Raw genomic sequence first — 126217 nt, forward strand, 5'->3', positions numbered from 1 at the left:
ATGTCGCTCCTTATACTAGCTACACTCTTGTTCCCGCACCACCCCTGGGGCAGCTGTCAGATGTCCCCAGGAATTCTGGAATTGTAAACAACACAAATACATCACATTTCATTTGCGTGTTAAAATCATTGATTTGTTAAAGGGCAACCTTAAAGGTATTCTGTAAGTATTGCAATCGCATTTTGGGATGCTGTTTTGTTTTGTTTTTTATTTTCTAAACACACCAGGAGGTTCAGAAAGTGGAAGCCCTAGGATTGAATATAGAAGAGAAAAGCAAGACCACCTGTCATCGAGTTGAGACTGACATGTAGCAACCATTAAACTGACATGTTTTGATTCAGACAAAACCCAAACAGTTCCAGTGAACATAAAATGGAATTGGTTTTGAGGCAGTGTGTGTATGTTGGTGCGTGTAGCAGGGCGCTGCTTCTGTATGGGGGGAGGGGGGCAGAGGCAGAGAACTTACTCCCTGGGCTGCAGCAGAGGATGTCCCCAGCCAGCAGTGCAGCTGTGGTCTCTCGCTGGAAAAGCTCGGTTGTATAACTCTTTCCAGGGGTGTGCTCTGGAGTCAGACTCCTCAGGGTCAAATCCCAGTGTCTGAAGGTTAATTTTTTTCCAGTTGACGTTAGCACATTGTTTGACACACAGATGTCTTTGACAGGAGTAGAAGTATTGGTAGAAATAATGGTGCAGAAGGAATGTTTTTCAGTTAACGTACCTTTGCTGTGACTGGTCTAGTGCTGTTCCATAGAACTTTCTGAGATGGCAGAAGTGTTCTCTATCTGTGATGAACACTTGAAATATAGCTGGCGTGACTGAGGAACTGAATTTTTAGATTTATTTTCATTAATTTACATTTAAATAGCCACATGTAGCTAGTGGTTGCTGTATCGGGCAGCACAGTTTTAGCCCCAAATGCCACCAGCTTCTTGTGGAAAAATCAGTTTTATGAAAATGTTTATTCCATCTGACACTCTTAGCCTTTAATGGATGTTCCTCTTGAATATTATGTCTGATTAAAAGTTTGAAGAACTACAGTGGAGATATTATTAGATCAGGCAACAGGATCCTATAGGACACTTTTACTTAAAAATTTTTAGAAATCCTTCCTCCTAGGGAAGGAATAAAGGCTGTCTTAGAGTCACGATCTCTGTGCAGCCGTCACCAGCACTTGCTTTTCTCGTAAGTTACAGGGAGTAGCAAACTGCCCTTCCTGCCAGGAAGCTGAACATTTCCCGGGAACCACAAATAACAGAACATGGTGTGTGTGTTTCAGCCTTGTGCTTTTTTTAAAATATATTTTTTTAAGATTTTATTTATTTGTGAGAGAGAGAGAGCAATGCAGGGGGAGCAGCAGGCAGAGCAGGCAGAGGGAGAAGCAGGCTCCTCACTGAGCAAGGAGCCTGATGTGAGACTGGATCCCCGGACCCTGGGATCATGACCTGAGCTAAAGGCAGGCGCTTAACCAACTGAGCCACCTAGGTGTCCCTTTTTAAAAATATTTTTAGGGGCTCCTGGGTGGCTCAGTCATTAAGCGTCTGCCTTTGGCTCAGGGCGTGATCCTGGCGTTATGGGATCGAGCCCCGCATCAGGCTCCTCAGCTGGGAGCCTGCTTCTTCCTCTCCCACTCCCCCTGCCTGTGTTCCCTCTCTCGCTGGCTGTCTCTCTCTCTCTGTCAAATAAATAGATAAAATCTTAAAAAAAATATTTTTAAGTAATCTCTACACCCCTATACCCAACGTGGGGCTCAGACTCATAACCCCAAGATCAAGAGTCGTGAACTCCACCAACTGAGACAGCCAGGCGCCCCTCAGCTTTGTGCTTTCTGCCGTCAGATGGGCAATGTTCTCAAAATTGCACTGCTGTTCTTTTGTGATCACTTCCCAGTTGTCCTTCTGACCATTTACTATCTTTGGCATAACCTTTATACTGACAAATACATCTCGGAGATGAAGAGGTGATATGACAAGAGCAAATAACAAGTTCTGCAAACTACTGATTCAATTCCAAGTGCTTTGGGAAGGCGGTGGTCTTTCCTTGCAGCTCAGTGTGGTGGAGAAAGCAAGGGGGGGGTCCTTTGTATCATCCGGCAGCTTCCAAGTAACATCGTACAAAGCACGTTATCAGTGGGAAACCAATTTCATTAAAAAGATCCATGGGGTGGGAGGATGGGGTCATGTTAGAGTTCATGTCGCTAATAGAAAATTTCTCCTTAGAACTATACAAAATCTGTGTCATTACCAATGAAACATTTTTTCCTTTTTCTGCTCTCATCAGAGGAAAATATTTTTATGTATCCTTGTATTCTTGCAACAATAATTCCACCACCAACAGGGATCAAAACATAGGCTACAATTTTTTGATCACTAACTTATGCGGCATTTTACAAGTGTTATTGCCTTTGGTCTCACACTTTATTGTCTTCATTTTAAGGATGAGAAGGCTGAGGGGTTAAGAAATTCAACACGTGTGTGTGTGGGGGGGATTTTAAACTTTATTTTGAATGAATTAGATTCACAGGAAATTGCAAAGGGAGTATACAGCAGTATAGAGCATGACCGTACTTCGATATCAAAGCCAGGAATCTGACAATATATGTTTGTGTGCGTGTGTGCAATTCCACGTCATATATGTAGATTTGTGTAACCCCCAATACAATCAAGATACAGAAGTATTACGGGCGCCTGGGTGGCACAGCGGTTAAGCGTCTGCCTTCGGCTCAGGGCGTGATCCCGGCGTTCTGGCATCGAGCCCCACATCAGGCTCCTCCGCTGGGAGCCTGCTTCTTCCTCTCCCACTCCCCCTGCTTGTGTTCCCTCTCTCGCTGGCTGTCTCTATCTCTGTTAAATAAATAAATAAAATCTTAAAAAAAAAAAAGATACAGAAGTATTCTATCACTGCAAAGATCTCCCTCCTACTACCACTTAATAGTCAAAATTATTCCCCTTTCTCCCATGGCAACCCCTAATCTGTCATTTTAAGAATCTTATATAAATGGGGCGCCTGGGTGGCTCAGTCAGCTAAGCATCTGCCCTCGGCTCAGGTTGTGATCCCGGGGTCCTGGAATCAAGTCCATGTCGGGCTCCCTGCTCAGCGGGAGTCTGCTTCTGTCCTTCCCCCTCTGCTCGTGCTAACTTTAAAAAACAAAACAAAACAAAAAAAGAATCGTATATAAATGGAATCCTACATAGGTAACTTTTTGAGGTTGGCTTTTTTCAGTCAGCATAATGCTCCTGAGATTCATTCAAATTATTGCATGAATCAGTAAGTCATTCCTTTTCCTTGTTAAGTAGTATTCCATGGTATGGTGGTACCACTGTTTGTGTAACCATGAGAGATATTTTGGTTGGTTCCAGTTTTTGTCCACCGCAAGTAAAGTGTCTATGAACAATTGTGTTTGGGTTTTCATCTTTTCATAAGTTTCTATTTTTTTGGGATAAATGCAATAACTAGGTTTTATGTTTAGTTTTTTGTTTTGTTTTGAGAAACCATCACACTGTTTTCAGGAGTGGCTGTGCCATTTTACATTCCCACCAGAAATGTATGAGAAATCCACTTCAGTTTCTTCTTTTCCAATCTGTATGCCCTATATTTCCTTGCCTTGCCTTATTGCACTGGCTAGAACTTCTAGTACTAGGCTGAATAGCAATCAGTGAAAGTGAACAGCCTTGCCTTGCCCAATTTTAGAGGAAAAGCATTTGGTCTTTCACTATTAGCTATGTGGACAGCTGTGGGTTTTTCATAGTTGCTGTTAATCAGGTTGAGAAAGTTCCCTTTTATTCCTAATTTGTTGAATGTTTTTATCATTAATGGGTGTTTGATTTTGTCAAAATCTTTTTCTGCACCAATTGATATGATCATGTTTTATTTTCTTCATTAATCTCTTAATATCATGGATTGCTTTGATTGATTTTTCAAATATTGAAAGAGCCTTGCATTCCTGGGATAAACTTCACTTGCTTATGGTGTATAATTCTTGTCACATATTGCTGAATTCTAATTGCTAGTATTTTACTAAGAAGTTTGCCTCCATATTTATGAGGAATGCTGGTCTATAGGATTCTTTCTTTCTTTCTTTCTTTCTTTCTTTCTTTTCTTTTTTCTTTTGGTACTGTCTCTGTCTGGTTTTGGTATCAGGGTGATACAGAATGACTTCATAGAATGAGTTAGGAAGTGTTTCCTCTTCTTCTATTTTCTGGGTGAGATTTGTAGAACTGGTATTACTTCTTCTTTAAATGTTTGGTATAACTCTCCAATTAAACTATCAGGGCCTGGATATTTCATCTTCGACAGGCTTTTAATTATTTCTTTAATAGTTAAAAGGCTGTTCTACTTTTCTATTTCATATTGGGCAAGTTGTGGTAGTTTGTACTTTCTAAGGAATTGGTTCATTTCATCTCAGTTGTCAAATCTATGTGGATAAGTTGCTTTAGTACGCCCTTATTATCCTTCTGATGTCTGCGGGTCTGTAGTGATAACACGGTTTCATTACTGATATTAGTCACTTGTGTCTTCCCTCTTTTTTGTCAGTCTTCCTAGAGGTTTATCAATTTTATCTTTTGAAAGAACCAGCTTTTTGTTTCATTTTGTTTTGAGGGGCACCTGGGTGGCTCAGTCGTTAAGCGTCTGCCTTCGGCTCAGGAAGTGATCCTAGCGTTCTGGGATCGAGCCCCACATCAGGCTCCTCTGCTAGGAGCCTGCTTCTTCCTCTCCCACTCCCCCTGCTTGTGTTCGCTCTCTCGCTGGCTGTCTCTCTCTGTCAAATAAATAAACGAAATCTTAAAAAAAATAAATAAAATAAAATTTCATTGATTTCTGCTGTCTTTATTATTTCCATCTGTTTGTTTCAGTCTTTTTTTCTCTAATTTATTTTTAGCCTGTTTGAGACTGTTCTCTTTTCTAACGTAAGCAAATTTCCCTCTCAGCACCATCTTAGCTGTGTCCCACAGGTTTTGATATGTTGTATTCTTATTTTCATTGGGTCCAGTGTATTTTTAAAAAATTTCTCAAGACTACATTTTTGACCTATGGGTTATTTAAAAGCATGCTGTTTAGCTTCCAAGTTTTTAGAGGTTTTCCTGTTAATATTCTCTTGATATCTAGCTTGATTCCATTGTAGTTGGTACACACTCTATCTAATTCCATTTCTTTTAAACTTGTTGGGGTTAGTTTTTTATAGCCCAGAATATGGTCTGTTTCGACATATTCTGTGAGTGTTTAAAAAGAATGTGTTTTCTGATGTTGTTGGGGGATGTCCCACGAATGTTGATTAAGTTCTGTCGGTTGATGGAATTGTTGAGCTCTTTCATGAATGTGGGGTGGGAGGTGGCCCAGTTGCTGCTGAGCAGTGGTAAAGATCCTGACTCTTCATTTTTCTCCCTCTAATACCATCTCATGGAGGAGGGAGGGGGTACCTCCTTACCATTAAGTGGGGGTGGAAGTCCAGGTTCCCCACACAGTTTCCACTAACACCATATTGGGTGAGAGCCTTCTGCCCAATGGGAATGAAAGTCCCAGCTCTCTACTTGGCCTTCTCTGACATTATGTCAGTAGAGGGAAGAAAGGGGTAGCCGGATCCCTTCATAGCTTGGCTTGAGAGGAAGTCTAAGCTTTCCACTTAGCCTTTGCAGGCAGGGGTGGTTGTGGGGCTAAAGTATTTTTGAGGTGTTTTGGCTGGAGTAGAGCCATTGTTTAAGTTTTCTGTCTTCCAAGGCTGTCCTTTTCCTTGTCTTTCTATTTAGAGAGAGCAGCGGGCTTTTTGGGGAGGACTTTGTCTGTGCATGTTGGCACTTCTAAGTTGCCTGCCCCGCTAGTATCCAGTTTGGGGTAATGAGGAAAAGAACAAAAACAAAAACCAAAACTAGGGAACTCACCACCATGTTGTTACTTCACTCCCAAGATCCCTAGCCAGTATGCCTTCCCTCTACTTTTCAGACACTTCTTATGCTTTTTAAATATATATTGTCCAGGGTTTTAAGTTGTACTTAGCAAGAGGAATAGCATGTCTATTCTGTCTTCTTTCAAAATCCCGTCCCGTTTTCATTGAAAGCCACGGGGTCTATCTGTGTAATATCCTGGCTGGGAAGTTAAAGTTCTTATACTTGCATTTGACAGAAGATCCAACTCAAATTGGTTATAAAAACGTTGGAATTTATTCTTGCTTCCAGAATGACTCCAAGTAGGACTGAAGTTTATGTTGGCTAAAGGGATGGATGATAAGCTTAGAAAATTAACCCTAGGAAACTGGCTCAGTCTTGCACTAAGGACTCAGGATCATATTGGGTTTGTTAGTGGGATAGTCACACTTTGGGAACCAGCAAGCAGCAGTCTAGAGTTTCAGGGCACCTGGGTGGCTCAGTCGATTATGTGTCTGCCTTCAGTTTGGGTCATGATCTTGGGGTCCTGGGATTGAAGCCCGCATCGGGCTCCCCACACAGTGGGGTGTCTGCTTGTCCCTCTCCCTCTGCCCTGCTCCTGCTCTCTCTCTTTCAAATAAACAAATGAAATCTTAAAAAAAAAAAAAAAAAGGAGTCTAGAGTTTCCAGAACGGTGGACAGGGAGCAAGAGGGTATACAAACTCCCATGGAAATGTCTAAGGAAAACATATTAAACATATTATTTGAAAAGATAACTAACATTTAGTTAGAAATAAAATTTCCTGTTTCTAGATTTTGTGTATACTTGTGAAGATTTCCATGAAATATTGACTAAAGTGAATAAAAGCAACGTACAGAGCAATAGTACAGTATGCTGTTTGTACAAGGGACAACGAGGAGAGTGCTGTATGTACACCTAATTGCTTCATTATGAGTAACATAGCTCTGGAAGGACAAACATAGCTAATAGCATTGTTACCTACTGGGAAGAGAACTGGGTACCTGGAGAACAGGAAGGGAGATTGTTCAACTTACACACTTTTGTCATCTCTTGAATTTTGAACTATGAGAATTCTTCTGATTCTCTTTCAACATCCTCTTACCATGGTTCCCCTTCAACCACTTCAGATCTTTTAAAAAACTTACTTGCAAGAACTACTTATATATCCTGAAGAAAAATCATTTTTAGATATACGTATTGCAAATATCTTCTCCACTCTATTCCTTGCACGGTACTCTCTTCTGTCTTTCCACGTCTTAAATTTAATGACGCCCAATTTATCAACCTTTCCCTTTAGGGTTGGTACTTTCTGTGTCCTGGTAAAAAGTATTTCCCTAATCCATGGTCACAATATTGTGCTGTTATTTTCTAGAGTTGTGCCTTTCACATTTAGGTGTACTTTTGAATTGATTTTTTGTACGTGGTAGGGATCAAGGCTCATTACCCACCCCTACCCCTTTTAGGCATTCAATTGATCTCGCACTATTTACTGAAAATAACTTTCCTATTGCTTTATGGGGGTTTCCTTTCTGGGGGGGGGGAATATGCCTACATGCCTGTGGGTTTGTTTCTAGCCTCTTCTTTTCCATTCTTACATATCGCTGTTTTAATTCTGTCCTTTTAATTTATAGTAAGTCTTGATAACTGGAGCATACATTCTCCAGTGTACCGACCACTTCTCCCCACCCCAACACGCCATCGAGAGAGTGCACGGCACCCAAACCACGACCTTCCGAACGTCCCTCCGAAAGATGAAAGGAAGGCACTTAGGCAGGAGAGAGCCTTTCGGACCTCGGAGCCCTGCGCATCCTCCCGGCCCCTCGAGGAACGCACGCCCGACACGCACGCGCAGCCCGAGGGCCGGGATTGGACGGAGCCTCGCCGCCTCGGGGAGCGAAGTCTCGCGTCACTTCCGAGGCGGGAGGATGAAGTTGATTGACCATGGTCACAGAAGCGACCAGGTAGGGGCTGGGGAGGAAGCGACCTCAGTGGCGAGGGGCGGAGGGACGGGCCCGGAACTGAGGCGCGCGGGTGTATCCCAACTCGAGTGCATTCCCAGCCCAGGCGAAGGGAGGGAAGCGGGTGTAGAGGCCGGGCGGAGGCCGCTGACCCTGAGGGGCACGCCGCGCCCCTGGGCCTGCCTCTGGCCGCCCGCCGCCCCCCAGCTCTGAGGGAGGACTCAGCTCCGGCGCTTACGCTCGCGTCTTGCCTCTGGCGCTTCTGCTCTGCGCCGCTGGCGCCTTCGCTTGAGGTCCCAGTGGCGGTGTGTGCGGCTGGAAAGGGCTGTCGCGAGGCGGCGGACTCGATTCCGCACCCACGGCAGTGAAGCCCCGCGGCAGCGGGCGTGACTCAGGCTGGACCGCTAGAGGCTGGTGGCACTGGAGCCTGGCGTTAGAGACCTGGGATTAGCTAAGCAGATCCCCTATTTCACAAGGCAGGGGAGAGTGTTGACTGTGGAGCACCCGCGGAGGGGGCTGTTCTACGTATGTTACTCCATCAGTCCTTGCTCCGCCGCTTCCTGCCTGTGCGACTTTGGGCCAATGTCTGAAATTCTTGGCGCCTGGGTACTCAGCGGTAATTTTGGGAATAATACGCCATATTCGTGAGGTGGTTGTGAAACGTCAGTGAGATTGCCTGTAGAGTGCACCCCGCCTAGTGTTTGGCACATAGTACTTACCCAGTAAATGGTACCTATAGAATTCTAATTTGCCTTGGTACAGTGACTTGAAAGGTGAGAAGTTACTTTTGAAGTAACTTCTGGGCTTCGTATACACCTATGTGTAGTGAGCTAATACTTGATTCTTGTAGCGCAATTGCCAGGAAGTGCTTTTCGCGTCTTCCAATCTGTATGAAGGGGGGCGGGGTGGGGCGTTGGTGGTGAGAACAAAGAGGAAGTCAGTTTCTAAAGGAGTGGCAGGTGGAACAAGGGATCCTTAGCTTGATGACCCGGAGATGCAATTAGTAAAAATGATCTAATTCTTCTGAAGGATAGGGAGGGGAACTAACTTACGATTGTTGTCTCTTGTGATACCTCTCTTGCTCCTCACCACAAAAGAGTAAAGTGGATGGTATCATGATATGCTTTCAGGGGAGTTATGGAAGCTGAGATTACGTACAACAAATAATGGGGGAGGCAGGCTTTTAGAACTTGGCCTCTGTAAAACCTACTCATCCTCGTACAAGGGTTGCCTTTGAAGAGGTCCTTGTTAAAGAAGTTATACTTAAAAGGTAATCTGGAGCCTTGTCATAATATAGCTTATGAACATACAGAGGTCTCTCAGCTTTTTCCTAAGGTGATGATGCTTTCTCCTGAGGGTTATGGTGGAAAGGAGCCAAGATGGGAGGAAGAAGTAGGATCATGACTGGGTGTTGGTCAGGAGTTACCAGTAAGGCTGAGGGCTGCTTCTTGCTGGGATTTTCTGGGATGACCTTTTATTAACCCCAAAGACAGTGTGGTGAGGCTTCCAGATTAACAGTTGACTGTAGTTTGTGTAGTCCCAATAGGGCTTCCTTTAAAAGGAGGCATTATAAAGATGGATATGCATAAATTATGTTTTGCTGAATTAATCTTTTTCAGGAAATAGAAGATCACCTAATTTGTTCTGTTATTTTCCTTTGCAACATTAGAAGCTTCTTTAGGATCATTCCTTTTATTCCTAGGTGGAGGGTTTCTTTTATTGTAGAAAACACAGGCTTTAAAAAAAAAAAATTATACCACTGAAAAGGATCTTTGTTGTAATTTTTTTCCGGATTATAGATTGAATAGCGATCTGGTAGAAACACTAAAACAGTAGTTACCATGTGTTAATTTTATGTTATATGCCGAACCATTTACCCGAGAGGGAAGTACTGTCTTATTTTTTTTAAAATAAAGATTTATTTATTTATTTTAGAGAGCACATGTGTGCTGGGTGGGGGGAGGAGCAGAGGGAGAGTGAGGAAGAGAATCTTCAGGAGACTCCTGCTAAGCGTGGAGCCTGACACAGGGCTCTGTCCAACAACCCCGAGATCATGATCTGAGCCAAAATCAAGAGTCAGATGCTTAACTGACTGAGCCACCCAGGCGCCCGGGGAAGTACTATTTTAGTTCCATTTTTTGCAGATGAAGAAATTGAGGCTCAGAGAAGTTGAATGATGTGTCTAAATTTGGAGAATCTAAGGGAGAACAAAACAATGTTAAAGGGGGGTATCTTGGGTAATGCAGAATACACCAGGAAGGGAGGGAAAGGTTACCCTCAGATGCTGGAGAACACTGGAATGAAGGGACATTTTCTCATTAAGGCATGGAGTTTCCTACTGGGAGGGAAGGACATGTATCTTAAAGGCAAAAGTCCGTTGTTTATCTGCGTATCCTGGGCCAAGGTCAGCACAGCTGGACTGAGCTGGACTGAGCTGGACTGGTTTTGAAGTGCAGGTTTGGAGCCCTGCTGCCCTGCAGTAATGGATTGATGATGTACTTTGCTTGGAAAGAACCTGACACTGTATACAAGAGTGTGTGGGCCACATAAATGTATGATCACTTCACATCCAAAAAGATTCTTGACTTTATAAACAGATCTATTTGAAGGTTCTTTTATTTTAATTTTTATTTAAAATTTTTTTTCTTATTTTTAAAAAATTTTAATTCCAGTGTAGTTAACACAGTATTATATTAGCTTCAGGTGTACAATATAGTGATTTAGCAATTCTGTATATTACTCAGTGCTTATCAAGCTAAGTGTACTTTTAATCCCCTTCACCTATTTCACCCATCCCCCCACCCACCTCCCTCTGGTCACCATCAGTTCTCTATAGTTAAGAGTCTGTTTTTTGGGTTTTTTTTCCCCTTTGTTTTGTTTCTTAAATTACACATGACTGAAGACATACAGTATTTGTCTTTCTCTGACTTATTTTGCTTAGTGTTATATTCTTTAGCTCCATCCATGTTGTTGCAAATGGCAAGATTTCATTCTTATTTACGGCTGAATTGTGTATATATAATCCATTACATAGATGTATATATACATACAGTAAACATCCTATACAATATACGTATACATACATTTTGTACAATGTATGTATGCAATATGCATATATAATATACATATATATTATATATTGTATTTATATACGGAATATGTCAAACACACACACAGTGCATTGTATATACACCACATCTTCTTTATCCATTCATCTGTCGATGGACACTTGGGCTGCTTCTGTAATTTGACTATTGTAAATAATGCTGCAGTAAACATTGGGGTGCATTTATCCTTTTGAATAAATGTTTTTGCATTCTTTGGGTACATACCCAGTATTGTGATTACTGGATCATAGGGTAGTTCTATTTTTAATTTTTTGAGGAACCTCCACACTGTTTTCCACAGTGGCTGCACCAGTTTTCATTTCCACCAGCAGTGCAAGAGGGTTCCTTTCTCTTCACATCCTCGCCAACACTTGTTTCTTATGTTTTTGGTTTTAGCCATTCTGAAAGGTGTGAGGTGAATACCTCATTGCAGCTTTGATTTCCATTTCCCTGATGATGAGTGATGTTGAGCATCTTTTCATGTGTCTGTTGGCCATCTGTATGTCTTTGGAAAATGTTTGTTCATGTGTTCTGCCCATTTTTTAATTGGGTTATTTGCTTTTTGGGTGTTCAGTTTTTTAAGTTCTTTATATATTTTGGATACTAGCCTTTTATTGGATATGTCATTTGCAAATATCTTCTCCCACTCAGTAGGTCGTCTTTTAGTTTTGATTGTTTCCTTCATTCTGCAGAAGCTTTTTATTTTGATGTAGTCTCAGTAGTTTATTTTTGCTTTTGTTTTCCTTGCCTTAGGACACATATCTTTTTTTGGAAAAAAAGACTATTTGAGAGAGAGAGAGAGAGAGAGCATGAGCAGGGGGAAGGAGTAGAGGAAGAGGAAGAAGCAGACTTCCTGCTGAGCAGGGAGCCCGATGTGGGACTCAATCCAGGGACCCTGGGATCATGACCTGACTCAAAAGCAAACACTTAAGCGACTGAGCCACCCAGGCACCCCATAGGACACATATCTTGAAAGAAGTTGCTATAGCTGATGTGAAAAAAATTACTGCTTGTGCTCTCTTCTTTAGGGTTCTTTTAGATAATACGTTCCTATAGTGTACTTAAAATATTTTATTTAGATTTGAAGCTATATGTTTGTATTAAGAGTGTTGTGTTTGTGTTCTAGTTAAGAGCATGGAATGTGCCTTTCCTAACATACATTCCTCTTTTCCTCCATAATAATAGTAGTTAACATTCATTGAGTGTTATGTGCCAGACTTTATGCTAAGCATTTTATTGTATTATTCAATTCTCACGATAACTCCATAAAGTAGGAATAGTTATCTTTATTTATAGAGGAAGAAATGGGCTCAGAGATGGTAAGAAATTTATCCAAAGGCACAGAGCTAGTAAGGGCAGAGCCATTTCTATGTACTCCAAAAGCTAGTGCTTATCTGTGTATTTCATTCCTTCATTCAGCATATATTTATTGAACACACCTACTCTCTACCAGCAATGTGCTAGGTGTTGGGGATACAGTGATGGCCAAAACAGACACAGTCCCTTCTGTCAGGTTGCTTCTAAGTCTAACAATGGAGATAGGCAGAAAAAGAATTACAAACTAAATAATAATTACAGTCATGGTACATGCTATGGAGGACGGTAGAGGGTGCTGTGAGAACGTATAATGGGGCCATTTGGCAGCGGGAGGGAGTGAGGAGAGACAGGGGAGGCTCTGCTGAGGAAATATCTAGCTGAGACCTTTAAGGACTGAGTTGGAATTAAATTGGGCAAAGAGAAGGGTGAAGAGCTACCAGGGGGAGGGAAGGGCATGTGTGAAGTCTCAAGAATAGGAGGAGCTTGTGTCTTACCGTCACTGTGTGGCCGAAGGATGGCAAATGTTGCCCAGGCGTAACACAAAATGTAGGTAGGGGTCTTATCCTAAGAGCAGTATCACCCCCAGTCTTGGTTTATTTGCTTCTCAGAATTTATAATCAGCTCCACAAACCATACCTATTTTCCAGCTCTGATTAGAGTCCAGCCTCCTTCAAACATGTGGCTAGATTCTGGTTGCCCACAGGATGTGGATTGAGGATGAGAGGAGGGATAAATACCTAAATGGGAGACTTAATTGGCATTGGTCATTTGTACTACAAAGCTAAACAGACTTAGCGCCAGTATTTTGTTTCATCATATTGTCTCTGGTTTGCAAAATGATTTAACATTTTATAGCTCCACTGTGCTTCACACTGTATATCAGCCACCTAGGATACAAACACATAAGGACTTTCTTTTCCTTCACCATGCATATTTTAATGTTTTATTTGCCTTCCATTTAAGATGATGCTGTTTTTTTAAGGAAGATTTTGTTTATTTATTTGAGAGAGAGAGAACAGGAGCAGAGAGGGGAGCAGAGAGACAGACAGACAGACTCATGCTGAGGGTGGAGCCCGACGTGGGGTTAGATCCCAGGACCCTGAGATCATGACCTGAGCCCAGATCAAGAGTCAGACGCCCAACCGAGGTGCCCAAACGAGCCCACGCAGGTGCCCCTAAGGTGCTGCAGTTGTTTTATCAACATTATTCTTCAGCATACATTTATTTAGCATTTATTATGTGCTAGGCACTGGGCTAGGGATACAGCATGAGCAAATAGTCATGGTCTCAGTTGTCTTAGAGCTTAAGCTCCCATTTGAGGCTTGAAGGCAGAGAGGGAGGGAGGGAGTCAGGTTGAAGAGGTAGGCTGGGGTCGGACCATGCAGGCCTCATAGGTCATGCTCGTGCCAAGGATTTAAGGCTTATCCTAAGAAGGGTGAGAAGCTGTTGAAGAATTTCAGTCACGAGAGTATCATCAGCGGGTCTGTGTTACTAAAAGATCACTTTGGCTCCTCAGTGGAGGCAAAAGTCAATGGATTTGAGGGCTATTTAGGAGGCAGGCTCAATAGGGCTTGGTAATATTTTCACTCTGGGGTGAGAAGGGAAAGGGAGGTGTCAGGGCCAATTCTTCATTTTCCGGCTTGTGCTTCTGTGATAGGAAACCCTGGAGGAAGAACATGAGTTCAGCTTTGAAAAAAGACGTCTTTGAAATGATCCAAGTGCAGGTGTCACAAAGGCAATGATATAGGAGGATCTGGCATTCAGATGACAGTAATCGGCTAAGGCCCTAAAAAACCCTTGTCGGGGAGGGATTTTTTTCTCTTTCTTGTATTGAGGGAGCCATCAAAGTCGGGAAAGTGACAGTGAGGCAGCCCAGCAGAGAGTAGAATTTCTCCACATTTATGTTGGAGAAAAGTTAAGATCTGCCCACCTAAGAAATTGTCTCCACAAATGTGGAATGAAAGAAACTAGTTCTGTTACTGAATAAGCATTAACCCAGACTGGGATCCATCACAAGTAGTCCGCTAATGAGATTGCAAAAACAAAAAAGAAATTCTGCCATTTACAATCGGTTACATACACAGTGTCAAGATTAATGGTAATCTCGTAAGAAGACTTGACAGCACCATTTGAATGTACATGCTCTCATAATTTCTCCTAAATTCACCTGGTAATTGGGGTGGCCATCTGAACTAATTAATTGCCTTTATCTGAAGGAAAAGTAAAACCTCTCCGATCTCAGTGTGCACGTTAATAGAGGTGTGTAGGCTAAACTCCTACCATGACTGGGAGAGGGGGCGCTGTCTTCCTGCGTATTTACATTTAAAAGAGATGGCTTCTAGGACTTTCAGAAAAACATTCCTGAGTTCCGCAACTAGCTTATTTAACCTTTAAAAAGATTTGCATACATATCAAAGGACAGAGGCAAGTTTTATAAATACTGGGTTGTTCAAAGAAATGCTCTAAGAAAAATGAGGGAGGCAAAAAGATTTCTTTCCCTTTTGGCAACAGAGAAAAGTCAATTTTAAAAATTTACTTATGGTGCAGTAAAATGTTGGACTGAGGCACACACAGGATGGGGATTATTCTGAAGATGACTTTTAAGTGAGTTCCACGTAGTTTTGCCTAGTTAGGATGCCCTCAAATGGTCAAATGTAGCCCATAATTTCTTGTACATCGATTTCTTTATTTATTTCTTAAAAAAGATTTTATTTATTCATTCGACAGAGATAGAGACAGCCAGCGAGAGAGGGAACACAAGCAGGGGAAGTGGGAGAAGAAGAAGCAGGCTCCCAGCGGAGGAGCCTGACATGGGGCTCGATCCCAGAACGCCAGGATCATGCCCTCAGCCGAAGGCAGACGCTTAACTACTGAGCCACCCAGGCGCCCCTTGTACATTGATTTAAAGAAAAATGTAGATCTGGGTCGTCCTGGTAGTTTCTAGCCAAAACTCTTGTCTCTCATAGTTAACCCTTCCAGGGCTTGTCTTGTCCTCCTTAATGTCAATAATGTCATTTCTTAGTCCTACCCAATGTTAAAAAAACAAAATTCAAATAAGTAAAATTTAAAGATTTTATTAGCTTTATTCAATGATTCATGAATCAGGCAGCATCCCGTCTAGCAGACAGAAAGGAGCTCCAAGGAACTGTGCAAAATGAAAGACTTATCAGCAGAAGGGAGTGGGAACAAGGAAGTTATACTAGCAAAAAGTGGATTGGTTTTGGCAAGGTCACTTTCCTTTAGGGGATGGCAGGGGTCTATCAGACAGATTACCTCACTAATGCTGACCAGGTGATTCCTGAGTGACTGGCTTAGGACCCTACTTCTGGAAGAGTCTGAGACTGTAATTCAGCTAAGATTTGGTTTGGTGATGTGGGGCTTAGCAAACACGACTCAGTTTGGGGTCTTTTGTCTTGTTTTTAACCCCAGTTATACACATACGAGACCTTTCTTTGGTAGGTAACGTTAAGATTTTAATGCCGAAATGAACTCTCCATTAATCTATTCTGGAAAGCTATAAACTTGAGGATGGAAATTGAGGTTGAATGGCAAATAAATTTAGCTTGGAAAGTTCTTGCCACCCACCAAGGTAGGAAATTGGAAATTGAATAAATGCTTTTGGATTCTGCCTGAGCTCTCCTTCCCATCTCCTTAAGTTCATGGTAACCTGAGACTTTGTCTGCTCATCTGCTTTGTGGAGGGAGAGGTCTGCTGATAGCAGCTGAATTAATGGGACATCATTTACAAGTAGTTTAGCTTGTTTGCTGTAGCTAGAGCTTTATTTTATCAAGTAAGGGCATGTGTGTACTGGGAGCACTAAGTTTTGAAGGGAGGTGTAAGATTTTCCAGGTTTATATGAGTAGTACTTAGCAGTTGTTAAACTGGAAAGTGTATTAGGAAACTACTGTTGCTTCAAAATTCTCTGTGAGTATGGTATTATAGGCCAGATTGGCTTAAAACATTAGCTAAGCTGAATCAAGGAAATTGTACTGAGTTCCTATTAAGTGATTAGCTTGTTTATATTCAATTCTTGCATAAAAGCCTTTGTATTTTGTTTGGGTGATTGCAGCCGAATATGGGGATCTATTCATCTAGACAGTATTAAAATTCTTCCTGTTTAAGGCTCCAACTAAAGGATTACTAATATTATTATTATTTACCCCCTATTTAGTGCACTTAATGTGGACTTTAGAGTCTGAATACCTGGTTCAACTCTCTAGTCTTCCATTTGCTAGCTATGTGACTTCAAGTGCTTTTCTCATTTAGCAGATGGAAATAACTCTCATACCTACCTCACAGGATTGCTATGAGGAGGAAATGAGATCATGGGTATGGAGTATGTAGCCCAGTATGTTGCAAACACTAAAAAAAGTTAGTAATTGTTATTAATATTTTTCTTTACGCAGTAGCCATATATGGTAACAAGATAAAAGTTACTTTTTTAAAGTACAGTTTGGACATTTGTATAGTATTATTGTTTCACTCCATTAAAGTTGTCATGTGTGTTAGAAACGTCACAGAATAGGTAAAAGATTAATTATATTAGAAATAGAAATACATTTCTGGTTTGAGGAGTTGGGATATCTAGTAATTTCTACCATATCTTCAAGGGAATGAAGGATTGTGACATTATATCTTATAGCGTTCTGTAATATATAAAAAGCATCTGAAAGCAGCATTGTCCCTCTTTTCCTCTCAGTTGCAAGGTCTTTACAAAGGGCAGGCTTTTTTCTCTCTTCTTAACCTGTGGATTAACAAATTGTGACAAATAGTGGTTCTTACATACTGTGCATGCACCTCCCAAGGGCCCAATCCAGTAGGTTGCACAACAGTGATACAGCTTTTGCTCTCCACTGACTTTTTGGGATAGCGATTGGGGCTTGAAGTTCCAGCTCCTGAAAACCAGGAGATAGGAGTACCGCGAGGAAGCCCATGGCGCTCAGGTGTTCAGTTTGCTCATTTCACATATGCTGCCCATTTGTTCATCATTCAGTCAACAATATTTACCGAACATCTACTTTGTGTCTGGCCCAGGAAACAGAGAATTGATTGGCATAAGCCACCAGAGAGAGTTCACATGTGGACAGATCAAGTGTTCCCAGAGCTCTGGCCTGAGGCACCAGACAGTTCCGGGCTTTCCTCTTGATCTGATTTCCAGGTTGAGAAACACTCACATGAGGTAAACATGCAACAGCAGAGAATGTTTCTGGCAGCTGGGGTAAGTAATTCCAGTGGACCCCACTCATCACTTTATAATATGTGAGGAACTGTTAACCTCTTTATCTCTTATTAGTGTCTTGAGATGTGTGTAGAATGAGGATTATTTCCTTATTTTATAGGTGGGGAAGCTGGGGTCCAAAGTGGAAAATAAGTTCCATTGTAGAACAGGAAATAAATGGTGGCAACATTTTGGCTCCACCATTGCTCTACCATGTAGCAATTATAGTGATTTGCGTTTCATTTGTAATGCTGGACTGCCTCAGTTTAAGGAATCTAGAAGTAAGAAAATCCAGATATACTAATTCACTCAGGTTTAAGAGGTGAATATTCACATTGCAGAAGGATTTTCTAGCAAAGGTAGGCATTCTAACTTTGGTATCCAGATGGGCTTATGACGGTTTGTGGATTTCCTGATATCATTTCCACAGTTTATTTGTATAAACTTGTATTTTAGCAGATTCAGCAGTAGTAAGGTTTCCAAAGGAATCTATTCCGAGAAAAGGCAGAGAATTTTAAAAATTCAATATATAAATTTAAAAACTATGGTACTTAATTTTCCCTAGTCAGTGTTTCTCAGACAGTAATGCCCCCCCAAAAAATTGTTTAAAGAAATAAAATTTAAATGCAGCTTTGTAGGAAAATATCTGTTATGTTCCTCAGTGTGTTGTGTGTGGTAGAATATACTGTGTAGAATGGTCTCAATTAATGAAAAGGAGGTTAAAAAAAGAGAAGGTCACTTCATTGTTAATTGGTGGATAAGGAGAAATGAAATTTAAGTAGTTACTTTGGCCACCCATGAGTGCTAGACATAGCAAGGAAGATTAATTCATCCATTTTCTTTGTTCCTTTAAAAAAAAAAAGATTTTATTTATTTATTTGTCAGAGAGAAGGAGCGCACAAACGTGGGGAATGGCAGGCAGTGGGAGAAGCAAACTCCCTGCTGAGCAGGGAGCCTGATGTGGGACTTGATCCCAGGACCCTGGGATCATGACCTGAGCCAAAGGCAGACACTTAACTGACTGAGCCATCCAGGCATCCCTCCTTTGTTCCTTCTTTTCACCCTTTCTGACATTACCTACCAACTTTCTAAGTAGATAACCCAGTAATTGTAGAGATAATTGCTATCATTTCTAATCCTTCCTACAACTGTGTGAGGCAGGTGTTAGACATATTTTGCAGATAAGGAAACTGGCTGAAATATTAAGTAACTTGTCTAGAGATACTTACCTAGGTAGTCTGATTATTGGTATTTGAACCTAGGTCTGCCTGGTTCCAAAGACAGTTTGCTATGTTATATCAGTAATTTGAAATTATCGTCATACCTGTCATTTATAACTCAATAGAAAAATGGTAGCTGGAAACTTGATCTTAGGTAAAAAGCAAGAGAAATTTAAAGGGAAATTATTTATTGGAAAAAAAATACTAAATTGTAAGAAACAAAATTTGGTTTTGAATTGTATCAAAAGGAGGATGTGGTTGGACAACTGTAGCAACTGACACCAGGCCAGGGATACTGGATAAAGTGAGGAAATGTAAATTTTTGCAACAAGAAGCAAATTTCACAGTGATCTAGTATCTTTTTTTCTTCCCATAAACTGGAAATTAAAATTAATTGCTTTTTTTCCCTCAACATTTTAAACTTAACTCGGCCACATATCACATCTTATAAGCCATCTCTTTTGAAAGGTTCTAATTGACATGCAGTATTTGGTTATGAAGATATTCAGATAGGGTGATTTGAGAGACAGAATTTCCATTTGATTAGGTTTGTGTTATTATTATCAGTTTTAATTTTTAGCAGTAGGGAAAAGTCCATTAAGTCCTTGGGATGAGGTATGGTAAAGACTTCTGGTATGGTAAAGAGGTTGCAAATTTCCTCAAAAAACCAACTGTAAAACAGGACAAATTTGTCAAAAGCAACCATTTCAGAGGTCTGGAAATTGACCAAAGACACACAACAAATTGAGAAGCATTTATTCAAGAAAAGCATCGAACATTAGGTGAGACCAATGGGAATCTGTTGTGTTCCTGCCTGGGCTCCTCCCATCCCATCCCATCCCATACCCCCAGCTCAGTTAGTGTAGTAGTTCAACCAGGTGACTAGTTGTCTCACTGTTAGAGGGGGCTAACTATTTGGAACAGAACGGCGGGGCGGGGGGGGGGGGAGCCATGCCCAGCAGCTTTGTCAGTAAAGCTATTGATCTTAATTGAGAAGTGAGTGGGGAAGACCAGCAGCTTTGTAGTCTTAGGTTTTTGGCCCTGGTTGGCCAAGCAGTGAACCAGTAGACTAGCTAGAAATTTGACAGGTCCTATTAGTGAGACAGGCATAGATAGGCTTGATAAACCCCCACATGCTCTAGATGACTGGAAAGCTACATGTATGAGCACGGTTTGCTAGAGACGCCCAACCTATCCACACATCCCTGGATGACAGTGTGCAAATACAGAGGAGTTATGAGAAAGCTTGATGAAAAGTAAAAGCTGAGGAAGACTTGAAAATTGCTTGAACTTTGAATGTACTTCCCATACCACATAGATCCATCTGCAAAGGGTAGAAGCTGTACTTGTCTGAGGTGTTTGGGCACAAATACTTACATATAGTGATCATTAAGATATTCAGATAACCACCAGTAGGAATCCAAGCATAAAAATAAAAATAAGAAGAAAAAAAGAAAAACTGAGCAGAGACATCAGTGGCCACACACTGGGGGTGAAACAAAATCCATAAGTTTAGTACAGGCAAATTATTAAATTTTAAAAGTCAGCTACTCTACCAGTCTTCAGAGGAGAAAATGAGAATCTGGAGTTGCTACAATGTAATATCTAAAATAGTCAGTTTTCAACAAAAAGTTTATAAGACATGTTGAAGAAACAGGAAAGTGTGACTCATACCTAGGGGGAAATAGCAAAAAGAACAAAGGTTGAAGACAGATTAATAGAGCCTCAGAAATCCCTGGGACAATATCAAGTGTACTGTTATTTGGGAGTCCCAGAAGAAGAGAGAATGGGGCAGAAAAACTAAGAAATAATGTCCCAGGATATCTGGGTGGCTCAGTTGTTAAGCTGCTGCCTTTGCCTCAGGTCATGATCCCAGGGTCCCCCAGGGACCAGAGATCATCTCCTCTGCTCAGCGGAGAGCCTGCTTCTCCCTCTCCCTTTTCCTCTCCACCCCCCAACCCCCGCTCGTGCTCTCTCTCTCTGTCTGAAATGAATAAATAAATATTAAAAAAAAAAAAAAAAGAATGTCCCCAGATCCCCAAATTTGATGAAGAGCATAGTATTAGTTTCTTATTGCTGCTATAATAAGTTTACCACAAATGCAATAGCTTAAAACTCCATAAATTTATTATCTTATAGTTCTTGAGGTCAGAAGTCCTAAAATCAAGGTGTCAGCAAAATTGTATTCCTGTTGGAAGTTCTGGAGGGACTCTGTGTACTTGCCTTTTCCAGCTTCTGTAGGCCATCAGCATTCATTAGCTCAGGGCCCCTTCCTTACATTACTCTAACCTCTACTCCTGTTGTCATATCTACTCAATGACTCATCCCTCTTGCCTCCCTCTTATGAGGACTCTTGTGATTGTATTGGGCCTGCCAAGGTAACGTGAGATAATCTCCCCATCTCGAGATCCTTAATTAATTGCATCTGTAAAGTTCCTTTTACCATGTAAATAAGATAATATAGTTTTCAGGAATTAGGATGTGGACATCTTTGGGGGATTTTATTCAGGCTACTATAAACATCAGTATATATATCCAGGAAACTCAGTGAACCCCAAGTAGGGTAAACACAAAGATTCTCACCTAGATACATCATAGTAAAACTGTTGAAAGCCAAAGATCAAAGTTAAAAGCAATAAGAGAAAAATTACTCCTCACACACAAGGGACAACCCTGTGATTAATGGCTTAACTTCTCATCTTAAAGAGTGGTGTTGGAACTTCTGGTTTCTTATTCAGCATGTAAGGAGGTTAGAAGTTGCCTTTCCATCCTAATAAGTAAAAACAAGAACAAGTGGAAAAATCAACCAACTCTTAGGTCCGTCAGAGTCATGAGATCACAGAGCAAACTGTTGTCACTAAAATTGGTAAGAAGGGTGGATACAGAGAATCACATTTATTGGATAAGTACTGCTGCAGGAAAACCTGAACTGTAATTGACAAATTGCTGGAAGCTCAATGTGGATAAATTTGAGAGTTAAAAACTGGAGGGACCCAGTCTAAAGGGGGCCCCACAGTTTTGTGAGTTTTGACTCCAGGAGCTCTACCAGGCCCTCACAGTGGATATTGGGAGAAAAATTCCCCTGTGCTTCTGTTATGGGGAGGGAAAAGTAACTGTTTTGAAATACACCGGAGCATTTTGTTCTTTACAGACCTGCCCCCAGGAGAAACTATTTTATCTAGGGAACTCAGAGAAAGGGAAATACTCAACTCTAGCTCCCTCTAGTTATCCTGTCCTATGGAAGGAGGGGAATAAAACCCTGAGAACCACTGATGAAGTTCACAGTTTGGGGGATAGGCTTGCCAAAAGACTAGATCTGATCATAGAGCCAGAGCATGCTTCCGCTGCCTCTACATTTCTCAAGGCCTATTTACTGCAGTTCTTTTTAACCAGTACATCATTTCTGCCTTTCAAGAAAACATTACAAGGCATACTGAAAGACAAAAAACACAGTTTGAAGAGACTGAACAGCATTAGAATCAGAGTCAGATATGGCAGGAAAGTTGGAATTATCAGACTGATAATTTGAAAACTATGATTAATATGCTAAGGAGTTTAAAAGAAAAAATAGACAACATGCAAGAACAGATGGATAATATAAGCAGAGAGATAGGAAATCTAGGAAAGAAAAAAGAAGTGCTAGAGATAGAAAACACTCTAAGAGAAATGAAGAATGTCTTTTATGGGCATGGCTGAGGAAAGAATCTCTGAGCTTGGCATATGACAGTAGGAACTTTCAAAACTGAAGAAGCAAAAAGGCAGAAAGAATATATAAGAACTGTGAAACAACTACAAAAGATGTAACATATGCATAATGGGAATACCAGAATGAAAAGAAAAGGAATCAGAAACAATATTTGAAGCAATAATGATAGAGAATGTGCCCAAATTAATCAGAGACACCAAACCACAGATCCAGGAAGCTCAGGGAATACCAAGTAAGGTAATACCAAGAAAATCTCACAACACCTAGGCATACTATTGTTAAACTTCAGAAAATCAAAGATAAGAAAAATCTTCAAAGAAGCAAAAAGCCACCCCCACACAAAAAAAACTTACCCATAGAGGAACAAAGATAAGAAATACATCTGATTTCTCCTCAGAAACCATTAAGCAAAAACAGAATGGTATGAAATTTCCAGAATGTTAAGAGAAAAAGCCTAGAAATTTTACACAAAATTTTTAAGTTTTTATTTATTTTTTAAGTAATCTCTACACCCAACTGGGTCTCAAACTCACAACTTGGAGATGAAGAGTCATATGCTGCATTGACTGAGCCAGCCTTGTGCCCCCCAAATCCTAGAATTCTATACCCTGGGAACTTATCTTTCAAAAGTGAAGGAGAAACAGACTTCTCAGACAAACACAAATTGAGGGAATTTTTTGTCAGTAGACATGCCTTGTAAGAAATGTTAAAAGAAGTTCTTCAGAGAAGGAAAATGTTATAGGTCAGAAACTCAGATCTATGTCAAAGAAGAAAGAGCATCGGTGAAAGTAAAATAAAAACTTTTATTTTTCCTGTTCTTAATTGGCCTAACAGGTAACAGTTTGCTCAGAATAATAATAGGAAAAATGTATCAGTTTGTGTGGATATGCTTATGCATAAGTGAAATGGATGACAGGAATGATGTAAGAGATGGAAGAAAGGAATTAGTATTTTATCACTTGCATTATCTGTGAAGTGTTATAGTGTTAATTGAAAGTGGGCTTGGATGAGTTATAAATATATGCTGCATTCCATAAAGCAACCACTAAAAAAAGTTTAAAAAGAAGTATAATTGATATTCTAAAAAAAAAAAAATTGGAATCATATAAATGCTCAGTTAAAACTCCAAAAGGTAGAAAAAGTATAGAAGACAAAAATAGGAGCAAAGAATGATTACAACAAATATAAAACGGTAACAAATATGGTAGATATTAATCTAACTATATAAATAATCACTCCAAAGATCAGTGGTCTATATATACCAATTAAATAAATTTTCAGAATGGATCAAAAAACGAGACCCAAAAATATTTTGTCTACAAGAAATCTATTTTAAATATAAAGACATAGATTAAAATAAAGGGATGGAGAAAGATATATCATGCTAACACTAATGAAAAAGCAGGAGTAGCTACAATAATTTTAGAGCAGACTTCAGGGTAAAGAAAGTGATCAGGAATAAAGAGGGGCATTACATAATGATAAAGAGAGTAAAAAATACACCCAAAAGGCATAACATTCCTTAATGTGTATGCACCTAACTATAGGGTGTCAAGGTACATGAGGCAAAAACTGATAGAATTGCAAAGATGAATGACTAATCCACTATTGTAATTGAAGACTTAATACCTCTCTATCAGAAATGGACATAATTCACCAGGCAGAAAATCAGTGAGAACATATTTGAAGTTAATAGCACCATCAATCAACTGGATATAATTAACATCTATAGAATATTTCATCCAACAACAGCAGATTACAAATTATTCTCAAATTCAGATGAAACATTCACCAAGATAGATCACATTCCGGGCCATAAAATACAACAAATTTTAAAAGAATAGAAACCATATATCGTCTGCTTTCGGGCCACATTGGAATTAAAGTAGAAGTCAGTAACAGATAGGTAGTTGGAAAATGTCCCAAAATACTTGGAAAATTAAACAACACACTTCTAAATAACATGTGGGTCAAAGAAGAAATCTGAAATTTAAAAATATTTTGAACTAAGTGGAAATGAAGATCAATTTATCAAAATGTGTGGAATGTAGTGAAAACTATGTTTAGAAATTCATAGCATTGAATGCATATATTAGAAAAACAAAGAAAAATCCAAAGTAAGTAATTTAAGCTTCTACATTAGGAAAAAGAACAAATTAAATCAAAAGTAAGCAGAATAATAATGATAATTGGAGTAGAAATCCAAATGAAATTGAAAAATTTCAATTGATTTCAATTAATAGGAAATCAGTAAAGAAAATCAAAACCAAAAGCTGATTTTTTTTGAAAGAGATCAATAAAATTGATAAGCCTGTAGCCAGGCTAACTAAGAAAAGGAAAAAAAGACATTGGTAATATCAGAAGAGAAAGAGGAAACATCGCTACAGGTCCCATGGACATGATACTAAAGGAATATGAACAATTCTGTGCCCACATATTTGATAACCGAGATGAAATTGACCAATTATTTGAAAGACACAATGTGTCAATCTCATACAAGAGGAAATATACAGTCTGAATAGGCATATATCTGTGAAAGAATTGGGATTAATAATGTTCCAAAGTAGAAAGTACCAGACCTGAATGAGTTCACTGGTGATTGTGCTAAACATTTAAGAAATTTTGCCAGTTCTTTACAATCTCTTCCAGAAGATAGAAGCAGAGGGAATACTTCCTAACTCACTCTGTGAGGCCAATATTACCCCGATAGCAAAACTAGACAAAGAGATTACAAGAAAATAAAACTACAGACCAAGATCTCTCATGAACATATATGCAGAAATCCTCAACAAAATATTACCATTTCAAATCAAGCATTGTATAAAAGAATTATACACCATGACCAAGTGGAATTTATCTCAGCATGTAACGCTGGTTGAACATTCAAAAATCAATTAATAGAACCCATCACATTAACATACTAAAGAAGAAAAATTATGTGACTGTATCAATGGATGCAGAAAAAGCATTTGACAAAATCCAATACCCATTCGTGATTTAAAAAAAACAAATTTCAGCAAACTGGGAATAGAAGAGAACTTCCTCAAATTGACAGAGAACATTTACAATAAACCTACAGCCAACATCAACCTACTTAATAGTGAGAAACTCAAAGCTTCCCTACTGAGATTAGGAAGAAGGCAATGCTCTTCTCACCACTGCTTTTCGATGTAGTATTGGAAGTCCTAACTAATGCGATAAGATGAGAAAGGGAAGTAAAAAGTATACTGTTGTAGAAGGAAGGAATAAAACGGTCTTTTTTTTGCAGATGACATGATTGTCTATGTGGAAAACCCAAAAGAATCAGCAAAAAAACCCTCCTGGAATTAATAAGCAATTATAACTTAGGTTATAGGCACAAGGTTAATATATAAAAGTCAATCACTTTCCTATATACCAGCAATGACCAACTGGAATTTAAAATTAAAGATAATATCATTTCTGTTAGCATCCCCACCCCGTGCAAAAAAGAAGTACTTAAGTATAAGTCTAACCAAATTTGTTCAAGATGTATATGAGGAAAACTGCCAAACTCTGATATATGAAATTAAAGAACTAAATAGTGAGCTATTCCATGTTCATGGATAGAATGACTCAATATTGTCAAGATGTCAGTTCTCAGCTTGATCAATGATTTCAACATAACCTCAATAAAAATCCCAGAAAGTTATTTTGTGGATATTGACAAACTGATTCTAAAATTTATATGGAGAGGCAAAAGACCCAGAATAGCCAACTTGATTATTGAAGAACTAAGTTGGAAGATGACACTATGCAACTTCAAGACTGACTGTAAAGCAACATTAATCAAGACAACATGGTATTGGTGAAAGAACAAACAGATCAATGGAACAGAATAGACAGCCCAGAAATAGACCCACAAAGCTATAGTCACTTGATTGTTGAAAAAGGAGCAAAGGCAATACAATGGAGCAAAGAGTTTTTTCAACAAATGATGCTGGAACAACTGCACACCTATACCCAAAAAAATGAAGCTAGACATAGATCTTACACCCTTTACAAAAATTAACTCAGACTGGATCACAGACCTAAATGTAAAACAAAGCTATGAAACTAGCATACAACGTTGGAGAAAACCTTGATAATCTGGGCTACAGTGATGCCTTTTTAGATACAACACCAAAGACGTGATCCATGAACAAAATACTTGATAACCTAGACTTCATTAGAATTAAAAACTTCTGGAAAAAACAGTGTCAAGAAAATGAGAAGACAAGCCACAGGTTGGAAGAAAATATTTGTAAAAGACGTATCTGATCAATGACTGCTATCCAAAATATACAAAGAACTCTTAAATTGAAACTCAATAGTAAGAAAATGAACAGCTGAAAATTGGAGCAGAAGACTAAACAGACACCTTCGCAAAGAAGATACGCAGATGGCAAGTAAACATGAAAAGGTGTTCAACATCATAGGTCGCTGGAGAATGGCAAATTGAGACGACAGTGAGATGTCAGTGCACACCTATTAGAATGGCCAACATCCAAAACACTGACAGTACGAAATGCTGGCAAGGGTGTGTGGCAACAGGAACTCTCATTGATTGCTGCTAGGAGCGCAAAATGTCACAGCCACTTTGGAAGACAGTTTGGCAGTTTCTTACAAAATTTAACATACTCTTAGACCACATGACCCAGCAACTGCACTCCCTTATATTTACCCAAATAAGTTGCAAACTTACATCCACACAAAAACCTGCAAACAGATGTTTTAACATATTTATCCATTATTGCCACAACCTGCAAACAACCTAGACGCCCTTCAGTAGGGAAGTAAACTGCAGTACATCCAGGAGTATTATATATATATTTTTTTGCAGTACAAGGGAATGTTATTCAATATGAAAAGAAAATGAGCTATCAACCCATGAGGATGCGTGGAGGAACCTTATATGCATATTACTAAGTGAAAGAAGCCACTCTGAAAAGGTTGCGTACGGTATGATTCCAGCTATCTGACATTCTGGAAAAGGCACAACTCTGGAGACAGTAGAAGTATCGGTGGTTACCAGGAGTTGGGGGAGGGGAGGGAGGAATCAACAGGCACAGAGAATATTTAAGGCAGTGAAGCTATTCTATGTGATACTACAATGACATATTACACGTCATTGTACATTTTTCAAAACCCACAGAATGTGCACCAACAGTAAACCATAACATGAAGTATGGACTTGGGGTGATAATGACGTGTCAATGTAGGCTCATCATTTGTAACATTTACCACCGTGATGGGGGATGGTGATAGTGGGGGAAGTTGTGCACCTGTGAGGAGAATGGGTATAGGGGAACTGTACTTTCTGCTCAGTTTTGCTCTGAACCTAAAACAGCTCTAAAAAATAAAGTGTATTAATAATTGAAAAAAGAATGGTTGTGGCAGAACAGTGGAGTTACAATGTTTAACAAAAAAACTGTCCATACCAAATTCTATATTAAATTTTATATCTAAAACTATCCTTCAAAAATGAAAGTAAAATATATTCGCATGTAAACAAAGAATAGGTGATCTATTGATTACAGACTTATCTTTCAAGAAATACTAAGGGAAGTACTTCAGGCCGAAAGGAAATGACTCCAGACTGTATGTTGTATCTGCAGGTAGAAATAAAGAGCCCTGGAAATGATGAACTTGTGGGTAGCTATAAAAGACTGTAAATGTGTTTTCTCTAAACTTCTGTACAAGTCGCAAGATCGTATTGAAGCAGTAATAATTATTGACACTATTGGGTTGACAACATGTTTAGATGCAATCTGTATGACAATAAATTCACAAAGGACATAGGCAATAGCCGGAATGGGGTGTTTGAAGTGAGGATTATACGAAGGGCTGGTGTTTGAGTGTGGGAGGGGCCGAAGCAGGGTGGAGGACAAGATAATGGAGGACCGGTCCCAGAACTAAGGCATAGGTAGGAGCACCCATGTGTATATAAAACCTCCAAGAATTCTGATGACGGGAAATGTGCTGGAGAGAGTAACAGTGAGTAGCTAAAAATCTTTTTAAGTAATGCCAGGGTGCGGGGGTGGTGGTAACCAAGAGGAAAGCAGGTGATCATAAGGCAGCGTGTAACATAGTCTGACAAGTAAGAGGCACAACTGGGCAGTTTTAGGGAGAAAGGGAAGAATAGTGAGGAGGAAAGACGGCCCCACCGTACCTTCGAGCGAGTTCGAGGGGGATGGGGGAGAAAACAGCCGCCGCTGTGGAGGTCTGCTGGGGAATGTGTCCTCAGGAGGAGCCAGACATCGTTGGAACAGGAAGGTGAAGGGACTGTCCAGAGTAGAAGATGCGAGTAGAATATGCAAGTGGTTTTGCTGATGACTGATCAAGAGAACCACCAGGTTGACGTGGGGAAGGGTGGGAGGTGGGATCAGAAAAGGGAGTGCACAGAGTGGTTTGGGAGCCTGGGGTTGCCTCAAGAGACCCAGACTTCCTGTGGTGACTGATGTAAACAGCCATAAAAATTATAAGATTGGTCCCAGTGGTTTCTGGGGAGATGGGGGTGGCGGGGTTGGCCATTGGGGTAGGGATGGGGGTGGAGGGCCTGCTGGGAGCCTCTTCTGGACTCCTGTTGATGGATTCTAGAAAAAAAGCAGTTACCCCTGACCTTGTGAATGGAGGTTGGCAGATAGCCCTTGTTACCCTCACAGTGGCACATCTCTCATGATAGACAATTACAGAGGTCTTCAGGAGCTTCTAACTGTAGTATCTATTAAAATCATCGGAGGAGGGCATCAAGAGTCCAGATTCTCAGGTCTCACCTTTTCTGGTATTACTGATTTCAAAGGTCTTTCCTAGGTGGGGCTCTGGATCTGGATTTTAACAGGTGCTTCTAACGTAGGTAGTGATTAGACAAGGATGAGTAATGTGGCTTGGAGCCAGCTGGTTTGGAAAATATGTTAGGAGGGGAAGCCTGGAAAAGTCTGGTAACTTACTCTGTAGTCACCTGGTCTCAAGTCCCAGGAAAGGTCCAAATCAAGACCCCACCCACCATGCTGCCCCACGTAGATGCCACTGTAACTTAACATTGGTCAGTTTGTCCCTATGGGTGTTCTAGTTGGTATTTATTAGCTAGTTTTATTTTACAAAGTTGATACTTTCAGTGTAGCTAATTGTTCACTTTTCCAATTCCATTTTAGCAAAGTCGAGAGTGAAGTAGAAATTATAGGAATGCTCAGAGATACACAAAACTAGAATAAAACAGTGAACCCCCATATACTCTGTACCCAGCCTCAACAACCGTCAGCATTTTACCATGGAAGGAAAGAGACTTAAATCTTTCATTTCTTGACTTCTAAAATTGGCTTTAAAATTTGTTTGCTTTTACCTCATTCTGTGGCTTAACTTATTAATTTTTATATCACCAGGAAAAAAAGCTTCATTATGTAACAGTGTATATTTTAATGCAGTTTAAAACATAGCCCTTATACTGTTACACACTGAGAACAAATACAGTCAATGTGTAGATGTTCTCAGTTGCAAGTTGTTCTTTTTTTAATATAGATTCTGGAATTTGCCGAATATATATTTTTTAAGACTGAAAAGCCTCTGAGAGAGAAATAAGAGGAAAAATATGTTTGGGGGAAAGTGGGAAATTTAAGAGTGGTTGAAATAAATAGTTCATTGACTCCCTACCCTGGGCCTGTCCTGAGGAGACATAGCTATGTCTCAGGGAGCAATTTGCTAGGACACTGAAAATAAAGTGATCGGGCACTCGCTAGGCTATTTTTAAATGAAAGCTTAGAAGTTGGCTATGAAAAACCCCTCTCAGGTTATTATGCCTTCCTTCTCCTTTTGCCCTTTCAGTTTATGAAATTCCTTCCTTTATGTTTTCTAGCATAAAAGTCAGTGCACTACAAGTTTTAAGTAAAAGCATTATAAAAACTGCTTCAGAGTAAAGGGCATTTCCTAGTTAAATTTCACAATAATGTTTTTCAGTTCTAAAAATAACTTGGAATTCAGGGTGAAGCGTCATCTTAAATGAATTACAGTAAGGCAGATTGTCTAAGAGGGACAGTGGACGGGGCAGATGATTTATCTAAATCCACGAGGGAACTAAGTCAGTTGTTAGAATTTAAGACAATCTCATTTCAACCACGAGCCTACTTGAAATTGGGCAGCATTTAGTGTTTAATCCTTTGTGAATGACATCCTTATTTTTCGTTTTTTATTGTGATAAAATACATGTAATAAAGTTTACTATCTTTTTTTTTTTAAGATTTTATTTTTAAGTAATCTCTACACCCATCACGGGGCTTGAGATCAAGCGTCGCACGCTCCACTGACTGAACCAGCCAGGCGCCCCACAAAGTTTTCCATTTGACCATTTTTCAGTGCACAGCTCAGTGGTATTAGATACATTCATAGTGTTGTCCCGCCGTCACTACCATCCCGTCTCCAAAACTCTTTATCTTGCAAGACTGGAACTCTGTACCCATTACAATATAACTCCCATCCCTTCCTGCTCCCGCCCCAACCCCTGGTAACTGCTATTCTACTTTTTGTCTCTAGGTATTTGATCACTCTAAGTATCTCATATAAAGTATTTGTCCTTTTGTATACTGGCTTATTTCACTTACATAATGTCTGCAAGATTCATCTATATTGTAGCTTTTTACAGAATTTCCTTCCTTTTTAGGGTCGAATAATATTCCATTGTATATATACTATATTTTGCTTATGTGTTCATTGGTCGATGGACACTTTGGTTGCTTCCGTGTTTTATCTATGGTGAATAATGCTTCTATGAGCATGGGTTCACACACATCCCTTTGAGACCCTGTTTTTCATTTTTTGAAGTATATATCCAGAAGTGAAATTGCTAGATCATATGGCAATTCTATTTTTAATTTTTTGAGGAACTTTTATACTGTTTTTTCAGCATCTCTGCCATTTTACATTCCCACCCACAGTACACAAGGGTTTCAACTTCTCTACATCTTCCCAAACACTCGTTATCTTCTGTATTTTTGGTAGTCGTCATCTGATGCATGTGAGGTAGTTTCTCATGGCTTTCATTTGCATTTCACAACTAGGTGGTGATATTGAGCACCTTTTCAGGTACTTATGGGCCATTTGTATACCTCTTGTTGAGAAATGTCTATTCAAGCCCTTTGCCCGTCTTTGAATTAGGTTGTTTTTTGTTTTGTTTTGTTTTTGAGTTTTATGAATTCTTTATATATTCTGGATATTGATCCTTTACTAGAAGTATGGTTTGAAAATAGTTTCTCCTATTCTGTAGATTGCGTTTTTATTCTGCGGCTAGTGTTCTTTAATGCATAGAATTTTTAAATTTCATGAAGTTCAGTTTGTCTAGTATTTCTTTTGTTGCCTGTGCCTTTGGAGTTGTATCCTAGAAATCATTGCCAAATCCCGTGTTGTGAAGCTTTTGCCCTATGTTTTCTTCAAAGAGTTTACTTGTTTTAGGTCTTACAATTAGGTCCTTGATCCATTTTGAGTCAACCTTTGTATAATGTAAGGGTCCAACTTTGTTCTTTCAAATGTGAATATCCAGTTTTGCCCGCACTGTCTTGAAAAGACTGTCCTTTCTCCATTGAATGATCTTGGTACCTTGTCAGAAATCATTTGACCGTATATAGAAGGTTTCTTTCTGGACTTGCTGTTGTGTTTCACTGGTTTATATGTCTATCTTTATGCCAAAAACACACTGTTTTGATTACTGTAGCTTTGTAGTAAGCTTCAAAATTGGAAAATAGGAGCCTTGCAGCTTTGTTCTTTTTCAGGATTGTTTTGGCTATTTGGAGACATTTGAGATTCCATATGAATTTTAGGATGAGTTTTTCTGTTTCTGAAAAATGTCTCTGGGATTTTGATAAGGATTGCATTAAATCTGTAGAGCACTTTGGGTAGTATTGACATTTTAATAATATTAAGTGTTCCACTCCATGAATATGGTATGTGTTTCCATGTACTTATGTCTTATTTAATTTCTCTCAGGAGTATTTTGTAGTTTTCATTTTACAAGTCTTTACCTCCTTGGTTAAGTTATTAAGTATATAATTTTTTCGGCTGTATTATAAGTGGAATTCTTTTTGTAATTTTCTTCTCAGATTGGTCATTGTTTGCACATAGATTTGCATCAACTGATTTTTGTATGTGGACTTTGTATTTTGCTACTTTGCTGTATTTATTTATTCACTTACCTTTTTGGGTAGTCTTTAGGGTTTCCTATGTATAAGATCATATCATCAGCAGATGGGGATAATTTTACTTCCTCCTTTCCGATCTAGATGCCTTTTATTTCTTGCCTCGTTCCAATACTATGTGGTGAAGTGGACATCCATGCTTTGTTCTTGATCCTAGAAGAAAAGCTTTCAGTCTTTTACCTTTGCATATGATGTTCACTGTGGGTTTTTCATATAGAGTTTTTATTAATTTAGGTAGTTTCCTTCTGTTCCTGTTTTGAGTGTATTTATCATGAAAAGGTGTTAAATTTTGGCAAGTGCTTTTTCTGCGTCATTGAGATGGTTATGTGATGACTCCTCTAGTTGATGTGGGATGCTACATTGATCAGTTGTCATATGTTGAACCATTCATGCATTTCAGGAACATATCCCATTTGGTCATGATGTATAATTTTTTAAAATATGCTGCTGAGTTCAGTTTGTTACTATTTTGTTGAGGATTTTTGCATCAGTTTTCAAAAGGGATGTTGGTCTGTAGTTTTTTTTGTTTGTTGTTTTGTTTTTTTCTTTATAGTGTTTTTTTCTTGGTATCAGGGTAGTAGTGCTGATCTCATTGAATGAGTTAGGAAGTGTTCTTTATAATTTTTTGGAAAAGTTTAAGGAGTGGTATTAGTTCTTCTTTAAATGTTTCATAGGATTCACCAGTAAAGCTGTTGGGATCTGGGACTTTTTTTTCTTTTTCTTTTTCTTTCTTTCTTTTTTTTTTTTTTTTTTTTTTTTTTTTTTTTTTGGAGAGAAAGAGAGGGGGGATATGCAAGCAGCAGTGAGAGGCAAAGGGAAAGAGAAAATCTTAAGGAGGCTCCATGCTCAGCATGACCCTGAGATCATGATCTCAGCCAAAATCAAGAGCTGGATGCTTAACTGACTGAGCCACCCAGATACCCCCGGGCCTTTTCTTTGTTGACATTTTTTATTATGGATTCACTCTCTTTAGTAGTTATTGGTCTATTCAGATGTTCTATTTTTTCATGGTTGAGTTTTGGTAGGTTTTGTGTTTCTAGGAGTGTGTCCATTTCACCTAGGTTATCCAATTTGTTGGCGTATAATGTTCATAGTACTCTCTTGTAATCCGTTTTATTTTTGTAGAATCAGTAGTAGCGTCCTTGCTTTCTTTTCCGATCTTAGTAATTTGAGTCTTTTCTTTCTCTTTTTTAAGTCCATCTAGCTAAAGTTTTGTCAATTTTGTTGACCTTTTCAAAGCGTCAACTTCTGGCTTCATTGATTTCTCTTTTCTATTCTGTTTCATTTATCTCTGCTTTAATCTTTATTATTTCCTTTCTTCTGCTAGCTTTGACTTTAGTTTGTTCTTTTTCCAGTTTTTTTTTTTAATTGTGGAGTTAGGTCATTGAGATCTTTCTTGTTTTATAATGTTGCATATTTATAGCCATGAATTTCCCCCTTAGCATTCTTTTTGTTGTATACCTTAAGTTTGGTATATTATATTTTTGTTTTTATTTATCTCTAGGTATTTTCTAATATCTCATTATTGATTTTCTTTTTTTTTTTAAAGATTTTATTTATTTATTTGACAGAGATAGAGACAGACAGCGAGAGAGGGAACACAAGCAGGGGGAGTGGGAGAGGAAGAAGCAGGCTCATAGTGGAGGAGCCTGATGTGGGGCTCGATCCCAGAATGCCAGGATCACGCCCTGAGCCGAAGGCAGACGCTTAACCACTGTGCCACCCAGGCGCCCCTCATTATTGATTTTCAACTTTATCCTGTTGTGGTCACAGAAGATACTTTGTATGATATCTGTCTTTTAAATATTGAGACTAGTTTGAGAATTTGTGGTCTAGTAAATTGTCCCATGTGTCCTTGAGAACAATGTGTATGCTGTTGGATAGCGTTTTATATGTCTGTTAGACCGAGTTGGTTTATTATGTTAAGTCCTTTATTTCCTTATTTTGGTTCCTTCTTTCCATTATTATGAGTGGGATATTGCAGTCTCCAGCTACTCTTAATAGGACTGTTTTGCCTTCAGTTCTGTCCGTTTTTACTTCATATATTTAAAGTCCATTTTGTCTGATATTAGTGTAGCCACCCTTGCTCTCTCTTACTGTTTGCATGGAGTATCTTTTCCATCCTTTCACATTCAACCTGTTTGTGTCTTTGGATCTCAAGTGAGTCTCTTGTAGGCAGCATATAGTTGAATCGTGTGATTTTATCTGTTCTGCCAAGTTCTGTCCTTTGGAGAGTTTAATCCATTTGCATTTAAAGTAAGTACAGGTAAGGAAGGACTTACTTGTGCAGTTGTGCTATTTGTTTGACTATATTGCCCACTGCCTTTTATTTTCTAAAGTTTGTGATGAGAAATGTGTTGGTACTCTTATTGAGGATCTCTTGTGTGTGACAAATCACTTTTCCGGCTTTCAAGTTTCTCTGTCTTTGCCTTTAGAAAGTTTGACTATAATAGGTCTTGGTATGGGTCTCTTTGAGCTCATGTTACCCGGAGTTCATTGAGTTTGTGGGTGTTTATTTTTTTTAAAGATTTTATTTATTTATGTGACAGAGAGACAGCCAGCGAGAGGGGGGACACAGCAGGAAGTGGGAGAGGAAGAAGCAGGCTCCCAGCGGAGGAGCCTGATGTGGGGCTCGATCCCAGAACGCCGGGAGCACGCCCTGAGCCAAAGGCAGACGCTTTAACGACTGCGCTACCCACACGCCCCTTTTTGGGTGTTTATATTCATGTCTTTCAGCAAAGTTGGGAAGATTTCAGCCACTAATTCAAGTATTCTCTCTGTCCCTTTCTCTCTCTCTCCTGTTTTTGAAGCTTCTACAGTGTATATGCTGGTCAGCCTGATGTGTCTCGTGGGTCCCCTACATTCTGCTCAGTTTCATTCAGTCTTTTTCCCTCATTTCTTAGCTTCAGTACTTTCCATTGCCCTATCTTCGAGTTCACTGACTCTGTTGTCTGCATGCGCAAATCTGCCTTTGAATCGCCCTGGTGAATTTTTCATTTCTGTCATTCTTTTCAACTCCAGTGTTTCTTTTTGCTTTCATTTTAGGTCTTCTGTCTCATTATTGATATTTCCATTCTTTGTATACGTTATTTGCTTGATTGTCTCTATGTCTTTCTTTAGTTTTTTGATCACCTTTAAACAGTTGTTTTAATGTCTTCGCCAAGTAAATCTGTAGTTCTTTCACAGGGATGGTTTGTTTGAATGGGTCATAGTTTCCTATTTCTTTGTATGCCTTTTGACTTTTTTGTTGAACACCGGACATTTTAATCTCTGGAATCAGATTTTCTCTGTTCCCTAGTGTTTGCTGTTTTTTTGTTAATTAATTGGCATATTTATTTTTGTAAGCTGTCTTTGTGCCTATGATCAGACTGATCTATGAACTTGAGGTCATCTTGGGTCTTTTCTGAGCATGTGCCTTTTCCTGGACATTCATGGTCAATTTCTAATTTCCCTATGTATTCAGTTGCTTTTGAATGTCCTACTCTTTAATTACTGGCTCCTAAAAGGAGAAAAAGAGGGAAATGAAGACAAGACAAAATGCTGCTGGCCATGTTAAGTACCCTCGCAGCACCTCATCCGGAGGTGGAGAGGCTCGCTACAATGCAGGGAGGTGCAGCCACACTGGCTGCCCACCCCTGTCTGCGCCTCTCTGATCAGAAGCAGCAATCGGCAGTCAGGCACAAATCCCTGATATTTAGAGGACAGGGTCTTTTTTACCCACCCTCATTCCAGCACGCTGTATGCAAGTTGCTCCAGGATCTGGTGCACAACTGCATGCCCGTGGGGTGGAGGTTGTGTAGCCTCTACTGTGCTTGCGGCTGAAATGGACTGAAATTAACCACAGCTTGCCCGCCAGGCCTTCTCAGGGAACCTGCAAGCCTTCAACAGACTCCAGAGTTCTACGATGTACGGTTACACCGGACAGGCTGTCCATGCAGTAATAACTGCAGGTGGGGAAATGGATTCCTGGTGCCTCCTATTCCACCCTTGTCCTAGAATCCTTTTGATGTACATTTTATTTGCTTATCTTTTTTACTGTTTGCCCCTCTAATTGATATGGCGTCTCCACAGGACAACAATTTGCTTCCTGTTTGCTCACTGTACCACAGAGCCTGGAAAAATAGACACACAGTAGGTGCTCAGTAAATGTTTGTGCAGTGAATTTATGCTATAGCAGATATAGTGTGTAATTGTGCCCACGTTTGAGTACACTATTGTTTACTGTGTTTTCTTATTTCTGAAGCTGATACCCATGCACAGTTCCTATTAGATACTCTGGTTTGGGCCCCACCAGCTCCTTTTAAACACACTGGATTCTTGGAGTGCCTGGGTGGTGCAGTTGGTTAAGTGTCCAACTCTAGGTATCAACTCAGGCTGTGATCTCAGGGTTGTGAAACCTCGCTCCACTTTGGGCTCCATGCTCAGTGTGGAGTCTGCTTGGGATTCTCTCCCTCTCCCTTTTCCTCTGTCCCTCCTGCTTATGCTTTCTTTCTGTCGCTCTCTCTAAATATAAAATAAATAAATCTTTGAAAAAACGTATAAACACACCGGATTCCTGACTTTATATTTACATGGGTACTTTGTCATATTGATTACTATATGTAATTTTTTAAGGTAATAATCTAAAACTCAAGAGTCAGAAACTAGCAGCTGCCCTGGGCCCGGTCGTGTGTTGTGTGGCCAGCATAGTGGTTTGAATTGTTTTGACTTTGAATTAAAGCTTCAGGCAAGGCTTGCCCTTTGGACAGGCCATCACTATGTGGTTTTACAATGATTGTTTCTTTCCTTATCACAATTCTGATCATTTAATTCTTCTGTTTCTCTGTTTATTGTCAGTCCCGCCATCTAGGCGTGTGCTCCGCGAGGTCAGAAACCACGCCCCTATTCATTGCCTTACATCCCAGTCTTAGCCGAGTCTGGTACTGGACGGCACTTGGTGTACGGGGTGTGGGCATTAAGTCATACGTTTGGCCTTTGTACCTAGCCTGCTTAAACAAAACTAGCCCTTAACGCTGTCTGCTTGGCTGCCATGTTTAGTTCCTTTCCCAGCTCCTCTCTGGGGACTGCCTTTCCTTCATGAGTTTAGGAGTCAGGAGCATGTCTGTTCAGGATGTTAGCATGTACTGGGTGTTCCTATGTGTCTTCTCATTGGGATAATCGTCCGCATTGTGAAATTAGGGTACATACTTGCAGGTCATGAGTAAATTTGCCCATGTCGTGCAGCAAGTACACGACATGGTGGACTCGAGCCCAGCCCCCCAAGTGCCACCGTAGTGTTTTTTCTGCTTCACCCTCACAGCGAGTGTGCCGTCTGGTTTCTGTCAGGGCCTCTTGTGTGTTTTCTAGGAAAGAGAGTGAGAGCGCTCCTGTATCCTCCAGTGACACTGAATTCATCTTATAAAGCATGTTAGACACCAGAATTGCTTTGCTGTGGCAGGACACTAGGTAGACATCATCAGTGCTGTCTTTAGAAGCAGAGCGAAGACTTTGGCTCGTCGTAACGGTTCGGCTCTGGTGGCCCGCTGCTGTGTGGGTAGCCTGCACTGCAGGGTCTGGAGCCGTGCTGGCACCTCTCTTCCCGCCCTCCCTGGCCGGGGCCGCTGTGCAGCGTGTGCTCAGCGTCTCACTGGAGAGCCGGCTTGCTTCAGCGTGGTTGCTCTTCCCAGGAGTGGGCGCTCAGGAGGCCGGCCTGAAGTCGTCTCGGGCCTGCCTTTTGCTTTTATCTTGACTAATGCCAGCCTGCATTCCTTTAAACTGGGGCCCCTAAGGCTGGCATCCCAAAATACACCCTCCAGGCCACTCGTCGGTGGCTCATTCCGGCGCTCCAGGGAGGGCTTGCTGACCTGAAGGTGTCCTCTGGCCTCTAGTCTTAGTCAGCGTGCCCCAGGTCAAGAGACCAGAGAAGACGCTGGCACCGGGACCCACCACTGGCAAAGTAGCTGTCATCTGAGGTAGGATATTGTTCTTTCTTTCCAGTCCGAGACGGCCTTAGCTGCTGCTTCTCATACGCTTGAGACCAAAAAAAGAGCAGCTTTACTCTGCTTTTACTTTCTGAAAATAGATAGGTATCTTCAGATGTGGGTCATAAGCATGACCCATACCTTATGTCACCTTTAATAGACCAGCTGTTCAGTGCTGGTCGTCAGTTACGAAATGCAAGAGTAGGTTTGTGAGAACGGGATCCTAACTGCTTTTGGTGATACTAAGCCACTCCTTGCTGCATGATTTCAGCGACCTGCCTTCCAGCTGGAACTCCTCTCTGCCCTTTAGCCTGATTTTCTTGTGCATAACATGACAAATTATTTCATGACCAGTCCTTCTTTCAGACCGGAAATCGTTTTTATTTTTTAACTGTGGAGGGCTTTCGGATACCCTCTGTTGATTTTCGGGTGCGGCTGTTAAAGGTTTAATTTCTGTGTGTGGTTCAGAGTAGCTTCCCAACAACCTGTTTTTATGGATGGTTCCATTTATTTTTTATAATTGGTTGAGAGAAGAAAGGAATCTTAGGAACAGATTCTGTCTGTGAAATGCAATGTAGAATTTTGACTAAAGGATGAGGAATGAAATAACAGTAAAGTGACATTTCTGCTCAGAGCTGATTTCTTGGAGATAGTCTTGTTTCCAGTTTGAGGTTCCAAAAGCCCTTTTAAAGAACCTCTCGGTGGAATAAAGGAACAGCTGGATTTCAAAGTTGCAGTGAGAACCCATGAACTTTCTGGCTGTCCAGGCCCAGGTAACACTCACCCAGGAAGGGGCTTTTCTGCCTTTACCCTGTTTAACTTAGGTCTAGAGCTCCGTAGTCTGTGGTATATGAAAATACAAGCAGACGAGCTTAGTGTGTGAACGCCTGTACTCCCTAACTTCTTCATGCCAGTGGATGTGGCTTCTAGCCTAAGGTCATGTTTCAGGTCACTTCCCTGTCAGTTAAGAGAGTAGACACGACGGTGAGTGCCTACTTTTCTGTTAGGCGGTGCACTCGCACTTCTAGACCTTGTGTGATCTGTGGTTTCTATTCGAGGGGGGCTATCTCGCCTTCTTCCTTTTCTGACCTCACTCTCTCTTTGTGACTTGTCCTACTTTCTGCTGTAGCTCACAGTGATGCTGGGCTGTCCCTTCTATGTATGAGCTGATTTCCAAATGCTAGAAATTGTGAGCTAGATCCCCCCCACTCCCTTTTTATACCATCAATCTTGCCTTCCCAGTTCTATCTGAAACTTGAGTTAAGCATTTCAGTATAAAATGCAAAATTTGTATACATATTAAAGTTCTTCTATGCCGTTTTCAAAGAAAACTGACCCCCTCTGACCTTGTTTTACATAGGAGATGTATTTCCTAATCTGGAAATGTGGCCAGTCAGGACACAATTCCTTTCTTCCACTTTGAAGCTGTCTGTTTGCTTGGAGAATGCCCCCGGACACCACAGCAAGGCAGTAGCGCTGAGTTACCTCCGTGTCTTGCTCTCTTGGCCATCCTCACTGCCGACGGTGAGACACGGAGGAGCTGACCCAGCTAGCACTCAGAGACGGGAGAGGCCTAGCGGCCCAGGGGCCTGGCAGTATGGCCCCGTGCACTGAAGAGTGGAATCAAAGGGGGAAAGTCTTTAAGAATTTTGAGAAACTCCCAGAAAGTTGGGATTGTCAATATGACCAGCTTTACCTGGTCAGGTAAGTGACCTGAATACCTACCCTGAAACTGAGCATAATGCTCTCAGATAAATGGCTTGCTCTGGAATGTCTTTTCCCACCATCATCATCCTGAGTTAGCTGGGCACAACTGGTGCTGATTTCTAATTGACTTTGCATTCCAATTCTGTTAACGACTTGCCAGACTGAATGCAGATGTGCGCTCTCCCCACAGAAAGCCGGCCCGTGGGCCGAGGATGGACCCCATTAACCTGCTGCCATATTTGCCGCAGGCAAAGTGGTCCCCAGGGCCAGGAGACCAAGGCTGGCATGCGATGTTGTGTCAGGTGCACAAGGAATCCCAGAAGTGTACAAGACGGTGTGTAGTTCTCTCTCTTTTCTTCGTGTCCTACATTGCTGGCTTGGGTTGTAAAAAGGTGCATGAAAATGCAGTTTGTTGGGAGCTGTCATTGTCTTCACGGGGTGAACCTTACTAGGTGGGTTTGTTTTCATCCTGCTCCTCCCTGGGTGTGAAAAAAGGAGGCAGGGACATTTGGGCACTTGTCTGTGCTCTCCTTGCTGTCTTGGCCTCAATGACTCACGGTGGCCACATTTTCTGACACGTACCTTGGCATATGGGATCCTGACTTCTGACAAAGTCAGGGTTTCTTTTTTCCTATTTGTTAGTGTCATTAAACCAAAGGGTTTATGAAGGTATAAAAACTAAACTCCAGCAAGGTCTATGTTTAATGAATTTCCTTCATTTGGAAGAAACCAGTTTTCATAAACCAGGGACTCTTTCAGACAACCTTGGAAAGCTGACTGCTGTGAAACTAATTCCCGGGCCAGGAGTTTTTAGTTAGTTCTGGGTCATGATGATGCCAATGGCAACTACATTTACTGAGCGCTTACACTTTTCTAGGGACTGCGCACACATTTCCATGTATTAATTCAGCTGACCTCACAACAGACCTGTGAGGTGGACCATCATATACCCTCATTTTACAGATGAGGATACTGAGGCCCAGAGTGGGGAGGTCCTTTACCCAGGCTGGTGAGTAAGTGTCTGAGCCAGGATGTGAACCCAGCCAGGCTGACTCGAGGGGTCACCCTTGTAACCCCTGCACTGCTGTCACTTTGCCACAGTTAGTGTTTTCCATGTGGTCTCTGCAGCCTCTGAATTTTGAGGGGCAACAGGCTGCATATTGGTACATGACACCCCTGTAGCCTTCAGTGGAGTTCTGGCTCAGCTCCAGGTTGAAGGTCTGAAATGGGCAGACTCCACAAGGCTCTGGTCTCCAGGAGCCTGTGGAGGAGTGCGCAGAGCTGTTTCCCCCAGCTCACCTAATGGAGCTCTGCACCCCCACCCAGGGGCTGAGGCTTGTTGTCCCTTCATGAGTCCCTTCTTCAACTCCCTGGTCATCCTGGGCAGTAGCCAGGCCCTGTGTAATTCTGGGCCAAGCAGGGTGGTCCGCCTTGGGATCTGCCTGGTATAAGGATCTGGGCTTGCAGTGGGATAAAGCTCTTCCTAGATAGCCGTCCTGCTGGGTTGAAAGCTCCCTACCCCCAAGTTCATTACATGAAAGTTCTGAGCTATAATTACCTTGGGGCCTACCTGTGTTTTCTGTCAATTGCTGTAATTTTCTGGTAAATCTACACTAACAAACTGGCAGTCATCCCTGCCCCCCAGAATTCACCTCTCCCACCCCTGGGAAATACTCATACACCCTGCAGGCTTCAGGGGCTGAGCCCTGTGAAGGCCCCCAGGCAATACCTGCAGACCCACAGACCTGCAGAGGTACCAGTCCCTGCTCCGCACCGATCTCAGTACTCCCAGCGGCCAGACGAAGGGTCCACGGACTCTTAACATTTCCCCTGAGGCTCGGCCTCGCCCGCAGGCTAGAACACCTGGCCTCAGCTTCCAGTTGTGGGCAGGGGGTGGTGCCAGTAGTACCCGGGGAAAGAGCTTGGGTTCACCCGAGTGTAGGCTTGTCACAATGGCGGGTGAGAGGGACATGTAACCACTTAGCACACAGTCGTTGGGGACTTTTCAGAAGTGGATTAAGTGGGCTTGATGGGAAACAGTCATTTTTACAGATGTTTGTCTAAGAATGTTAATTTTTTATGGTGACCAAGAAATTGGATATATTTAGAAAGGCAGATGAAAAAGTAAACTAAATACTAAACTAGTTGAGTTGGCGGTTCAAATCTGAGCAGAACCCTTTTGCAGTCAAGCAGTTTACCCTAGATCAGGACAGCTGACCCTGATCCTGAGGTTCACGATCAAAGCAGCTCAGCTCATCTGTGTTGGGCTTCAGTGGGTTCCTGGCTTCGCGGTACCCACAGAGTTGATGTTGTCTTGGGAATGGAAGCAGAAATATTTTTTTAAATATATGGAGTGGAGGACATGGGACGTTCAGCAGGTGAGTGAGGGTTTTACATACTTACTCCCAATCTGATGAAGAGTTGAAAGCATTAGGCTGGTATGAGCCTATGCTCCTAATATCTTAGTCCTGGAGGAGAAGTGTGGGTGGTGGGCCTTCTGTGTAATAGACTCAGCCCACTTGTCAAATAGCTTTACAGGGCATTTCTTTCAAAGTGACAGACACGGTGTTGCTCCTCACTGGCTCCTCCTTGACCTTCCTCTAATCCTGTGTCTCCCTCCTCTCTCAGCTGCTTAGGGCATGGGGGCGTGGGTAAGTGACAAGAAATCAAGGAAGCTTGGAGGAGTAAGGAAATTTGGGCAGTCGTGAAAGGAACGGATCCCAGGAATTGACTGCCACTGTTGCCCAGACACTCCTGTAGCCTCCTGATTTCCTGTGGCTGGCCATGGCTCCCCGGCAAATGCTAGGGAGAACACGCCACAGTGCGTGGCAGGGCATTCCGCTTCACAGCCTGAGTCTGTGGCAAAGGGCAGCTCCCCTCTGTGCTGAGTTCCCTTTGGGTGTCTGTGAGGCCTGTGGCCAGGAGGACATTTGTGGGCCATCGCAGACGCCATCCAGGGTACACCCCACCCAGAAACATCCATCTGCTTAGGGAGGGGTAGAAGGATTGGTATGGTGTTCTTTTTTCCTTTTTAAAAAACGTTTTCTAGTTACACAAATAGGGGTTGAGAATGATAATGGGTGTACTTACGTCCCCCTAAATAGGTTTCTGAAGGAGAATCGGGGAGTGTGGCCATGCCAGAGCCTCCTGTCACACTCACGGGTAACTGGGTCCCGTGCTGAATGACTCTTTCAGCTTGTTCTGGGGTCGCTGTGCGCCTCTGAGAGGCATCGCAAGGTCTGTGGCTTTGCTGTCTGCTCATGTCAGTCAGAGTGAGCGGAAACAGGTTCCACCGTGCTGCGCAGTCGGCATAGAGCGCAGGGCCTTAGAAGGGTGGTTGCTGGGCTCAGCTGAAGTCCTCACGAGAGAGATCTGGGCTCTGTATCAGTCTGGGCGGGAGGGGGGCTGGCAAGGCCCTTGAGTTTTCCTGTTTTGTCACAAATTCGTTTGATTTGGGCTTCTTTAGGAAGAGTCTGCTGAAGGTGAGGGTCATGGACTTTCTCACGTCTACGGCCATCCTGCCGCTGCTGTTTGGCTGCGTGGGAATCTTCAGCGTCTTCAAGCTGCTGCAGCGGATGCGCATGAAGGCCTACCTGCGGAACGCCGTGGTGGTCATTACCGGCGCTACCTCGGGCCTGGGGCGAGGTGGGTCCTGCGGGCGGTGCTGTGGGGGCGGGCGGAGGGGCCAGGGAACTTGACCCAGACAACAGGAGCAGCGCCTCCGCCGCTCGGGTGCAAGTAAGTGAAGCAGGCTAGGTGACTCGGTAACAAGAGTGTGTCCACTTGGAAAAGGCAAGAACTTAAGTGCGGTGAGAAATGGCCCCTGACTTTCATCGGCATCAGTGTTGGGAGGCGAAAGCCATGAGGAAGACTGTGGCAAACTGGACACTCCGTGTCTCACGTAAGGGGCCGCCTTACTCCGCTCCAGCTGGTTGTGGAAATTGGGGTTTTTATGTGAAGGCTCCCAATTGTCAAATACAGCAACTAACTTAAAAAACATTTTTACCTCTGTGAGGGCCAAACAAAGCATGCGTTTTCCTGGATTCAGCGAGCAACCCCAGTTCATGGCCTTGGTGTCCCCTTCCCCTCACCTTCCTCTCCCCGGGACTGTGCCTCCAGCTCTACCCTGAGCGTGGCCCTGGCAGGTCGAGAACAGACTAAGTGATACTTCAGATACTCAGTTCTTCAAGTTAGTTCCGTCTAATTTGTTGAACACGTTGAGCCTCTGGGTCCCAGGGGTTGTATGCTGGCCCAGAGTCAGCCACCACCCCCGGCCTCACACAGATGAGTTTGTAGAGCTGCCATCACTTCCCTTCCACACACACACATTGACTTTGGCAGAGTGTGAGCGGCACACGCAGGCATATCTCACGGAGCTTCCTCCTTCTCGGCATCTGTACACGTCCCACACCACCCCAGCCCGTCGTCCACGCTGGCGCTTGGTGCCACGGAAGAAGGCTGAGCGGCACGCAGAACTGCGGTAAACCCACCGGTGCTGCATCTTTTGGTTGGGAGTAGCACAGCTGGCGGTGACCGAGCAGCTCCCGTTTGGGAGGCTCCAGACCAAGTGCTGGGACAAACCAAGGAAAGCAGGGTCCCTTCCCTCAGCGAGGTCACAGTCCGATGGAGAGCGGCCAGGACTTATCTCAGGATATTGACGCTTCAGTAATGGGTGTTCCCATCCAGGCCCAGTAGGGGGATGTGCTGGCTTGCACTTTATCCCTCCGAATCCTCACAGCCAAGATGCAGACTTGCCCTAGGACTTCTAGGTTCAAACCCCAGGTATGACTGCAGGACTCAAGTCTTCTCTTCCCTCTGGGGGAGAGGACCAGGGAAAGGAAAGCACAGGCCAGCAAGGAGGGCATTGCCGACAAGCACAGAGCCGGGAGCAGCGTGCTCATGCAGGGCTGGGAAGCACTTGCGTGTTGCAGGAACATAAAGGAACAGACGGGGCCTTGTGTGCAGAGGAAGTGGCTTGCAGTCGGCAGGAGGGAGCCTGGGAAAACATGGATTCATTTGTATGCCACTCTCATGTTTTAGGTGAGGTCTCTGCGGGTGAACCCTCGGCCTGTCATTAGATACCCAGAACCGCGTGGGGACAGCTGCCTCCAGGCCCTTTGCCATGGTCAGTCCTCTGACCTTACTCAGCTCCTATATATAGGGTAGTCAGCAGCCACTTCTCTTGATCTCAGAGAGAAGCATTTTTTTTTTTTAAGTCCTTGAATAGTATTTGAGAGCTGGCTGGGGTGGTGACTTGCAGGTGCTCCAACATGTGAATGTTGAAGAAAGACACTGTCCTCTTGGTCATTCCACATTTCCTCTTCTGGAAACTAAGACTGTGAAGGGAATAGACAATGTAATTGAAAGAAAAACAAAACCTGTTTGTGTGTGTGTATATATATATTTCTATCATATATTGGCCCAGCCATTTCCCAGATTCCAAATCACTCTGCTTATATGCAGCCCCGTTTAACATCTGAAGGACAAGAGTGCATGGATCTCTTTCCCCTCCAGCCAGATAAAATAGGAACAGGTTCTTCCCCAGCCGTGACAAGGACACCCGGCCCTGTGGTGGCCACCACGGAGGCGCTGCTGCACCTCAGCCTTTGGAGGAGGAAGGCTGTGAGTGGTCCTTGGTGGCTGTGCTCTGCCTGCCCTGTCGGCCGCTCTGAAAGCCTGGATCATGTGATAAGTCTTCAGACAGCTTTCTGTATTTCTCCTGTTTTGTCTCCTGTTTTGTATGTTTAAGCTACATGAGCTTATCCTTATAAAACAGTAAGACCATTGACTAAAGGAACAGAATGTTCTAGATACCCACTTTAGCCAGCTTAAGCCCTGAGGTCGTGAATAACTCTCTTGATTTAACAGGCAGGAGTGCCGGCAGTGCTGGAGAATCATCTGGCAGCCGTAGCTAGATAAATGGTACTTCGGGACTTTTTTCCTTTTTCCCTTGACCCTCCTGCCTCCCTGTGTCAGCTTTTTCAAGAAGTGAAAAAGGAATCCTTGCAATCTGTTGTTTTCATTTCTGTCACTCCCTACACAGACTTTAATTTCCTCCCTGTTTGGCTGTGCTAGTAAGCAAAGCTTAAGCAGAATGTACGTGACCATTTTCCAGAAGCTGTTTAGATACTCGTGCCTCTCCCCAGCTTTAGTTCTGTGCGTCTGCACTCTGGTGACACCTTACGAAATGTCCGTTGTGTCAGTCACGTCAGGATGAACTGGGGTGAGGAAGCCAGCCATGCCTGAGATTCCTCATCTTTGGGAATGATTTAGTAAACCACATGAGCAGCTCCAGCCTCAGGAATGCTGCTGTCTGGCTTTGCCGCTCTGCCGAGGAAACACAACAAGGCGGGCTACACCGGGGCTGAGACCCCGACCGGGCCATCCAGGCACAAGCAGAGCAGGGGCTGCAGCTCTGTCTGGGTTTGTGCCCTTTGTCAGCATGAGCCAGAGAAGAAACCGACCAAAGCTTCAAGGAGGGTGATACACCACACCTGAAAGTGTCTTGATTTAGTCTACTTAGCACTGCCTTCCGGAAAACTCTGCCTGGAGACATGCCAGGAGGTGTTGGTCTGGGGATGGTACGTGAAAGCTGTAAGAGGAGCTAAAGGAGGAGCCGTCGAGTGAAGAGAGAGGGCTTTGCACCATGAGACAATCCAGACGTTAAAGAACATTCTCTCTGTTTTCCCAAAGGATGCTGGAATTTGTTCTCCCCTCCTGTTTTGAACCCTTCTAGCTTTTGCCACTTTTGTGGGGGAAGAGCTAGCACACCAGTACACCCTGTCTGGACCCTACCTTGTCCTCTGCTCCTAGCCAGGAAGGGACAGGTTTGACCCCTCAACCGCTTGCACAGCTCCCGGGGCAGGCCTGTCCTTTCTCTGAGCTGGGGTACGAGACACCACACGACTGCCTGAGCCTCTGAGATTCGGCCCAGGACACGGTGGCGCACTGGCTGCTCGGTCAGCTACGGGCGGAGGGGTCCGAGCAGAACTGCCCGTGGGTGTTTGAGGGAGACCAGCCCTCAGGTGTGGACAAGCAGTGCCTCTTTAAACCCTCAGGTTTCAGTTTCCACCAACAGTAAGGTTTTAGAACATTTTAAAAAGGCAGCTTAGAAATGTGAGAACAGTGAACACTTCTGTGGTGCTTTTTTCTATAGTACTTCTTCTCTATTGTATTGTATTGAGTTTTACTCATTCAGTCCCAGTGCTGTTTTTACCTGCATTCTATAGAAGAGGAAAGTGAGAAGCGCAGAGGTTATAACTTACCCAAGATCACAGAACCAGGAAGTGACTGAGGTCGGCGTTGCACGTAGGTGGTCGAGTTTGAGTCCAGTGCCTTGACCACTGGGCTGCAGTGCTTTTCACAAGCTGTATGTTTTCAGGGCACCGAACATTCAGTCAGGCCATGTCTGGGCTCAGAACAAGCAAGAAGCAAGAGACCCTCACCCTCCCTCTCCCCCACAGGTTAGCCCCGGTTCTGGAGGTCTCTCCTCCCTGCCCTTCCCCCTGGGCCTCAGGGGATTTGCCTGTGACCCTTGCTGGCTTCGTGCTCGAGATGCCGCCCCACCCTTCCTGGGATTTCGGCAGCAAAGCTTGCCACTACAGAGACCCCTCTGCTGTCTGGCGGGGGGAGCTGTGTTGATGTGACTCAGAGCTGCCTGCAGCCCTGTTCTCATCTTGGAGAGAAGCCAGGCCAGGGAGACGAAGTGGAGAAAAGGCCCTGCCAGCCCTGAGAGAGCCTGGTTCCTGCTGCCAGTGGCCCTGGGCAGCAACCACTCCTGTCCCTCCCAAGTCTTGGCCAATTAGCTCTTTTCTCTTAATTCTGGAGCTATCCCAGCAGCCTCCTGATAAATCTCTTTTTGCTTTGCCCCAGTGTGAGTCGGGTCTGTTTTCTTGCCACCAAAAGAACACTGACTAATAGAGGTACCCCGGTCTCACTTGATGTTACTGGGATGTTGGAGTGGGTTCAGCAGAGCCTGGTCTCCACCAGTCCCCTTCCTTCTCACCCAGTGGGAGGGAGCCTTTTAAACTGCAGCCTCCCTTGCTGAGCCTTCACTGTCGTAGGTACTCCGCACGCTTCAACTCTTCACGTTTGTTTGTCATTTCCCAGCCTGGTAAGGCTGTCAGACGCTCCAGTTTGTGTCCCGGATGTATCTGTGCATGGCCCCTCAGGTGCTTTGCAAACTCTGCTCCCTTAGCCTTGAGCCCTTTCCAGAGAAACAGCCTCCCAGGCCCCCCATCCCTTCTCAGCAGAGTCCTGCGCTCCCTGTGCTTGTACAGACCGTGTAAGCACGCCCCATAGATCTGTACCTGCCGCACTGAAGTGACTTGGGAAACAGCCTAGATTGGGCCAAAAAGCAGGCCTCAGCAGGCCACGGCCTCACCGTGGCTGGTGCTGCCTGATCATTGAGCACATTGCTTGACCTTTCTGAGCTTCCTCAGCTGTGAAAAAGGAAGTCATGCCCCCAGGGTTGTTCAGAGCTAAAGATCATGGAATGTTCCGAGCGTGGTACCTAACAAATCTGTCCACCGGTCCCAGCCTTCCTCTTGCCTTGGTGTCTGCCATACCACTGATACGAGCTCTCCTGGGGCAAGAGCGGGGCTCATTTGTCACTGGGGCCTTAACTCCTAGCTCCACGCCTGGTCCACAGCAGGGGCGGATGCGCACGTGTGCGGTGCATGAAGAAACAAATTCGTACTCTGAAACACGGAGTGAGTTTGGACTGACCTGCCCTGGGGAAGAAAGGCATTGAATTTCCTCAGCTGTCAAGGTTCTTTCTCCCTCCCTTAGAATGCGCCAGAGTCTTCTACACGGTGGGTGCCAAGCTGGTGCTCTGCGGCCGAAACCGGGAGGCCCTGGAAGAGCTCACCAAAGAACTTGCTTCTCTGTCCACCAAGGTGAGGCCAGAGGTATGTTTTCCGTGGGCCAGAGGTTCAGTCCATCCTCTGCAGGCATCTGAGGAGATAGTGGCCACTCCTGGGCCGCCGCACGTGCAGGGCATCCACATGGTCACTCTGCACCAGCGAAGGCGACAGGTCTCCATTGCCTGAGGAGGCAGGGCTGTCGCACGGTTCCTGTCTCACCTCTGCCACTTATTGGCACTGAGCTTAGGCAGTTGCCTCTGTGAATGCCTCCGCTCCCCCTTTACCTGGATAATACCTATTCATCTCTCTAGGGTGGGGAAATGGGGGAGGTTAGCCATGACTTCTAAAATTTTAATTGTGGAAAAATATAGATAACATAGTACTTACATGCATAAAACGGTATACATATAAATAAAATATACATATCCTAGTATGAATCATTTTAACCGTTTATAGGTGAACAAGTCAGAGGCATTAAACACATTCAGAATGTGTATAACTATCACCACTTTCTATACTTACCCTCCCCAACAAAAATTCTGTACCTATTAACAGTAATTCAGTCTTCCTCCCCTCTCCCCAGTGCCTAGAAAGCTCTATTCATTCTACTGTCTTTCTATGTATTTGCCTATTCTAGATACCTTATATAAGTGGAAAATATTTGTCCTTCTATGTCCGGCTATTTCACTAAGCGTGATGTCTTCAAGGTTCATCCATATTTTAGCATGTACCAAAATTTCATTCCATTTCATGGCAGAGTAATATTCCAGTGTACGTATAGACCACATTTTGTTTATCCATTACTTTGTTCATGGACACTGGAGTTTCCACCTTTTGCCTATTGTGAATAAGTTGCAATGAACACAGTTGTACACATTATCTGTTTGAGTCCTGGCTTTCAGTTTTTGGGGATATACACCTAGGAGTGGAATGGCTGGTTCATAGGGTAGTTTTATGTATCACCTTTTGAAGAATTGTCATCTGTTTTCCACAGAAGCTGTACCATTTTACATTCCCACCACCAATGCGCAAGGGTTTTGCTTTCTCCACATTCTTGCCAACACTTGTTCTTTTCTGTTTGTTTTTCAATTGTACCCATCCTACGAGATGTAAAATGGTATCTCATTGTGGTTTTGAGTTGCATTTCCCTAATTACAAATGATGTTGAGCATCTCTTCCTGTGCTTAGCGACCATTTATATGTCTTCTTTGGAGAAATGTCTTTTCAAGTCCTTCTCCTGTTTTTTTGAATCAGGTTGGTTGTTTTTGTTGTTGAGTTTACTTCTCTATATATTCTGGATAGTAATCCTTTATCAGATCTGCGATTTGCAAATACTTTTTCTCATTCAGTAGATTGTCTTTTCACTTTCTTTTTCTTTTCTTTTTTTTTTTTTTTAAGATTTTATTTATTTATCTGACAGAGAGAGAGACAGCCAGGGAGAGAGGGAACACAAGCAGGGGGAGTGGGAGAGGAAGAAGCAGGCTCCTAGCGGAGGAGCCTGATGTGGGGCTCGATCCCAGAACGCCAGGATCACACCCTGAGCCGAAGGCAGGCGCCTAACGACTGAGCCACCCAGGCGCCCCTGTTTTTTCACTTTCTTGACAGCATCCCTTGATGCAGAAAAGTTTTACTTTTTTTTAAAGATTTTATTAGTAATTTGAGAGACAGCGTGCGTGCACGTGAGGAGGGGGAGGTGCAGAGGGAGAGAGAGAATCTCTAGCAGACTCCGCACTGAGCGCAGAGCCTGACGCGGGGCTCGAACTCACAACCCCGAGATCATGACCTGAGCCAAAACCAAGAGTCAGATGCCCAGCCAACTGAGCCACCGAAAAGTTTTTAATTTTGTTGAAGCCCAGTTTATTTTTTCTTTTGTTGACTGTACTTGTGGTGTCACATCCACGAGGTCGTTGCCCCATTAGATGTTATGAAGATTTTCTCCAGTGTTTTATTCTAAGAGTTCTGTAATTTTAACTCCCGACATTTAGGTCTTTGATCCACTTGACTTAATTTTTGTACACGGTGTTAGGTAAGGTTTCAAGTTCATTCTTTTTCATGTATATATCCAGTTTTCCCAGCACCATTTGTTGAAAAGATTGTTCTTTCCTGCTTGAATGGTCTTGGCACCCCTGTCAGTAGTCATTTGGCCATGTATGGGAACGTTTATTTCTGGGCTGTCCATCCTATTTCATTGGTCTGTGTGTCTGTCTTAATGCCAGTACCACACTGGTTGCTGTAGCTTTTCAGTAAGTTTTGAAATCAGGAAGTGTAAATCTTCCAATGTGTTCCTTTTTTTTTCAATATTGTTTTGGTTTTGCAGGGACCTTTGAGATTCCGTATGGACTTTGGGACTTTGTTTCTGTTTCCTCCAAAGCATGCAATTATTTTGATAGGGATAGCATTGAATCTGTAGATCACTTTTTTTTTTTTTAAAGATTTTATTTATTTATTCGACAGAGATAGAGACAGCCAGCGAGAGAGGGAACACAAGCAGGGGGAGTGGGAGAAGAAGAAGCAGGCTCCCAGCGGAGGAGCCTGATGTGGGGCTTGATCCCATAACGCCGGGATCACGCCCTGAGCCGAAGGCAGACGCTTAACCGCTGTGCCACCCAGGCGCCCCTGTAGATCACTTTGGGTAGTATTGACTACTTAACAATGTTAAGTCTTCCAGTCCATGAACGTGAGATGTCTTTCCAAGTATTTAGGTTTTCTTTAATTTCTATCAGCAATGTTTTGTAGTGTTTAACATACAAATCTTTGACCTCTTTAGTTTTATTTATTCCTAAGTATTTAATTCTTTTAGCTGCTATTTTAAGTGGATTTGCTTTCCTAATTTTCTTTTCAGATTATTCATTGCTGGTGTATAGAAACATAGCTGATGAGTGTGTGTGTTTTTCTGGTACCTTGCATCTCTGCTGAACTGACTTACATTAGCTCTAATGGTTTTCTCTGGATTCCTCAGGATTTTCTACATATGGGATCATGTCATCTTTGAACAGTTTTACCTTTTCCTTTCCAATTTGGGTGCTTTTTATTACTCGTTCTTGTGTAAGTGCTCTGATTAGAACCCTAGTACTGTGTTGAGTACCTACAGTGAAAGCAAGCATCCTTGTCTTGTTCTTGGTCATAGGGAGAACACATCCTGTCTAACGCCACTGAACGTATATTAGGTGTAGGTTTTTCATAAATATCCTTTACCATGTTGAGGACTTTCCCCTCCATTCCTGGTTTTCTGGACAGAGTAATGCTGGCCTCAGAATGAGTTAAGAAGTGTTCTCTCTTTCCTCAGGTTTTTGGAAGAGTATGAGAAGTGTTGGTGTTAATTCTTCTTTAAAGTTTGGTAAAATTCACCAGTGAAGCCATCTGGTGGCTGACATTTATTTGTTGGGAGGTTTTAGGTTATTGCTTCAATCTCTGCTGAGATTTTTCTATTTCTTCTTGACTCAGATAATTCGTATATTTCGAGGGACTTGTTCAATTCTTCTAGGTTATCTTATTTGTGGGTGTACAATTATATTATATTAATTGTATTATAACCTTTTTTTTTTTATCTAGGGAGGGACCCACTCCATCCTCTCATTCTTTGTCTAGCTAATGGTTTCTCAATTTTGTCGATCTTTTCAAAGAACCAACTTTTGGTTTCATGATTTTCTTTATTTCTGCTCTCTATTTTATCTCCTCTCTAATCTTTATTATTTCCTTCCTCTGCTAGCTTTTTGTTAGTTTACTCTGTTCTAGTTCCCTAGGGTGTAAAGTTATATTATTGATTTGAAATCTTTTTTTATTTTTTAAATGTAGGCATCTATAGGGATAAATTTCCCTCTTACCACTGCTTTCACTGCATCGCATAAGTTTGGGTATGTTGCGTATTTGTTTTCATTTCTAATTTCCCTTGTTATGTCTTTTATGAGTCGGTTGTTCTTTAAGAGGGTTTGTTTAATTTCCACTGGTTTTCCAGTTTACCTTCTGTTACTGATTTCTAGCTTCATCACACTGTGGTTGAAGAAGATGCTTTAAATGATAGCTGTCTTTCAATCTGCTAACATTTGTTTTCTGGCCTAACATGTGGTCTATCCTGGAGAATATTCCACATGTGCTTGAGAAGAATGTGTGTTGTGCTGTCGTTGGGTGGGATGTTCTATATGCATCTTTTCGGTCCTCTTGGTTTATAGTATTCAGTCATCTGTTTGTAATTGATCTTCTGATTGGTTGTTCTGTCCACTCTTAAAAATGGAGTATTGAAATATCACAATATTATTATAGAACTGTCTATTTCCCCCTTCAATTCTGTTGATTTTTGCTTCATATATTTTGAGGGTCTATTATTAGGTACATAAATATTTATACTAACTATTACATTTTTTGCTGTAATGAATACCTTTTTATTATTATGGGCTTACCTTGTTTTATTGTGCTTTACTTTATTGTGCTTCGCCGATATGGTGTATTTTACCAATTGAAGGTTTTTGTGCCAAGTGTGTATTGATCTAGTCTATCAGTGCTATTTTTCCAACAGCATTTGCCCACTTCATGTCTCTGTGTCGTGTTTCTGTGTCACATTTTGGTAATTCTCAAAATATTTCAAACTTTTCCATTCTTATTAATTCGTTATGGTGATCTGTGATCAGTGATTACAACTCACTGAAAGTTCAGATGATGGTTCCCATTTTTTAGCAATATTTTTAAATTAAGATATATATGTTGTTTTGTTAGACATAAAGCTATTGCACACTAATGGACTACAATATAGTGTAAGCATAACTTCTATATCTACTGGGAAACTAAAAAATTCCTCTGGCTTGCTTTATTGAGATATTTGCTGTACTGTGGTGGTCTGAAACCCAACCTGCAATGTCTCTGAGGTATGCTTGCATATAATGTCCTTTTTGTCTCTTGTAACCTTTTTTGATTTAAAGCCTATTCTGACATGAGTACAGCCACTCCAGCTCTCATTGGTTATTATTTACATGAAATAACCTTTTTTCATCCTTTCACTTTCAACATGTTGTATCTTCGGATCTAAAATGAGTCTCTTAAACACAGCATATAGTTGGATTTTTTAAAAAATTGGAGCTATCAATCGGTGTTTTGATGAGAGAGTTTTATTTGAACTAATTACTAGTAAGGAGGAACTTCTACCATTTTGCTATTTGTTTTCTGTATGCTTTATTGCTTTTTTTGTCCCTCTTTTCCTGCATTACTCTCTTCTTCTGTGTTTGGTTGGTTTTTGTAGTGAAATGTTTTTGATTTCCTTCTCATTTCCTCATGTGCATATGCTGTAGCTATTGTTTTGTGGTTTCTAAGGGGATTCATAGGATACAAAAATTCTGCTTTACAGCTCTGTCCTCCCCCATTTCTGTTATTCGTATAGAGGTTACATCTTCATACAGTGCTTGGCCCATTAACAGATTAATAATAATTTTTAAACACATTTGTCTTTTAAATTTATGTAGAAAGTAAAAAGTGGAGTTACAAACCAAAATTACAATAATAGTAGCTTTTATAATTGCCCGTGTTTTTACTTTCCCAGATATCTTTATTTCTTATATGGCTTCAAGTTACACCACCCTCCACCTTACTTTCATTTCAAACCTGAAGGACTCCCTTTAGCATTTCTTGCAGAGCAGGTCTAGTGGTAACTAGCTCCTTCAGCTTTTGTTCATCTGGGAATCTTAATTTCTCCCTCATTTTTGAAGGAAAGTTGTGCCAGATACAGAATTCTTGGTTGGCAGTTTTTTCTTTCAGCCCTTTTAATTTATCAACCCACTGTCTTCTGGCCTCCAAGGTTTCTGATGAGACATCAGCTCATCATCTTACTGAGAATTCCTTTTATGTTAGAGTAAGTCTCTCTTGATGTCTTCAGAAATCATTCTCTCTCTCTCTCTCTCTTTTTTTTTTTTTTGTTTTTTTTGACAGTTTGATTGTAATGTGTCTTCATGTGGGCCTCTGAATTTATCCAACTTGGTTTTGAGCTTCTTGGATGTGTAGATTCATGTCTTTCATTAAGTTTGGGACGTTTTCAGCAATTATTTATTCAGATATTCTTTCCACCCCTCTCTCTGTCTCTTCTCCTTCTCAGATTCCCACAGTGTATTTATTGGTCCACTTGATGGTGTCCCACAGGTCCCTTAGGCTCTGTTTACTTTTCCTCATTCTTTTTTCTTATTTCAGACTCAGTAATTTCAGTTGTCCTCTCTTCCATTCCACTGATTCACACCTCTGCTTGCTCAAATGTGCTTTGTATACTTGTAGTGTATTTTCCATTTCAGAAGTTGTACTTTGAGCTCCAGAATTTTCTTATAATTTCTGTTTCTTTGATGGCATTTAATGATACTCATTTTGTTTATACATCAATTTTCTGCCTTTGTCCGTGTCTTCCTTTAGCACTTTAGTATATTTTCTGGGGATTTATTTATGTTTTTGATTATCAAAACAACAGGTTTAACTCCTTTGAATCCATTGTAAACCATTTTAGCCACTGGTGGTGAAAATAATGCAACTTGCCTCCATACCACGCCTCAGTGATCCACCACCAGAACACAACCGTGAGTTTTAGAAGACAAGGTTCTTATTGCCTGTCTTGGCTTCCTCACGCTGCCCCAGAGGTGTGGGTTGTCTTTCCTACAGCTTCTTGCCACAGGGATGCAGGGATGGGGGATGAAAACTTAACCACCAAGGTGATGGCTAGAATTGACCAAAATTATCTATAATCTGCCAGCCAAGCACTGCCCTGGAAGCTGCAAGGATTCAGATGGACTCCAGAGTTCCAAAATTGTTGCTTCAGAGAGTTTCTGCCAGTACAACGTCCAGGTGGAAAGACAGATTCCTGGCACTTCCTATTCTGCCATCTTCTGTGATTTCACACTTCCACATCTCCTTTTAATCTCTTGTTAAACTCACGTCCACTGGGAAGCCCTGTAAGTTAGATGGCTCGGTTATTCATTCCTCTAGCATCTTATACTTCTTCATGATATTCTTTACAGTTATAGAATTTGTCTTCCTCACTAGACAGTATATGCTTCTGGAAGACAGGAGCCATGTTTGTCTTGCTTTCTGCCTGTCCCCAGTGCCTGGCACATAGGAGTTATATAAAAAAAATGTTTCATGAACAAATGAACAAAAGGAACAACCTGAGAAGGATACCCCCTGTCAGGAGGGGCACTGTTTAATGTCATGGTGATGTACAGCACGGTGCTGGCACAAGGCAGTGATGGGAGCCTGGCTGTAGTAGTCATTTTCAGTTTAGGGGTAAAGTCACCCAGGTCAGGTGTGAGCACCAGAGGTAGGAACCTCCAGGCCACATTGCTTGGGAAGAGAGGTGCTAGAGCCTGTGTCAGGTCACACCCGGTAGGCCACTCCCGGCACTCTGAAAAGCAGGGACATGTGGCTCACATGCCTGTCACTCAAGGTGCATTTGATTTCTGTCGCATTTGACCAGGTGCAGACACACAAGCCTTACATGGTGACCTTTGACCTCGCAGACCCTGGGGCCATCGTCGCAGCGACAGCTGAGATCCTGCAGTGCTTCGGCCACGTGGATGTGCTCATCAACAACGCCGGCATCAGCTACCGGGGCGCCATCGTGGACACCACCACGGACGTGGATAAGAAAGTCATGGAGACAAACTACTTTGGCCCAGTTGCTCTAACAAAAGGTAACAGTCCTGAATTAAAAGGAAAAAAAGAGCACTGTAGGCTGGCATTCTTTTTACTTTACTTGATTTCTTTTTAGCTAGATGTTGCCCGTCTCCATCTGTTTTACCCCGGAATAGGTGCTGTCATTACAGCTTGGGTGTTTGTTTTCTCTGGGCTTTCATTTGCATTTTCTTTATCTGCTTTCTAGCCTTAAATCAAGATGTTCTCCTCAGTGACAGCTTTATTTGTATAGTGTTGCCTCCATTTCCTCTTCATGGTGTTTGGAAGCCCACACAAAGTGGGGACATTTTTGTGGCCAGCCACAGATACCAGTCAAGGGGAGAGGGTCTCCCTAGAAAAGGGGACCGAGCTGACTGTTCCTAGTGATTAGGCTTCTGCCTGCCTCCCTCCTTGCCTCCTTCTGCTCCTTCCTCCTGCTGGCGGTCTGTTGGACGCAGGCGGCCTGAGAGTTCCAACCAGCCTGGCACTCCCCACTCAGAAGCTTTCCCCGTTTGCCTCCCTGGCTCTGACTACATATGATAAGCGAGGTCACCTCCTGTCAGCGTGTCTGCAGTGACCAGAAGAAAAGTCCTCCTCTAAAGCCTCTGCTGTCTTTCTTTAGCGCTCCTGCCCTCCATGATCAAAAGGCGACAAGGCCACATTGTTGCCATCAGCAGCATCCAGGGCAAAATCAGCATTCCCTTCCGATCAGCATGTGAGTACTCCCGTCTCCCTCCCCCAAGCGCTTTTGCGTATTGTTTTCTCGTGATTATTAAAATAGCACGTTTAGTATGCAGAATTCAGACATGAGAGAAAGATTCCACACACAGCGTGAGGGGACCTGATCAGAATGTGTTCTCCTGAGAGGAATGCCTGGGGTCAAATCCCGGCTCTGCTCCTAACCCCCTCTACATGACCTTGTGCAAAGGTCCCCATTGCTCTGTACCCCAGTCTGGATCTGCAAAAGGGAGACGGGGCAGTCCCAGCCTTGGAGGGCCGCTGGAAGATTGCTGCAGTCTGCGAGCGCTGTGCGTGCAGGGCTGGAGTGTGGCCAGGCGTAAGTGCCGCACGTGTGTTGGCCACTAGCTCGTTACCGGTTTTCACCGTGGACACACAGGCACTTCCACGTCATCACGTGCAGCACACACCTCTGGCTTCTTTCTTGTGATCACACATTCAGACATAGGGTCACTTCATACATACTGTTCTGTGGCTTGTGTATTCCCCTCGACAGTACAACTTTCCACATCAACATCTGCAGTTCACTTGATCCTTTTAAGTGGGTATGCAGTAATTCGTTGAATAGATGTGACGTGAGTTCTTGAGCCATTTTCCTGGACACATGAGGATTTCCCTTCAGTTCTTGACCAGTAGTAATGATGTGCTACCCAGAGTATCGTTAAATACTTCTATCTCTGGCCACTCATGGGAGGGTCTCCAAAAAAGTGGAAATAGTAAGTAGGACCAAAAAAATAAAACTGCCAAATTGACCTCTAGTTCACATTCTCACCTCCACGCGCGAGTGACTGCGTCAAAAGTTTGAGATCTCATTTCACCCATCTGTCTGCCCTCATGTTGTCCCAGCAAGGAAACAGGGCCTGGGCTGGTTTCGTTAACAGATTTTAAAGGTGATTTCACACACCGCCCCGGTAGCTCCGTCTTTGCTCCACCCTCTGCCAGACTGACCTGTAGCAGCCTCGTCTGCTCTCAGCGCTTCCCAGCGCTGGCCCCAGCCTCACGCGGCTGCAGACTTGGCAGCGAGCGAAGGCCAAGCAGAGCTGGCTCAGCACTTTGAAAGGACAGTAGCAGACATCCAGCTGGATGACACGGCGCAGCGGACTGGAGCTGTCCCAACGCCGTCCTCTCCCTCAAGATAGGACCCCCGGCTCTGCCTTGAGCTTTCCATTGCATGTCCTTGGGCAAGTAATTTTAACTTCTCTGGCCCCCCATTTCCTTGCTTGTGAAGAGACTGACAGTTCTCACACACGCTCCACAGAGCTGTGTAAAGGATGAAACGAGACATCTGGAGATGGAACGTCCTTTGTGAATTGGGAAGCACTCTAGCCATACTTGTGCCTACACTTGTTATTTCTCTGTTTGCTGGCGTTCTGCTTCGGCTCCGACAGCACAGGACAGCTGTCGAAGGCAGCCCCAGTGGTTCAGGCATAAATAGAATCACAAATGATAAAGCAGGTGAGGTGAAATGTTAATACTAGGTAAATCAGGGTAAAGGCTATACAGTGTTCTTTGTACGAAATCACTTCCAACCTTTACTTTGATTTGATCTCACTGAATTTTGTCCTCCATTTGGCCTGTGCCTGTGGTAGATCACGCATAGTTGGTCTGGGCACTTTATAATAAGCAGACTGAGTTGTGGCAGTGCGCCTGGGCACGTTGGTTAATCCTGGTGAGCAGCAGTCTTCTCGTCTCTAAAGCAGGAGAGCATCTCTCCCCGCCTCCCACTGCTGTTGTGAGGACCAAGTGAGATGATCTGGGTGGCGTGTTGAGCCCCACGCCCTGTGGATCGGCGGGGCTCACTGTTGCCAGCCGTGGTGAGGGTGTAGGTGAGCACAGCCTGGCCGAGGACCTACAGCCTGAGACTCCATGACACTGGTCATCAGGGTGCAGCCTTCTATTTTGGGGGACCCCCAGGGTGACTCTTCTCAGTCCTCGGGCCTGGGCTACACCCCTGGGATCACAACTGATCTCCACCTGCCTACCCACAAACTATGCATCCAGCCCCCAGCAACTTGGCCCAAACCGAAGTTGCTGGCCTCTGAAAGGTGCTGCAGTGAGTTCCAACACTGGAATTTCTCATGTGCCTCACTGGGACACTTCCTTGCTTCTTCCCTTCCTGTTTGTTTGGCTGATGGATGCCCCTTTCCTAAGACTAAAACATGTAGAAGTCTGAGTTGGAGGAAACGGATTTTCAGGGGAGATGCCATGTGTTTTGCAAGAATGTCATTGTCGGGTCACTGCGTCCCCACTCAGAGCACCTGTTCAGCATGTTTGGAGCCGTGGCTGAAGAGCAGCGGTGGCTCTGTGGCTTCTGGGGGAGCAAGCTCAGTGGTTCTTCCCGATGGAGAGCCACTCCATGGAAGTTTGTCAAACAAAATACATAAGAAAGCTAGGCATGGATTTCATACACGCACTCCCATGCCTGCAGGGATGTTCCCTGGTAGCGCTGTTTCAGTGACAAAAGCTGAAAACAACCCACGAAGTCCCATGGACAGGCCAGTTCTGTGGTCTCGTGACCCGTGGAAGCACGGCAGGCCTGTGTGGCCGGCACAGACTGCTCGCTCTGCGTCACTGGGTGAAGAAAGCTACTTGTGGGAATAATGAACAGTATGAGCTCAAAAAATTATTTAAGTGTGAAATCACATATATGTACATGGGATTTATAAAAAGTAATTCCTGAGAAACCCATAGTGTAGCTGACCTCTGGAAAATGCAACCGGAAGACGGAAGGAAGACCTTCACTTTTTACTTCATATCCTCTGTCCTGTGTGAATGTTTTGCCTATTAGGCATTAAGTTTTTTGGGTTTTGTTTTTTAAACTCTTAACGTTAGAATAATTGCAGATTTCAGGGCACCTGGGTCGCTCAGTCAGTTGAATGTCCGACTTGCGATTTCTGCTCAGGTTGTGATCTCATGGGTCGTGAGGTCAAGCCCTGCATTGGGCTCCGTGCTCAGCGGGGAGTCTGCTTGAGATTCTGTCCCTCGCCTTCCGCCCTCCCCCCCACACACACTCTCGCACTCTCTCTAAAATAAATACATCTGTAAAAAAAAAAAAAAAAAAAAAGAATTTCGGATTTAAAGAAAAGTCATAGGAATAGTACAAAGAGCTCCCATGTCTCCTTCATACAGATTCCCCAGTTGTTAACATTTGAGCATATTTGCTTTATCCTAGTCTGTGTGTGTTGTGTGTATGTATGCAGACATGTGTATATAAAATTTCTAATTTTTTTTTTCCTGAACCACTTGAAAGAAGGTTGGAGACATGACACTTCTTTACTCTTACACAGTTCGGGGTATTTCCTGAGAACAAGGCTACAGTGCACTTCCCTAAATCAGGATATGAACACTGCTGTCATACTGTAATCTTAAATGGCAATATCAGTTTTTAGGTAAAGGAGAATGAGTGGGAATGAATCTGAGGGGCTGTCCCCGGCCCTCTCCCTCACCTGTGTGTCTGGCCGTGAACCTTTGCAGACGCAGCCTCCAAACACGCAACCCAGGCCTTCTTCGACTGTCTTCGTGCCGAGATGGAGCAGTATGAGATCGAGGTGACTGTTGTCAGCCCTGGCTACATCCACACCAACCTCTCTCTCAATGCCGTCACTGCTGACGGGTCCACGTACGGAGGTGAGGCCCTGGTTTCTCTTTTCTTCCGTGAAAAGCTGTTGGTTGGGTACAGTGAGATGTGCTCCTCCTACCTGATGAGTCTTTGGTTATTTTCATTTGGAATGTAATTTTTAAAACCAAAAACCTTGGTGTGCGGGCCTTGGTTATACGTACTGTTGATTAGTGGTCATTTACCACGAGCCACCCTTAGCCTGAGCGTCACCATTGCAGCTGTTGGAGCAGGGTCCCTGGTGGCCCAGACTTTGAGTCCTTGGAAGGACTTGGAAGGCCAAGCTTCCAAATTAAAGTAAAATTAAAGTGGATTAACTTCATAGAAAGTATGGGTTGCTTGACCCAAGAGATTCTGCGCCCAGTGTGCTTGAGAGAGGACTGATTTCAGGGTGCTCAAAGGAAAGAGTGCAGTCTTCTCGGGTGAGGCTGGGTGCACTGGTCTCCATCTCCATCTCGCTTCAGCCAAAGACATGGTGAGCTGACACGCAGTCACCACTAGTGGGCTGCACGGCATGCAGGCTCCGGCCAGCCTCCCAGGTCCGCGGACCCACGCGTGCTATTGACGTGGGAGCCAGCTCTGCTTCCCCACGCTTGCATGGCCTCACCTCTTGAGACGTAACCTGCCAGGTCCCACCTCCCTGGATGTGCCCTCTTGGGCCTGTGCTCTAGTGTTCACCGGGGGCCTGCAGGTCCTGCAGCCCACCCAGCCAGACCTGAACCACGAGGGCGCACGTGCCCTGGATAGCTGCTCCCTCAGCAAGTCAGCAGGAACCATACAGAAGCATAGAGCCAGAGAGGTTCATATTCATTTATACCTAGAAGAATCTCTTTTTGACAATTCCCTCTGTGGCATTTAAAAATAAGCAATAATCAGAAACCTCCTATTCTGTGTTAAAAACACAGTGAAAACAGATATTGGTGAGGAAGCTCATGCAGTTTGGACGGCTCACTGACGGCCTGTGCTGGTGGCCTCTCCTCCCCTCCCGCTAGCTGCTTCTGCTCCGTGGGCAGAGCTGTCAGATTACTAGGAAAGAAGGAGCGTCGGTTGGTGTTAATCAGCCTCACACCTCCTGAACTCCCTGCAGCTGTCTGTAACACCTCAGACAAACCAAGGCTTTCTTCCTGTCCTTGTCCAGTTAACACATGATGTGGGGAACCATGACATCTATTCCTGAGTCACTTCACCCTCACTGCCAGGGGCGGGGGGGGGGCATGGTCTTCTCCCATCCCCCATTTGGTAGACCTCAAGAAGCCAAGCTACTCCAGACCAACTCAGTGCCACATCCTCCTTCACTGTTGGTTCCAATAGACAATTTACAAGGTCTGGAATCGCTGTGTGTGAAGGGCTCACTCTTTGGGACCCCATCTGGCCTGGCCTTTGGCCTTTGTTGCACTGAGGGGGCCCATGTCTCACCCACATTCCCCTTTTCCCCCTCACACACACTGAACTAGACGGCTTCCTCATTTCTTTGGAGTACAGAATAGGGATGGTGGCATACCACGTTCCTCCCAACAGACGGTGGGAAGAGCTTCATGGGAAATTCGGCAAACCCAGCTGACATTGGTCCATGTCCTCTCACGTCCTTGAGAGAGGGACTTCTGCTTTCTAGTTCATGTCTTTCTTTTGTTTATTTTAGTCATGGACAAGACCACGGCCCAGGGCCGAAGCCCTGCGGAGGTGGCCCGAGATGTTCTGGCTGCCGTGGGGAAGAAAAAGAAAGATGTGATCCTGGCCGACCTGTTGCCTTCCTTGGCCATTTATCTGCGAACTCTGGCTCCTGGGCTCTTCTTCCGCCTCATGGCCTCCAGGGCCAGAAAGGAGCGGAAGTCCAAGAACTCCTAGTAGTGCATCCGAGCTGCGATAGGGGGCACCTGCCTGGGTGTAGCTGTTCGACGGGACGGCTGCGTTTGTTGAGACCTTACTGGACGTTTGTCTTACGGGTGGGAAAGATGGAACACACACTTCTGAAGATCCCTGGCTAGGCCCCTGTGAATAGAATGAGAACCAAAAAGGGCAACCGCCTACTCAGGGGTGAAGGGTAAACCTTAAGGAACAAATGCGGAGCTGGGTTTAAACTAAGACTTTGAAATGAATGAATGGTTAAGAGTTGTAGTCCTCAAGGGCTGAAAGCACCATGCCTCCTTTGAGTTCCAGCCTCAGCCAGCTCCTAGACAGTGTCTCAGTCTTGAAGACGGAAGACATCCTGAATCAGCTGACCCACTTCTCGTATTGGGCTGATCTGGATCACATACCTAATGGTTTTGGCAGAGTCACCCGCAGTACTCAAGGGAGCAGGCTGTCGTTTTAAGAAGCCGTCATCCATACCCATTTTCTGGGTCCTACGGTGCATCATCCAACACAACAAATGGGCTCCTGTGTGTTCTGTCTTTCCACGTAACCCGAGTGATGCTGGCTTTAGTACCTAAAAGGCATTCCCCGGTTTCCCTGTGAACTTTCACCTAGCCCTGTAGACCAGGCCCCACTCCAAGCAGAAGATGAATTTACTAAGGACGCAGGAGCCAAAAGGGAGAGGAAAACCCCGCGTGGTCCCACAGATCCTCTAAGAAGTCTGACTCCGAAGCCCAGTCAGGCGGGGAGGGATTCCAAGGCCGCAACTGCCCCCGGAGAGAGCAGTCATTTGTTAGCGGTGCCTGGTGGAGCGTAGCCAGAAGGGATGCCTGCTTCCACCTTTCTGATTTATGAAAAATACAAGATTGAGGTTCAGTGAGTAAATCAACTTCATATCTGAAGTTTAGGATGGAACTTTCCCTATTATTGAGGCTGAAAGTGGAAACTGTGGGTATATTGTATGGCTTCCCCGATTTGGAATAAAAATGTCCTAGCACGTCATAGCAGCATCTTGCACTGCCTCCTAACCCTGGCCCTGCAGAGCTTGTATCGTAAACAGCTGTCCCTGAAATAAAAATGGCCAAAGCCAACCTGTGGTTAGTGTTTGAGGCTCTTGAGTTTCCTGGGAGCAGGAGGACGAGGAGTGGGGCATTAGATCTGGTGATATTCCCCAGCTCCCAGCACTGCCTGAACATTCCAGGGGCCCATGGTTGAAATGTGGACATGGACATACGGGTTGGCTCTTCATTTTCCACATAAACCATCTCCCTCCCTCCTAACATGGAAGAGGAAGATCTTCCTGTTCCCATCTGGGCCGTCAGAGTCGGGGAAGAGCTGGACCCAAGACAGCCGTAGCGGCCACTCGAAAGGCTCCTCTGAGATTGAGTAAAATGCCGGGTGCATGGCGGGTCCTCAGGAAAAGGCAGTGACAGGAAGCTGTGCCTCTAAATGGGAACGAGAGCACATCTCCCCTTGGACACTCGGTTGGTTGGCACTTCTGGCGGGGCCCGGAGCCAGGTGCTGTCCTTTTCTCTCCGTTAAACAAAACGGGCAGCAACTGGAGACCAGTGTGACCCCCTGTCCTCTAAAGAACACAGGCTTAGCAGCCACAGTCCATCATCAAAACATGGCAGCAAGTCTCCTGCTGAGGTGGCTGCTTTGGGGGCCGCTGTGACAGCGGCTCAGGTGCGTGCGGTGCGCAGAGCTCGGAGCAGACACGAAGGGTCTCTAAACCTACAAACGACACCAGAGCCAGATCCCAAACCACTGGATGTTTATTTACCTCACATTTTTAAAGACGCACATTCACTTTCTTAAAGTTTCTTACTTTAGAAACTTTATATTTTACCATATAAATAGCAAATGTAACACAACCACCCGTTAAAATCCAGCTCCCGCCGGCTGGCTGACCAAGGCTGTCCGAGGCCCAGCTGCTCTTGAGGAGGTTGGCACTACCAGATGCGCTCCCACCGCACGCAGGCTCTTTTTGGCCTCAGAAACTGGGGAGAGGACTAAACAGGGCCAGCGACTTCAGCGCTCTTTAAAGCCCACGTGGCCCGTGAGGCCATCTTGGGCCTCTGGGGTCGGGCCCGTCCCCCTGGAGAGCGCGCTGCGCAGGCGCAGGTGGGCCTTGCTGAGCCTGCTGGAGTTCCCTGGACTGGGAGGGCAGCCGCAGCCCTTTCCTGAGGGCGAGGCCCCTGCCCACACTGTGCCCGGGCCAGCACTCCACTCTTGCTTTCAAACCCGTGTTTGAGGATGGACATCTGCCACCAGGGGTAGTGGTGGTACTGCTGTTCCAGTTGTGCTTTTCTGTCAAGGGTTTGTTTTCCCCTCTCTCTCTCCTCCTTGGATGAGGGGTATGTTGGAAAAGCTCAACTCTGGATCGGTTCTGCCTACAGATAAAGTTCAAAGGCTCTTTCCGCTTTGCTCTGTAGGCCTCCTGGAGATTCCCTGGTCCGAGGGCAGAAGCAGGCGCACTTGTGCCGCGTGCCCGCATCAGTCAGGAAGAGCACAACCAAGTGAGTTTGCAGAGAGCGCACTGCACATCTGTGCGCTGCTGAGTGGCCGCGGCTCGCGGGTGATTAGACGGGACAGTGAGCACACAGCTGCCTGGGCGCACTGCCCGGCACCCAGCAGGCTCCAAGGACGCAGTTTCCCTTCCCTTCTTCATGGGGGACGACAGCTGCTGAAGCAGATGTGAACACTTCGGAGGGAGCTGGTAGGCTAAGGAGAGAGACAGTAAGTGTCTGCTGGGGGTCTGCTCCTCTGCACCTCTTGAGCTGACCTTGCGAAGGGCTCTTTGCTCTTCTCAGAAATTGAGGTGAGAGTGGGCAGTTCAAACAAGACTCCCGTAATTGGGTTACTGGCACGATGCACTCACGGACGTGGGCACGCACAGGACTTGCGTGTGGACTTCGCAGGCACGGGCCCAGCTGACTTGTTCTTTGTTTCCCAGTTGGCAGTTCTTTAAGGCTGTTTCTTCAAGAGCACTGTGGCACGTCACCGAGGAGCATAGCCCACTTGTCAGTGGCGTCTGAGCAGGAAGGGGGCAGAAAGAGAGAAGCCGATGCCAGCCGAGGGGAAGGCCTTCCAGGCGCGAGAGGTGTGGTCCTGCTGCTCCCCTTCGCAGCCGATTTGGGGTGCTGCTCCTGTAGAGAGGCCTAAAACACCAAAGTCCTGCCCTGTGCCCCACGGCAGGCCCGAGTCCTCACCTTGGCAGGGGACATGTAATGGAGGTGGTGTTTCAGCATCTGGGCTAGTCCGCCTGACAAGAATCAGCAGCTGGAACCAGCCTGTTTGCACTTGGCTTCTATTCCTGGTGAGGACGTCTGCTCAGCTGACCGACCGAGACCGCTACTGCTTGTCGGCTTCCAGCCACCACCCCCAGGAGATCTGATTTGCAGGCAGAGCATGGGGCTCCCTCCCCGATCTGCGCCGTTTATTACAAAGACACCTACCATTCGTGCCCAGCCGGCCTGGCGGCCAGACACCCCAAGCGGTTGCGGCCACTGCACAGTCGAGACCTGGTCTGTGTGTCTGGGATCGCTACCAAATGAGCATTGATCCAGATGGCCAGACTGCCAGGAAACTATAGTGTGCCCCCAATACCATTTTGCCACCCAGCATTCAACTGTTGAGTATTTCTAGGCCCCCTGGAATTTAAGTTGTTCTAACTCTTTGTGGACCTCGGTCCATTTTGAAGTCTTTTAAAAGCTCTGGATCTCCCCTTGTAATAAATGGACCCATCGCCCACTTGATCTCCTTGACGCCTTCCCATGTGCCCCTTCATTATTCTCTGGTATCAGATCTTCCCGATGTGGCCTTTAAAGCTAGACTGCTTCTTAAGAGATGGACCCTTCAGAAGGAAATGACATGTAGCGCTGCAGGACTGAGAGCAGGTCTTAGGAAGGCTGCAGGTAAGACGGGGGACCTGACATCTTTGTGAAGAGAAGATTTTTCATTGATCCAACACCTTAGAGGGATATGGAGGATGGTGTGCAATACGCCCTCTGCTGTGGCAGGGGCGGGGGAGGGGGGCGCAGGACTGGCTCCAGTGGAATGGGAGAGCTGGGAGGGGCCCTGGGCTCGAACTCAGGGTCCACGTCAGGAACAGCTTCGACGCTTTGCAAAAAATACAGATGTTCACCCGTGGGGCCTTCTAAATCAGAATCTCTGGACAGGAGGTCCCAGGCCTCAGTTCTCCACCTGGCCCCACACGGAAACCCAGTGACCTCTAGGCCTCGTCACCGGATCCTACCACGTCCCCAAATGGCATTTAGCAGTGCCAGCCTTGAAAAGGAGGCCGGCATGACAGGTGAGACCGCTCTGGGAGGGGTCCGGGCTGGCCTCGTTCGAAGGCCCATTCTTGCTGCAGACGGTGACGCCAGGCCGCAGCAAGGAGCAGGGCCAACGGCTCCCGCGGTGCCCAATGCTCCCCCGAGCAAGCGCCCGCCCACAGCAGCTGCAGGCGGTCAGGGAAAGAGAAGACACCCGAAGCTGAAATTCTCATAATTTTAATGGTCAATAGCTTCTGGTTGGCTCTGGATGGTACAGTTAAACAACAGACTGAAAGACCTCCCCCCCACCCCGCAAGCGCATTCACACCCCCTCAGTAGCGTTGCTGCCGTCAACATTCCACCGCCCCTCAGACTTCCACAGCTCAGACCCCCTGTGGGTTATGGAAATCCACATCTTAGTGCAATGAGTTGAAAAACCCTCGGTACACCTGTGATCTGTGTTATTTTTTTAAAAAAATAACAAGTATCAAGCCCAACCCCTTCCCGGGCTCCGCTGCCTCACAGAGCAAAAGCTGTTACTGTGGCGATCTGAGTACTGTTGTCTCCCGTGGGCTGGGTCGTTTGCTGCTCTCCCCGTCCTACTGAAATCATACGGCGTAGAGTTCGTAAATCTTCTTTACACAGTACACCAGGGCGGCCAGTGCTATCGTGTTGTGCAGTCTCTTTCTGTGCAAGTCGTCCTTCCGGACCAGCACCACCGGGGTGGAGGAAGTGAGTGTGTGCAGGGGCAGGCGGGACAGTTTATAGGCGTCGTACTCCACTTGGTACTTGCAGCAGGGGTCAAACTGCCAGGAGATCCCGTAGAGGGTGCAGCAGGCCAGGCTGAGCACGCCGGCGGGCAGGGAGATGTAGTGGGAGTAATCTAAGGGCAGGGCCAGCGGGGTGAAGAGGCAGGCGGTGCCCGCCAGCACGGTGGTCTTGTGCAGGCAGTTGCCCACAGTGATCCAGCGGGCCGTCTCGTCGCCGATGCGTGTGGGCTCGATAACGATGTACTTGTACTGGGCTTCCAGGGCCTGCTCCAGCTCGTACTCGAACTGGTCTTGGGCGTTCTCCCCATTGTAGATCTCGTGCACGATGTAACAGTCTGTGGCCGACAAGCTCACCCTTGGGGGGGAGGGGGGAGAAAGAGGAGACAGTGAGACAGTGAGGCTGAGAAGCATGTACCCGCTTCTGTGCTGAGACACTGGGAGGAGTCCGTGTCCGAAGCCTGGGCCTCAGGCTCATCAGAGAGCCTGAGCTCTTAAGGGCACCACGTCTTACTTATGTTTTTATCTTCTTTGGAACCCAATATACAAGTAGTCACTAAGGAATTTTTTCTTAAAGATTTTATTTATTTGAGAGAGAGAGAACACAAGCAGGTGGAGAAGCAGGCTCCCCGCTGAGCAAGGAGCCCGATGTGGGGCTTGATCCCAGGACCTTGGGATCACGACCTGAGCAGAAGGCAGACGCTTAACTGACTGAGCCACCCAGGTGTCCCAAGAATTTTTTTTCTGAGAGAAGACAGTGAAAGGTAGAGAGACACAGCAGGAGCACCCTGATCTCTGAGGAGACGACCGCCTGCAATGTGTACCGGCCTGGCACTTAGCCCAAGGCAGTGGACCGACAGAGCTGAGCTCGCACAGGAGCCCCAAGGAAGAAAGAAGGTCTCAGCCCAGAATCACATCCACATGGAGGCCCAAGGTTGGCCAGATGAAACGTGCTCTTGGTTAACCAGAGCAATCGAAGGAGGAGGATTTTCCAATAGAAACCAACAGACCCAAGGCCGAGAGTGCCAAGCACTCTGCCCTCTGCAAGGTTCAAGAGTAGTCATCCCCGGCCTGCAGAACAGAAGACCCACAGGGTGGTCTTCGCCTCGGATGACTGAGAACAAAACTCCTCTGGCCGTCACAGGAGAACGAGCTGTGCAAAGCACCGAGGCCAGCAGCCCCAGGCACACCAGCACACAGCTTAGAAAAAGCAGCCCTCTGCTTTAATTAGGAAAAGACAAGGCCTCAAGGACAGTGACAATGAAATTCAGTGTAAGAGGGACACATGAAGGGCCCCCAGAGGTTCCCGCCCATTCTGACGCTGTGCCTCCAGGACTCTGTATTTGTTGCCAGTAAACACTTCTCTCACATAAGAAACACTGTTCACAAAGACCCACTTCAAGTGGCTGAGCTGATCCAGCTTCCCCGGGGACTAGGGATGGGTGACCTGACCCTCACCGGCGGAAGACAAACTGGAGGCTCAGGGACGACTCTGCTGTGACTCAAGGCCACAGAGCTGGCTGTGACCATGGGCCACGGGGGCATTTTAGGCGGTTTCAGGACTCTATTTGACGTCTCTCCAGCGCAAACTTCGCATCCAAAGCAGAATCTTTCCACACCCCTGATGGGCAAACCTAAATATAGACCTGTACACGCCTTGTCATTTCCATTTGGCTTGTTTCAGCCCGTCCAGATCTTTCTGAATTTCCATACCGCCATCCAGCGTATACCGTTTCTCCTAGTTTTGTGTTCTCAGTTCATCCAGTAAAAAGCCTTCTTTCTACCAGCCTCCAAGGGGCACACTGCTAGACACAGCTCGTGAAGCTGGATCAAGTCACTTAACCCTTTTACCAGGCAGTGCAGGGCACCTTTCACATGCCTCAGTGAACAGCAGCCCCTGGTCCCTGGGCTGGTCAGACCATCACAAAGGAGAGGAGGTCCAGGAACCCCCGTCTGGCTCCTGGTGCTCACTGCTCCTCCCACCCAGGCCCATGCCCCCCTAACCGGGCTCCGGACGAGTGTACTGAGCCCTACAAAGGTGAATGCGGCCCACCCACCTGAGCTCCGACTGTCCCAACGAGTAGCACAGCCCTAAGTACTCAAGGACACGAGGCCACCAGCTCCCCACATCCCAGGCACACACACCCAGCAGCCACTCAGAGGAAAGCCACAGGGGAGCCGGGCTCAGAGCTTCCTCATCAGGGACCGTGCACATTAAGGACAAGTGAAGGCTTTTAAAACAAGGTCATCCCCAGAACCTCTGGTCCTGGCCCTCCTTCAAAGATCAAATGCCACGTTAAGTGTGATGAAACCTGGATTGTCAGGGGTACGCTTCAAGGAAAAAGGGCGGGCGGTCGGAAAGCGAGACCACTGAGCACTCCTTCCAGTTATTAATCCCAGGCAGGGTTCAGCACAATAAAAACTACTTCTAGCCAACAGATAAGCAAAGAGTCAGAGAGTTTCCCTCTGTTAGAAAAACAACTGCTCAGTACTCTCCCGTGGTCACATCAGAAATGAAAAGTCACTGGTAATGGGCTGGGTGCGCCCCCAAGTGCAGAGGGAGGGCATCCTCCAGGAGGGGCCTCCATTCCCACGTGGGAACCACTTTAGCAAAAGCACTGGCTGGGACTTAGGCAGAGGGAACTCTTTATTCTGCAAAAGTAACTATAATTAAGTTGGGCTCAGGGAAGCCTCCTAATTAAATCACAGGCCCTAATTAAACAGTGTGCACTGGGGAGAAGTCGTTCCCTGGGGGTCAGACGAGAAGCCTCCTAAACATGGGACATTGCTAGAGCAGCTCACTACGGTGAGCCAGTAGTTGGGGCTGCCTCTCCAGAAGGAGTTAATGAGCTGTTTCCGGAAGAATCCACCGGAAGTTGATGAAACGGGAAAAGAGGGTTTTCCCTTTCAAGGCCTCCATTTGGTTTGAATTCAGGGAGGGGAAATGGAGCTTGTTTCAGTTACTCCTGCCAGGCAGGATTCAGCACTTTAGAAGCCACCTGTAGCAAACAAGCAAACCTAAGAGGCAGGGTCTCACGCTGGCTGCTCACTCACAGCAGAAGTTAGAGGCACTGGGCCTGGGCTGACTGGCCCCACGTGTGCAGCACCAGGGCGAGGGCTCGCTCCCAGGCAGCCCCGACTTCCCTTGGGTTCTCAAGTTGTGAAGAGGCACTTACTTCCAAGTCAGTGTGTGTCCCACTGACCATCAAAGTGAGGCCAAGGAGGCCTTTCTGGCCACAAAGTCCCTCCAGAACATTGAAAGCAAAACGTGGGTGTCAAGGTTGGAATTATAGAATGTTCCTGCCCGAACCCCAAATCAACCTTAGCATACAGTGCCCTCTCTGCCCAGCAGACTGTAGCCATCCTGAACGTCATGAGGCCCCATAAGAAAACGGCAGTTGAAACCCCACACCCGGAACAGGCTGCTCCATTCTGGAAACACATCAGTGGGCAGACCCCACCTCGCCCTCCCCCAGCCCCCTGCTGCCATCACTTCTGCAAGCCCAGCTGGCATCCATATCCACGCCGCCCGCCTTTCCCCAGCCCATCCCAAGGGCAGGCGTGGTGAGCAAGGCACTCCCCTCTCGCTTGCTGACACAGATGACCGGCCCGACGGCACGGGAACAGTGAGCAGACCCGCTGCGTTCTGGCCGTGGACAGCCATGAACAGCACGGCTCCCACGAGCGTGTGTAGACACGGGGGTGCTCGTCCAGCACACCACCGAACCTTGCCAAAGCACACCACAGCTTCCTGAAGCCCCGACAGCCTTCTGGGAGCAGGTCACCCCACTGCTGCCCATCACCATCAACCAGCTACCCGTAGTGTAAAAACAAAAGAGCAGAAGCCACACTGAAGTACTTCCAACAAGGCAGCCTCTGAAGCCAGCCCGGCAGGCAGAGCCATACTCACTGGCCTGACACGAATTCTGCTCTTAAAGCCAAACCGCTATTCCCAAATTCAGCGAACAGATTGTTTCATTGGGCAGGGATGTCATCTGAAGTCGTGAGAAGTCGGTTTCCAGGATTCTGTGTTATACACAGAAGGAGACACAGAGGTTCAAAACGCGCACGCACGCGCGCACACATGCTGGAGGCCCCGTTAGAGGCCACCCCGTCAAGCAGTCAGCGTCTACTCCTTCCACCTGGGCTGGGGCAGTTGTCCACGTGTCACTAGTAGTCCAGGTGTCACGTCCCTCCAACTATAGATTTTAAAAGCTGCCCGGACCACTGGATTCAGTCCACGTGGTTGCCATGGCTGTTACTTCGGAAACCTGGTGGCCGAGCGCTCCCAGGACAGAGCTGTGTCTCCTGCCGCCCAGCTACCCCAGTGCCCACCCACAGGTGATATGCTTTTGTTTCCTGGTCACATGTCACCCAACTAAGGAAGGAACCCAGCGGACTTGAACAATTTTAGGCCATCACCAGCCAACCCCTAATTTGAGCCCTGGTACGCAAATGCAGATTAAAAAAAAAAAAAAAAGAATGCTAATTGGAGTCTTTGGGGCTTCCTAAGAGACTGTAGTTTTGCTTTTCACAACAGGTGTGAAATGACCAGTAAGCGTGCATAATAAAGAGTTCGTGTAGGGGCGGCTAGTGGCGCAGTCGGTTGAGCATCTGGCTCTTGGTTTCGGCTCAGGTCATGATCTCAGGGTCCTGGGATTAAGCCCTCGAGTCGGGCTCTGCACTCAGTGCACAGTCGGCTTATCTTCTCTCCCTCTGCTCCTCCCCCCACTTGGCGCTCTAATAAATAAATCTTAAAAAGTTCATATAAAAAGAGAAAGAGAAAGCACTGATGGAAAAGTATCCAAAAATAAAGTGAAAAAGGCAAGTAAAGAACAGTGATTATAGTAATGTTACCTTTAGTGTACTTTTAAACAGGTATACATTTGCTTTTAGGGGCGCCTGGGTGGCTCAGTCAGTTAAGCGTCTGCCTTGGGCTTAGGTCATGATCCTGGAGTCCTGGAATCAAGCCCCGCATCGGGGCTCCCTGCTCAGCGGGGAGTCTGCTTCTCCCTTTGCCCCTCACCCCACTTGTGTTCTCTCTGTCTCTCTCAAATAAGTAAAATCTTTAGGGATAAAAAAAGTATACATTTGCTTTTAAACATACAGAACATTCCTGGATATACAAAGACCTGAGAATTATGACCATCACTGGGGAGAGGAATGGAGTGGCTCCGGGAAGAAAAGGGAAACTCCTTTACCAAATAACTTTTGAACCTTTTGGATTTAGCACGATCCACGGTACTTATAGAACAGGGTCACGCTCCTCAACGCCCTCTGCCAATGCTGAGATCAGTCTGCAATGCTGAACCCTTAACTAGCCTGCGGAGCACGCATCAACCCATCGGAGCTGGAGGGGCCGCTGTGGACGCTGCCTCAGGGTCATGGGCACTTGTGACTGGGGCTTGTGACTTGGCCTCCCTCTGCCTTCCACCAGAGTGGGCCTGAGACCCTTTCTTCTCCTCTGAATCTGCTCTGGCGGTAGTTGGGAAACGATCATCAGAGGAATCCCCTGGGAACACCGGCTTTCCAGTGAAAAGGTGGCCATAATGGAGAACCAGCCCGACGAAGTCCAATCCCCGGACGTGGGCACCCTCTCTGCACCTGGCAGCCTGCCCAGCATGTGGCCCCGTGGTCCCCTACGCCATCGGGAAGCTGGTCTCAGAGGAATCTGGAATTACAAAAGGAGTCTCGGACATGGGATCCGCAAAGTCTGGAGATACCTCCCCAAAAGTCAGAGTTATACAAAAATGATCCAAGCAGCACCGTCTGGGCCCAGAGAGCAGCACGGATGCGAAGAGATCGCTAAATCGGGCTGTTCCTCCACCAGGGGGGAAATGGAGGTACGGCTGCATCCCTCACTTGTAGGGTGGAGGAGCTGCACAGAGAACCGAAGGAGACGCTGCTACTTCGGACCGTCTTCACGTGTGCTCTGAAGTCATGAGCACGGCGCCTCCGCCTGCCGGAAGGGACACGTGCGCCGGGGCAATGCTAGTTCTCTCCTTCAGCCGAGGTTTATTCACTGTCTCCAGAGCGTGGTGAAGCACGTAACATGGACCGTCCTGACCATCTGCAGGTATACAGCTTGGGAGCGCTAGGTACCTCCTGGCTGTCTTGCAGCCATGCTCCAGGACGGTTTCAGCTTGCAAAGCCACAACTGCACCGTGAAACAACAGCTCCCACCCCTGCCCCACCCTTCGACTTGGTGGCTCTGAGTGGGACCACCTCAGGTACCCCACGTAAGTGAAATCATACAGTATCTGTCCTGCAACTGGCTACTCAACTCGACAGGATGTTTTCAAGGTTCACCCATGTTCTACAGCAGGAGTCAGAATTTCCTCTCTTTTTAAGGATGAATAAACCCTCCAGCGGATGTCCGTACACTTGCTCATCCATCGATCAGGCTTGGGCTACGCCTACCTTCCAGCTACTGGTAATGCCTCTGTGAACATGGTAAAAGCGATGTGCTCACGTCTGCACTGTCAGTTCTCCTGCACGTACGTCTAGGGGGTAGAACGGCTGCAGCATGTGCTCAGTGCCGGGGAACCGCCGCGCGACCCTCCGGCACATCCCTCACGTTCCCACCACAACAGCAGGAGGGTTCCGGCTACTCCACCTTCCCACCAATGCTTCTGATTTTCGGTTTTGTTTCTGTTATTAATAGGAGCCATCCTGATGGTGGCATCGCCCTGTGGCTTTGATGTGCACTCTTCTCATAGCGGCTTGAGACCGGGGTCACAGGCCGCACAATTCGCTCCTTTGGAATCTGCAGTTCAGTGGCTCAGCGCCTTCACTGCCTCGCGCAACAAGCGCCACGATCATTTCTGGAGTATTTCCATCACCCCAAAAAGAAACCCCATCGCTCCCCATTTCCCCCAACCCTCCCCAGCGCCTGGCAAGTCCCACTCCACTTACTCGAAAGACTGGCCTGTTCTGGACATTCCATGTAAATGCAATCATGTCTGTGGCCTTTTGTGACCGGCTTCTTTCAATAAGCATAATGTTCTCAAGGGTCAGACATACGGTAGCAAGTGTATGACTTTTCACATGTTAGAAACATACTTTTGATGTGTTTAACATACAGTTTTTTAAAATCCAAGACAAAACATCTGGAGGGAAGTATCAAAGATGCCGGACACGAAGAGAAGTCAACAATGGTTTTCTTTGGATGGTGGCCTAACAGGTGACTAAAACTTTATTTTCCTTCATAGGTTTCTGTATTTTTCTAAAGAAAACAAATACACAGGTGCTTCTTTTATAATGGGAAAATAAACGGCCAACTTTTTCTTAAAAAGAAGACTGTCATTGGACAGCTCCGTATCCCTCGGGGTGACGAGGCCACGCAGCCGCGGGCCGTCCACAGCCGAGGTGAGCAGGAGGGAGCCCAGTTCCGCTCCGGCAGCGTCTCCGTGCTTGCGGAGAAGCCCGTGCTAGCAGGGCACGAGCCCACCACCGCGAGCCTGGGCACAGGCAGCATCTCATGGCTGAGGTATCCTGCTGCTCTCAGCCCCCTGCAGTCCTGCCAGGGAGCAGGAGGAAAGTTCCATCTCCCTGTCGGCTCAAGCAAGCACTGGCCCAGGGGCCGCGCAGGCCACCATCACTTCTGGTCCTGGCCGAACCGGAAGAGGCTAATCTACGTGTTCTAGCGGAAGCACTTGCTTTGGGCCCACTTCCTGGAGCAGGCCCTGGGCTCCCGGGCCGTGAGCTCCTCCGTCTGAAATACAAAGCACGTCAGTTTGGAGCTCTGGGAGACAGACTGCGTTTTCAGCACAGTATCCCCAGCACCAGACCTGAATGTGACAGGTTACCAACGACATTAGTGCAAGCTCATCTGAAATGAGTGGCAAGAGAACCAATTACAGTAATTAAGAGACCGGGTGGGTGAAAAATTAAACTAGGTCCATATGTCGGTTGCTTTCCACCTAGTAAGCATGTGGCCACCTCATTACCTGTGCTTTGTGAGGTGCCGGACTTTACCTCTACCCCCCAGATCTAGAAGGCACTTCTGGCTAACCAAAAGTCACTTCCTCGGGAGCCAAAGAAAGCAGGAGGATTCTATGTTGTGGATTTAAAGTCCAATTCAGACAGAAAGGCACAGGCATGTAGCCCCAAATGCTGAGGGTGATTCCAAACAGGCCAAGGAACTTCCTGATGTAGTCCCCTGTTTCAGAGAAAGCCCCGCTGCTCCGGGAACCGCAGAGCGCTCTGCTCTGGGAATAAGGACACAGTGCACCGGGTGTGGCAGTCTGGAGACCTGGATTCTAGTTCCCTCTCGGTGACTCGCCGGCTCTGTGGCCAAGGGCAAAAGCCGTTGCTGCTGTAAGCCACACTGCCTCAGGTCAAACAGGGCAAAGGCCCTAGGTCTTTCCGAGCGAGTGCCGCAGCGAGGGTGGAGTGGGGTCAGCAATGCCAACCAAAGTGACAGCTGCAAAGCACCCCCCAGTGTAAGGCCCACACGGCTGTTTAACTGAAACTGTCAAGTAAGAAATCCAGCTCCTGAGATGTAAGGGCCACACTTCGAACACTCCACGGCCACCTGTGGCCAATGGCTACCCTAACGGACAGCACAGAGACAGAACATTTCTGTTATGGCAGAAAATCCTACGGAACAGCCCTGAGCTAAAGGACTCCTACGACTCGTGGCCCATAATGCTGCTGCTGGCGGCAGGGACAGAACACAGCGGCAGCTGGGAGGTGCCCGAGCATTTGCTCTGGGGAGGACATCCCACCTCCTCCCACTGCCCCCGCTCACTGAGGCCCCAGGCAGAGAAGCCCAACTCAGGCCTGGCCTCGGCCTCCTCCTCCCCTCCCCGCGTACAAGAGCATCCCACCCTTCTTCAGAGTTGGGCCGGAGCTGAAATGGGGCCTAAAGGACCTGAGGCCTGAGGTACTGCTGCTGGAACCAGACCGCTCAAGTCAATCAAGGAAAATGGAAAGTCGTGCCTTGAGAGGATGAACCCTGGTGATGACCTTAACTTGCAACACCCAATTTCCGGGATCAGAGCATGTGGCCCGAGTGCGCACGACTCCACCTTCTGGGAGCCTGCTGGGGAGGCCCCAGGCACCTAGAGACTCAGGTGCGGATGCTCTATGCGTGTGGCTCACCCAGACCAGGAGGAAAGAAACACGTTTACCACATACTAGAGCCAGAAAGGCAGTTTTCCAAGAGGAAAAAAAATACCCCAGACCACTAAGGGTCCTCAGCTCTAGAAGGGAAGGATCAGATCAGAATGAGGAGAACGTCACTCCCGGAATGTGAGCCACCTGCCCACATGGCTTGTGGCCCATCTGTTCAGCTGGACCGGGACCTAAACCCTCCACCAGCCATCCAGGACCACGTCTCTCCGATTCACGTATTAAAGCAACGCTGTCAAAAAAGGAGGACCGAGTCCCGGGAAAGAAGGTAGGGTACAGAAAGAGGTGGCCATAATCCCACGGGACTGGCTGCCTAAAAACACAGGCACACCGCCGCACAAGCCAGGGGAGGGGCCTCAAGAAGTGACTTCCCCTGAAAACCTGGGCCTTTAGGCGTAGGCCAGGCCCTCTGAACACCCAGGTCTGTAACAGCGCTGGTGCGTCACATCAGGATCAGAATCGGATCCAGTACATCTTCCCATGCTGAGAAGAGCGGAGCTGAGAGTACGTGGCTATACTCACATTCCAGCAATCACGGAGAACTCAGGGACGCTCAGAGGCCCTGAGGGAGTGAAGACAAGCAGCCCAAGTAGGACAGGCGGGACCGTCTGGGAGCTGGTCCGGGGTGGCACCCAAGCGGCAGAACACACGGATACCTGCACTGTGCCTTCCTAGATGGGCAAGGGTGTCTCAAAGACGCCGACAGGACAAGTGGCAATCTGTTTCGTGTGCTCGCTGCCAGTGTGCTCAATTTTGGACAAGAATTCAGGTTACAGCTCAGAGTCTGATGTTCTTCATTACAAACACTGTTGAGTCCCTGGATTTAATGGAGTGGAGAGAAAAATCAACATGCAAGCAGCTAGCAGTTTGCTGTTTCCACCCCTCTCCTATTTTAGTCTAGACCAGTGCTGTCGCATCACTAGATTTCTGCGGTGATGGAGGTGTTCCATATCTGCCCTACCCAATATGGTAGCCCCAAGCCCCAATGTGGCCACTGAGCACTTGAAATGTGACTAGTGTGACTGAAGAGCTGAATTTTTTCATCTTATTTATTTTTATTTAATTAATTTTTGAAGATTTTTTTTCTAAAGTAATGTCTACACCCAACGTGGGGCTCGAACTCACAACCCCGAGGTCAAAAGTCCCACACTCTACTGACTGAGCCAGCCAGGTGCCCCTGTTTTCAATTAATTAAAATTTAATTGCCACATGTGACTAGTGGCTACTGAATGAACACAGCTCTAAACTCAAGAACCAGGTAAAGAATTCACACGCTGAGCATTCTAAAGTGGGCCGCCATTAATACACAGTTGATGTAAGTAATTCTGGTGGACGGTATGGCCCTGGGCAGGGCCTTTAAATACAAGTCATGCTTTGGAGTTCGCAGCCACTGGCAAATCTGGAAGGTTTGCCCAAAGCTTTGCTCTGCTCCAGCTCCTGCCCCAAACCAGGCAATGTGTCCTTCCCTTTCAGCATAAAGCAGACTCCAGCTGGGTGTGTCCAGCTATTCTGGAAAGTGGTCTTCCAATGCAAGGCTGAGATTTGAGCCAGCACAAATGTGACATGGAACAAACTCATTTAAGAGAGCCATAAACAGCCTATTTCAGTCGTAAGAGCCAATAATATGCTTGGGCCTCTTAATCTACGGTGCTGGGCAATCAATTAATCCAGCCTGCCCCACCCGAACAGTCTTTCCACCCACTGAGCAGGAATGGAGGTGTGCCCAGAAGTTAGCTAGCTGGCCCAGCAGCGGGTTAGGTTTCCATCCCCTGCTCAGCGTGGGAGGATCTTAGGGAAACTGGGCTCAGACAAATGACTCCTCCAACAGAGCCTGGCCAGGGCCTCCTGGCAAAGGCAAACAGAAGGGTTCCCCCCCAGCCACACACCATGATATATGGAAGGAAGAGAGATGGGGCCACCCAAATCACAAAATCTGATGCCCTATTCCTGGCTGACATACAGCATCTGCATGTGTGAGCAGAGCCTTCAGTTCCAGGTCAAAGGTTGCAACCTGCACACCTAGGGAGACTAGGGAGGTAACTGCAAGGAGTCAAGCTGTCAGGTGAGTAATGAACTAGAGAGCACTTGCCCTGACCAAAAAAAGTCAGCCACTACTCAGCTTTTCAAGGAGAGTTTTATGTGAAATCTTTCAACTTATAAGTATTGGCAACTGACTTAAATTCTTTTTAAAACCTGAGGATCAACAGTCAAGGGCTGGATTCAGCCAATGGGCTGCTAGTTTGCAAACTCAGTTTTGAATTAATGCCTGTCTCCAACCAAGGAGATAAGATCCCCAGTATCTGATTTCTTAGATCAATAAAAGCTTAACTTGTGCCGGCACAGCCCTTGTATGGTGTCTGGGGCTTTCCCATTTGGCCCTTCCAGCTGTTTTTATCCAGTAAGGAGAAATGCCTTTCTCTCAGCTACTCTGGCTTTTCTAAACAGGATTAATGGTCGCACTGAAGATCTTGAAAACGTCTGCCAGGTTTAAAGGCCATCTGGAAACCATCGAGGTCACTTCTTTAACTTTTTCTACGGTCTGATCTAAGAAATACCACATGGGAGTTGGAAAAACAAAAATATCTGCTTGCCATTCACTGCTTTTCCACGGAAGAGGAAATGCAGAACAGACAACGTTGGATAACTCTGAGTTTAAGAATAAAATGCAAGCTGGTCTATCACAAGTACCAAACAGGAAGAATCTTCTGAGCTGAGAAAACCATCTGCAACAGCAATGAGTATGTGATGGAATCAAAAGAAATAGTGAGGATAGTTGAGAGAAAGAGAACTTTTCTGTTTAATATAAAGCTTCTCCAAAGAGACAAAAAAAAGCAAACACACAACTTTCTTGCTGACCTCGGCTATACCAACCAAGCCCTAACAAAACTGACAGACCAGTTGAATCCAGGTGACTCCACCAATACTCGTCCTTCCCCCAAATTTCTAGTAGCTGAACAGCTTCTAGTGGCTTCTACTAGCTGAAATTGCTTTCCTGAAGCAAAAACTGTTAATTCAACACGAAACACAAAAACTGTTCCACTCTCGTCTTCTAGAAATGAGTTCTCCAAATCGAGATCCACCTTAGAAGAAACAAGCCCCTAGCTCCCTATCCACACATCATTCATTAGGAAAGGTCACTTTAAAGGACTTCCATGGCAGGGGCGCTTGCAGAGAACCCTCGAAAAGTCGCAAGAATCGAGGGTTCGAGGAAGCGGCCGGCTCTCGGACCGGGAAACAAATTGAGTAAGGTTAAAGCTACCCTGATAAACGAGCAGACCGCACTGCCCTTCCCACAGCTGGCCCACTCCGTGAAGGCTTCCCTTCCTTCTCCCTCCCGGGAACCATTCCTCACCACGTCAGGGGTCGCGGCCGAGATGGCCACGCTTGTGTCCAGGCGGGACCGGAGCTTCGGACGCCGCTCGGCCGCGGGATGCTAGGAGAGTCCCCTTGGGCCTGCGCGGGGCTCCCGGTCCTTCCCGCGTGGCCCGGCCCGGCCCCTGTATGGCCGCGGCCCACCTCGCCCGGCCCCGCCATCGTCACCTCCCCTTGAGCCCTTCGCAGAGGCCGCTTCAGTCGGGCTAGAGCGGGCGCCGGCTTCCACCCAGATCCTGGATCGGCCGGCGCAGGAACCCCGCGTGCCCCGCAGGGGTACGAGGAGGGCCGGTGGGCGAGAAAGGGGAGCCCGGGGACGAAGGCAGGGACAGCGGTGCAGCCCCAGGAGGCCTCACTGGCTTCCAGGCTCCTGAGCCACTCGCCCTGGGAAAGCAACAGGCCCCCGGATCTCACCTCTCTCGGGCGCTGCCGCCACTGCTGCCCGGGCCAAGACGCCTCCTTCCCCAAGCGGCCATCTTGGAGACACTCCGCTCGCAAATGTCTCGCGCCAAGGCGGCCCCGGGATTGTGGGCGAACGGAAGGGAAATGTAGTCCGGGCCACAGCTCCGGACTGCACGGGAGGTGGAAATCGAGCCCCCCGGGACTACAATGTCCACAACGCATCTCTCGCGCCGGAAGCCCCGCCTCTTTGAGGCCGCCTGGGAAATGTAGTCCTCAAACCGGGCGGAGTGGAAGGAGGCGCCCTGGGAAGAGTCCTATTCAGGGCACCTTTTTAGAAATTAAAATTCCCAGAGTTCAAAACCTAGGAGTCACAGGCACCCGGCCGCTTGTAGGGCCTTGGTGTTCAAGAGCAAAGAGCTGAAAGAGAGCGGAAAGAAAGTGCCTACAACTCCCAGAGCACCGCGCGGGAGGAGTCCCGCCGCTGCCCGCCACAGTCGCCGAGTCGGGGCGCCGCGCTTCCCGTGGGGCAGGCCCGCCGCTTCCCGGTCCTCCCCGCGCTCGTCGCCCTCACGCCCGCCCCGCTGCCGGCGCGTCCAGCCCGCGTCTCGGTCTCGCCCTCCGCGAAGGCGTCCCGACCTGCCCTTCACAGCCGCCTCTGCCCACTAAGGTCACCGAGGGGCCGGAGGCGGCACCAGCCTTTCTCAGAGGCCCTCGCTACTCGCGCACCATTCCCCCAAATTCCCTGGACTCCAGAGATGCTTTGGGGACAAGACAGACGCCGCCCGTTCTGCCCCGAAAGTCCCTGCTTACAGACTGTTGGAATTGAGAGTCTCAAAGCAAAGAAGAGAAAAAACTACAACATGTGATCATTGCTGTGAAAGAAACAGGGTCCTGTATAGAGAAAAGCCCGTTTCAGATAGGGCCACTTAGGCCCTTAGTCTCCACCGCACATCCCACCCGCCTCGGTGCGGGGACGTGAACATAATCTCCTATTTCCGTATCTTTGAGGGTATATGCTGGGCAAATCACACCGCCTGACGGGAGCCCTACCCAGGGCCGGCATTTCCCTGCGTGGACGCTGCTGGAAAGAGTCGGGATGGACGAAACCGAACCCAGGGATTCGTAGATGCCGCTCCAACAGGCCTCTGGGCTGTTTGGAGGAGGAGCGATCACAGAGCTGGAACTTGTAGTCCCTCTGCTGCTTCCACGGACAACGTTACAACACGTTAGTTGGTTCCATAAATATTTGAGCAACTCTCGTGTGTCAAAATGTGCTCCAGATTACGAGACAGGAAGAAGCACAGCGCTTGCTGTCAGCATCCAAGTCTGGCGGAACTCAGCACGCCTGGGCACGGGGCTGTCAGGTGTAGATGGCGCTCGTAGCATTGAGCATTCGTCGGTATCTCCTTCCAGCTCTTATTCTGCAGTAGATTTAAGTGCTTCAGGTCCTCTCACAGGCCCTCATGACCTACACGATGAAACTCAAGCTCCTCAGCACCATCTAGAAGCCCCTCGATAGTTGGGAGGTTGCCTGTCTTGCCAGCTTCACCTGCCTCTCCTTCCTGCCTGGACCCTGCCAGGCTAGTGAGTCCGGAGCGAAGCCATGTTTTCCCTAAAACGTCTTTCTCTCCCAGCCAACTCTCCTTTAGACTTTAGGCCCGTCTGGTACCGCGGAAGTGCCCGCTCAGGTCACACAACCCTGCCTCACGGTGCCAGTGTGTACGTAACGTGTTGCTAGAGACCTCTGAACAGTTACCATGCTGCCTTGTCATTACCTCCAGACAGGCCCGTTTTCTCTGGACCAGTGTGGCGGTGAGGAGGGTCTCTAGGGATTCTAGAACAGCTGGGTGCGAAGCCTGGCTGCACACTCTGGATCTAGGACTGCTTCTGTAACCTGTTTCTCAGTTTCCTTGTATGTAAAGTGGGGGCGATATTAGTCCCTCTCCTCACGGGACTGCTCTGAGCATTACATGAGATGATACATGTATGGAACTTGTACATACATGTCACCCAGGTAACAGTAACAACCGATGGTGATGTCACGCCAAGCCCTGTTCTAAGTATGTTAAGTGATTAACTATTGATCTTCACGACAACCCTGTGAAAGTGATGCCGTTACTATCAACGTTCTCACCGTGTAAATGAGGAAACCAAGCCACAGAGGACATGAGTGACTTTCCAAGGTCACCCTGCCGGTCAGGAATGGTGCCAGGAATTGAACCCAAGCTGTCTGGTTGCAGAGATGACACTATGCTGTGGTGCCTCTCAGGAGGAGCTCTGGGGATGCCACTGTCTTCATCAATGACGACAGGTCCCAGGCCAATGTCCAGTGCACAGAGGAAATGCAAGTACTCAAACAGCTGTGCACGGAGGCTGATCTTCCCATCTCCCCGGCTCTTGCACTTAACCTCTACCAGGCCGTCTGCTTCCAGTCTGCCGAGTTGAGCTGAGACACAGCCCCCTCAACCCCCAGTGTTGCCTCTTGATCACTCTTAATGCCCAGACATCTGGAAGGTTTACAGGCAGGTTAGTTCACTCAGCATGTAGAAACGGAGCACCCACTGCGGGCACAGGCTGAATGGTGGAAGCTGGAATTCCCGTGGCCTCCCAGGCAGTGAAGCCACCCCTGAACGGCTAAGCAGACAGACAGTGGGAAAGGTGGGTCCTCGCTGGTGCTCAGAAATAATTGAGCACCCTTTTCCTTCATGCATTCTTAGCAAATAAGCATTGAGTGCACTCTGCGTCACATGCTTAGGCACCAGACACAGCACGTAGTAAGACGAACACTGATCTCGTGCGCTTTTCAGTCTAGTGAGATAACAACCAACTGAATATTTTCAGAGATTGTCCAAGAAGAAACGAAGCAGGATGATGTAGTAGACGGACTTGGAGACTGTGGGGGGCTGGAGGACATCTCCTTCAAGAGGTAACATGTGCATGGGACCTGAAGAGAGACAGAGTGATCAGGCAGAGCTGCAGACAGAATGTTCTGCACCGAGAGAGTCCAGGTGAAGGCTCTGGAGTGTGAGCGAGCTTGATATATTCCAGAAACGGGACCGGGGAGCATGGTGAGGGAGGAGAGGTGGTGGGTTTGCCTTTGGCTAAGTCACTTCCTCTCTCTGCGTTTCAGTTTTCTTATCTGTAAAATGGGGGCGATTGTCTCTGTGTGTTAATCAGGGTCTAGTTGAGGGGGAAAGCCACCCTAGGTACTTCAAGCAGAAGGAGTTTAATACAGGGCATTGTTTACAGTGGTGTTGAGAGGGCAGGAGAAGCAAGGGGACAATAAGGACACCCACAGACTAGTAACCAGAGGGAGCAGCTGTGGCCCCTAAGATTGAGGGAGCAAGAGAAGAAATCGTGTTTCCCAGAACCGTGATTCCCGCTTGCTGGAGCAGGAGTTGAGCGCCACACCCCTGGGGTGCTGCTGTCACCCCTGTGGCCCGAGGCGCCACAGAACCCCGGACTGGGGTGGCCTCTCCCTCCGTCCTGTCTGCGGAAGCCCTGTCCGTGCCTCTGTCGGCCGAGTCACCCGCCGGGCTTCCAGTCCTGGCTGCAGGGAGGAGCGTAAAAAGGCACGTGTGGGATGACACGCGCAGACAGCACTCACGCACGGCCACCGTGCGCAGCTGTCGTGGGCAGGAGCAACGAGTGTTGAACAAGTCACGCCTGTTGCATGCTTCACAGCGCACAGAAGGCATCCGGCAAGCAAACGAAGGCGTCTGTGTGGAATGTTTTCACGTGAAGGTTTGAACTTATGACTAACAGCATCAAAAGGGAGCATCTTAAAAATAGAACTTTAATTCTACATGGATAATATATTCACACGGCATCAAATTCAAATTACGAAACAATATGCAGTGACAGTCAGTTTCCCGGACCCCGGTCTTCCCATTACCTAGTCCCTCACAGCTTCTAGAGCCGTCGCTTGTACCTTCCTCCTGTGTCTTCCACAGAGAATCAGACGTGGGCACATGTATCCATCTACTAACACCGACTGTTTCCTTTCAGCCCGGGGCGCGTACTGTACACAGCGGTGTAACTTGTCCTTCTCACTCCGCCGTATCCCGGAGACCACGCTGCGCAGACACCGGACGCTGAGATGTGACGGCTTTATAGGCAGCCTCGCAGGACTCTTTTAGTGTTTCGGAGGCGGCTGCAGCCCGTGTGCTTGCACGACTTCCTGGCGCCCGTGTGCACACCTTCCTGTGGGATAATTTCCTGAGGACAGCTTGCGGGGTCAGTGGGGGTGGGCACCTGTCGCGTTGATAACGAAGGTCCCCGCCGAGGCCCCAGACGTGGAGAGTCAGAGAGAAGCCCTCCCTGCTGTGCCCTGTCTAAATTCCTGACCCACGAACTCCATGAGCAGACAGAAATGGCCATTGTTTTCTGCCACCGTGCTTTGAGGTGGCTTGTTCCACAGTGGTGGACGCCCGAAACAAGTCCTTCCGAAAATCCTGTATTGGCAGACGCTCTCCGCCTGGTGGGACAAAAGCTGGCCTCCCCGTGCTCCGTGGGGCCCAAGGCCGTCATGAGCCCAGCCGCAAGCAGCCAAGCGTCCTTCCAGGATGTTCCTGGGGAGCCTTGATCCTCCCTCCTATCAGCACCCCACCTTGGACACGGAAAGGGCCCTGGTGTGTGCACAGCCCATACTCCTGGGGACCCCCAAGCTCATGCCTGTTAAGATAAAACAATTGCCCCAGTTTCACGGCGTGAGCGGGGGAAACACACCGATTGCCCTGATTGATCTCAGGGTCCTCCTGGGTGGAGACTGGCGGCCGTCAGCACGAGAGTGATGCCGCCCAGCAGTCGTGGGGCTTCGTGGGACGTGTTACCCGGTCAGGTGTCCCCAAACCCTTGCTGAGCCCCTGCTCTGCGTCAAGTGGTGGGAAAGCCCCGGTGTCAGAGGAGGACGTGGACAAGGCCCCTGCCTTCCGTTTGCCCGCCTGGCAGCTCCTGATTCAGGGCTGGGCCACACAGAGCAGGGGTACTGGAAGGTGACACGGGAGTTCCGGTTTTAAGACGAGGAGCTCCTGGGCAAACTGGGCCAAGATGGTTTGATCATAATAGTGCCTTTTTATAGTTCCTGTTAGAGCAGGCGCCTCCCTCGGGACCCGAAGTAGGCGAGACATCTACTCACAGGTGGAGCTCGCAAACGGGCTGGGGGACCTCGGGGGAAGTGGAGCGGCCTCGCGTCTTCGCAGGGCCTTAAAACATACCCTAGAATCATTTCTAGAGCTGCCATAACAAAGTGCTACAGACTGGGGCTTACACCACACACATTTCCTTCTTCAAGCTTCTGGGAGCTAGAAGTTGGAGATCAAGGTGCCAGCAGGGCTGGGTTCTCTTGAGGCCTCTGTCCTTGGCTTGCAGCAGCCATGGTCGCACTGTGTCCTGATGCGGGACTCCATCCCAGGACCCCGGGATCATGACTGGGGCCAAAGGCAGACGCTTAACTGACTGAGCCACCCAGGTCCCCCATCACCCTACTCACTTTATTTTATTTTATTTTTTTAAAGATTTTATTTATTTATTTGACAGGGAGAGACACAGCCAGCAAGAGAGGGAACACAAGCAGGGGGAGTGGGAGAGGAAGAAGCAGGCTCCCAGCGGAGGAGCCTGATGTGGGGCTCGATCCCAGGACCCTGGGATCACGCCCTGAGCCGAAGGCAGATGCTTAATGAGTGAGCCACCCACGCGCCCCACACCCTACTCACTTTAAAGACTACGTCCAAATACAACCACACTCTGAGGTACTGGACTTCAGCATACGAATTTGGGAGGGACATGACTCTGCCCAGAGCACACTCTTGCCCAGTTTGGACTGAGGCCACCCAATGTGGCAAGGCTCCGTGCCCTATGGCAACCGTGGCCAACACCCAGCCTACCAGAAGCTGGAGATCAGAGTGAAGATTGCTTCGAGACAAGGACATGTGGGCTGACGACACTTGCTCTGGGCCCCCTGGGCTGGGGGACATGGGGGCTGCTGGATGGCTGCACGTGAAGCTGTCTGAAGGGGAGAGGCTGTGCTGGCGACCACGGGGGCCGCACTGGGGAGAGGCACCGGCTTGTACTAGGCCAGTCACATTCCCGCCTGGGCGGGAGGACATGGGAGAAGGGCTCCGACGCTATTTTAAATCCTGTCCTGCTCCGGGGGATGCCTGGAGAGACAAGGGGACCCCACCAAGAGCATGGGCCACCAGATTCCTCGCGGTTGAAAGAAGAACCGGAAGGCCAGCAGTCACAGGAGGTGCAGTCCGAAGTGCCTGGCCGCGGGCCTCTGTACAGAGCACAAAGGGGACCAGCACACGTCGTGTTGAAACAGATGCTTGCCGGGCGCCGGGCTGGCTCAGTCAGTCAGTCAAGCGTCTGCCTGCGGCTCAGGTCACGACCCCAGCGTCCTGGGATCAGCCTGCGTCAGGCTCCCTGCTCGGCGGGGAGCCTGCTTCTCCCTCTGCCCCTCCCCCTGCTGGTGTTCTCTCTCTCGCTCACTCCCTCTCTCAAATAAATCTGAAAAAAAGCAAACCAGCAACAGCAGCTTGTACCCCCACGCTCTCGGCAGCACGATTCCCAGTCACCAAAATGTAGAGCAAGCCCAATGTCCACGCACGACGAGCACATCGACAAAACAGGGTCCATCCCCACAGCGGGCTATTACCCGGCCATGCAGAAATGCGGTCCTGATGCTTACGCTACAACATGGATGGACTTGGAAAACACGCTGCACGGAAGCAGCTGGTCACGTGTGTGTGACATGCCCACGTAGGCACGCCTAGGGAGACCCTCGATCAGCAGTTGTGCGTGAGGGGCTGGGGCGTGGGGAGGGACTGCTGATGGGTACCAGGCTTCTTCTAGGGATGGAGAAAATGTTTTGGAACTAGGAAGACGTGATGATTGGCATTTGTGCCAGATCCTTAGTCCACTCTTAACATTGCTCTTTGAGTGCGTTTAGTCTTTGAACGCTGAAATACATTTATTTCAAAGAGAAACTCTGGGGGCGCCTGGGTGGCACAGTCATTAAGCCTTTGGCTCAGGTCATGACCCCAGGGTCCTGGGATCGAGCCCCACATCGGGCTTCTCCGCTAGGAGCCTGCTTCTTCCTCTCCCACTCCCCCTGCTTGTGTTCCCTCTCTCGCTGCCTGTCTCTCTCTGTCAAATAAATAAAATCTTTAAAAAAAAAAAGAGAGAAACTCTGTATTGCCTATCTGAATGGAATGTCTGTATCACATGCAGGATTCTGCAAAAATACATACAGTAAGAACAAAAAAAGTTATTAAATTCTAGCAAGATATCTTCGCTCCCCTAAAGCTCCCAGGAAAAGGAAGACACTTGCCCCCGAGGGGAGGGCTTACCCTTTAACTCTGTGCTCTCGTGGCCCAGGATCATCTCACTGGCCACAGGCCTCTGAGGAAAGACGGCCTCACACTCCGAGTAAGGAGTACTCCCCAAATCCCAGTGGGGGCCGGGGGGGATTTTCTCTCTCTCTCTCTCTCCAACCAGCCCAGCAAACACATGCTCCTTGTTCATATGCCCTCAACCTGCGCGTGGACGGGCAGCTCCTCACGACTCCCTGGATTCCTCGCACAGAGGGTCCCATGGACACTCTGTGAAATGTCCAGGCCCATGAGGTGGGTGGCGTGAGTTGGCGTCCCGACGCTGGCACCAAGCCAGCTCGGGGATGTCATCGTTCACTCATTCAACAAACATCCCTATGCTCCCGACACGGTGCCGTAGCCGGGGCTTGGCGATGAACACGACGGGTGTTGTCCTGCTTTCTGAGCTTTTGTTTCGGTGGCAAGAGTTGGTCAAGAAGCAAGGAAACAAGTAAGAACAGTCCAAGGAGTGATACAGGTCAGAATAAGATGGCGCGGTGAGGTGAAGAGTGCCCGGGACGCAGCATCAGATGGGGAGGTCTGGAAAGGTCTAGCCTCTTGCCTAGAACATGGCTGAGATACCTGGACGCACAGGAGCCGTTCTGTGACCGTGAAGCGACAAGCAGGAGGGCAAAAGGCAACATGGTAAGGCGATGCAGACGAAATGAGCCTGGACCTTCATCCTCCAGACTGACACGGGGGCACATGAAATGCCACTGTGAGTCGGGTTTTCCTAGCAGCTGAACACATGTCTAATTAGGACAGATCTAAATGACAAGGAAGGCGACGTTATGGTAATGTTTGGAGGAAGACAATTTCAGGTAGAGGAAACAGAAGTGCAAAGGCCCTGCGGCAGGAATGAGCCTGAAGGATTTGAAGAGCAGAAACAAGGTCCGTGCCGCTGAAGTATGATGAGCCTGAGAGACGTGGGTGAGCAGGGGCTGCTTCGGGTGCCTCGGATTGTACCCTTAGTGCCGTGCAAGGGCACTGGACACGGTCTGATTGAGGGTTCAGGAAGATCTTTCTGGCTCCTGTGTGGAGAGCAGCCCACAGGGCACGAGAGATCAGTCAGGAGACCAGAAGTTCAGGTGAGGGAGGGATGCTGGGCCCTGGCCTGGGCTGGCTGTAGTAGAGATGGAATCTGGGGGCCATGCGTACACACACACACACACACACACACACCTCAACACATAGGGCCCTCTTCTACCCAGACAGACCCCAGTTCGAGTCTTGACCCTGCCACTTGTCAGCTGTGGACTCGGGAAAACCTCGAACCTACCCATTTCTCTCGTACTCCTCTGTTGTGGTCCAGGACACTGAGGATCTGCCCTGACCTCCTACGCGGCCTTCCTAACCCCAACCTTCACCTTGCACTCCTTTCGCCACACTCTCGCCACCATAATTCCTTTAAAACAAATATGAACGTGGCACTTCCCTGTTTACAAGCCTTCAATGAGTCCCCCAGAAACCTCAGCAACAATCTAGATGCCTGAGCAGGCCCATGTGTTTGTTAAGCTGCTCTTAGTTCTAACAGATACACTGAACAATGCTTCAGAGGTCAGATGCAAGGTGGGCTCTCCCTCCCAGGAGTCCGCCACTTCCTGAAGGGGAAGGAGGGGTGGGGGAGGGGAGGCACCACCTTCGGAAGGCCTCCGTCCACTTCTGCCAATCAAGGACCAGGGAGGCTGGGCGATGCCGTTTGTCTGCCCAGGAAGGGCAGGAAGTGGAGTTTAGGCGACTTACGGAGTCCCTGCAACAATCTGTCCTCTGGTCACCCAGTGGCAGAGCTGCCCTTTCTCCGCTCGCCCGCTCTGCTGGACGGACAGCCCACACCACACCCCACTGGGCCGGAGGCCTCCTGTCTCTTAGAGATGCAGCGTGCTCTCCACGGGCAGCCGCCTGGCATCTAGAAGTAGAAGCCAAGTTACTGCCCACTCTGAACCAGGATGAGATGGTGGGACAGGGACAGGCTCAACGCGGGTGAAGCTCTCGGCTGAAGAAGGGCAGGCAGGAGGCAGCACGTCCCGTGGCAGGTGCCGTGGGGACCCCCGCCCTGGCTCGGCCCCGACTCTGCTCTCTGGGAGGGCCCTGCCCGTCCCGTTTTCTCCGTGGCCACGTCTGAGGAGGGGCCTGGACGCTTTCTGCAGGCTGCGCACGTGGGCGAGGTCTCGGGGGGCCAAGCCAGGGGCACATTCTTCGTGGCAGTACGATTCCCAAAATTGAGGAGCTCTCCTTCCAGGATGTGCCAGATGGCTGCACCGGCGCCCTTTCCTAACGTAGCTTTCAAGAAGCTCCATTTCTTTGCTTTTAATCCCACGTCTGCCTCCGCCTCAGTTTCCCGAAACTTCACCTCCGGAGCAGCTCAGACAGTGAGCTGGCGGGCCCAGGGGACACCGCATCCGCTCCTGCAGGCGGCCGAGACTTTGTCTACAGCGCGGAGAAAGCTGGGTTGGGCCGCTGCTGCCTTGGGCCTCCTGGGCTGTTGGTGCCCAACGGCAGTTGCCTTTTCCAACAGCGCCAGGCCGCCCACCCTGTCACCCACCTGCCTTCCACTTGCAGACCGTCCCCTTGCACGCACCTCGCTGCAAACAGACGGCACCCCCCGCACCCACTATTTTGCCTGAGTGCCCCTGAAAGCCACCAGGCTCAGTAGCGGCCTGCTCTGCCCTCCACGGCCGGAGGGGGGACGGTGGCAACGAACATTCACCCTGCACGACGTGAGTGTCCACCTTCCCGCTCTGCAGTATCTGAGTCCGCGTCCCCTGCTGCCTGACCCCTAAGCCAGGCCCGCTATTTCCCCTGCTAAGTAAGGGAGGCGCCCCAGCTCGAGGTAGAGTTAGTACCCTCGCTGGTATAGCGCACCCCCAATTGCTGGATGCTTAAAACACTACAGGAATGTATTTCTCGCTCATGGAACAAGCGGAACGGAGAGTTGGTTCTCGGCAGGGGGCGTGTGGCCACGCAGCAGCCCGGGGACCTGCGTTCTTCCCCAGTAGACGCACGGCCATCACAGCCTTGCCATCGCCGGCATCCAGCAGCGGAACGGGAAAGACCGAGCCTGGAAGGAGCCCACCGTACCCCGCGCAGCCCACCGGCTAGAAGTCAGACCCGGGGGCACGCCAGCTCCGGAGGCCGGGGGGCCGGGGGGCCGGCAGGAGCAGCTGTGTGTCCACGAGTGGTGGGCGGCCTCTACCACACCTGCAGGCTGTCCATCATCTGCGTCCCCCTCCTCCCGGGGCTCGTTTCCTGCCGCCCTCGCTTGCAGGCACGTGCAGCCTCGAAGGATCCCGTCAGCGACCTCACTGCTGCGCCTTTGCTCGCGCTGTTTGTCTCCCCAGAGCTCCCTTCCGCTTTATTCTTCCATCCATTCATCTGTCTGTCCATCCAGCCAACAAATCTTGTTGAGCCTTAAGTCTGTGCCGGGCACTGGTCCAGTCTGGGGATAACAGAACGAGCAAAACGGAACACAAACCACTGTGTTCACGGGCCTGTACCCTAGGAGTGAGATGCAGACGACAGATAATAACAAGCTAAAATAAACCGGTTCTGTATGATGTAAGAAGAAAGCAACGATTGGAAAAACTCGAGCAGAGTAAGGGAATCAGGAGGGGTGGGTAGCAACTTAAAGGCAGGGTAGGATCTGGGGAAGGGGGCCTCACTGAGAAGCTGACAGTTGGGCACAGGCCTGAAGGAGGCCAGAGAGGGAGACCCAAGGATGGCTGGGAGAAAAGCATTCTGTGCGGATGGGACCGCGTGTGCAAAGGCCCTGAGGTGGGAGTGACTCGGCGGGTGTGAGGAGCCGCCGGGAGGCCTGCGTGGCTGCAGTGTGGTGGAGATGAGGTCCGAGACCGTGGGGACCACCTCCTACGGGGCCTGTAGGCTGACGCCTTCACAGTGCCCGCCTATTTTGTAGCTTTCGACCTAGATATTCGTTCCTCAGGAGAGCCTTCCAGGGCCTCTGACTGCGGTGGGGCCTGCCTGTGCGTGCCAGCAGCCCTGTCGTGGTCTTCATACCGGGTGTGTGCCTTCCACTCCCACCCTGCCCTGTGCGGTCCCCTGAAGCTGCAGCCCCATCTGCCCCGCTCGCCCTCACATCCTCACGGGATACATAAAAGGTGTTCCTCGTGGCAATGGCGTTGGCTTCTGAACTGCAGGGTCTCCGCACGTAAAAGGAGGAAGGCTCTCCCTTCACAGGCAGATTCGACTTGGGAAATATGAATGAAGGGGCCTGATTTTCTGACCTACTTCACACCTTCAGTTGGTCTTTTAACCGATAGAACACCCGTGAATGCTTTTCTCCCTGGCTCTCCTTATCCCGGATTCCAGAATGACCACGGAGGGGCTTACTCCTGTCCTGTCTCAGCGTCCGTCCACATCGGACACGTGACTTCATCGTGGAGTGCCTCCCGAAAGAGGCCTCTCGAAGGGTCCTCCTCTGACCTCATGTGTTCCACCCTCTCCCTCACTCAGACGACTGCTGAATCCCACCCACCGACCCCACCCAAACCCCCGATCCGGAGCCTGCAAGTGTCCCCCGTCACCTACGACAGGCTCATGACACACCAGCCCATGCCACAGCAGTGTCGCGATGACCGAGTGCCCCCAAACGGGAGCTGCCGTTCTGACAGCCGTCCGGAGTCGGCCTGGCGTTGGGAGCCGTCGTGCTCGATCACGCTGGCTTGGCCGGAGCTGTAGATGGACTGGCACGGTATCAGCGGCCCTGCCCCTCGCTGGCAACAGTATTCTATCCCGCTACTCGTCTGGGGGCATCCGCGTGCCTTCCTCCCCCGGGTCACACCGGCAAGCCACATGTCCCGGAGCCCTCCGCGCCGGGCGGCCTGTTAACTTCTGCCCAGGGTGGGGGGGCACTGGCGCGAGCCTAGACGACGGTGAAGGCGAGTTTCTGGATCTGGGGTGTTTTTAGCAGCCGTGGCAGCAGGGACGGGAGGGCACCCACCCTGGGGTTTTGTTCAGGTAGCGGAGTCCTAGCGGTGGCCCAGCGGTCGTGGCTTCCGGGGACACCTCGTGCCCCAGGCGTGGCACCGCAGCCTCCCACACGTACTAACATTTGGGTCATCTCCTCACACCTGCTCGTCTCCCCCAGTGCCCCGCACTAAATCCCGTCTCTTTGCCGCACCTGACGCAGACTCTACCATGACTGACGTCGTTCCTGGTCTCAGCGACGGCCTCCGAAGAACGGTCCCTCCAACACAGGAGCCCGGGCTGGCTTGTGTGACCGGACTGGGCTGGGGCACAGTCATGACCTCACTGCCCCCCGGGGGAAGGGGCCCGTGGACGGTCAAAACTGCTGCTGGACATCTCCCCCAGTTTCAGTGCGGGGTGGAGGCGCACCCTGAAAGCAGGGCTTGGAGAGCCGCCGGCCGCTGTCCCCGGTCACCGGGACGCGACAGATACAAATGCTCCGGCGTGGGCTGGATGCTGGGGCTGCACCGGGGTCAGCAAGAGAAAGCCGAAGACTCGGCTCCAGGCCGGGGAGTGTCCTCCGCAGCCAGGGACACCTCGCTGTCACGCCCTGCGGCTGTGGGACGAGACAGGGACGCTGGAGCCCGGAGCTGGAAAATGCTGGGGGCCGCGTGACAACCAGACGCTGGTGGGGAGCTCAGGGCGCTGATTCGGAAGGAGCGGCACCCTGAGAATAGCAGAGGGGACATTCGTGTGGACTTGGGCAAAGCCGAGAAGCCAGCCCAGAGGAAGGAACAACATGAGCCAATGAATGCTTGGCTGCTCCCTCCTAGTCCCCGCCACGCCCCAGGTGCACGCAGGATGTCGTCCTCTCCTGGCCAGCAGGCCCCCCGGCCTAGCTCTGTACCTGGTAGCTTGAGCCAGAACACGCCTCCTTCCAAAGGAGCAGAGTTGTCAGAAGTCAGGTGTGTTGCTCTCGGAGACCATCTGTCCCCTAGAGTGGACATTAAGACCCAGGGCCCCCGAGCCCAGCACCGTCTTATAAAGAGGGCGGGGACTGGGTGTGGATTCTGCGGCTCTTGCTCCCTAGCTATGTGGGCTGCAGCCTAGGGACTCCCCCATTCTGGGCCTGTTTCCTCATCTGTAAAATCGGCCTGAGACCTGGGATCTCATGGCACTGCCATGACACCAGGCTGGACAAGATTTTGAAGGGCCTTCCTCTTCTTTTTCTGTTCGGGGTGGCACCGTGATCCCGAGTGGGAACTAGGAAAACTCCCATTCAGGGGTCCCTCCCTCCCTGAGCCGTCTGGTGGGGGGCAGGGAGTGGGACAGACGTGGGATGTGGCCACACGGCCCTCGAGTGCAGTGCCTGGCTGTCCCCATGGGGTTGCATGGGAGCCTCCTTTCTCCGGGGGACCAGAAGCGCCGGGGAAGGCTCTTTAGTGGGGAGAGGGACAGTCTTAGAGCAGTAGCCGAGGAGACGTGACAGGACATCACAGTGTCTTGCTGGCAAACCCCATCCGGCTGCTCGGCAGGCCCGGTGCTGACAGCGCGGCTGCGGCCTCAGGAGGTGGGAGCTGTGACATGGGAAAGGATGGCCAAGTCCCCAGATCCGGACGCCACTGCGCTCTTGCTGGGAGACCTCAGCCAAGCTCTGGGTGCCTGTCAGAGCCTCGCCTTCCCTACCGGAAAACGGGGGCTTCGCTGTCCATTAGATAAGAGGCTGAACACCGGGGCCTGGGACAGAGGAATGGCGAGCACCTGCCCAGCCTGCCCTCTCCCCTCCCTCCTCACACCCCACGGCTCCTGAACTTTCCTCCTCGGTAAAAGGGGGGCCAGTGATCAGACTGCCGTGGGGATGGCGCAGGACCGGGTGGGGGAGAAGAGCCCCGGGCCCGAGTGCCCGCCGTGCGGCTTCTAGAAGCAGTCCTGCAGCCAGCACACTAGGTCACACCTTTTATTGAAATGTACGCCATGCAATCTGTTCAGGAGTTTGAAAAGTAACGAAGGGAGCGGGTCTGGAGACCGGCCTTGGCCCAGACACCACCTGGAACAGGTCCTGAGTAGGAAAGGCACATGAGTTACCACCTATTTTCACCGGCAAGAGAAGGAACCCCCCTCCCCCGAGCGAGACACGGCAGGAGAGCGCAGGGCCTTTGGGGCAATCTCCTGGAAGGGGGGCGCCACGGTGGGATCCCCGAGCGTCCCCCTGCCCCTGCGGGCGGAACCGGCCCACGCAACCTGCCTGCCCAGGAAGGGCTCCTGGAGCACCCCGGACGGGTGCGGGCGAGGCTGGAGCAGCACCCAGGGGCGAGGCGGGGCGGGGGGCAGGCCGGGGAGGTGGGCTGGGCGCTCCGGGGCTGCGTCTGCTGCAGACCAGGGTCCCAGCCTCGGAGAGCAGGCTGTTGCTGCCTCGAGGCTCTGCTGAAGACTGAGGGCAGGCTGGCCGCTGCCGGGGGCAGCGTGTGTCACTTTAAGGCGGCCGGGGGCCAGGAGGCTCCAGGTGGCTCCCGCGGGGACTGGGGACAAGCTGTTCCTGAGACCCTGCATGTCTCCTGGTTCAAGTACTAAGTGTTTTGTGTGTATGCTGGCCAGGTGTGGCGTGTCCCCTGCGGTTAGGAACACGGGTTCGGGCTGGGACACATGGAGGACCGGGACAGGGCTGCTCTCTCAATGCCACCTGGCTCTTGGCTCCCGTTGGCCCTGCTTGCCCCGGGGGCCTCCCCGGGGTCCTGTGTGCTACTGCCGTAGGGCTCCCTGCCATGGCTGGACTGGGAGGGCCCTGGAGCCAAGTGGTCTCCTGGAGCACGTTCACGTCACCCTGTAGGCCAGGGGGAAACAGCACCAGTTTTCTCAGCTACTGGGCAGTTTTCATGACGGAGGCTGTTTGACCTTGGGGAGACATGTGTGGATGAGGGGAGGGAGCGGAAGGGGACCCATAACCCCCCTGCCCCAGGAGTCGGAGGGAGAAGGCCCGGACCCCAGACTGGCCCATCCGTCTACTCTTGGGCCTACGACCCACTCTTCCCTTGAGCTGCGCCAGGGATAGGACACCCCCAGCCTTGGAGGGGACTCGGCTGAACCTACTTCCTGCCAGAGTTCCTCCCACCGCGGACTCCCAGCACAGGAGAGGCCTGGGGGCTTCTCCGGCTCCTTGCGATAGCCCTTTGCAAACAGAACTGAGGAGCACGGTGGGAAGGCGAGGGGTGCCCTCAGTCCTCGCGGGTGAGGGGGGATCCTTAGAGGCCGGAGTGGGGCTCGGAGCGAGCACATGGGAGGGGGTGGGGGGTGCCGAGGACAGTGCCTCTCTGGGGCTCAGGGACCCCCGTGGGCAGGCTGCCGGGCACTCCATGCACACCCTGATTTAGACGTTCCTGCCGCTGGGGGGGAAGGGGTCTGTGCCAACGTCTGCGGGGCTCCTGAGCTGCTGCGGTGGTTGTGGTGAGCTCGGTGCCGAGACCGGGAGCAAAGAGGTAAGTGGGACAACCACAGGCCGAGGCCCGCTACCACAAGTCAGAGAAAGGGAGGGGTCACCGTGGCGAGCAGTCCCCCCAGCACACACACCCCCCCAAGCCCGCCCCCAGCCCGAGGCCTGGAGCAACACGGTACCCCCAGGGATGTGCTGTTAGCCGATGTCTCAGCCCCAAAGGGACTCTGACTCCAGGGTCGCCCTCCAGCCCCACACAGAGGCAGGCATGGATTTGACCCTTGCAGGAAGGAGGGCACAGGAGGTCAGGACCGAGCCCTCAGCAGCTCATAAAGCCTGCGGAAGGAAGGGTGCTGTGTGCACCTCCCAGGCCGTTGCCAGGAGAGATGGTCTGGGAGGGACCCTGGGAGCCCAGCCAGGCAACAGAACAGGCCAGCCAGAAGCCTGCCATGAAACGGAAAGGTGCTCTGACGTCCGATGTCCACAAAGGAAATCCCTCTCTAGAAATGTTTCTCCCCCTTGGGGCTGAGGATGGTTTTGTGAGGACAGTGTGCCCCCTCCCACCTGAGCTCCAACGGGTCCTCTGTGACAAAGCCCACCCATAGGGTGGCCAGGAGGCCGGCGGAAGGGGGGTTCCCAGGGCTTGGTGCCCGGGCTGCACCTGGGCCTGGCTCCAGGCAGACGGGGCAAACAGGAGGGCGGCCACAGGGGACGGGGACTTCAACTTCCCGCAGAGCTGACAGAGGAGGGATTAAGGGAGCAGGTACCAAGGAGAGAACACCCAGCGCTCCCTCCATCGTCACGCCACTGACGCACAGCCCTGCACGTAGTGTCCCGTGTGTGTGCATATGCGTGTGTGTGCGTGCATGTGTGCTCACGTGTGCACGGTCGAGCCGCGGTGGGCACCCCGTCCACGCATTCCAGGCTCTGCCCACGAGGAGGGCTGCCCCTCGCCTCGGCCCGACCCCAGCGCCGGGCGCAGAAGCTGGACGGAGAGCAGGCCGGCGGCGGCAGCCGTGGCGCGGTGCCACGGCCCCGGGAAGTGGACGCGAGGTTTCTTATTGCTGCTCTCCACTTGGGGAATGCCCTCCTGTCGGCACGAAGGACACAGCCCTAGGTGATGGCACAGGGGGCCCCGCATCAGCCCTCCTGCTGATCGCAGAGCAGGGACCAGCAGGCGGGACCCAGACAGGCCACCCTGCCGTCCGGGCCGCCGGCCCCCGCAGGCCCCCCCACGAAAGGCGGGGGTGGCCTTCCGAGGAGCCAGCCAGCCGGTGTTTGCAGAGCAGGAAACGCCGCGACCTCGGCTGCCCGGCCTCCCCTTCACCACAGTAGCTGGACCACTGCCCGTCGTAGGCCGGCAGCCTCCGGGGCCCCCGATGAGCTGAGCGTCCTTACAAAACTAACTCTGAGTCCGCCCCCGGGGGGAGCAGGTTTCCTGAGAGCAGGCGGAGGGCTGGGCGAAGGCCGCGAGGAGAGGGCTGGCGCGGGGGGCTCCTGCCCGCGGCCGGGGTTATGGCTGGAGGCGCTCCAGGTACTGTGGCAGTGGGTTCTCCTTGACGTACTTCTGGAGGTACCAGCACGTGAGATGGGCCTTCAGGTCCTCCTCCACTACAAAGTCCAGCGCAGCCTGCGGCCGGGCAGAGAGAGGCGCGGTCAGTGCCTGCAGCCCACGGCCCCGCCCCCACGCCTTCCCGGACTCCTCCCTCCAAGGGCGGCAGCTGGCGGCCACGCCACCGTTCCTAGCCGCCGGCCACAGCATGAGGCAGGTGCCGCCGCTGCCCTGCTTTTGCAGTGGGGGCGACCAAGGCAGAAAGCTCGGGTGAGCTGCCCGGGGCCGCACGACACGGCGGCGGATAAGCCAGGATTGGGTCCCAGGGCCCCGGGAGGGCAGTGTGCACACGGGCAGCCCGGCGAACCCAGCGGCAGTGTGGCCACGGCTCTGTGCATCTAGAAGGGCAGCAAGCAGGCACTAAACCAAAGAACCCCTGGCCCCGCGCCGTGTCTCACCTGTCCCGCACCCCCCCCACCACGAGGCCTGGCGGCCACCGCGCCCACCCCATCCAATCTCAGGGCCTCTGTGCCCGCAAGGCCTACAGCTCTTCCTCCCGCATCTTCACGTGGCCGCTCCTTTGATGCCTTGTCCTGGAACCTCACCGTCTGTCTGCGTCAGGGGCGCCCCAGGGCTCCCTGCATGTAGCAGAGGTCACGCTTAGTTATTATGACAAGGCTCCCGAAGCGGATGGCGGGGGGGGGGTGGAGAAGCGATGAGGGTGCCAGCGATGAAGGGCGGCCTTCATCACGGCTGTGGTTGTTCTCACCAAGGGCTCAGGAGACAGCGAGCGAGGGCAGGCCCCCTACCCCCAGTGCCTTGCAGGATGTCCTGCATACAGCTGGTGTTTAATAAGTGTCTGCCGAAACAAAGTGGAGGACAGCCTGGGTGGGGCTGGCTGGTCTGATGAGAGAGGAGGAGCACTTACTGAGCACCTACCAGGGACCCTGTGCTTACAGCCCGTGTGAACCGCCAGCTCCACACCCCTGAGCAGGCCTCGCTGCGCCTCCCTGTCCACACCCCATCTCAGGGCTCACAGCCCGAGACCCTCGAGGGACCGGATTCCAGTCTCTCCTCCCATTTCACAGAAAAAGAAACGGAAGGCCCACGAAGGCAGCCATCAGAGGCCACATGGTGAACGCCTCCGTGCCCTCAGCAGGCAGGGCTCACGGGAGCCACGGACGGGGGCATCCAGAAGATCCCACGGCTGCCAAGGCTCCCCAGCATTAGGGAGGGGTGCACCCAGCTCCACGGCCCGCCTCCCCCCTACCCGGGTCAGTGACTCTCAGAGTTTCCTCCGAGGCAGCACGGGACAAGCCCCACAGGGCAGCGCGGAGGCCGGGCCCGCTCAGGAAGAGCCAGCTGTGTCTACAAGCCCGGGCACGAGCTGCTGGCCCTGGCGGCGGCAGCCAGATGAGGAGAGGGGAGGGGGAGAGGAACACAGCCCCGAGGTGGGGGAGCAGGTGGGCAGGGCAGCCAGAGGGAAGACCATGGGAGCTGTGGTCACGAACGGCTCAGGACCACGAACGGAAGGCCAGCCTCTGTTCTGGGCTGCAGTTCCCCGCAGGAAGCCCGCACCTGCTCTCCAGCCGGCCTGGGCTCTGGGGACGCAGGGCTCAGGGGCACAATGGGACGCAAGCCGCTGTGCTCGGACAGTCCTCTACCTGTTCGTTCAGGAACTTTACTGAGCACCTATCACGTAGGGGCCGGGCCCGGCCAGCAAGCCGCTAACTTACAGCAGGTGTCTGTGGCCCCGGGGGCCTAGCTCCACACAACCCCGGGCCCGGGCCCAGACCCGCCACCGCAGAGGAGCCGGGGGAGGGCAGAGCGCTGCCGGACAGCCGCCCGCTCCCGGCTGTAGCCTGCTGGCAAGGTGACGCCGTCCGCACTCTGGCCACGACACAGGCCCGGGCCGGCCCCCCAGGGCCACGGTTGAGCCGAGCGAGAGGGCGGCACCCCCTCCCCCTACCTTAGCCAGGTGCTTGGCGATGCCGCGCCCGCGGTAGGCGTCGGGGACCTCGGTGTGCTGCAGGTCCACAATCCGCTTGCCCACATACTCGTAGAGCAGGACGGCCCGGTCGTGACATCCTGCGGAGGGAGGACGGCCAACAGGTGAGGCCCGGGACACGCTTGGGGCTTAAGTCACGCAGATGCAGGGATGGGAGTCTGGAGCCAGGGTGCCGGGGTTGGACCTGGAATGACCTCTCTGTGCCTCAGTTTCCTTACCCATAAACGGGGGCATATAATAAAGCATTCCTCATCGCGTTGAGAGGACCGAGTGAGGTCATGTCTACACAACGCTAAGAGCAGTGCCTGGAACACAGGAGCACGTGAGCCTTTGCTCTGGTAACCCCTCTCAGCACACGTCATCCACCCAGCCAGCCACCCTATCTGTCCATCTGTCCCTTCAGCCCTGTATCCATCCGTTCCATTCGACAGATGTTTGCAGAGCCCCAGGCACTGTTTCTGGTGCTGGGACTCAGCTGCAAACAAGCCAGACAGAGCCTTGCCTGTAGAAGGGGAGACAGAGGGTAAACAAGAAAAGCAAGTTAATTAGCTTGCAGGGGTGGGGCAGGGACGGAGGGCGTGCTGCGTAGAAACAGGAAGCAGCAGAGGGAGTCATCCGTGGGATGTCTCCGGGAACTGTGTTTTGGCAGAGGGAACAGCCAGTGAAAAGGCTCTGAGGCAGGCGTGGGTCTGATGGGTTTGAGGGACAGTGAGGAGGCTGGGGTGGCAAGCAGCGTGGGCAAAGGGGAGGGTGGGGGGTGCTGAGGGCAGGGATGTAACAGGACCAGGTGCTGCAGAGACTTTAAGTCACTGTGAACTGGGAGCCACAGGAGGGTGCTTGACAGAGGAGGGACCCGAGGTGACTGGGATTTCACAGGACCCATCTGGCTGCCACGAGAACAGACCCGGGACAGATGAAGGGAGACCAATAAGACGGCCGCTGCACTGGCCCATGTGAGTGACGATGGGGACGCGGACGTGGGTAGAGGCAGGGGGGTTCGGGAAGAAGTCGGACTCAGTGTTGTGAAGGTTTAGCGGCAGGACTTGCCGGCGACCTGGCCGCGGTGAGGGAGAGAGACGGGTTCGGGACGACTCCACGGTCCATCGTTTCAGGCCACTGTAAGTGTACGAGGGACAAATAAAGCGGGTTGGGGGTGAGAGGGGGCCATTTAGCCAGGGGCAGTCTGCGGAGATCCCTCCAAGAAAACCTCGGAGTTGAGGGGGTAGCTGAGGGAGGGACGGGCTGAGGACTCGGTCGATGGAAAGGCCCTGAGGTTAGAAAACACAATTCAGGGGCGCCTGGGTGGCTCAGTCGTTAAGCATCTGCCTTCGGCTCAGGTCATGATCCCAGAGTACTAGGATCGAGTCCCGCATCGGGCTCCTCCGCTATGAGCCTGCTTCTCCCTCTCCCACTCCCCCTGCTTGTGTTCCCTCTCTCGCTGGCTGTCTCTCTGTCAGATAAATAAATAAAATCTTAAAAAAAGAAGGAAAAAAAAAAAACCACATTCACCAGTTCTAAAAGGAAGCACGTCAATGCCAAGTGTCTTTCTTTAATTTTTAAAGCAAATAATCTCTCATGTGTTTTAACTTCAAAGCATCCGAGAGAATTCGCTCCTCATTGCTGCCTGGGCTCCCAGCCCGTGGTGAGTGTGGAGGGCTGACAGGCCAAGAGATATCAATGACCAGACCAGGGTCTCACAGCAAATCGGACATGGCAACAGGCTCTCATCCCACGTGGGAGGCTTTCTGTTTCTCCCCAGAGCTCCAGGAGGAGGCTGTAATTCATCTGCCCATTTCCAGATGGGGAAACTGAGCTCCACAGACCCAAGGACCACAGCAAGTACCAGGTGAAGCAGGTACCCAGGCCTCCCTCCCGACCCTCAGCCCCACCTCAACACGCCTCCTACCCCCTGCCTCCAGGCCTTTGCCTCCGCAGTTTCTTCTGTCTGGAATGCCCTTTTCCCTTCTTGGCCCCAGCGCGGGTGGCCCCAGTCCCGCCTCCTCCCCACACCTCGGGATCCCCAACGTCTCCCCCTCTCTGCAGGCCGAGTGACGGCCACCTGCCCCCACTGGGTGGCATGGGACTTGGCTCTTGGCTCCCGCGTCTGTACCGGGGAGTGAATTCGGCTCACCCAGTAGGGGAGAGCAGAGATCGGGAGGCTATTTTGGGCCTGAGCTGGTCACCAGTCACTGAAGGAGCTGCGGCCTGTCTGCCCTGGCCATTTAAGGACCCAAAACTCACGGAAGGCCTACTATGTGCTGGGCAGGGTTTGGAGCGCTGTGCCTGCAGCCCTGAAGAAAACTGACTCCACCTTCCTTCAGGGAGGGAGACAGATAAACAATACCATTGTAATAGTAGAAACTCGAAGGTGATAAGCTGGGATACAGCAGAGAAGGCAGGGGGCTGCCATCTTACATGGCGTCTACAGGGAGGCCTCTTTTGAGCAACGACCTGGAGGACGTGAACGATCCGATCTCAAAGGAGATGCAGGGGATGAGCTGTCCGGTGCCAAGAAGAGCACGTGCAAAGGCCCTGAGGTGGAATGTTCAAGGATCAGTGAGTGGGCGGGGCTGAACCCGAATGAGGGACAGAGAGCAGTAGGAAGCCATGTTGGGGTCCTGGCGTTCACGGGCTGGCCTTTGGGGAGATGACAGGCAGCTCACACCCGTGGGGCCCTGCCACGGGCAGTCCTGTGCTCGGCTCTCTCCACACACTATTCGTCACCACCGTCTTGCAAAGTGGGTAAGATTCTTACAGCCCTGTTTACAGATGGGGAAACTGAGGCTCCAAGAGGCAGTTACACAGCCTGGCAGCATGTGGGGCTGAGCTCAGAGTTTGCTGGCTGAAAGAGGTACAAAGAGGCATCTGGGGTCACCCGTGTGAGGGAGAAAGCTCCATGGTGAACCCCCCCAACTGGCCAGGCCGCAGCACTCTAGGCTGGGCAGGACCCAGGCCCCTAGCGGACTATCTTGGCACACCTGGCCTATGGCCGGGCACCCACCTCGGCCTTAGAGGGGCAGCGAAGGTCACCTTGTCCCAGCCACCGACACCTGACCCGGCCCAGTCCACCCCTACCCCACCAAACTGGTCTGGAGCGCCCCAGGAAAGGGCCAGCCTCCCGTGACTCAGGCCAAGATCAACGAGGTCCTCCACGCCTTGCCTTCCTCTCACACGCTGCTCTGACCCTTCAGCAGTGCACGGACATAACCTTCGAAACGTGCCTGGAATCTGGCCGCCGCGCCCATCTCCGCGGGCACCCCCTTCCGGCTGCCTTGCTGGCTTCCCTGCATCCGGCCACTGGATCCTGTGTGGCCTCTGCGGGGGCCCGGGTCCAGCCACACTGGCCTTGCTGTCCTCACACACAGACAGCTCCCGACCCCCCAGCCTTTGCCGCGCTGTGCTGGTCGCCTGCTCAGGCCCTAGGCCCTTATCTGGACGGGCTTCGTGAGCTGTCAAGCACTCCGAGCCTCACAGCAAGGGGGTCAGTGCTTGCCATCGGGGGCACAGGGACAAGCCCAGGGCAGGCTGGAGCTCTGAGTTCCAGTCCCGGCTCTGCCAGGTGACCTCAGGCCAGTCCTGACACCTCTGCGTCCAAGCCCTTACCTGTCCTGCCTGGGACCATCGCTGCCACCCTCCTGGACCTCAGAATCGCCTCGAGACCGTGAACTGGAACTAGTTTTGAGAAAAGGGAAAGCTGCTCCGCTCGGCGGGGGGGGAGGGGGCCTGCCCTGGGTTTCTCCACTCCGGTACCCTCCACCCAGCCCCAACTCAGGACCGAAGTCCCCGGGAAGCTACCAGGAGACGCGGTCACCAAGAGATTGTCTGCCCTGGCAGGTGGAGAAAGAGGAGCTGCGATTCTGGGTGGGAGACGTGGGATCTCTGCAGAGGGACACGATCCCTGCTCTGGCCAAGCCAGGCCTGAGAGGAGGGCCAGTGGATCCAAACCCCATGGTACAGATCAGGACACTGAAGGGGAGGCAAAGCCAGAACGCGGGCCCCTGGGAGGGGCGACACCAGTGGCTCGGAGGTGGCTTTGACAAAGGGGCTGCAGCCAGGAGGCACTGAGGGCAGGGCCTGGGGCTACCCAGGGAAGTCCCTCCACACAGCGGGCGAGGCCCCTCGCCACACCACGCGTCCTCTCCCACCCTCCCTGCTCAGCAACACTGCTCCAAGGGTCACGGGACACTGTGGGGTGGCAACATGGAGTCAGGCCTCAAATCCAGGATTGGGATCTGAATGCCATGGGACTCGGTGCTTCGCTTTCAGTCCTGCGGCCTTCGAGGGTGCCGACGGAGGCCAGAGGTACCCGCTAACCCTCTGGGGCCTCAGTCTTCCCATCTGCAAAATGGGGGTCAGGAAGGAAGTGGAAACCACCAGGATCCTAGGACCCCCAGACGACCCTCCTCCCTGCGGCACGTGGACAGTCAGTCCTGGCTGCGAGCAGAGAGGGAAGGTCAAGGAAGGGACCGCCCAGGGGTGGGGGCTCAGTTCTGGCTTAGATGCCACTGGCTGTGGGCCCTGGTCTCCCCGCCTACGAAATGATGACATACAAGCTAGTGTTTCCGAACGTGAGATGGGGGCGACAGGCCTGGGCTGCAGCATCGCCTCACACGCCACGTCAGTAAGAGCCATGCACACGTCCTTCTCCGTCTGTCCGGGACCGGCCATGTCTCCGCCGCCCTGCTCACGACGTCCGGACCAGTGCAGTAGCTAACTCCCTGCTTCCGCCTTGCCCCACACAGGCTGCTCCCCTGGCGCGGCCAGACGGAGCCCGGGACACCACCCAGCCTCTGCTCAGGACCCTCCGAGGCACCCACCTCGCAGGGAGTCAAAGCCAAGTCCTCACTACGGCTTCCGTGGCCCCCGTATCACCGCCCCCCCCGACCTCTTGAGCGTATCTGCTGCGATCCTCCAACCCTCCCTTCTCCATTACTCCAGTCTCTACCGCCCTGGACTCACGCCGGGCAACCACAGGGCCTTTGCTGCTGCTGCTGCTTCCCCTCGGAGTGCTCTTCCCGCTGGAGCTCTCCCTTCCTTGTCTCTTTTAGGTCTTTACTTAACTGGCCCCTTCCCAGAGCGGCCCTCCGGGACACCTGATTCTAAACAGCAGCCCTTTCCCGACATGTCTTTCTGCTGCCCTGCTGTCTTCTCACCAGGCCCTTGCTTTCTAGGACACTTTACACCTTCCTTAGTGTCCACGTCCTTCTAGACTGTCTGTCCACGAGTACTCAGCACCTAGAGCAATGCCTGGCACACAGCAGGTGTGCAGTTAAGGGCTTGCGGAGTGAATCCCAGTTCTTCCACCTCCAAGGTACAGGACCCTGAGCCACTCGGTCACTTCCCTGCGTCTCGGTACCCTCATCTGTACAACAGGAAGAGCCGTTTCCCCTCACCCCTCCCTCGCATGCCCACGGCCTGCCTGGGACACAGGGACTGCAACGCAGCTGCCCCAGCTGTGCCCTCACGCACAGCAAGAGCTTGCTGGAAGCTTCTCAGCACAGCCCTGCCAGGGGGATGGCCCCGGAGCCCTGGGGCTGCTCTGCTCTCAGCCCAAGCACTCACCTCTCCCAATGGCTACAAGGAGCCAGTCTCCAGGCCTTGCCCTGTAGTTCCGCAGACTCTGTGCCACGCTGTTCCCCTCCCCAGCCGAGGCCGGACTGGGCCCCGACACAGATGATCTCCCCCCACGCCCCATACGCACAGCCGGACCCCACCTTCCAGGCTAGAGAGAAGCTGGCGGCCCCCCACTCCTCCCTGGGCTGGGCTGGGGGATCCCCAGTCCATTTTATAGTTAGCCACTTGAGGAAGGGAAGGAGACAAGTTTAGAAATATGGTGAGGATGTCCAGCCTTGACCACAGCCAGTTAGAGGGGTGGTGTCCTCTGGCTGTACTGATTCGCAAAAAACCAAACCAAACAAAACAAAACAAAAAAGGAAAACCCCAAACATTCCCTTTTTCTTCTGTCCCTGTGAATGTATAAAGGAGCCTCTTGGGCCCCCGAGGGAACCAGAGGCCTCTCTGGAACCTCAGGAAAGAAGATCTGAAAAACCACAAGGACCCTCCCCACAAGAATGGCCAGCCCTGAGTGTCAAGGCCAGCTGGGCCGCGGCGAGCAGCATGGCGGTGGAAGGACTTGCGTCCACGTGGAAAGAACGCTGTGTAGGGTCAGCTGGGCCCAGGTCTGAGGTCTGGGACTTTGTGATGCGGGGCAAGTCACTCCTTCGCTAGGGTTCAAACCTCAATCTACTCATCCGTAACGTGAGGTGAAAATGCCCCCATCACAGGGAGGTTGTAACAGGGATGTGGTGGGGCCCGAGAAACGTCCATGCCCCAACCCCAGCCCCGAGAAACTTTCTTTACAGAAAATGAAGACTTGACTCTGCTTTCTGGTTTTAAAAACAACCATCGGTCTGTAGAGTAGCTCTTGCTATGGGCTGCTAGCGGTATTCTAAGCCTTCTTTACCCTCAGGACAGCATTTCATCCCTACAAGCAGGGGACAGGTGTGCACTGGTGTTACTCCCATTGCCCAGATGGAGAAACTGGGGCACAGAGATGAGGCAACTTGGCCAAAGTCTCAGAGCCAACAGGGCTGATAGTGACACCTTCCCAGCCATAGTCCCCACTGAGGCAGACACCCTGGTCTCCCTCAGCCCCGGAAGATTCCCCCAACTACCCCCGTGCAGAAAAGCTAAAGTTCCCAGGGGCGGCAAGAAGCCATTTAACACCCGGGGAAAGGGAGGCGGTCACCCTTGACCCACTCTCCAGGATCTCCAACAGCAGCCCTCAGGGGGTGTCCAACACGGAAAACTGCCGCGCTTGAGCGGGTCCCCTGCGGGTCCCCTGCGGCCTGAAGCCCGGTGCTGGCAGCAGAGGACACGAGAGCTGACCCTACTCCTACCTCTGCCTTCCCCGGGGGTCCCCTGCCCGCCTGCCCGCGGTGCTCCGCCTGGACACGCCTCTCCCGGGCAGCCCGCTCCTCCCAGCCCCGCGAGTCGGCCGCGCCCCCACCTAGCCCGCGAGCGCGGCCCCGGCCTGCTCCCCGAGCGCTGGGCGGAGCGGCACCGGAGCGGCGGCCGCCGAGGCCACCCCGCGGCGCGCGCTCGCGAAGCCCCTCCCGGGCTGCGGGCCGGGGGCGCGCGCCCCAGCTAGGGGGCGGCCTCGGCGGGCCCCGCTCGCTCGCAGACAAAAGGCGGGGGCGGGCCGGACGCCGCGTTACCGTTGAGCCGGACGGTGAACTGGCGGCGCCGGCGGTCGTGCTCCACGCGGATGGGGCAGCCCTGCTCCAGCGCGCCCAGCGGCACGGCGGCCGCCGAGTGCGCCATCTGCGCGCCGGGCAGCGCCGGGCAGCGGCCGCTAGGAGCCGCGGCCCGCGCCGGCTCGGCGGAGCCGGGCGCGCGGAGAGGCGCGCGGGCCCGCGGCGGCGGCGGTGGCGGCGGCGGGGACGGGGGCGCGGGGCGGCCGGCAGCCCGCGGCCGGGAGACCGCAGGCGGCGGCGCAGAAACTGACACTCGGCGGCGGCCGCGGCGGCGGCAGCAACAAAAAAAAAGGAGGGGGGCCAGGAAATCAGCTGTGAGGTCACGTGCGGCGCGCAGCCAGTGGGCGCGCGACCTTTTTGTTTTGATACATTCCATTCGACTCTTAAAGGGGCAGTGCGCCTCCCTGGCCGCGTTCCCCTAGTCGCTCCCAACAAAACAACGCGAGCCGCATTCGCGTCAGGGACACTTTTCCCTCTTGCGTTTGACCCACAGGCAACTTTGGCCCGCCCCCCCCCCCTCCACGGACCCGTTCTCAAAAAGATGTAACGACCTATGAGGAGTTCTCATCATCCTCTGGAAGCCACCATTTATTAAGCACTTGCTGTGTGCACAGCTTGTGCAAAGCCAAGCCCTGGTAAGCTACGGGGAGCGCTCAGTAAGGACTCACTGAGCTCGGTGAGAATTCTCAGCGCACGCCTGAGAAATAGGTATGCTTGACTCCATTACACAGATGAGGACTAGAGGCCCAAGGCGCTCAGCGGTGATTCGTAAGCAGCAATGGGAGGGTTGGTGGTGACGTTCCCACCCGTATGCAGGTGTGGCTGGTGAGGAGCAACAATCCCGGGAAGCCTTGTTTGGGATAGGGGTGAAATGCCAGCTCACCCCAAAGAGGCGGAAGTGTAGGAAGAAACCTTGGAGACCCCTGGATCCGTTCCAGAGATGGGGAAACTGAGTCCCAGAAAAGGGGCAGGGACTTTAACTAGGACTCATAGGACTGCGGGGGGTTGGTGGTGGTGGTGTTGGCAGACTTCCTTTCCGAAGGCGGACTTCACCTGCCTTCCCTCTACCCTCATCTGGTTCACCCCTGAAGCGGCGCGGGACCTCCCACCCGTTGCTGCCTACCAGACACCTGATTGCAGGTTGCCTTTTACCGGTTGTTTACTAAGATGTAAGCTGGACGTTCATTGCCACGTGACCGCTACCCAACTCACAGTAGAGAGCACTTGTGTTTCCCTCGCTCCCTTCCAGTCAGCGCCCCACCCTTTGGGGTAACCGCTGTCCTGGACTAATTTGATTTTCCTAAAACGTCACATAAACAGAATCACAGAGTATGCACTTTGTAGCGTTCCGTTTCTTTCGTTCAACATTTTAATCTATGGCATTCATCCATGTTGTGTATTTTCCATTGCTGAATGGTATTCCATTGTGTGCATATACCATAATTTTTATTATTTTTATTTATTTAATTTAAGTAGACTCCACCCCCAATGTGGGGCTTGAACTCAAGACCCTGAGATTGAGAGTCTCATGCTCTACTGACTGAGCCAGACAACGCCCCCCCCATAATTTCTGATCCGCCCACCTCTTGGTGGGCATTTGTGTCGCTTTCAGGTTTTGACTATTATGAATAAATCTTGAACACCTCTTTTGAACACATTCTTGAGCCCTCTTTTGGTGTCCCTACTGTCGCATTCCTGTTGGTGGCTACCAAGAATGCTGGGTCTCACTGAAGGTGTAAGAGAAACGGCCAGACCTTTATGAGACCAAATTATGAGAAATTGTCAGACCTTCTTCCAAAGTGGCTGCAGCATTTTATGATCCTAACAATAATTTTGAGAGTTCCATTTGGTGGTGTCGCCCTTTGCACTGTAGCCATTCTGATGAATGTGAAGGGTTCTTTGGGTGGCTTAAATTTGCATTTTCCTGATGACTGATGATGTTGAGCCTTTTTCAAATGATTCTTGGCCATTTCGATATCCAATTTTGTGGAGAACCTGTTTAAGCATTTTGCCCATTCATTTTTCTTCTTTCTGATTTATTGGAGGTTTATTATTTTTTTCATAGCTTCGTCGTGAGTCCTTTGTCAGATATATTTACTGAGACTATCCTAGCCGACTTTTTTTTTTTTTTTTTACAAGAGTTATCATGGAGTTTGGAAACAAAAACAAAGCTGAGGAGTGAGTCATTATGTACAAGGAGACAGAAGAGGATTCTGGGGCCAGAGGGGGCCTTGACCTCAGCTGAGTCAGGGCCAGTTACAATGCCGAGCAAGCAAGATGTGACCTCCTATATGTCTCAGGTGACTTCTTTGTCTCCAAAGAACTTGCTTCTAGAAATTCCATGAACAGGCCGTTCTGTTTCCCACTCTGGGCCTTTGCTTGTGTTGTTGCTCAAACATCACCGTCTCCAGGAAGCCCTCACTGATGCTTCCCAGTCAACGTGGGTCCAGGGGAGATTCCTCTCTGAATGAGTCCCTGGCAGAGCCCAGTGCAGACCAGGCCTAGCAGAAGAGCCCAAGATCCTCCGCGGTTTTGACTCCTTTCTTTCTCTCCTAGCTTTTAATGTCTATTAGCTTTCTGGGGTCTTTAAAACTTGCAGAAATCATTTGGGAAAGAAGGCACTAGATCAATAAAACTAGATCAATAAAACGTAATTAGTGAGCAACTAATATACACCAAGCTGAGTGGATTTACTTTATGTTTTCACCCAGAGCATGCTGGCCATGAAGGAGGACTTGGGGATGCGTTGCTGAAAGAACGTGTGACCCCAAAAGTTAGAAAGTAAATCTGGGTCCCAATAGTCTTGGCGTAGATGAGCCCTGGGTGCTTAAAGCCCCTATGGCTGGGACCTGGTGGGGCCACATGGAGACCAGGTCTATCTGTAAGTTATCATTTATTCAATCATTAATTCATTTAGCAAATATGTATTGAGCACCTACTGTGTGCCAGGCACTATTCTAAGGGGACACAATGAAACAGACCAAGGTCCTTGCCCTTCAGGAGCTTACGTTCTAGCAGAGGGAGAGACAATAAGCAAAGAAAGAAATAGATACATGGTCTATCTCATGGAGACAAATGCCCCAGATATTCAGCCAGGAGGGACGTGGGCAACGCTTCTGGAGGAACTTTCAGACAGGGTGGCCAGGACACACCTCTAATGACTTGGGGTCCTTTAATGAATGATTTGAAGGAGGTAAGAAAGTGAGTCAGGAGATGTTGTGGGGAAAAGCGGTCTAGGCAGAGACGACAGCCAATGCAAAGGCCCTGAGGTGTGTTTAAAGAACACACTGAGGCCGGTGGGGCTGGGGCATAGTGAGCTGGGGAGACAGGTGAGGCTGAAGGGCCTGGGGGATAGACTGAGCGTCCTCGCTGACCACAGCGAGGCCTTTGGCCTTTCCTCTGAGCCAGGAGGGAGCTATGGGAAGGTTTTGAGCAGATCAGGGATGCAGTCTTAGGTTTTTTGCTTTTCTTTTTAATACTGGAAAATGTCAAATATACAGTATGTATAAATACATTGAAGAGTAAAGTCAAGGTCAATGTACCCATCGTGACGGAGGTTTTCATTTTGGGGTTTTTAAAACAATTTTCAACATTTCAGGTCACGCCTACATATAGTAAAAATGACTTTCAGCGCATAGCTCTGAGAAATGTGTACCCTCCCGTAGCTAGCACGGCAACCAAGTTATGAACGTTTTATCATCCCCCCAAGTTCCCTGAGCCCCTTTTAACCTCTCCCCCACCCCACTCTGATTTGTTTTCTGTCCCTGTTGTTTCGTCTTTTCCAGCACGTCGTAGAAATGGAATCATGCAGCACGTGGCCATCTAGGCGCGCTCCTCCAGTCAGCACGGTGTCTTTGTGATGGGCCGGGGGTGCTAAGCCTGTCAGCAGTGGGCTCCTGAAAGTGACAGATTTAGAATCTGAGCCAGTCTGTCTGCAGACCTGTGCTCCTAGCCCCTCTAGCTCTCTACCCCGGGCCTCAGTTTCCTTATCTGTGAAATCGAGTTCAGGGCTACGCGTAACGTCACCAAGCATCCCATCTTCTCGCCGTTGGAGGCTGAGACCCAAGCAGGCCTGGCTCGTCCATCCTGACCCTGCTCGGAGACCCCAGGCCAGTCACAGGCCTTCTCTGGGCCTCGTCCTCACTCCTGCAGCCCTAGCTGACCCCCTAGGACCTCGGCTCTGCCAGGCCTGTGTGGAATGAGTGTGGGCAGGGTGGGTGGGATTCCTGCCCTGCTTGCCAACCCAACATTCTTCCCAGTGAGCCCCCACCCCCTTTCCTCATCTGGACCCCGGCCGCCCCCACGCCCATGGACAGAGCCTTCACTTTTCCTTTTAATGCCTCTACTGTTCTTCTTTCCTGATTAGGTGCACAAGGCGGCTCATTTAAAAGTTTCAGAATACACCAAAAAATATCAACAGGGTAAAAGCCCCTCCGAAACCTACCTCCAAAGTCCACCACTGTTCGCAGGTGGGCTGTGTGTCCTTCTAGACATCGGCCTTCACTCATTCATTCACTGGCTCATTCGATGTTTTTCAGCCACTGCTGTGTGTTCTGGTTTCTGGAAGACAGTCATGAAAAAGGCAGAGGCTGGAGCTCTCTACACAGACGTTTCTTCCTAACACAAATGTAATCAAATCATATTCACTGCTTTGTAGTGGGTTTTCTCCTTTTAACAATATACTGTGAGCATTTTCCTTGGTTAATATATGAAAACCACAGCTCATTCTTTAAGAACGTTTTTCTTTCCCCCAAAGATTTCATTTATTTATTTGAGAGAGAGAGAACGAGTGAGAGATAGCACGAGCCGGGGTGAGAGGCATAGGGAGAGGGAGAAGCAGACTCCCCACCCATCAGGGAGCCCAACGTGGGGCTCGATCCCAGGAGCCTGGGATCACGACCCAAGCCGATAGCAGACCCTTCACCGACCGAGCCACCCAGGCGCCCTAAGAACGTTTTTACATTTAATTTTTGACTAGGCAATATGTTCACGTGTGTGAAACACTAAAGGAAAGCACATCCAGGCAACCGGGAACCGGCCGTCTACCTGATGCCCGCGGCTTCCAAGCTCCCCGTTCCCCGCCAGCCACGCGCAAGCGATTTACTTGTTTCTTAGGACTTTGTCCAGACTTCCCACACATACACCTGAGTACGTACGAGTAGAGATTCTTTCTTCCCATTTTTAATCCCCACATCAGCACAGAACCCTGAAGGGTGGCGTGTCACCTGCTGGGACGTCCCCGGGGCCCAGCAGTGTCCCCACTCCACAGCTGTGCAGCTTGCCGTTGATGGAATCTCATGATGTCACTAGCAGATGACAAGACCCTAACCATTCTCTTAGACACAGTCCTTTACTGACGGCCAATTGGGTCATTTCTAAATATAGCGTCTTTGTCTCCACGGCTGAATCTTCTGTCTCGTGGACGCAGTGATTAACCAGCTCCCTGTTGTTGGGCATTTAGGTCAACTTCCAATCTCTCACTGCATCGACGTGAACGTTTGCACAGATGTTTTTGCCGACGTTTGCAACTGTCTTCCCAAAAACACATCGGCTACCCGCAGCACCCCTGGAGCGCTCCCCTCTCCGGCTCTGTGCTGAGTGCCTTCCGCGTGCGATCCCATTAAATCCTCACGCTCACCCGGGGCCGCGGGGGTCATACAAATGAGGGCACCGGGCTTTGGGGAGGCTGAGGACTGTCCGTAGTCTCCTCAGGGGTGGGTAGTGAGCTGGGATTTGAACCCAGGTGAGGCTGAGTCCGGAGTCTGGCGTGCCCAGTAGAGGACGAGCCACCAGGTGGGCGCGACCGACAGGACCTTCCCAAGGGCAACGATGGCTCCCTCCTGAGAAGACCCGGTGTCTCTGAGATCATCCGGAGCAGATCGGGGTCCAAAGGGCAGCGGCTGTGGGGCCCAGGCAGGTTACGAGATTGAGGCAGCCGGGCTGGGTGTCTGACGAAAGGGAGCTGTGTGGCGTGTGGCAGAGGGGGCCTTCCCGCCCCGTCCAAAGGGGCAGCGCTGCTCACCCCGGCTCTGCTGACTGTCCCCCGTGGGAAACCTGTCCTGGTTTTTCAGGACGGGGTGGAAATCAAATAATAAAGTGGGGTCTTCTTACGTTTAAATGATGGCAACTGGTTAGAGAACACAGTGAGATGTAAACTTCTTCAAAATAAAAAAATTAGGGGAGAAGAGCAGACAAAACCAGAATAAGCCATTCTGGGCGAGATCCTGGTTCAAACAAAAACTCCAGCCATGAAAGATGTGTTGGAGATAATGGGGTAACTGGAGTACGGATCATGGATTGGACAGAACTACAGCTTTTTCCTTTGCTGGGATAATCATATCGTGGTTACAAGTGAGAATGTTCCTGTTCTTCGTGCTGAAGGGTTAGGAGCAAAAGGTTATGATGGCAGTAACTCACCCTCAGACGATTCAGAAAACAATGTGTCTACGTGGGGGGAGAGAGAGGCAGAGAGGGAGGGAAGCATTAGGGATGGCCATCCCAGCCTTCAACTGCTTGAGTGTTTGAAATGTTTCATAATAAAGATTGGGGGTAAAAAAAATGTATATGGGTGCTCGAAATGGCCCCCTGTTTGCCACCTATCATTTAGCTTAATTATCCCCTTGCCAAATGGGGAAACTGAGGCCCAAGGAGAAGGAAGAAACCTCTTTTTTTTTTTGCCACCAATTTACCTTCCTAATTCGTTTTCCTCAGCCAGTGTGAGAGTGGGTGCTTGGGCTGGTGGTAATAGGGCACTTCCTGTCCCCTGGTCTTTTCTTTCTCTCCCACCAGAGCTCTAGAGAATTGTTCTATTAGAGTCCCATTTTACAGAGGTGGAAACTGAGGCCTAGAGAGGGGAAAGTGACTTGGCTGAGCTTTACATCAAGTTGGGGAGGGAAGCAGGTCCTCAGGGATTCCTGTCTACCCTTCTATACCTAGAGCGAGAGCACTGGCTTTGGAGTCAACAGGCCAGGCACTGCCACCAGCTTTGCTGTGTGACCTGGGAGGCTGACCTAACCTCTCTGAGCTATAGTTTGGGGTGAGGAATTAATGAGGTGATGTGTGAGAAGGCCCCTGACCCGCTGCCCTGTGAACTGTTGGAGCCGTCACATGTCCCTCTGTCCCTGCAGTCCCCAAATCTCAGAAATCTCAGGATCTCCCGCTGTTGCACACACCCAGCCTGCCCCAAAGAGCCATTGCTCCCCCGTCCAGTCCTTCTCTTCCCCAATCCCAGAGCCACCTGGCTGCTGTGGGCCCCCAGACTCGGCCCAGCTCTCTGGGTGTCTCCTCCTATCGGGGGGCCACAAGGCTTGGACTCATGACGTCACCCTTCTGAGCATCGGGTCCCCCCAACCCTTCCCCGCCCCGTGCTACTCAGGGCTTTTTATCTTTATTGACCTGGCTTCCCTGGTCCTCCCCAAGCTTTTTTTTTTTTTTTTTTTTTTAAGATTTTATTTATTTATTTGACAGAGAGAGACACTGAGCAGAGGCCGGGGAGCTGCAGGCAGAGGGAGAGGGAGAAGCAGACTCCCCGCCGAGCAGCAGGCCCCATGCGGGGCTCGATCTCAGGACCCCCAGATCGTGACCTGAGCCAAAGGCAGCCGCTCAACCGACTGAGCCACCCAGGCGCCCCGATGACTCTGACAAAAGTATCCAGTTCTGTAACCGGCATCACAAGCATCCCATAGAGTATTTCCTTCACTCCCAATTTTCCGCGTGCTCTTTGGCTGTTAACCCTCCCGCCCCAAGTCCCTGGCAACCTCTGGTCTGTTTGTGCCGCTGTGGTTTGCCTTTTCCGGACAGCACCCTAATGGACTCGCATGTGATGTCGCCTTTTCCGTGTGGCTTCTCTGAGTCAGCACGTATCTGCCGCGCAGTCCTTTTTCCTTGCTGAGGACTATTCCATGCACAGATAGACCGCAGTTCGTTTTTCATTCACAAGTTTGTGGACTTTTGGGTTCTTTCCTGGTTTTCGTTACAAAGAAAATAGCTACTATTAATATTTGCATACAGGTTTTTTTCTCTTTTTTTTAAAGTAGGCCCTATGCCCAGCGTGGAGCCCAACATTGGGCTGAAACTCATGACCCCCAAGATCAAGACCCGAGCTGAGACCAACAGTCGGACACTTAACCGACTGAGCCACCCAGGCGGCCCTACACAGAGTGCCTGTGTGTGTGTGTGTGTGTACACGCAGGTTTTCATTTCTCTTGGGGGTGGAAGGGCTCCTAGGCAGGTGTGTATTTAATTTTATAAGAGGCTCTTCCCCAGAGCGGTCACACCAGCGCGTTCCCACCAGCGAGTTTTCCGGCCGACGCTCGGAATCGCCGTCTTTCAAGTCGGAGTCACTCTCATGGGTGCGCAGTAGACCGGGCTGTGGTTTGGATTTGCATTCGCCTAATGACTAACGAAGCTTATCATCTTTTCAGGTGCTTCTTTGCCATTCGTGTATCTTCTTTGGTGCGGTGTCTGTTCAGATCTTCTGCCCATTTTTTATTGGGTTGTTTGTTTTCTTAGTTTTGCGTTGTGAGGATTCTGTGTATATTCTGGGGACAAGCCCTTGACCAGAGATATGTTTTGCAAATATTTTCTTTGGGGCTTGTTTTGAGGATTCAGTAGCACCATAAATGTTCAATAAGTGGGTGCTTTTATCATTATTATTCTTACTACTACTCTTGCTTTATTACTGTGTTTTGTCCTTGTGGATAGAACCAAACTTCATGCCTCTTAGTCCAGAGCTCCCAGCGGCACCTGCCACCGGAGTCTCCCCTGGGCCTCTAAGCCCAACCCTGCGGTCGCTTCAGGCTGGAACCCCCCCTCCTCCAGGCCTCCTCGGGAGCCCAGGACGTCTCTGTGTTGTTTGTCGTTTGCAATATTCACTTATCAAAACCAACCAGCTGGCCGAGGCTGCTTGGCTGGGCTGCTGCTGGGAGGGGAGCGTGGCCCGGAGGAGACCTCCCTGCCCTGCCCCCGGGGCAAAGCCACATCCCTCCCCACCTCCCACCGGCAGCCCTGACTCCGGTGTGCTGGGCAGGCAGGGACGTGCTCCCTCCTTTCAGCCTCATCACAACACCCAGGATCTGATTTCCGTTTGCCAGAAGAGACGACCGAGGCTTGGAGAGCCCATATGGCCGCCCGAAGTCCCACAGCCCAGAAAGGGTGGCACCGAGGGGGAATCGCAGGTTCTCCGGCTACGCCCGGGGCGCGTGCGCACATGCTCACTCAGCAGCCGCCCAGCTCGCGCTCTCTGCTGAGCTGAGAACAGCTGGACGCAAACAGCCACTGTTTACTAGCACCCCGTCGGTGCCAAGCACAGGGCCCACAGGAGTTATGCTACCCTGGGGACAGCTGTTATTGGCCCATTTTACAGATGAGGAAACTGAGGCTTGGAGAGACCCAGTGACTCACTGGATACAGTAGCGGCAGAGCAGGCTTTGCAGCCAGGCACGCCGTCTCCTCAGCCAGGGTGCTTGACCGCCCGGCCACACTGGGCCCACAGCCCTCGTCCCTTCCGCGGGTCCTGCCCAACCTGGGTGGCCAGCTGTTCTGTGCTCCCAGGCACAGTCCGTGCGCATCGTCCCTGCCGGCCACAGTACCGCTGGGAAGTCCGTCCTGCCATCCCCACCTCCCCTCTCCCTTCAAGCTCACTGCTGCTCCATCTCCACACCCCTCTCCATGTGGGGCTGCTTCTCCAACTGCCCCCCCTCCCAAGCATCGCCCTCATTCTTTAAAATCTTCCTAAGTGGGAGCAGGCTGGCTCAGACACTCTGCGGGGCCCCAGTGCGGGGAGGGCCCTGTGGCAGGACCTGGCTATGTTAGGAGGCGCGTGCCCTTGGCCCCGGCCACCCCCCTTCTGGGACTCCCTTCCTCAGATCCCCCTGACCGTGGGAAAGGATGTTTGCCCGAGGATGTTCCTTGTAGATGGGCAATACCGGAGGGCACCCACACGTCTCTCGGCAGGGGACCTGCTAAATGCATTGTGGGAGAATCCCTCGGATTCTTCGCAGTGCAGAAAGGATGAGATTGCCTCCGTGTGCTGAGACGAAAGGCACGTAGGGTCCAAGTGGGTGTTAAGTCACGAAGATACGTGCAGAGTGGTGAGAAAAGAGTAGATGTTGCCTTGTCCCTGTTAGACACACGAGGGGCTGAGACCCGGGAGGGCGCCGAGGTGGCTGGGGGACAGGCGTGGAGACGCTTTTCACTCTCACGCCTTGTCACTTTTGATTTTGGAACTGAAATTTCCCACTCCTCTGGGAAGCCACCTCTGATTCTACCACCCGGGGCGTTACTCTAAGGAGTAACTTAGAGGCCGGGGATGGGCCCGCCCTTCTCTGCATCTGGCTCCCCGCCAGCTCCTGGAAGGCATCCTCCACCTGCCCATGGCTTGTTTGTCTTTGGGTCAGACTGGGCACCCCCAAGGAAAGGACCTGGCTGAGGCACATCCTTCAAGGGAACCCACACATCAGCTCAAGACCCAGGAGGCAACTGGCCCGCAGGCCTCAGGACTGGGCTGATTTCACGGCAAAGCCCTGGCTGAGCTCTGACTCTGTGCTAAGTACAGTCTAGTCCTCCCCATGACTCTTTAAAGTGAGTATCAGTAAAGCCTCCTCTTTACAGAGGGGAAACTGAGGCTCTCGGAGCAGTTACGAAATCCCATAACTCGCCTGGCGTCACGCCCTAGTGAACAGAGGAGCCAGAGTTCCATCCCAGAGGCTCCTGGCAGCCCTTTGAGGGATGTAGGCCATCCGTGGTGTTTCCACCCGCTGGGAGGCCGCTCAGCCTGGAGGTGCCTTCGTCTTGCCCTGGGATGAGGCTGGCTACCCAAAGATGCATTAGGTCTGGGCTTGTGGGCTCCAATCTGTCATGACGAGGGCAGCACAGGGTTTTCAGGAACCCAGAGCAGGGAGCAGTTACTCCATCTGGAGCAGCAGGGGAAGCTTCCTGGAGGAGGCGGCATGGCATTCAGCCTAGAAAGATGAGAGGGCTCTCTGCCCCTTCCACTCAAAGTGCTCCCCACCAGGCCACTATCTTCTCTTCCCACACCTACTGCCCGGCCCAGTGTTATCTTTGTGATTGGCACCCTTCTGCTGAACCCATGGGAGGCTTGAAGCCTCATCACTCCGGCCTCCTCCCTCGGCCTCCACCCGCTTCCCGCTAGCCGCGAAGGCCTCTGAATCTTTCTCGGATCCCGCCACCGTGTTCCCCAGTCCCGTCCCATCTGGACTTGTGTCAGCGTCCTCACTGGAGGAGGAAGTCCCCAGCAGGTGCCCTGCCCTAAGAGATGGTGACACTCTGGGAAGTGTGGTAGGTGGCTTTTCAAAGGGTCACTGTCCACGAGAAAGTGCCGCAGGGCTGTGGAGCTTTTGAAGAAATGGCTGCAAGTTCCCCAACATTCTTCCTGTTGTGAGGCAGGGTCCATGTCTCCTGTCCTTGCAACTGGGTGGGCTGCTTTGACCAATGGAGTAAGGCGGAAGTGATACTGTGCGACTTCTGACATGCATCAGAAAGGGCCCCGTAACTTCCCCTGGTTCTCCCTCCGCCAGACTGAGGAAGCACAGGCCGCGGGGGCTGCGTGTAGCCGCTCCAGTCCACAGACCCAGCTGTGCCCAGCCCCGCCGTCCTCCTGGCCCAGGGGCCCAGCACCGAAGGGAGGGGGCCTCCAGGTGACTCCAGCTGAGGCCGAAGGTGGGGCCTGGCCAGCCCCCCCTGCTGTGAGCATGAGAAAATAGTTATCCTACACCCCTGAGTTGGGGGGGTTCGAAACTCAGCAGCAAGTAAGTGGAGGGGGATTTCGTGACTTTCCCTGTCTCTGACCATCAGTCCTTTCTCAACACACAGCTGCTGGGACCTGGGGGGGGCCGGGGGCTGTGGAGGTCCCACTGGCTTGGAACTCGGCCCAGGTCAGACCCTAGAGGCACCGTTTACCCCTCCTCTGTGGAAGAACCGGGCTGGATTAGAACCAGGGAACTTTGGCTGTGACCCTCTGTCTCCCCCAAACCACTGCACACACCCCAGCCTCTGACACCCCCGGAGTCTGGAGTTTTGAGTCACAACATGGTGTCAAGTCTTGTGAGGCCGTCAGCATGGATATTTTAGGAGGACTGCACGTAAGAGGCAGGACTGGGTTGTAAAGAACAGGCAGGGTTAAAAAGAATGATGACATTTTGTTTGTTTACATTAAAATATCAAATAGGGGCTCCTGGGTGGCTCAGTCCCTTAAGTGTCTGACTCTTGAGTTCAGCTCAGGTCACGATCTCAGGGTTGTGAGATCGAGCCCCAAGTCGGGTTCTGTGCTGACTGTGGAGCCTGCTTAAGCTTAAGACTCTCTCTTTCCCTCTGTCCCCCCATCCTCCCCCTGCTCTCATGTGCTCTCTAAAAAATTTTTTTTAATCAAATAAACATTAATTATATTAATTGGCTTTATTAACATATCAAACTACTACACATTTAATATACATTAAAAATAATACATGCTTCTTACAGAAACGTTTGCCAGAAAAGCATAAAGAAAACAAACACGTTCCTTGTGATCTCTGCCCAGAAATCTCCCTGGCTGACCTGTGGGGAATATTTCCTACATTCCCACCGGGCAACTGGGTCCAGGCAGCAACTTTTAGCAAACTGTCCCCATGGTTCAAGCAAGGCGGAGACCAGCTGGCAGAAGGGAGGGTTCCCACCACAACGGAAGAGGCCATATTTGGGGCATGTGGCTCGGTGCCCTCCTTCCCTGTCCCTGCACAGCCCCTAAGGACAAGGTCATCACAGCGGCACCCTCTGCAGTAGCCCCAGATTTGAGTCATTCACAGAATAGCACTGCGTGGCAGGTGGGGGGGCACTTCTGAGTGCGCAAGACCGAACCCCCTTCCTGTGACTTCTTGGCTTTCTCATCCCCAAGCACAAGCAGTAAGCTCTGGAGCTGGGGCAGTGCAAATCTCTCCTTAGGAGGAGGGCAAAGGAAGCCACTGTCTCAGCGTGCCGGGGGCGTCGTGGCTGCCTGGCCACCAGATGTCTGAATCAGTCTCAGTCCTTCACGGGGGCCTCCCCCCAGGACACGTTCTTCTTTCCACCCAAGAACGTTTGCAACCCTCCAAATGACAGTATTCCAAAGATGGTCAGATAACCTGAACACCCTCTCTCCCCTTATATCAGGAAAATCTGTGGTTGCTGGAAAGGATCTGGACACAGAACGTTTCGAAGGATTCGATGGGCAGAGCAGGCTGGGGGTGGCAGCCATTTCACACAGGACAGCTCCCCCAGTGCAGGGCTGCGGGCAGCGCCTTGGCTCTAGGCCTGGACAGGGCACAGCTGGGCAGGAAGAGGCTTCCCCCGAGGCCTCTCTGTGGGGAGGAGGGCCATGCTGAGCGCCAGGCAGGGTGCTGGCTGGGGCAGATCTCAGGCCTGGCTTCGGGCTGGACGGCTGCACTGTCCCCGTTTTCTCCACGGCCAGTCCCTCAGCGTGGCCCTTGGTTCTGCGGTCGTGTCCCAGCCAAGGCCTGGGCTGGCAGCCAGACACCACACATTGGCCTCTCCTGCCCAGGGTGCCCTGGGTGGGCACCTGTGTCCGTTTATGGCCTGCCCTGCAGCTCACCCTGGCCTGGGGCCTCTCCAACGCGTCCCCTCCCTTCGGGGCAGAGCCGCCTCCACCGGAGACGCGGGACACCACCAGCCCCTGCTGCCCCAGCCCGCCCTGGGCGGAGGACCAGGGCACAGCCCGGCAGACAGCAGACGTCACCGAAAGCAGGCAGCAGAAAGAACAGTGGCGCCGGGTTCTTCAGCGGTGGCCTGGCTACAGGACCCAGCAGGGGAAGCCCGGGTGGGGTCTGCAAGCACAGGGCTCTGCCGAGGGGCCTGTGGCCTTTCTGGGGAGTGTGTGGCAGGCAGGCCAGAGTGTCCTGGAATGACTGAAGGTCCTCCATATCGTGGCCTTCCACCACCTGGGCCTGCCGACCCCCTAACCTCATGTCTTTCTTCTCCTGTCCTCCCCTCCTGCTGGAACTATGTTCTGGGTGACCGACCTGTTTATTTTCCCCTCAAGTCGAGTTTTAATTCTTCTTAAAGCAATGCATGTCCACGGTGTGGAAAGGCCCGCAAGAACAAGGACAACCCAGCAGCCGCCTGTTCCCAACCACGGGCAAACAGGAAGGGAGCATCCGGTGTGTGCCGGGCTCTGTTCTGGGCTCTGGGGACGCTGCGATGTCCCCAGCAGAGCAAGCCCCTCCCCCTGCCACTGATAGGCTAGTGTGACTGCCGGACACCCGTTCAGCGCTTCCTTCCTTATCTCTCCATCCCATGCTCAGATGGTCATTTCTGTCTTTCTTTTCGGTTTTAGACAGTATCTGATAGCCTCCCCGGGTGGAAGATGACGATTCCGTGCTCGTATACTCCGATCCCTGGGCCTCTCCTCCCCCAGGTGCCCAATCACATGTCCTCAAGCCCTGTGGCTCCCTGAGGATCTGGCGTTTAAGCTGTTGTGATTAGGGGAGGACGGTTCCCAGCTCACCGCGTGCTAGTTTATGGCTCCGTTCTCTGTTTTGTGGGATTCCTTGTGCCGGGAGTTAGCGACTGACTTTGTCTGTTTTGTGTCCAGGTGGGCACTCGGGGTCCTTTCACGCTGTAGGCTCATGACCTTTGTCTCTGGGAAGTTGGGAGGCATAACTCACTGCGCCTTTTACAAACTCTTAACTCGTTTTGTTTCCATTCCCACCCACCCCTCCCCCTCCAGAGGGACCTGGTGCCTCCCAGGCTGAGGGTTTCTAAGGGTCTGTCAGGTCGGTGGTCTGGCCAGGGGTTGGCCTCCTTCCTCCAGACCAGATTTCACCTTCCTCCACTCTCTAAGTTGGTTACTATTTGTCTGTTTATTTGCTAGCTTCAAAAATGATGTGGATTCCTCTTATCCTGTGATTGTCTCTTTGTCCTCGTGAATTTGTGCCCTAAAGATGTATTTTATTTTATTTTATTTTATTTTATTTTATTTTATTTTATTTTATTTATTTTATTTTATTTTATTTTTCATTTTAGAAGGGTTTTGGGAGGGAAGGAAGAAAAATACCCCATTCGGTTCATGGTTCACTAGAAGTCCCCTTCACCTTTTCCTCTGAGCACCTATTGTGTCCCTACCCCCAGTTTCACATGGCTCTTTTTTTTCCACCCAAGTCGGAGCTCAGAAGATACTTCCTCCAGGAAGCCCTCCTGGACTACCCTGTCTAATGGTGCCTCTCTGCCACATCACCGTACTTTCCTTTTGTTCGTAGCCCTGACTTTTTGAAATTATTTTATGTATTCCTCGTTGACGTATTGCCTTCCTTCCCAACCTGCCCCAGAGGTTTGCTCCATGAAGGCAGGGACCTTGTTCCTCAGTAGTTAACGTGGTGTCAGGCCAAAGTAGGTGCTCAGGAAATATACGTTGACTGGATGGATGGGTTTGAGCTGAGGACCTCCAAGAGGCAAACTTCAGCGTGCCTCCAGGCAGACGCTGCTAATGGTCAGCATTCCCTGCGAATGGAAGACACTTCTAGTGAGGGAGTGAGACCCCTGTCATGGGAAGGATGGAAGTCGAGGCTTGGGGATGGCTGAACGGGTACAGAAGCATTGAAGAGAACAGATGCACTAATCTCCGAGGCCTGGCTGAGACAAGTCGTTGGCTCAAGGTCACCCCGCGACTTCCTGGGGAAGCCAGGCGGCGTCTAGATCCGAAAACGGCTCTTTGCAGGCAGGCCCTGGGCTGTGCTCCGGTCACGGAGTCAGCCCGATCTGCATGCGGTTCCGCCTCTCTTCTCCCTGGTCTAGTTGGCCCACTTGTCCGTCTCTGTCGTTGCACGTGGCACAAGCACCATACCACGGCGATAAGGACAACTCTGAGGTCCTGGATTCTTGAGAACAAGCATGATAACAAGCCTAGTGGGTTAAAAGTCTGGTTTCATTCTTCCTGGCAGTGAACGTCCCTTGGGCCTCAGTTTCCTTGTCTGTGAGATGAAGGTCTAAGCATGCTGACCTCAGCGCGTCAGGCGAAGTCTCAGCGTTGGAGTGTGACAGGCGTCGATCAATACCCATCCCTGCCTCCTGGGCAGGCAGGCCATGTGTGATGACCTGGGGACAGACAGGCCCTGGCCTGGGCACCTGGACGTGCTCCTGGGGCAGCCTCAGGGTTTCTGAGCATATGCCTGCAGAATATTGGGCTGGAAAGACCCAAGGGCTCCGTCAGGATCAAGAGCTCGGCATTGTTCCAGAAAGCAGTGGCGGGAGCTCAAGGACAGCTTGTTTTGCTCAGGAGAAGGATGTTGAGAACCATGGAACGGAAGCGCGGCAGAAAAGGCAGGGGAACCCTTGTCTCCGTCTGCCAGTTTCACCCACCGTTCTGCCATGACCAGCTGCTTTAGACATCTCTCTGGGCCTCAGTTTTCCTCTCTGTTCAATGGACCCACGTGGTGGTAATAGTATGCCTCTTCTGGGCTGTCGGGAGGCTTTCTGCGCTCCACAGTCATTTACTGACCTCCTGCTGGGTGCGGGGACACTGCAGTGACGAGGCAGTCACTGCCCTCATGCACCTTGCGTCACAGCGAGTCCGTAAGAGGATGTGTTTTGAGGGATGGGCACGTCGTAGGTGCTCTAATAATAGTATTTGCTGCTTTGCTGGCGGAGTCATCTAGCTTGTACGAAGTCACCCTCGGATACCTGAGCGTGATGAGAATTTAAATCGGCAGGTGAGCCCCTGCCCTGCCTCTCGGTTTTGTCCTCTGTGCACCTCAGCTTCAGAGGCTGACCCTGAGGAAGAGGGCCCCCCGGCGGCCGTCCTCTGCCCACGGGCCTTCCCCCTGCCTCAGAGCACCTCGGACCAACGGAGGAGCCAGTCCCAGCTCCTGCCTTGGAGGAGCACGAGCTCAACGGAGAGGCAGATGGGGGTGCCGCCGCTGGCGGACCCGGGGTCCTCGATGAGAAGGCTGGGGGGGGGAGGTGCCGGGGCTGTGTGTGCCAGGGAAAGCCTTCTCATTTGATGTTAGACCTGGGCCTTGAAGGAGGGGAGACAGAGGCGGAGAAGGCAGGGAGGGCACTCCTGGCTGAGGGAACAGCCTTTGCAAACAAAGGTTCAGGGAGGAAAGCTTGCGCTGGGAGTGGTTGCGATGGGACGGCGCCTGGGGAAGTGCCCCACTTAGGCAGCCCTGGCAGAGTTAGGAGCTCGGCCAGCCCTGTATTTTGGAAGGCTCTCCGGCTGCGGTGTGGAGGAACTGGGGGCAGGAAGCAAAGAGAGGAGGGGGAGGAGTAGAGAGGGTGGCTGTTAGGCCCAGGACTCCATAAAGGGACGGGCTCACGTCCAGCTGCCATGCCAGAAACGGTCGCCAGAGGGCGTTGTGTATCAGCGAGCCATGGAGGCCCCTGCTCGTGTCAGGTGGTGCGTGGGCACAGCTGAGCGTGTGGATTGAGTCTGTTAATGTGCCTACACCCGTGTGGCCACTCCACGTGTGTGTTCACACTTGCACACCCTGCTGTGTTCATATGTGTATTTGGGCTGCGTGGACTTACACAGGTGTGAAAGGGGGCTCGTGGGGCTTTGATTGTGCAGGTGTATGTGTGGGAGATGTGCAAGGGGGACATGTAGGTGAGAACAGCCCCCCATCTCCCACTACTCCAACCACACTGTTATTCCCGTAGAAGCCATCTACCTCAGGGCCTTTGCACATGCTGTTCACTCTGTCTGCATGCCCTTCCACCAGACATCCTCATGACTCTTCCCCCACCTCCTCAGCTCCGCGCTTACATGTCACCTTCCATGACCCTTTTCCTGACCTCTGTCTTTAAGAGTATAGTCCCCACACCCACACCCACTCCCTGCCCCTTCTGTCCTTTGTCCCATAGCACTTATCCTCTGACAGAGTATAATGATATAACCTAGGCATTTTGCTTGCCTGGCTTGCCCACCAGACCATCACCTACCGGAGAGCAGGGAATTGTGTCCGTCTTGTTCAATGTTGTGCCCTCAGTGCTAAGCATACAGTAAGTGCTCAATAAATAGTTGAATGAATGAATGAATGAATGAGCTTCCCCAGCCCTGGGTTCCTACCATCCTTTCTTTCCCGTCCTCTGTCATCCCGGGTCCCTCCCCGCCTCGGCTCACACCCACACCCTAACTTTGGCCACACCCTCTTGCCCCCTGTGTCTCAGTTTCCCTGAGTCTACAGAGAGGGCTGTTAGGGACATTCCTTCTCAGAGTCTGCGTAAGAGGCAACCTGCTGTGACCCATCGAATGCTCCTTCTGCTTTCTGAGTGATCGTGGCGTTCTTCAGCCTTCCCCTGCTCCCGAGAGGCAGAGAGTGGCCAACAGATGCTGCCGCAAGTAGCTAAGAAGAGAGAAAGAAGGTCTGGTGTGGTGCTTCCTCTCCTGGCCGCAGTGCAGCTCCGCGGCCCCATCTGGCCCTTACTCGTGGCCCCTTTCGCACCTCCAGCCCTTCCCAGGGAGACTCCATTTTTCTGCCAGACAAGCTCCTATTGATTCTTCAAGGTCCGGTCTCAAAGTCACTTCCTCTGAGGAGCCTTCCCTGACCTCACCCAGGTGGTGTCTGGCGCCTTCCTGAGACTCTTGCTCATGAATCTATTTATAGCACCGTGCATGGAGTTTTGTGATTCTTGGGCTGTCTGTCAGGCTCCCTGACTAACCGTCAGCTCCTCCAACCAAAGGGCCTGGCCTGAGTCATATAGGTGCCCGGGAGGCTGGCACGGGACTAGAGTCACTTCATCGATATCTGTGGCATGCTTTTCATCCTTCCTTTGTTCATTCCTCAAGTACTTATTAG

At 49.9% G+C, this 126217-nt stretch overlaps 3 protein-coding genes and 1 long non-coding RNA gene across 20 annotated transcripts; 2 read left to right on the forward strand and 2 right to left on the reverse strand.

Annotated features, from left to right (window-relative positions):
* Positions 1–7781: 7781 nt before the first annotated feature.
* Positions 7782–66707, forward strand: DHRS7B (dehydrogenase/reductase 7B). 13 transcript variants are annotated; one of them, XM_087867714.1, is made up of 8 exons: positions 7797–7838; positions 11339–11407; positions 43714–43893; positions 49039–49157; positions 56591–56764; positions 57367–57459; positions 60957–61109; positions 62738–66707. In XM_087867714.1, coding segments are annotated over exons 2-8 (927 nt in total). In that variant the 5' UTR covers positions 7797–7838; positions 11339–11405; the 3' UTR covers positions 62944–66707. The 13 variants fall into 13 exon arrangements, with proteins under 13 accessions (XP_087723835.1, XP_087723836.1, XP_087723837.1 ...); XM_087867712.1 differs by having other exon boundaries at positions 7805–7838; positions 56548–56764; XM_087867709.1 differs by lacking the exon at positions 11339–11407 and having other exon boundaries at positions 7782–7838; positions 43715–43893; positions 56548–56764.
* Positions 66708–67447: 740 nt separating this feature from the next.
* On the reverse strand, positions 67448–81139 carry TMEM11 (transmembrane protein 11). Of its 4 annotated transcripts, XM_045778149.1 has the most exons (3): positions 80915–81139; positions 77785–77945; positions 67448–68351 (listed from the first exon to the last, which is right to left on the reverse strand). In XM_045778149.1, the coding sequence occupies exons 1-3, from the start codon at positions 81122–81124 to the stop codon at positions 67835–67837; spliced, it is 888 nt and encodes a 295-aa protein (XP_045634105.1). In that variant the 5' UTR covers positions 81125–81139; the 3' UTR covers positions 67448–67834. The 4 variants fall into 4 exon arrangements, with proteins under 4 accessions (XP_045634105.1, XP_045634108.1, XP_045634107.1 ...); XM_045778152.2 differs by lacking the exon at positions 77785–77945 and having other exon boundaries at positions 80915–81071; XM_045778151.2 differs by lacking the exons at positions 77785–77945; positions 80915–81139 and adding an exon at positions 80481–80879.
* Positions 81140–95138: 13999 nt separating this feature from the next.
* Positions 95139–107704, reverse strand: NATD1 (N-acetyltransferase domain containing 1). Of its 2 annotated transcripts, none has more exons than XM_045778210.2 (3): positions 107400–107704; positions 100144–100262; positions 95139–98252 (listed from the first exon to the last, which is right to left on the reverse strand). In XM_045778210.2, exons 1-3 carry the CDS (start codon positions 107503–107505, stop codon positions 98136–98138), a joined length of 342 nt encoding a protein of 113 aa, XP_045634166.1. In that variant the 5' UTR covers positions 107506–107704; the 3' UTR covers positions 95139–98135. The 2 variants fall into 2 exon arrangements, with proteins under 2 accessions (XP_045634166.1, XP_087723841.1); XM_087867715.1 differs by lacking the exon at positions 107400–107704 and adding an exon at positions 105745–107120.
* A 24-nt stretch (positions 107705–107728) lies between these two features.
* On the forward strand, positions 107729–116707 carry LOC123779767 (uncharacterized). The gene is made up of 3 exons (XR_015726803.1): positions 107729–112066; positions 112417–112586; positions 114906–116707. It is a non-coding gene; the product is annotated as an uncharacterized LOC123779767 (long non-coding RNA).
* The last annotated feature ends 9510 nt before the right edge of the window (positions 116708–126217 follow it).

Source organism: Ursus americanus, chromosome 14 (genome assembly GCF_024610735.1).
Source record: "Ursus americanus isolate L20-20 chromosome 14, mUrsAme1.1.p, whole genome shotgun sequence".
Classification (NCBI taxonomy): domain Eukaryota; kingdom Metazoa; phylum Chordata; class Mammalia; order Carnivora; family Ursidae; genus Ursus; species Ursus americanus.

What these genes read in the sequence shown, in the direction of transcription:
- NATD1 (XM_087867715.1), bottom strand. Translation starts at nt 105,877, where the DNA reads ATGGGGCGTGGGGGGAGATCATCTGTGTCGGGGCCCAGTCCGGCCTCG. An exon ending in CCTTGTAGCCATTGGGAGAG is followed by an intron (nt 100,263 to 105,744) that starts GTGAGTGCTTGG and finishes CTCCCTCCGCAG; the next exon opens with GATGTCACGACCGGGCCGTC. An exon ending in TCGCCAAGCACCTGGCTAAG is followed by an intron (nt 98,253 to 100,143) that starts GTAGGGGGAGGG and finishes GCCCGGCCGCAG; the next exon opens with GCTGCGCTGGACTTTGTAGT.
- TMEM11 (XM_045778149.1), bottom strand. Translation starts at nt 81,124, where the DNA reads ATGCGTTGTGGACATTGTAGTCCCGGGGGGCTCGATTTCCACCTCCCG. An exon ending in GGCGGCAGCGCCCGAGAGAG is followed by an intron (nt 77,946 to 80,914) that starts GTGAGATCCGGG and finishes CATTAAATCCAG; the next exon opens with GGACTCAACAGTGTTTGTAA. An exon ending in TCTAGGAAGGCACAGTGCAG is followed by an intron (nt 68,352 to 77,784) that starts GTATCCGTGTGT and finishes CTCCCCCCCAAG; the next exon opens with GGTGAGCTTGTCGGCCACAG.
- DHRS7B (XM_045778141.2), top strand. Translation starts at nt 40,461, where the DNA reads ATGGACCCCATTAACCTGCTGCCATATTTGCCGCAGGCAAAGTGGTCC. An exon ending in TACCTCGGGCCTGGGGCGAG is followed by an intron (nt 43,894 to 49,038) that starts GTGGGTCCTGCG and finishes TCCCTCCCTTAG; the next exon opens with AATGCGCCAGAGTCTTCTAC. An exon ending in CATTCCCTTCCGATCAGCAT is followed by an intron (nt 57,460 to 60,956) that starts GTGAGTACTCCC and finishes GAACCTTTGCAG; the next exon opens with ACGCAGCCTCCAAACACGCA.